The sequence below is a fragment of the Platalea leucorodia genome (assembly GCF_965183815.1).
Source record: "Platalea leucorodia genome assembly, chromosome: 2".
Taxonomy (NCBI): Eukaryota; Metazoa; Chordata; class Aves; order Pelecaniformes; family Threskiornithidae; genus Platalea; species Platalea leucorodia.
In genome coordinates, this window is record NC_138824.1 from 74,058,142 (window position 1) to 74,180,281 (window position 122,140).

Sequence of the window (122,140 nt, forward strand, 5' to 3'; positions counted from 1 at the left end):
CCTTCACTTGATGTTTCCTCTTTCTAGGTTCCTTTCACAGAACAGGCCTCCCTCCCTCCCCCAGCAGGAAAAATTCCCCTGAGTTGTGTCAGTCAGTGCAACTGTGGGTTTTTTGTTTTGTTTTGTTTTATTTATGTTATCTATGTGTAGTAGGTACCTGTAAAGATTTGCTAGAGAGCTGATGCAGGAACATATGCAGTGGCATTTATTGGCAAGGATGCACGTCCATTTGGGATCTCGTTAAAATCATGAAAATCCGCTGTGAATGTAAAAGCCTGGGCTGGGGGATCTCAGCGTAGTGTTAGAATAAACCCAGCTATTTCCTTCTCTGTGGTTCTGCGGACTTCCTCTCCATGGCAGAAAATCAGGAAGTTTGCATCTGGGATTTATTGGGATACCTGAGATTGTTGTGGGCTTTTTGTTTTGGTTTTTAAAATACACACATATAGCTGGGTGGTTCCCTTACGGAGGAGAATTTACAAAGGCTCCTTGGCTGCAGTTGAGTATTTTTTTTACCTGTACGGCTTTATGTATGTACACACAGGCAGGCACGCACGCATACGTACGGTCACTGAAGTAGCTACCACGTGCTGAGTGCTGTAGAGCATTTATCCCAAAGAGCTTGCTGCAGCTGGCCTGTGGGGAGTCTTGGCTGGTGACCTGAACTCTTGGCTGGTGTGACGGCAGGTGTCCGAGGCTGTGGTGAAAATGGCTGGATTTGTAAGACCTGCTGGTGAGAAGTGAAGTTAAACCCTGTACGGCCTGCTTTGAGTTTGAAATCGATACCCCTACGATGTTCCCTGTGGTCTGTTTAGGTAGCCTATTTCAATCTTTGAAACTAATTTCCGACCGTCATACCCCGGAGGGTAAGGAGCACGGCATGGTGTCGGTACATTTTCGGTTAGCTCAGCGAGACCTAGGATATATGCAGAGTAGGAACGTGTACCCATTTTTGTAGTGTGCCTTTTATGATCCGTGGATGAAAACGTTATATAAACCTCTGTTTCTGTGGTGTGTCTTTCTCCTTTGGTCCCTAGAAGTCTCCTTTAGAAATTGGTATGTGGTTTGGGGGCTCTTACCTGAATTGGTTTGATAGTGTAGCGTTATGCCCACTCTTTCAGAAAACACAGGGCAATTTAATAACAAAGAATATTGTATTAAACTGAAATTTAAAAGTTAATATTTTGTTAAGTGTGGATATCATTCTCTCCATGCATTTTTATAATTGAAAACCTTCTGTTTTGTCTAGATCAGCGGTGGTGTTGATTTTGGTTCGTGACTTCTTGCATTACAGACAGAAATGGACTTAGCCAAAACTTGCCGTTTGATTGTGCCAGCTTAATCTCTTCCCGACTCCCACAATTTTTGCAGGAGCTACAGCTAAGGGGACTCAGCAGCTTTTGAATTTCTGGAGCGGGGAACCCTTCCTCTGAAATCGTGTGCCGTTTCTCTATTCTGAAGATTTGAAGCGCTTATAACACTTGAGGCTTCATGTAATTGGAGACATAAATGCAATTTTGACATACTTTACTTAAAATGGAAACCAACAAGTTAATAATAGCTCTTATCGGGGATATTTATGTAATGGAAGCCAACAGATGCTATTTGCATCTTGAAGAGCTGATGTATAAAATGTTATGTCAGGGCCCTGGCAGGTTTTGTGCTGGCGGAGGCTGGGTCAGGTGGGAGTGGGAGATGCCGGAGATCTGTAGGGCTTGATGGCACCTCTGAAAAGTGAGATAACTAGATGAAATTTTGCATTTTAGCACACAGCTGATTTTAACTTAATGCTGCTAATTAAAATAAAAAGAGGGGGAGAGGTGATTTCTTTTATATTTATCCACGTTAAATGATCAGTTACACTGACACTGTAAAATGACTTTTCTCTATGCTGTCTTCTAGCTACAACTGCACATCTGATGTTCAGAACCCCTAAAAAGTGTGTTTATAGATACTATTTGTATTGATACTTCAACTTATTTCATTTAGAAGGCGGTATCCAGCAACGAAGTTTTAGAAGCGTAACGTGACAGCCAGGGTGTTGACTTTTGTGGAGAGATGTCAGACCCACACGTTGCTGGCTCTGCCTTTCCACATCTATCAAGTGGAAGTCACCTTCTCTAGATGGCATCCGAACTCTTCCAGCATTTAAGATCTTATTTTGGTGTGTAGGATACCCAGAATTTGGGGATTAGAGCAGTCTGGGATGTGTCATCTTGGGCCTAATGAAAGCTCCTGCATTTGTAGAGCTGTAATACAAGCTTTACTTGAATTTAAAGAACTGGAAGAGACCCTGAGCTGTGAGCACGGCTGCGGGGGCTCCACTGGCAGTTGTTAAGTCGCCCTGTTCAGAGGAGCAGGAGAAGGTGGGAGGATAAGCTCATGACTGCTGATGCTGTTTGTTAGAACTTTCTCCTGGATTAAATACTGGGATGCTTGCCTTAGCTTGTTAAACTTTGTTTGAAAACTTTGGAGTGCTTTCCTTCTTTAAAGTACACCTGTTACAGCATTAGATTACAGAGCTGTGTTTCTTGCTTGTTGAATTGAACGCGGAACATAACGTATCGTGTCGTTAATGCCTCCTTGTGTTTTAATTAGAGCTGTAGGGAGATGTTAAAAAACAGGTTTATACACATGCCTGACTGGTTGCTAAAATGAATATGCTTGTCACACGGTCTTAAGGGAATTGTGTATTATTTGGCAAGTCTAGTGTCCAGGGCTTTTTTTTCTCCCCTTTCTTTTCTTTCTCCTTCCCCTCCACCTCTAAAAAAAAATCTTGCTTGAATGTTTTCTGAGGGTCTGTCATATCTGCTAAAAGCTCCTGACTGCGTGGTAGCCTTTGCTGGGGAAAGGCTCGGGCTCTCGTTCATGTCCTCGAGAGCAGTTTCATGCCTGTGCAAGTGGTTTGGTGCACAGCAAGTCCAACAGCTTCCAAGGGTTAGCGATGTGCGGCGGGTGAGGAGAGGCGGGGATGCCTGGGATCCTCCGAAGGGGAGGGTGGTACCCCGCTTACCAGCCCGTGCAAAGCGAAACAACTGACCTGCAGCGTTTATTGCAAATAGTTAATTCTGCGCAACTGTGTTAGAAATGTGTTTTCCAAGCTGTGTTTTAAATTTACAGGTAGTTCTTGTTTTGGAATATGCTGTTGGGTAGACGATCAAGTAGTGGGAGGAAAACTTCTGTATAGGACATGTCTGTGTGCCAAGTAGCTTTTAATTGTGGTATATAGTTTATCATGTAAGACGGGATGACTGAAATTCTTTAAATATGCAAATAAATGAGATATCTGCTACAAATGTTAGACAAAAGTTTTTTTGCTAAAGGTATTTTCGTTGTTAGATTGATGCAGTTTGGTTGCGAGGTTGATACGCTGCTAGGTTGATACAGTAACGTGGGTGTTCACCAGCACTTGAAAATCATAACTAAACTCTGGGCTTTCATTTGTACCACTTTAAAAATGTGAGTATTGGTTTAACAGACCAGACAATTTTTAGCTAATACTTGCTTTAAAGAGCATGAAGGTATTGAGAAAATTATTATTTTTACTGCACAAATATTTAAATCTTCCCTATGTATCAAGTATAACAGAATAAAATGGCAGTATTTTGTTTCTGCTGCCGCATAGAAAATCTTACGCCTTGAACCACTGGATGTAAAAATGTATAGGAGAAACGTGTATCCTGACAAGGGAGGAAAAAAATGTCCCCAGTGGGATTACTTGTGGTTTTTAATTCTCTTTATTGTTCTGCTTTTAACTGCTTGTACTTCTTTAGTATTCTTCCAGTGTTGATTTGCAGGCTTTGATATCGAAGTGTCTGTAGAGGACTCATTGTTTGAAATAGTGCCGTGTCCCACCCAGGTTTTGGCTTTAATGAAAAGAAACAAAAAAGCCCCCAAAACCTCGTGGAGCTAAAATACGCAGTATGCGAGCGAGTTAGAGACGCACAAGAAAATGGTAGGCTCAGCAATTATCTGGTGAGGAGGAGCCTGAGCAGAAGGAGAGGTAGGAGGAGTAATACCTCTCCCACTTTTATTAGTTCTTGCAAGGGAAGAGGAGTAACAAACTCATACTCCTGTTCCTGCTTTGGTGCAAATAGGCTCTTTTCCCAGCAGGTGACTGACTGCAATAGTGATAACAGGTGATTACTCCGCAGTGCAACGTAAACCTTGTTAAATGTTGTTTGATAGGAAGGAGAAGAAATGCTCATTCCAAGCACAGAACATAGTTTTCTGCATTTCTTCAAGAATGTAGACCGCTGGCTGCTGGTCTGACAAGGGAAAGGGAAAGGTTATCCGTTGTCGGTGTTCTACACTTTGAGAGCGTTAACCTTGTTTGGGGGAGTTCTAGCAACTCTTCAACTTCAGCCTAATTTGAGAGCAGTTGTGTTCTTTTACAAAAATCAAATTGACTGTCATTTAAGCAACTGAAAGGCAGATACTTAAACCTGGTAATGAAGTTGCAGTCTTCCTTATGTTAACAACATAATCATTTCCAGCGTAGCATGAAATGAGCAATCTTAAGAAGTAAGTGAAGCATTTTGCCTGACAAATTTGAACTTGCAGCTCTGCAACAGAATGTTCTAAGAGTGAGGGAGGAACTAAAAGGTTGATCTTAATACAAGGTGCTTGTTTATGAGCAACAATATTGTAATGGCTGTTGGCACACATAGGAAGTAAAATTCACTCCTGCTTAATGGTATTGGTTCTTCTATGGAAATAATTTTTGAAAAAATATTTTGTCCATGTTACAGAAATTAATTTTCTGCACTTTTTGGCTAGTGCTTCTTCATTTTTTTGGGGCCAGAAAAGAAAAGAAAAAGGTGAAAAAACCCATGGGATGAAATAATTCCAAATTTTTATATAAATAGAAATAATGCAAGGTGGTTTTGTGTGCTCTTTGCAACTGGTATCCATCAATTTAGGTGGTTTTGGGTTTTGTTGGTTCTGTATTTTTTAAGATCTCATACTGTAGTTTCCCAGTGACATTTTGTGAAAATTTTAAAAGTTTTTCTTTATTCAGGTATTTTTCAGATGTTTAAGTATGTTGAAGTTGGTAGTAAGCATATTTTTGATCAAAATACATTTTTATACAGCTAGCGTACAAAGAGTTTATTTGCAGTGGCAGTTGAACGAGATTTTGCCAGTGATGAGCAGGTTACATCCACATACGCTTCTGCAGTTTTGATGGAGATCTGACTTGCGCTAATCAAATCTATACGCCTATACAGAGGTGAAATAGCTGTGGTAAAACTGTTGTCAAATACAAAGACTGTGGCCTGAGCTCAATGAAGGAGGAGGAGGAGGTTAAAAATTACTTTATGAATCAGTTACTTAGTGTATCCTGCCTTTCCTCTGTTGCTTAAAACTGAATATATGTGGTTCTTTGCTAGATCTGATGTGTGGTGTTTTTGTTTTTCTTCCTCTGTAAGTGCCATAAAACTTCAGAGGGTGGGATGTAAGTTATTAGAAAGCTTGCACTTCTGACTTAGTATCAGTCAGAGCCCCGTGACTCCCATTACGTGGATTAATCTGGCTTAAGTGCTGTCTTAGATCCTTTGTTTGGCATCTTCTGTGTACTTGTTCTAGATTTTCAGAAGCCTCTATATGTAACAGCAAACAGGGATGCATGAATTTAGGTTGCTGAAGTCTAATAGATTTTGCAGGTGTCATTTCATTCTCTTTTTACAATTATTGAAATAAATTTGTTTTCTGCACGTTTGCTTCTGTATGCTTGACTTCCACATTTCGAACAGTCCACTTTTGAGGAATGAATGGGTTAAGACTTAGAAAAAACGTCTAAAGTAAATTAAAAAGGAAAAAAAAAAGCCTCAAGTGCACACGACAACTTGAATGTGATTTATAGTTCCTACTTATCTCTCCCAGCCATGTCTTTGATGCCTTCGTAGTCTCCCGCTGGCTGTCGCCTTTTCTCTTTGCCTTGACTTCCTAACTTTTTCCTTGTTATTGGAGACAACAGTGTTTCTAGTGAGTGTCTCACAGTCTTCTCAGGACCCTATAAATCAGCTAGGTCAAATTAAATTTGTCTTCTGTCCCAGACTCCAGACTGTATGGACTTCCAGATTATTTGCAATCAGCCTGAATATATTTTGGCAGGCCATTTGGGATTTTTTTCAGTACGATTTGTGTAGGTTTGCCAAGTCTGATAAAGAGGGGCTTTTCCCTCATCAGTGTGTTTATGTGAGGTGTTACTTTTTTTGTGGCTGGTACATTTGTGTGGGTTTACATATGTGTATATATAAAAGCATCGTCCACTGAAAAAATCAAGCTGTATTTTTTAATATTAATAGAAAATAAAGCATTCATGATATAATACTTTTTTCAGTGAACGCTCGTGTTGACATGATGAGTATTTTGCTTGTGTATTTAACAAAAACTTCTGTGCTCTTATGCCTGTACATATGTCAGTTGTGCTTGGTTAAGCAAGTTGAATCTGTGTGTTTGACTTAAAGTAAATACAATTGCTGATGTGTGTTTTGTACAGATCATAAGTATGTTTCAAAAGCAATCTTACTTTTATGTAACAAGAGGAACCGCTGGAAAAACAAGACCAGGGGCAAACCATTGGTTTGATGGAGTAACTTTCAAAACACTTAGAAGTAATCAGAATGCACTTGTTCTCAAATCCTTTTCTAACCATTTTCTACCCTATGATTTTTTTTTTTTTTTTTTCAAAATGCTTTTTCATTTCCTCCTTGAAATCATTTTAGGGAATCTATATTAAGCTAATTCTGTCAAGGAAAGATGCTTTTCTAACCATTTTAAGGTGTTGCACTAGTGTAACTACGTTGTAGAGATCAGACTGGTGATACTCATGCAATTCTGAAGAAATGGCGTTATTGCCAGTCCTGGCGCGAGGACTGTGGGAGTTGAGCCTGCTTCGCTCCTGCGCCAGACTTCTTTGGCCATAATAAAGCATCTTTAGACCTATCTTTTAAAGGTTTTAATGCCATATTAGGGTACTCTGTAGCACCTCTGCCTCTTCATGAGAGCTTTAATCAGTCAGAATTGTGAGTTTAACTGCGTGATGGCAGTTCTCAAAGGAGAAAAAGCTCAGCTCTTGTGTCTACTTTCTCTGTTGAGCTTTCCGGGACTGATGGGACTATAGAAGTTTTTATGCCTCAGGTAAGCAGAAGTAATGTAAAACTCTTAGGCAGAAAACCTATTAAAGCAAGCTGTTGTCTTTTTCTTTTCTTTTTTTTTTTTTTTTCCTTTGGGTCATTGATGGGGTTTGGCGAGCATAGCACAGGGGACCTTGGTGCTGGTTTTGTGCCCGAAGTGCAGAAACACCAGCCTGTTGCAAGGGGCAGCGTTACCTGCTGTCCTCCGCAGAACTGGTGGAAGCCCATCCATACCGACGTGAGCGGCAGTCTCTGAACATCTAGTTTAACCCTTTGCTAAACAATGTTAAAAGCTTTGCCTCTGTAAAGACGACAGCTTTATATAGCAGAAGTCTTATTTTAATAAACTACAAGAAATCATAAAGGTCTGTGTATTTATAGACAATTTTATTAAAGGTCACATTTTTCCTTTTGACAGTAAGCTCTTCTGTCAGCGGGTGCTTTAAAGGAATAGTTCTCTTGCATTACAACTTGATCTTGCAACCTACCCACCCCACCCCCCCACCCCCCCCCATATCTGCATCAGGAAATTTTGAGAAGAAATAAACTCAGTTTTGTCGCTTAGCAGTTCTGCTCACAAATTCATCAGATAAATGCCTTGCTAATTTCTGGCTTTGTTTTGGCACTGGCTTTTAATTTCTATTGACTCTGCTGAGGCCAAAATTTCCCTACTTGTTTCTCGGAGCTTGTCATGTGTTTTGCCTGACTGAGAGGGAATGGCTTTGAAAAAGGATTAGTTAGTTGACACAGGTTTCTCTTTCATAGCTAAAAAAAAAAAACCAAAACCAAACCAACAAACAACCAACCCTTTCCGATCATTTAAGATCATCTTCAAGGAAGAATTCATTTTTGGTTGCTGCTATGGAGTTTGCAGCCACAAAAGATGAGGTTGATGAAGTCTCGTTTACTGTGTTTTTGTGTCTGCTGCTCCATTAATTGTCATTTGATTGTGCTCCAAGCCTTGTGTTTTGCGGTCTAAGCGCAAAGCTTGGGTGCTTTATTTATTTATGGGGTTTCTTTGCAGGGGGAGGTAACAGTTTGAATGCTGGTGTAATGATCAGATGTCTGACCAAGAAAGAACAGGGGGCCTTTCCGTATGAAATCTCACAAATAACAATGTCCTGAGTTTGATGAAGGATGTTGAATGTACTTTAAATCACTGTGATGAGCAAGTGAAGTTAACACTGTTACTTTTCTCTTGCCCTTCTTTTTTTCTCTGGGAACTGACTATTACTCTGTTAAATACCGACTAAATGTTTTGATATGAGGTGAGCTGTTCATGAGGGTGATTTTTCTGTGGGCACTGAGACCACCTTCGAGGCCAGGGATATTCAGTGTTATCCACGCTACTTCTAAGTACTCAAATTCCTCGTACCCAGAGCGGTTGAAGAAACTCAAAAGCGTGTGTTCTGCAGCCTGTATGAACCCCTGTGTTGTAAACTGGTGAACATTACAACTTAATGTATCCAGAATGGGAGACGTGGTCTTTTCTTGACTACTGTCATCCAACTGTGAGATAGCTTTCCTCTTGCAATTCAGACATAAATTATTCTTCATCTTTTCTGTAAACTAACTGATATCAATCAGTTGTGCGTGGGTTTTTTGGTTTTTGGGTTTTTTTAATACTTGCATTGACCATGATAGGAACAGAGGCTGAGCAGGCTCGTTTGTTTTGTAAAAGTTGGTGGTGTTTTGAGGCACGAGCTCCTCCTGATGCTACCCAGCAATTGGTGGCCATCCTGCGAGTAAGTGGTTGAAGCCAAATGGCACGACGTAGATAGGAAAAGCTTGCACAGGCTGGTCTTCCAGCAGAGCGGTGGGGATGGCCACGGGTGCTTGCGTGCTCCAGGTAGGCAGCAGCAGAGTCCTGCAAGGGAAAGGGCCTGGGGTTCAGTAGCTGGGGTTGGGAGGGAGGAGGCATTTGGGACTGAGTCTCGGTGGACAGGGAGGAGGGCTGGAAAGGTGAGGTGCAGAATGAGGGACAGTGTTTGCAGGTGTGGCAGCTGCTGAGGCCTACATGACGCTGAATGGGATGCCTGAAGAGTGTGTGTGAGGCGAGGAGAGGAGGAAGAAGGGTCCAAGCGGGATCTGATTCCCAGAGGTATCTGTTTACAGGGCTGCAAATCAGCAGTTGAATCTGCGAGAGAGGAGAGATTGCTGGCGTCGTTCCCTCTTCGGTGTGTGAACTGGCTGTCCTGAACGTGCTGGGTACTCTGAGTCTCATTGTAAAGGCATTTTCATTTGCTGCATGGGGAGTTAAAGCCTTAAGGGGTTTGTTTCTTCTTGTTGTTTCAAAGCCAGAGATCTAACTTGAAGGCATTGAAGTGCACAGTTTGGTATTACTTCAGTCCAAAGTCTAAATCTGGCCCTTCGTCCTTTATACTGTCAGTGTGTGGAGGATTCAGCAAGAAACAGTGATGCTGCTTTTAGCATTTGTGACTCTCTTGTGTGTGTGGTGGGGTCATGGGACTTGCTGCAGAGTGTATGAGAATGGCATGGCTATGCCATCAGAAACATAACATCTGTTACCGTACTTTCAAAGTTCTCACACTTGGTGAACTGCTTTACTTTTTATTTTAAGATCTCCACTAAAGATATCCATAACTGTGCACAAATATAGTTGCATTAAATAACGGAAATTAGCTATGGGAAAAGATGCTCCTAGGTCATCTAGATTATTGCTTCTGAAACGTTCACTTGAGCCTCCCTTCAGAGCATAGGATGCAATAGTACTGCCATCACTCGGCTTTGGGCAGTGCACACAAGCGCATCTGTTTAGGGCAGGATGTACAAGTTGAATGAGGTGGGTTGACAGTTAAAATCCGACTGGCCAACACGAGGCTGTGGCTAACGGCAAGACGTGTAGTGTTCCCTTTCCTCAAGAACTGGATTTTTTTTTTTTTTTTTCCCCCTCCATATCCTCATAAATAGCCTGGTTTTGCTGGTCTGTGGCTCACAGCCCCATTCTCTAGCTCCTGATAGTAGGTAGCACCAAAATACATTTGTTACTATCTGCCTGTACCCCGTTCCAGGCTTTGTGGATTCAGGAAGCATCCTGCCAGTTCCCAATACTTGTATCCCAATTTAGCTCTTCTACTGCAGGCTTCTGCCACGTGCACTTGTGGTCTCTTTCTGCTACACCTCTGCATTGCAACGCGACCTGCCACAGGGAATACCCACTCTTCGGAGAGAGGAGCATCCTGCACAAGGCTGAAGAAATACATCCCCTTAACATTTCATCCTGAAAAAAGAGGAGCATGTACCTGAGCTGGTGTGCGGTAACTGTCCTTGCATGCAGCTGTATGCTGTAGCGTCCCTCGGTGTGTATACATCCCTCGGCCCCTGATGTAGGGAAGAGAGAGGTAAGGGTAGAATAGCTACGTGGGATTGTTCTGCTCTCACCAACACGCAGCAATATGCATGTGTACTATGGAGTAGCGGATGCACGGTATTTGCTGCTCCACAGCAACTTGTCTGTGTGGCTATGTGCAGTCCTCGGTGCAGACAGGCCGAACAAACCGCTTTGTGCAGTCCCCCTCTTTATACTCGGGTCCCATGTGTTGCTGCCTTGCCCTCGGGCTGGTTTGAGAAACGCTGAACCGGAGCATGTTGTCTTGGCAGCGCAGCTACCAGGACTCTTGTCCAATCTTTGTTTAAACGTCAAGAGCTGCAGTCTCCAATCCTTCCCCTGGGGACATGGACCAGCAGTTCTGACTGTCAGGATGTTTCCTTAATGCTAAGCCTAAACTTTTTTTTTTTTCTTCTTAAATTTACCCCATTACATCTGATCTCTTACGGACCCATGCCTTTGTTTCACTAATGTTAAGATCCTACTGGTATATGAAGAATATAAACAACTTTGTGTGCACCTTGGGTTAGGTGTTTAAGTTAAATCCCACGTGTATGTCGGTCTTGGTAGCTTTTCCCTGTAAAGGCAGTTGTTTCAGCCCGACTCGCTTTTTTGCATGTATATCTTAATTACATTGTGTAACAAGTAATTTCAAGCAACAAATAAGAAGTTTGAGTGTTTTGCAGAATGGCTGGCACTACACATGCGCTAAATAACTGCTGCGTTGGGTCACCATCCGAGTGCCTGGGGGCCCAGGACTTCAGAGCGTTTCATAAAACGGCTTGATGTTACTTGTTAGTTGCCTTATGAAACCTATCCTTCTAGACATCCTGCTGCATTGTTTGTCTGAAAATGGGGTAAGCCGCTGTGGGAAATTGTTTTCCCAGCAAATTTTAATTGGTTGCTGGGAATTACTAAGTCACTGGTTATTATTAAGAATAGGCTTGTTGCTGCGTAAAGGTGTAATGAAATATTTTTGTGACAGTGGACGGAAGTGAAGATGCTAGAGGGTTACAGGCTTTGCTAGATGCTTTCCGCATCTCTGACCTACCTTAAGGTGAGACGGACTATCTTTAAGTTTTTACAATGAGACTGTGAATTTATTCTGAATTACTTTTTTGACTAGGCCAATGTGGAAGAGAGGTAAAAATCAAGAAGCTGCTAGGTACTCACTGTAGTTAGCATTGTTAGAAACTTGTGAAGAAGCAGCATCAGATCACGTTTGTATTACAAGCAAAAATCCAACCCTGTTTGTTATGAATGCTTAGCAAGGATTTTAGAAGACTTTTCTTAAAGCTTAGTGGCTTTTTCTTTTCTGCTTCTGGTCCCTGTAGGATAAGTATTGCCTGGAAGTATCTCTTCAGTTAAATACAATGGATACTGTTTTGGTGTTTGGATACTTGTTCCTATTATGATTTTTCCGGAACTATAGGGGGAAAAGTACCATCACCTTCCTGCTTCATACTGTAATTTATTTATAATCTTGAAAACTACTGGCTTTATTTCCTATGCTGTCTTGGTAGTATTAAAATCTTGATCTGCCTTTTGTAAGAGATCCGTGTAATGTCACTGGTAGTCCATGGGGAGCTAGCTACATGTGTTAGATAACTGACACAGTCTGTAAAAATTGGAAATTTGAAAATTATTTTCTAATACCTTTCCCACATAAGTAGTTGTTATATCCGTGGGATTATTTATTGTGAAGGAGATGTGAAACATCACACAACCAGCTTTCTAATTCAGTCTTGAAAGACATTTGTGAGGTGGGAATTGCGCAGTAGATGATGCAAGTTATCAGACAACGCAGGTTATCAGAAGCAAGCTAAGGAAATGTGGATTAGGTGAAATGCTCGCAGGAATGTTTGCAGCTGCTTAGAAAACTGCGAGGACAGTTACTAATTAGCTGCAAACAAGACAGGCGAATTTGGTGAGGTTTAAGTGGTCTCTCCTAGATCCAGTATTAATTAGTATTTGCCATTAGTGATGTGGGTGAAGGAATGAGGTCTCTGCTCATTAAATACCCGGATGAAACTGAGTGGAGCTACGTGTCTATTTGAGAAGATGCTTTGAACTTACAGTTATTTTGGCAGATCGGAGGAGGAGTCTGGAAGGAGGGGTCGGATGGGGCTGAGCAGGGGGCTGAGGGGCAGCTCTGCAGCGGGAGGGTTCGGCTGCCCACCTGCGGGCTGGGAGCGATGGGCCCAGCAGCAGTGACTGCTTACGGCCAGGACATGAGGCAACAGGGTCACGCTGTTGCAAAAGCCAAGTGCACTGGAGTTTGTACATAGAATTATTGTCTGCGACTCAGATGACAGTAAAGGACATTTTTCTGTAACAAGAAAATAGTATTTTCCGTGTAGGGAAGGGTTCAGCTGGAAGACTTTGCCCAGATTTGGGGCATCACAACCTCATAGTGGTTTTGTGAACCAGCCCTAGAAAGGGTGGTGGAGAGCAGCAACTAGAAGGATCAGAAATGTAGAAAACGTGGCCTATGAGCAGAGGGTGAAATTTAGGGGTTTATTTAGTCTGGAGAAAAGGCTAGGACATACTAACAAAAGAGTTAAGTGTAGTCTTCAGATGTGAAGTGAACTGTGTAAAGAAGAAAGGGATGATCTCTTCAGGGTCCAGTGCAGAGAGAGACCTGGCAAAGGGCTTGAGGCGCGTCGAGGCAGATACGTGCTTTAAGTGCTGGGGCAAGCTTTCTGGCAGTAAGGGTTGCGCAGAGTGGAAGGGGCTCGCCTGGAGAGGCTGCGGAGACTCCGTCACGCACAGTCTGAGCTCTTGGTCCTATCTCAGTGTCCTTTTCCAGGACCCTGGCAGATCTTTTTTTCTGTGACCGTCTTTTTTTGAAAATGGCAGTGCAGCATGTGGGACGGTTAGGGAGAGAATCACGAAGCACTGTTTTCAGCCAGTGCAGTTCTTGTTTTGGAGGCTTGGCTGTTGGTAAGTACTATGGTAAATTACAGAGGGAATGATAGTATAACAGTAGTGATAACTGCAAAAATAGGTCTTTGTTCCAAATGGCTTTCTGTTGTTAAAAGTTGTACTTTAAGAAATAAATCTTCCTGATGCTTTTTCCCCTGGTGACGCTTAGTTTCCAGGCAGTATTTATGAAAAGCTACTGTGCATTTCTAAGTCTTGTTGTCTGTGTCTACATTTTCCTTTAGTTCCTATAAATTTTTTTTTTTTTCTTTTCTCGTTCTCTGTGCCACAGTTGCTGTTGCTGCCCTGTTGCTTTTTCAGATGCACCCGGGGAGTAGAAATGCGGGGTCTGTGGGCACAGGGTGTGCGGAGAGGAGGGCGAGCGTCTCCCGTGCATTCGTTACCCTGCTCCTGAACTTGCTGCTGCTGGGGAGGCTGGGGGGGTTGGCACCCTCCCAGGCTGGGGAGCACTCTGCTGTTTTTTTACCTACTAGCGAAGAGCCCCCCAATCATTAATTTGAGATGAATTAGTTTAATGTTTCTGAATCGATGTGTTTAGACTGGCTTTCAAAAAGGGGGGGGGGAGTGGTATTTTGTGGGGGTCAGCTGTACCTTTCATGCTATTTTGTATATTTGTACGTTGTTGTGAAATAGGTAAAGTTAGGACTGAAGATTATGATTGTGTAGCGTAAGGGTTAGAGAAAGAAGAGATTTTTAGCTGAACCTTTTGGTATTTCAGAGTTCATCTTGGCATTTAACTGAGCAAACAAATGTGTTTTTAATGAAGAGTTCAAAAATATATTAGTTTTGTGGTTCAGCTGGGAGGCAAAAGCTGTGGTTTTGTTCACACTTAAAAGTTGTAGGCTGTGTTGCATTTTAATGATGCCATTTGAGCTGCCACAACCAAGGCTTTGCTTGTGTTTCTATGGAAAACTTATATTAAACGAGTTCAGTCGGGACACTAAAGAATTATCCCATAGTGAAACATCTCATAAGAAAAATTTGTTCGAAGTCATGTTTGGAAAATTGATCCAGGCATTTTTTTTATTTTATTTTATTTTTTTTTTCACTCCATCTTTTCCCTTGCCCTCCTGCGCCCAGTGCATTTTGTGGGTGAGGCTCTTGGCATTTCTTAGCCGGAGGGTAGAGGCAGCGTTAATACCGGGGTTTTGCAGCAGAGCAGCAGCGAGTGGGCTTTTAAAGCGAGTCCCTCCAATCACCCCCGCGCGCCGCCTCTCGGCTCGGCACACCGTGTTTCTGCTGCGCGGGAGCTGGGTCCCTCTGGATGGAGTCTGGAGGCTCCCGTCGATGCTCGTGCCCGGTGCGCTTCGTCTCCTGCTCGTGGACCCTGTGGATCGCTTCAGGCCGTGTGTGTGGTGGTGGTGGCGGCAGCAGAGCGTATCTGCTTATCTCAAGTTAAAAACCCAACCCACGGAGCGTGATTCATGTTTCGGCAACCTTGGCTCCGGTACTGCTTTGATCTACAGGTCTTCTTGTGTTGCTTAAAATTAGTTGCTTAATGTGGGGTATAGCCAGAGACTGTCAAGGAGATGGGAAGAGGAAACTGGGACAATAAAAAAAAAAAAAACAAAAAAACCCCCCAAAAAAACCCCAAAAAAACGAAACCAAAAAAAAAAACCACACAAACACAAAAAAACCCAAAGACAAAACCTTAAATCAAAGAAAATTAGCATAGCCAAAACTTTTAAATTTTGTAAGGTCAACATACAGGAGCTATAACGTATTGTGTGTTCCCCTTCTCCCCCCACCCCCGCCCGGCTCCGATTTTAAGGAAGTGTTTTCCTTTGATGCCACAGCCTAAGTTGAGCAACAATAGTTCTTAAGTAATAGGATCTGTGCCACTCCTGAGTGGATGGGTGGTGGTATGCTTTTCTTGTACTGCAGATGGGTGGAGAAGCAGAAATGTTACAGCATGGTGCTGACACTTTGGCCAGAAACCGCCTTATTTCAGTTAGAAAGACATTACCATCCCCCCCTCCCCCTTTTTATTCTTTTTCTTCTGGCAGCGTATGCAGTTATCAGTTCCTTGGTTTTTACTTGAATTTCTGCTCTCTAATACTTTGTTCCCCAGCTTGTCGCGGTCCTGGTTTTGTTAGCTTTTTACTCTAAGCCATGGGGTGGACTGCCTGCCGGGACAGCCCCCGGTCTAACAGCATCTCCGAGGAGTGCTGCAACTCATCTTGGGTGTAACGACTTTAATGCTTTTGCCATGTCCATTACAATAGGACACAAGACGTACATGTGCGTGATCCTGCAGGAGGGGAATGCGGGCGGTTGGTGGAGGGAAAAATTCCTTCTATTCCCATACTTAATATTGCTCAAGGCTCCGGACTAGATTAAAAAGGGTGAGTAAGCAGAATCCCTGCCAGGGAAGTTGAGCTATCCGGGATTGTCAAGGAGAGGTCTGAAGGAATGTCTTGAGGAATTAAGACAGGAGCCACACGGAGCTTTCCCTCTATACTTATTTTTTATTTGCCCTCCTATGAATTTATAAGCATGCTCAGTTCATAGAAGACCCTTTAGAAGGAAGAAAGCATCAGTGTATTTGGAGAAATCGGCTCCTTAAGTCAGCTGAATAACCATGCAGCTACTTGAACGTTTTGTTTTGTATTCCCAAAACAGGCTAGAGAATATACTGATTAAAGTTTTGTTCTGTTGATATTGGTAAAGTTGGTTCGCATTCACGTTAGGAGGATGACAGAGTCAACTTTGAGATTATTCTTACGAATTTACTTTTAATTGTAGTACTTTGTGTGTTTATATTGTAGTATATGTACCTGCAGCTGATGCATTTAATTTTTCCATATATTAAGTGAGAATTATGGAATTTAAGGGTTTATATTACAGAGGTATCATTTTCTTGGGAAAATTGCAATAAAAATATAATATACCCTTCACTTACTTGCCAAAAATTAAATTGTAGCTCAAACATGAAATGCCTGATGTCATTCCTACTACCTAAATAGCACTCCTTTCATTTTTTTAGGAGCTTGTGATGTCATCAGCTGAAGCGAAAACATCTACCTCATGACCTGGCATGTAAGTGAAGGGGGAACTGATATTTTAAAAAAAAAAGTGTGTGTTGGTGTTTACAATGTGTAAATTGAACCTATATACCTTCAGCATTCAGATATCACCTTTTAAATGAAAGCTTGGTGGATTTTAAAGGAATATAAAGTCTTTTAAAGGAGAGGAAGTCATAAAAGAGGTTGTTAACAATGAGGTTCCAGCCTGCAGAACTCCCTGTAATAATTTCAGTTAAAATCTATCTTGATGTACGCCGTAATGCTTGGAAGGCTGGTAGGCATAGACGGAATAATTTTATCTTACCACAATATTTACATGTGCTGCTTCTACTCCTTTTTTATTCTGTGCTTCTTTTCTGGATATAAATTTTGATAGTTGTGATGAATACATACTGTACATGGTGATACCCTTCCTAAAATTAAAAACTCGGGTTGTGCACAAGGTTTAGCTTCTTTTACGTACTCGGATACTTCGCAGTAAACTTCCTGCAGTTTTGTGACACTTCTATTTTTTTCCCTTAAGTAAGCAAAAATATTTCAATCCTCTGCAGAGGCGTTTTCAGAGATTTTTTTTTTTGTCCGCCTGCTTTCTGCCTTTCTTTTATGTGGCTTAAAGGATTAAAGTGCAGTCATTGCTTTGAGGGGCTGATGTCAGCAGTGAGCTGGGTATTCCTAATTAGTGCCAACACCTGTACCTCATTATGAAGCCTCGTTGAAGCTGTCCAGTGAACCGAGGTAGCCGGTCTCTGTTGCATGTCTCTAATGTGATTATAAAGCCCTCTCCTGATGCAAGTTTTATTACTTATTCAACTTTTGGACTGATGTGGAAAGTGACGCTAAGCTGAGCCATTTGGCTGGCTACCAAAGATCATAGGGAGTGGCAAAGAGAAGGGATGCAGTCATCTCAATTTCAAGACTCCTGGTTCAAAGCTTGCTTCTGCTTTGACTGTTAAAATAAAAAAAAAGGGGGGGGGGGGGGGGGGAGGTAGGGGAAGTGTTCTTTTTTTTCTAGCTTTCAGTATCAGATACTCTGAATTTAGAGACCAGATCTACAGACTCCAGCTGGGCTCTGAACATCTGAGTGCAGTTGCTATTGTGCATAACCCATTGATTTTCTGCAAATAGAGCTTTGGCCTTGGCTACTCTTGCACCATCCCTTTGTCTTCAAGGGGTCAGGGCTTAGCAATTCTTTTCTACACAAAACCGGCATTGGTCTCTCCTCCCACCTGATTCTGTACTGTTAGCAGGGCTACAATGCAATGTGCTTTCCCATTGCAGCTGGAAAACACGACCTCAGACAGATTTGACTAATAAAATTAATGGCTCAGATGAGGTAGATCGCAATCATGTTTGGGCTTTACAGACAAAAGTTTAAGCACAGTTACTTTTTTTTCTAAGTAGTTTAAGTAGGTTTTTAGGAGTTCAGCTTACAGAATTCAAGCATGTAGTAACACAATGCTGGCTGCAGGTTTTGGGTTATTTCCCTGTGACTGAGGAGAGAGACAGAATAACTTCAGATGTGTATCTTGGAAAGATTTGAGATAATAAACCTGTAAGAATTCACATGAAAATACTGTGCTAGTTACCCAGATTTGGAAAAATGGAAGGAAATGGAAGTGTAGTGAATTCTTAAGTTTCAGACATGGAATTAAAAGTCTAAAGGATTGAATCTCTGCAGAGCAGAAGTCTTGGAGGGAGAAAAAAAAAAGGAATAATTAAATAGGCATAAACTTTTTTGTGTTTTTCTGTATTAAATATTTGTTGGCTTACTCACATGTCACTTACAAGAATGTCTTACTGGTCAGCTTCGGGAAAGCTATAATTCAAGTTATTCCTGCTTTGTAAAAGTGCTAACCATCAAGCTATTATATATTCTGATTTTTGGATACTTTAAAAGGTTTTGGGTCTTGAGAAATTCTCACAGCCTGTTTGGTTTTGTGGTGGGCTTTTGGGTTTTCTGTTTTGTTTTTTTTTATTTATTTTTTTAATTTCCTTAGCTTAAAGTTGATCTAGCCATTTTTAAGTCCTTGCAGCGCATTCTCTTTAGTGTTCTCATAGCTTTGCAAGCTTGACTGCAATATCTAGAAATGCAATAAAGCATTTGTTTGCAACTATGTATGTTGGTAGATATTCATGTTAGATTTAGACATGACTTACAGGAGTTGGGAATAGGTATAAATAGGTGTGTCTCTGCTACTTTGTAGCAGATATTAAAAATGACAAGGAAAAAAAGGCAGAGTAACAGGTTTCAAAGCAGGCTTTTTTTTTTTTTTTTTTAAATAGTTCCTTAATAGCTATATGAAACTCCAGGAGGTTTCACCAGTGAGTTTAATAATGCTTAATGGTGATTTTAAGACTAAAGCGTTAACTGTATAGAAGGTGTGCCTGTGCTTCCAGAGGCAATAAGGTAAGGCAGAGGCTGCTCTTTCCTTTGCACAGGTTTGTGAGGTGCAGCAGTAGTTTGTGTGTGCGTGCGCACATGTGGATGTGCACATGCATGCATATGTTTCAGGTTGTTCCAGGATGCTTTTTGTTTCTCCTTTCATTCTTTTGGGCTCTCCAAAAGAAAATCCTGAATGGATAGTGCCCTAAGGTGCATGTAGGCTATATTTGCACACCATGTTTATTTATTTATTTATTTATTTTTAAATAAAAAGGCATAAACTCTAACACACTGGGAATTATCTAATCTTTTACTTAATCATTTTGACCAAAATAGCCCTCTACAGTGAACAGCGATTAAAAAACTCTTCAGGGCAACAGTAAGTCAACTGTCAGAATCTCTGGTTGTTGTGCTTATCATAATCAGAATCTTGTCTGATAAACACGCTCATTTCAGTATTTACCATGGCCCTATAGGCCACCTATCCGATCTCTAGTCTGCAGAGGTCAGGTTGGGAACTGATATGTTAAAAAAGTAAAATAAAACCCATCGCACAGAGGTGAACTGTTACGAGTAAGTCTGGTTTCAGATGAGCTCCCTTACTGAATTAAGCCAATTACTGTCTCTGATAATGGTCAACAGTGGACACCTAGGGAAAGAAAGCATTATAAAGCTCATACAGACTCTGTTTCTTGTAAAATTTTTACTTGGGGATTTCCGGCAGATGGACATGACATATTGTGTTTAATAGCCCTTGTCCTCCATTTGCCTAACTCTTTTCAATCTGTTTACTTTTCAACCCCTGCAACATCCCGTAGCATAGAGTTTCTCTAAGTAATTTTGTACAAGATTATTTCTCCCCCCCCAATGACTTTCCTTTGAAGCTTGTTCCATAACTTTGTGTGTCTTCTGGGCCATGTGTGTGTGTGTCTTCATGGTCTTCTGGGCCATGAGAAGCAGTGAGTAGTCTCTTCATCCTGTTCACTTCTTTTTGCCACTGTTGGCAGATCTCTTCTCTTCTGCATCCTCCTTTCTCAGCTGGGTAGTCTCGGTCTGTTTAATCTCTTACCCGAAAGCCATGACACGCTTCCCTTAGAGCTGTAGCTGGAGGTTCAGGTTCTGCAAATACTTTTTCTCCAGTGGTGCCGGAGGAAGGGAGAAGATACTCCCTTGTTCTTAGCCCAAATGAGTGATCTACTGGTGTTGCTCATCCATAAAGCTTTCTCCATGTGGCTCAGTGGGTGTAGCAAATGAAACCAGACAGGCTTGTATTGGTGCTTGTCGCTGCGGCTCTTGGGCCTTGCCAGAAGGATGCCTCTCTTGTATCAACGTGCAGCTCTCCGTGCTGTTCTCCTCCGACAATAGTTTCTGCTACAGCTGATTTGGGAATGCCCAAGGACCCCATTTTTAAAGGCATTCGATTAACGTGTGTGCGTTCATCTTAAGACCTTTCAGAAGTGTCCCACAGGTACTGTGGCACGGCTGTGTGTGTGTTAACTGGGAGCCATAGCTGGCGCTGGGGGAGGCAGCAGTGCTCGGGCTCCCCTCTGGGGACGTCCCCGGGAGCGGGTGGACCGTGCCCGAGCTGCTCCCGCCTCACAGCTTCGGTGTGAACAACCGGTCACTTCTGCTGTTGCAGAGCTGGGGGGTGGATGGTGGAAGAAGAGTCTCAGGTGGCTTTATTCTGCTGCGGCCTGAGCACAGGTTCAGTTGTGCCTTCTCTCGGTTGCAGAGCCCCTGATAACCGATGCAGCTGCGGCCTGCCCGGTGCCCTGCAGCTGCGCAGGGTAAGAGCCTGCAGAGAAGGAGGCTTCTTTACAGGTTTATAAAAACCTCACTGACCAAATGGAGTTGCATGTACAAAACACATTGGCTGTGCAGGTTTTGCATTGCATCATGGAGTCATAAGAGTGACTCTGCTGTAAAGGTGTTTTTGTTTTGTTTAGTTTTATTGTTACATTTTTAATCATAATCTCTCCTTTTCTCTCCCTGTTCCTCAGCAGAGATTTTATTAATGCTCTTGACAGCATGGGATTCAGGTGCAGCAGCTGCAGCATGTTGTGGGCTCTTACCTAGGAATAAAGATGTGGTGAGACACCTCCCTACTTCCACAGCTTGTAGGCATTTCCCTTCTTCCCAGTACAGGAGCGGAGAGTGGGCAGAGGGACTTGCTTTGGAGTCAGATTCATTATATCGCACCCCCGCAGCTTGGGAAGGTCAGCTGTGATAGTTCCTTATCCTCATAGGATGGAGAGGATAGTATTTTCCTGTACTTTCTGATTCCACTTATTCAAGTACCAGTGCTGTTTGTGATCCACCCTGTGGGGCGGCACCTTTTTTCCTGTGCCAAAAAAAGGCACCTGCATTTACTCACTCAGATTCAGCACAGCTCAAGTAGGACGTGCTTTCCACTAGGAACAGTAGAAGGGTGGTGGTCTAGTCTTACTCATTTTAATCTTGTTTATTTAGTCAATGGGGAGGAAGAAGCAGCAGGAATTTAGAGGAGTGTTAATGGTCAGTCCTGATCAGTGTGTTGCCTCATTCAAAAAATATATAAATACTTCAGCTTTGCCTTGGCTGTTTGATGAGAAATTGAACCTTATGTGGTCTTTAGGATGCATCTCTTGACTGCTTTCTCAAACAAGATGTGGCATTTTAGAAACCTTGGGCAAGTACAATCATCCTTTGGTTCCCCTTTCCAGGGCGGCGTCAGCCCTAGTGGACAAGTGCACGATTTATTTTGTCATTGCTACACCTTGCGTTACGACAGGAAAAAAATAGTAATTTTTCTTTTTGCCTCTGCTCTGTACTTTAAAAATGGACAAACTTCAGTGGTCACAGTATCTCTTTCACGATGTCTTCCCACCTCAATTTGGTGATAAACCCTATTTATGGTTTTTATAAATCTGTTTTAAATCTGTCTGACTAAAAGAACCTTCCGTGTCTTTGGTTGTAGCACATAACATTAATTGACTGGCCATTAAAATGAATTTAAATTCATTAGTTATTAAGACAAATATTGTTGTCTTTTTTTAAAGTTTTTTAAACTAAAAAGAAGTGCTTTAACAAATTTTCTAGTAAATTTTTGCTCATGTTTTGATGTGGAGAACTAAAATAATAGTGCAACCACATATAAGTGTCTCGTGTGAAATGCTACAAAATGCAGTAGGATGTCAGTATTGAACTGATGATTTGGGACATTCCGAATATTATTTTGAGTTCTGGCTGTGACAGTGCATTCCCTTTAATTGTTCCTATCCAATGATCACCTCGGTGCCCTTTTTTTTTGCTTGAGGAAAGCTTTAGCATCCAGAATGTTTATTTTCAACTTGTAAATGAAAACCATTTCTTGTCAGATGAGGAAAGAAATTATTAACTTAATGTTTTCTATAGGAAAATATTTGTGTTCTTGCTTCCCTTATCCTTTAAGTAGAATATAAAGACACAACTTGATTTTTCTGTCTTTTGCAATCCTTTAGGTTTTGTTAGTGATGCAAAACTTTGCAGCAAAGCGGTTAGCCTCTTCAAAGCATTATAAGCAAGAAATAAATGAGTCGAAACAGATAAAACATTTAATGCAGGCTGCTGTTGTTGATTCTTTTATTATTTGAGATGTAGAAAAAAACAAACCAAGAACAATGAAACATACTTTATTAGCAAGTACCAAAAAATTAACTGATTATTTTAAGCGAGTATCTTGTAGGATATGAGATCTGTTGCCTGTGCTATTAATAGAAGAGTTGTTTTTCTTAATCCCGAATAGTGCATACGTTTCTAGATCCTTCCTTCCTTTGATAATGTTTCCTGCCTGTGTTCCTACCTGTGATACTAGTTCCTTACCTGTGTTTTGTCATGAAAGCAGGCATTAGTACAGCTGGAGAGCAGTGAAACAGATACGAGTGGGCAACTGCTGTGAGCATCAGACAGATAGGGCAAAGTGGCAGCTTCACTTGAACTAGTGTAATACTAGTTATTGCCTGATTTTCAATTAAGTAGTGATGCGTCTGGGTTTTGGTTTTGGTTCTTTTTTTTTTTTTTTTTACCACCACCACCTCCCCTTGCTGTGGTGCAATTTCATCGCTGTACAAGAGCACAACAATACTTAATGACTTAGTGCATCACAGGGATTTTTATTCTGTTCGACTCTGCGTGTGCATCAGCAGGAGGGGCAGCGAGTAGCGCGGCTGCTGGATATGCGCTTGGAAGACCTGGATGCAGCTGCCTGCTTTGCCGGGGGCTCCCCGCGTGATGTATGGCTGCTCCGCGCCGCAGCTCTGAAATGTCAGGGCTTTCAGTGCTTGCTTAACAGGAGCTTATCATGAGAGTAGGTACGGTAAAGACTGCAAAACACTTAGAGCCAAGGTAATGTGAATCATACCAGTTCTTAAAATAGAAAGCCCAGCTAAACGCTCTCTGAGGCTTTTCTGCTCAGTCATATTGGTGAAGCGTGTGCGTGCTGCTCCTGTTTCTCACCGGCACTTGGCACGCCCGTGACTGCAGTCTCCTTGCAGATGCAGCGCACGTGGCCATCTTTGGGTGTCGAACCCCCTGGGGGAGCTCCCAGGCAGCCGGCTCCCTGTTTACCCGGCTGAGCACTGGGTGCGATGAGCTGGTACTAGTCCGTTTTCAGTAGCACTATGTCCGCACCAGTCTTTCATCAAAGCGGACGTTGTCCTTAGCTTCGTCTTTGAGTAAGTACACATGGGCTTGTGGGTTGGTTTTCTTTTTTTTTTTTCTTTTGCCCCTTGGTTATTAGATGCCTCAGAGTTAATGTCAGGTACAAGTTTTCTCCTGAGGGAGCCCTGTAAAACAGACAACACGCAATCAGTAACTGCGTCCCCCCTGCCGAGCGCTCTTCGGAGCGAACTCCCTGAGCGCGCAGCCGGGGTAGGCGCTTTTCCGTGGCGCTTGGTGCATGCGCGTAGTTAGAGGGCTGTACGCAAGCTATCCCTTCCCTGCTGGGGGTTTCCTTCAGGCATCGGTTAGCTGCTGCGGAGTTTCCAACAGCCTGACAAGAGGTGGTTGGTTTGTGTGACACTGGCTTGAGGAAACGAGAGCTGTGATGGCTTCCCTCCGGCGACATGGCGCTCCTCCCTGCCCTGTGGGCCTGCCTGCCCTGACAGCCACCTTGGCCTCCGGCATCCACCCGCTGCGTGGCAGCCGAGACGGCGGCGCTCCGCGGGCTGCCCGTGTGTTTAACGCCACCGTGACTTTCCTGCTGGGAACTCATTCCTCGTTTCGTGGCGCTGGGGGCTCTGTCGCTCCCCCAGGGAGGCCTGCCGGCGGCGAGGTGGGCCCAGCCGGGGCGGGCAGAGGGGGAGCGCCGGTGGGGCATCGCGCCCCCTCAGCCCTGCGCAGGCAGCCACACCGAGCACGGTGCCCTGCTGAGGGCGGCGGCTCCCGTTCCTGAGGGCCGTGCCCTCCTTTTGGCGTCTCCCCGGGGTGGGAGCGATGCTGGGAGGTGGGTGAGGAGCCGGGCGGCGGGTGAGGAGTGCTCACCGGCCCGCGGCCGGGCAGACGCAGCTCAGGCGTGCGAGCGCGGCGATGCCAGGCAGCGCCGGCCTGGTGGTTTCAGGGGAGGAAGGCCTTTTTTGCTTCTTTTCTATTTTATTTTGAAAGCAGGCTTTCGCTCAAACTCAATATGGTATTTTGAGGGAAGTAATTTTTTTGTGTGTGTCCAAATCTTTATTGCTGTTTTAGGAAAACAGTAGTTCTGTTAATAAACAGCTGGTGTAAAAACAGGGTTGTGTTCAGGAGCAGAAAGTAATTATGAGGACTGAAATAGAGAGGAGCAGAACCACGTACGTATTGGTGTATTTGCTTGAATTAGTGACAGTCTGATGTTTTTTATTTCTTTAAATTGATTCTGCCCAGATCGGTAGTGTCTTCAGGATGCTAATGCTAAAGCTGAGGTGTTTAGTGAGCAGAAGTATTTCCCCGTCAGCCTGGCCGACCTGGCTGCTCTGTGTACAGGCCAACACATGCAGCTTGCTTCAAAGACAAAAATAAGGCTGCTCGGTCACCGCTGGGTGTTGAGGAAGCACAGGGAAGATTTAATTTCTTTCTAGCCTCTTGGAGAGTTTCTGTTGAGGTGATGGTGGTGCTGCGTGTTGCTGGTGACTTGCTCTTCTGAGAAGGATTTCTGATTTTTAACAAGCTGCTTGGCATGAGGCGATTTAGCTGAAGGCCTCTGGTGGAAATCTGTCCCCCCCACCCTTGCGATGGGTCAGCGCATGGGCATGGCACTGGAAATTAAAAGATGCGCTTCTGCTTTCAAGGTAGGAAAGGCAGTTGTACTTGGGGTGTACTGTGTTTTATTGTATCATCAAAGCATGTTATAAATGTGAAGTAGCATCACTTACCCTCTTTTTATACTCACAAAGCAAAATGATGGGCATTAAGTGCTTTGCACTAGACTGAATGATGAATCATCATCGTAGAAGGGCACACAAAATGATGTCAGGGTTCCCTTTTGGCCCATAATCCACAAATGAATGCAGGGGGGGATTATATTTGGGGTTTCTTCATCCTAGTTTTATGATCTATCAGCTGACTTCAGTCTAGAATTTCAGGGGATAAGTCATGCTGGAAGATGATATTTTGGACTTCTTTTTTTTTTCTCATTTTCAAGCCCATGGTGACCTTGTGGTAGCTGCCAAATTGCCTTATATAAAAAGGTAACATATAAGGAAAACAGAGCTCAAGACTACATCTAATTGCTGTTGCACTTCATACAGACCCATGTTACTAGACAGATTTCTGTAATATGCAGTTCCTTGCCTACTAAAATTATTTCTTTACCTAATGACAAAGGAAATGGCTGTTGTTGGTAGTGCTGCTTCTAAAAACCGGTGCATTCCTCCTTTGTTGAATTACAGATTATTATGTTGACTAAGACTTAGTATGACATAGTAGCAAGAAAAGTTTTATTTTGTGGTAGGCCCGGTACAGTCTTCAGAGAATAATTCAAGAAGATTTTATTTTGGGGGTGAGGGGAGGATAGGATAGATGTGGTCACTCTGTTACAGAGTTCTTAAGTGGAATAGGGTTATAGTACTAATTTTTAAAAATTTTCTGGTTAGAATGAAATAAAGAAACAGTGTTACTTTTTTTTGCTGAACTTCCTTTTCTGTGAATTTCTAACCTTTCAAACCTTTTCACTGCAGCAAATATTGCTAACCCAAGTTCCAAGTGGGTGTTTTTTCCAGTTTATATAGCTTTTATGCGAGATTGGATAGGATATTAAAAAATAATAATAAAAAACCCAAACACGAGTGATCTCTCTTCCTCTAGTTATTTGAAAGGTTGTATTAACTCTACTCATATTTCGTAATTTCCCTGGCAGTTGACTATGAAATTTGACCTATTTAAATGGGTTTACTGTACTACATTTCCTGGAGACCTTTCAAGATAATTTGCTTCCTAATCTAAATTTAACAGTTACATAAACCACATTTTGGAGAGTTGGAAATTTCTACCTACTGCCTCTGCCTTTTTTTTTTTTTTTTCTGTAGACAAGCCATATTGTAAAAATGTAAGTACCGAATTTTAATCTGAGATTTGCATGTAGCTTGTCATTTGGTTTTCATACATAGATGCTGTTTTTCTTTTTAATAAGACAAAGTAGGTTATTTTTTGTCCCACTTGAAAGTTTCCTTAGTGCTGTGGCCAATTCCATTTTTGTCAGTCTATTTTGAAATGTGAAGAAATAAAATCTCACAGGTCTAGGATGTATTTGCATTACAGTTCCTTGAATTTCTTGGTTGTGTTTTCCTTCTGTATAGGTCTTAACAGGTACCGAGTAGCGTGTGGATATGTTTAACCTTTCTCTGCAACAAACTGAAGGCAGGAAGGAAGGACTGCTGCTCCTTGGAGATACTGTTTTGTTCAGAAATCTTGGCTGGATTTAAGGATTCATTTTGTACGCTTGTCACTGATGTCTTGCCTAATATGCTGTGGAAATTCAGACTCTGAGATACCTCATCCTTCTTTCTGCTAACTCTGTTACTGATGAACTATGCTGAGGAATGTGTCAGAACAAGAGGATAAACTTAATAGTTTATTTGGTAAATGTAGTTGTTTACTCTGATGCAAACTGAAAAGGGAAAAATGTTTGTTGCTGTTGTTTCTGCGGCATTTGAAATGGGTTTTTGCTTTGAATAAGGCTCTGAAATTTTGTTAACTATCTGCTGTTTACATATGCTGCTTGACTGATTTTTTTTTTTTTTTTTCTTCTTCTTTGAGTAATGCATGGTAACTAGCTTTTCAGAAATGGGAAGTGCCTTAAGTCAGTGTAACATTGATTTTCCTCGGGGAGAGGTGAGAATGGTGGTAGACGGAAGTGGGTTTTTCTTGTTCACTTCAGCAGTGCGGATATTTGTGAATAAGCAAAAGGGAGCAAACATAATTTAGAAATCATTAATTACAAAATGTCTCCCCTAGATTTTTAGAAATAATCACTGTTATCCTTTTAGTCAGTTTCTTGCACATGCTGGCTGATATGTTGATTACTCTTAGCTTGGGATCCATGTTTAATTTCAGCCAGGTGAGTGCAGGATGGCTTTTTCCTGGTTTTCCTTGAAAGTGCAGTGATGTGCTGGATCCAGCATCGGTTTTGGCTCCAGGGCAAAATTCCCAATATGGGCAGCAGTGTTCTAGAAGCCAGGGAAATGCTGGCAGCCTGATGTTGCTGCCTGTGGCTGAGGAGACTGTGTTTCCTGGGGTTATTTTTGGTTGAACACCCAAAGGGTTCAGGGCATCTTGACCTGCGTTTGGGTGTTTAGGTGACAGCAAGGAATGAGGCCGATTTCTCTTTTTTAAGTTGTGGTTCTTGTCTTAAGCTATTGTGAGCAGATCAGGGATACGCCTGCAGCCATGGCTTGACAAGTCAGAAATGTGACAGGTGTGGAATATGGTTGAAGTTTAGGAACTGTTGTGGTAATTGATATTAAAAATGATGCCAGAAAATGTTCCATTGCAATAATTGCCTGGAGAGCTGAGTATGTTTTTGCTTGTGAGATGGTGATTTCTTCATGTCACTCCTGTATTTTTTAATTTTTGTTTAAAAGATCCCTGAAGGTGAGCATCTTCGGAATTTGTGTATGTTGTCATACAAGTGATCAATGAATCAATCAACTGTTGGTCCTTCTGTGGATTTAAAAGGGGGGGGGGGGGGGGCAAAAAAAGCTTTAAATCAAGGTGTGTTATGTTCTACTTTTAATGATCATTTTTAAGGTAATCTGTGCTTGACCATAAGGCTTGAGCGTATTTTCAATCCACAGCCAAAGCACTCCTACCTTTTAAGGTAAGTGACTCTGTGACTGGGAAATAAGGGTTTTCTTGGGACTTTTTGGGGGGGTGGAGCCATTTGTCTTTTTAGCTCCGCAACAACATTTCAGTGTTGAGTTGCTTTACACTCCTTGTTTTTCTTAGCTTGTACATTGGAACTGCTAGAAAGTTTAAACTTCCTAAACTAAGTTCTCAAAATTCAAACAAAAAGTTCGACGTGCACATTCGCAGAACGCCTAGATGAAGATAAAGGAAGTGGAAGGAGGCTGATGGTTTTAGCTGCTTGCTGTACAGTGTTTCCATCATGCCGGCTCATCTTTTCTTATCTCTTTTTTTCTTTGTAAGTAGCATCTATTTGAGGATGTTTTCTAAATCTCTTTTTGAACTATTCTGTGGAAAAAAGTATTTCTTGTCTGTTATAAAAATTTACTACCTTTTTCATTTTATGTGTAAAAATAATACTATTTACTTGATTCTCTTTTGGTGTTGCCACGTGCCATTCATTATAACTGATACTCTGAGGTAGGAAAAGGGCACTGGCAATCTCATGAATTTATTTCTCACCTTTTCATTAAGTCTTGATGCACACATTAAAAAAAATTGCGTTCCTTTATTCTAGGCTTTATTGTCACAATAGTTTTCAGGAATGAGGTTAGAAAAGGGACAAAGCTAGGATATATGAGAGATTGTACCCATTTCTGTGGGATTTTTCATTCTGTTTGTTTGGTTTGGGTTTTTTATATGCGTGGGTTGCCCTTTCTTTCTACATTAGCCCTTTTAGGGATATATGTGTGTGTGTGTGTGTATTTTTATTTTAACTTCTTCACAGTGGTTTGCAAGTGAAAAAACATAAATGTGATGGAAGAAGCAGGAACTGAGGCACAGGGTTGCTTGCAGCCTTGCTCTGGATGTATCATCTGGCTAATAGTGTCATTGTCTGAAGCTGAGGGACAAACTGGAGGGTGCCGGACTGCTTTGGGGGGAACAGGACTGAAGCTGGGGAAGGTTGACATTTGTTTCCATGTTGTCAGGTCTGGCTTTGCATCTCCTGTCTCTCTGAACTGAGCGGCTGCTGATTCTTCCGCATTCTGCAAAGGCAGGTGAAGGAGTGAGATGGGAGCTTTACCACAAAGTGGGTGTTACTTTGGGATCCCTCTGGAATGGCTAGGGAGCGGAAACACCATAAGCGAGCTGGAAGCTCTGTGGCAGTCCCAGCGTATGCAGGGGTACAGCAAAGGAGTCTCCTATTGGAAACAGAAGTGAAGCCCCCGGCAGAGGTGGTCCTGTTGAACGATGCTGAGGCTGTCACTCCTGCGTCATGTGGGGGCACGTGGCGAATTTGTAGCATGTTGGTCACTTTAATGACCTGTGTTAATGAATGCAGCACACCTGTGATTTGTTGTAGCTCTGTAGGCTCTTATTCACTGTTGTTGTGGTTAATATTACTGCAAGAAATCAGGCAGGAGTCCAGTACTATTACTATTCAGGGCTTTTACCCTGAGTGTTGCTTTTTCTGTTTCTGTCTGCTATGATGGAGGTGTAAATCTCTTGCCTGAGCTGCTACAAATCCACTTCTCAAATAGAACTTTTAATTTTTTTTTTTTTTTTTTAGTTTTGGTTTGGTTTTTTTTTCTTCTGTGGAGTTGTTGGCAGAGGTGTGCTTTCTGTTCTGAAGTTTTTGTTACACTTGCCGTTTCTGTGTAAGCTGCCTTTGAAGTAACCATCTCCTTTCTGCTTTCCCTGTTGCCCAGGCAGAAGTCCAGGTTTTCTGGGTGTTCCCTCCTGCAGTTGTCTCTCTCAACCTCATGTTTGACCCTGCTTTAATTGAATGTTCATGTTGTGCTCTGCAGATAGCCGTCTTTAGTACAGAGTGAAAAGGTTTTATGGCTGCATGTTCATATAGACTGTAAGAGATGAGAATCTCCTGCCATAAGCTTTCAGCACGTTTTAACAACTGCTCAAAAATTCATCTGAACATAAAAACAAAGCAAGCAGCAAGCACTTGCATTTCTTGCTAAGACATGGAAGTCAGGAATACCTCTCGACACACCTAGATGCATCTTTTCATCGTCTCCCAAGGTCTTGTAACATGCCCGATGGTCTGTAAGCCAAGGCTGCTTGGAACTGAAGACTGCCAGCAGAGAAGGTGTTGCCATGGCCAGAACTTGCTCCTTTTTAGGGAGGGTTGTATGCTCCAGGAGGCTGGGTTTGGCTGCTGGAGTACAAGCTCTCAAATAGGCAATACCATTTTATTTGCTCTTGATTGAAGTCCATGCTTTTAAACTTCATGAGTTGGCAAAATGAAAGCAGTCTCCTAGCTCTCCCCTCACTATCCACCAGTTAACTTAAAGTCTGGTGCCCCCAAAACACGTACAAAGACAAGCCCTTCTGGCCCAAGTGCCTTCTACCTGTTAAACAACTTTTGCCTAAGAGATTCATGGCAGTTTATTCATCTGACTGGTGCCTGCACAAGCCACCTTACGTTGCTAGCTGGAAGTGAAGTCGTGGTGTTTTCGATATTTTGTTTTTGATGTCGCTCTTCTGTTGGACACTGGTCCTTGTATGTAGCGTGGCTGCCTTGCCTCCCCAAGGTTGCTTGAGTTGTGAAAAGGTGAATTAATGTGAAATTAATTGTTATGTAATGGGAATTTATAGCTTGTTTAAGTGATACAAATGACACCTTCTGAGTCGTGTCCTGTTGACCATTGTGTCTGTCTGTCCTCCCACCAGCTTAAATACCTGACTCAGAAATTCTGTATCTACGTGCTTGAAAACCGCACGCATCGCTTCCTTTTTCAACTTCCAGGAGTGTGGGCCATGTCCTTTTATAACAGATAGGTCAAAAGGATTGTTTTAAACTTTGAGTAATCATTGCATTTAGATTCAGTAAACTCACTCTCTTAAATATAAAGGCTGCTGAAAATTTCCACTAAATTTAACACTTGTGCTGCAAACAATTCAATTACATTCAAAGCCTTTGGACAGGCTTCTCTTATCTGGAAATCTTGTTTATTCCATGGTCTTCGGATAATCTCAAGACCCGTTGTACAGTAACTAATGCGGAGGGTTTATCAAATGGGATATTTAGCTGTGTTGCTTTTTTTAACGGCATGTGGTTTTGTTTAAGAAATGAAGCTGCTTAGGTTTCAGGTGTGGCCAGGCTGGCACTTCTAATACTGCAGGGATTTCAGGCTCAGCTGTCTGTAACCTACTTGTGCCTATCTTCTGCTTTTAAAAAAAAAAAAAAAAAAAGGTTGTCTATTCTTGCAGAGTCATTTTTTACTTCTTTTCTCTAATGATCTGCTCATTCAATCCATTAAAAAGATAGGGGTGATTTTCATTTACTGTTATTAATTGTAAACTGTTATTGGTTCTTATTTAACAAATGTAACATTGAATATTACAGAATGGTAGTACTTATAAGAATGTGTATGGATTTCTGTTGGCGCTTGTTTAGAGTATACAGCTGATCACTATTTTGATCTTCTATTAAGTGGCGGTGCAGAATTTTCTTCTTCCCCGTTCTCTATGCATTACCTGTTCAAAAATCAATTTCAAAAAGCTCAGTACCTTTTTTTAATGGAACTGGTACAGCGCCACGGAAGTATTTCTCAGCGATACCCTTGATCACTTCTCAAACTTCTGAAAACCACATTTCTTGTGCACTAAGGGGTGATCAGGTCATTTAAATTAAGTGGCATCAGTCACCGTTTTCTGTGATTGTCCCTATTTAAAATCTGCCTTTTGTTTTGCATGGATACCTTTGACTTTTTTTGCCTCCCCCCCCCCCCCCCCCCCCCCCCCTTCTTTTTAAGGTGAGTTATATTTCTAAATCCTTGCCTTTCTGTGCATCCACCTTATTTCCTGGCCTCCACCCTTCTCTCAGCTAGCGACTGCCACCATGGCAACTCTTCCTCTGGCTGAACAGATGGGACATTGAGTCTCCTCTGAGAGCAGAGCGCCGCTCACGCCCTGCCGGGAATCAGCTGGCAGGTTGCAATCCTTTCTGCAAAAATTAAAGCAAGCTCTGCCCAGTAGAGGCATGCTGGTTTTGAGGGTGCTCAGTTTCACAAATAATACTGTGGTCTAACAGTTGCTTGCAGAAATAAAAGCGTAGTGGCTGAACTGGGATTGCTTCTATTGCTTTCTTCTGAAAGCTCTTCAGAGGAGCTTTGCCTTTAGTGCAAAGAGCTTGGCGTCAGTCAGCAGCCGGTGATTTTCTGGTAGAATGGTTGCCATCAACTTTTTTTTTTTTCTTTAGGATGCGTCAGGATGAAACGCCACAGGCATCTAAGCACCAGTGACAGTTCAGACAATGAGAGTAAGTAATACCTACTAGTTTTTCTTTGGTCTATCACCCCCTTGTGGTTTCCTTCTGTGGTTTGAGGGCAAACTGTTTCACCTCTTATAATTAAAAAAAAAATGTTTCTTGCTTGATTTCTTTTTGTGTTCTGTGGTCTTTGGTGTTCTGAATCCTGTTACAGGAGGAAAATGAGGTGGAGGATCCTGCAGACCTGGAGGGAGTTGAGTTTTGAGTCTACTTAGAATTTGAAGAGAAACTTGTATGCCTTTCACTTCCAGATTTGAGAAAAAGAAATCTGTAATTCCAGAGAAATTTTACTGTCCAGGGTCCTATTTTATAATTATTTTTTTTTAAAAGGAGTCCTGTTGTCTCGTGTTGTGCGCAGCCTCAACTTTAAAATTACTGGGGGTGGCAAGCTATTTGAGCATTGATACATTAGAGTTATAACCAGTATATTGATTGTTGTGTTATCTTGTACTGGTTCTTGATCTATTCCACTTTGGTCTGTTATACAATTTAATAAAGTTATATTTTAAATGTTCCTTGGCACATATCTGCCTGAGGTTGCATCTTCCCATTTTATCTGCCAAAAAAACCCCTGTATGGCAGGGTCTTGTTTGTTTCTTATAAACCTGTGCCTATCTAATAACTCTATACATAATGATGATTCATTGTCATATTCATCGCAAGTCATCAATGTGTCCTGTACTGAAATAACATTTTTTCCCAGAAATGTCTAGACATCACACTACGATTTTTTGCATCTCTCATCAGCACGCTTTAGTATCGTTGTGGTTTTGTTTGTTTTTAGCACTTGCAAACTCTGCCCTTGGTTTTGCTCCTCCTTCCACTTTGTTAGAAAGGAAATGAAGGAAAGTGGTCTGCCTGCTCGTTTCTGTTTGCTCATGCTTGTATTGGGCAGAGCAGAATGTACCCATAAACTCAATGTGCTGTGGTTTTACAAAGAACGAGTGGAACAGGAGGAGCTGTAATCAAGCCTACAGACTGCCTAAGAGTGTTTTGCCCACGTCTTGTCAAAAAATTATGATAATTGAAGAGATTGGAGTGCCTTGTGTTTTACTGAAAAATTAAATGAATTGAAACGAGCTATAATGGTCCTTTTTTTTTTTTTTTTTTTTTTAACAGGTCCTTCCACTTCCTTTTCTTCTTGTTCTAAATACAGGAGCAAGTCAAAAACACCAGCAAATGAACAAAAGAAACCTGCTGAGGTAAGAACCAGGGTTAAAGATTGGTCGCTGGTAGTTTTTTGTCACGTAGTTTTAATGTTTCTGAGCCTTGAAATAGTGAGCTTTGAACTAGTGCCAGTGAGTCCTTTTGTCACCTGTCAAATTCTTCATGAAACTGTATTTTCCCCACTGCGCGAGTATTTTATAGGAGCTCTGGTGTTTGATGTCCCAAAATGACTTAATGGGATTTGCAGACAGTAACATGTAGTTCTTTCTTCCCCTGAAATTTAGTCTCATTTTGAAATCGAAAAAGCTGGGATAGTCTTATGATTTGATGCCACAGAAAGAAGTGGTTTGTGTGTATGTGAAGGATACTTTATTTCTGCCTTAGGATAAACCAGTGGGACACTTAAGTAGGCAGGATATGTATCAACAGTGCTTACTCATCTTCTGCCACTTTCTCACTCTTGGCTTTTTACCTTCAATAAAGCTTTTTTACTCTGCCATCCCCACCTGTTAGGACCTCTACACGTATCACCACTGTCACTGGATCTGTATTCACCAATTGAATAAATTGGCATTTATGCACAATCCAGTGCTTAAATCTGTCCTATCAGCCATTCCACTCGTAGCCCTTTTGGGGGGGGATTTGTTGGCTGCCTTCTCCAGATTTGATGCTTGCTTTCTTAAGGGCTGAAGTCAGATAATAACTGCAAATGGGAGAAATGTTTCTTGTAGCTAATTCCCCTTACTATCACATTCCCTCCGAAGGAATCCTTCAACATGCTACTATGACTGTTGATGCCTCAGGTTACTGAAAAAAAGGTTGACAAAACCCACTTCACTTCTCTAGATTTTAAAGCTGAGCGTTATGTCCCAGAAAGAATTTTGTGTGCTATACCAGCAGCTTTCTACCTGCTTAGATACTACTGTGAGAGGTTGCATAAACTATATAGATTGTGCTCATACAGCAAAAGCTATTCAGCAAACATACTTGATGCTTCTTTTCGAAATGCTGCTAACTAGATGAGTTTGGTTTGGTAAGAACAAGGTAAATGTTACAGAACATGTCCTTTCTTTGGAAGCTTAATTTTTATCACAAGTTAATTGAAGAAAACTCATTGATTCATTTCCAAAAGAGAATCTTGCATGAATGTTTCAATGAAACAAAACTGACCAGAACTAGCTACATAGTGTTTTATTTACAGCCACCAAGAAGGTTAAGAAAAGCTTAGTATGCTTTTTGCCTTTAAAAAGTTGGTCTGAGGATTATGGTTCTATAAGAATTTTAATCTTGAAACAGCTTGTGGCTACTGAGGTCTTGTAATTGTTCCTCATGTTTGCCTAGGCAGTAGCTTTGTTACTAGCCGAGCTGGGCAAATGGGAACTGAAACACATGCACTGCCAGACTTGTTGCTGTTTCAAGTACACCTCAGTGCTACTCCCTTACCCATCCCTTCTTTCTGCCCTTCTTCTTTCTGCCCAGCCATCCAGCTTTCTTCTTGTATCTCTTCCTCTTAGGGATTGTCCTATTACTGTTTTCTTTGCCTTTGCTCCATTCTGTCTTTATGTGCGTACGTACATTATAAACAATAATTATGAAGATGTGGTCCATGTATCTAGCATAAAAGTGTTCTGTTTACGTAACTTCTAGGAATCAAAATGAGCCGTGTTTTCAGTTCCTCCTCTTGAGATCATCTTTGCTGCTCTCTACCTGTTCCAAGACAAAATCTTGAGTCCTTTAATGCTTGAAAATGTGAAACTTTGAAGAACAAAATCTGGAATATACACTTGCAATTAAAAAAGTGTGTTTCATAACATCATCCTTCCAGTAATACTGGCATCTTTTTGTCATCTTTCATTTAAGATCAGCTGGGAGGGGGCGTGGGGGGGTGGAAAGAAATCTCAAACCTTAGAATACGTCCTCTTCTGGAGCAGTGTCCCAAGTACGATATTTAAAAGAACCCTGGAAAAAAAAAAAAAATAAAGTCCTCTGGCTCTGGGAAAGAGAATGGAAGGGAAGTTGACAGTAATAATCTCTACCGCTTGTATGTAAGACTCTTGGTTATCCTTCCAGTTTTTCCTTTCCTTCTGCTAGAAGCAAGCACTCCTTCCAACCCCTTGAAAAGCATATGCTGGAGAGTGTATTACATGAAATGCTGTTGTCAGCAGAGCATTGAAATTGATTATTTATGCACCAAGTGGTGACAAGGGTGTAAAGCAAAGACTGAAAAGAGACCCCACCACACACCCTTCCAAAAATCATGTTGTAATTCCACAAGTTTTTTGTAGTAATAGTTGTCCAGTGTCTATTAGGTAGAAATTTAAAATTTCAGGCTGACAGCATCCCTTTAGCAAGGGCTCTCTTTAACAAGTTGGCATTGCTCTCCTTTCATTCACCTCTGCTTGCCAGGCAGCAGGCTGTTTCTTGAGTTAGTGATGCAGAAAATCTAAAAGGTCAAAGCTATAAATAGCTGTTTGGGAATATTTTTGCTCGTGGTCTTCATACATTAATTTTTCTTTCATGCCAGTAAGCCTGGCTTTCTCAATTAAATTGTATGTGAATAAATAGGCTTTTTCCCACTTCCTCAACCATCTCCAGCCCAACCCAAGTACCTGGGTTCTCTCTCCAAATAAAAGCTCAGTTTTGGTACTGTGACCAAGAAGCAAGCTAGTGTATCTGTCTGTTGCTTCACAGGACTTGTCTGTATGTGCCATGGTCCTCTGTGGTCACCTATAAAAAATGACGAGTGGCTGCAGTTGAGGACTGCTCTGCCTTGAATTGCCTCCCCGGTGCTTCAGAATCGAGATGGGTGCGGGGATGGCCCTAGTGGAGAGAGGTCATCTAGTGTTACTGCAGGGCAAAGGGGTGCAGTGTTAGAGTGCAAATGTCAAAGCCCGTTCCCAGAGTCAGACTTACCCCAGGGGTTTACATCAATGCAGGTGGGATGTTACTGGGTTGGACCTGGGGTCCGCTTACCTCGTTCTACTCCTTGGAGAAGAAGGTGAGAACAAGGCAAGCCTATGACAACGCTTCTTCAGACCATGGTGTTTCTCTGCATAATTTCAAAAGCAAGACTGTGGTTCTTTCTTGGTGCTGCCCTTCTGGATTACAATCTATCACAAACTACTGAAATGGTGACTTAAAAAGTCTGCTATCCGATTAGCTTTATCATTTACTTTGAATTAAACAAATTGTGTTAAGGTTACAGGTACACCAGTTGTAACAATTTTTCAGACCTTTATGATGATGTTGGCCACGTGCCATTTGTGGTGTTGCCCCTCATGGATTTAAACCTAGACAGGAGGGGTTTGCAGGCCTAAGCAATAGGTTGTGTGGGAGTAGCAGGGTAGGAGGCATTTGGATGTCTGGCTCAGCATGAAGCCTGTACTTTGCAGTTTCCTGTCTCTGCGGAAGCTGCAGCAGAAAATGATGGCAGAGTAGTTGGAATAATTTTTGCAGGGAAAATCTATTAGCTGGACCATCCTGAATGACTGACCGTTTCTTTTCCCTTAGGCTGGTGGGGTCACAAAAGAGCCTACGAGATCTTTATGACACTCAAGCTTGTATATGTATTTTTTTTTCAGTCCTCTCTGCCTCTTGAAACTGTAAAGGAGTTAGCATTGTGCTTTTTTTTTTTTTAACCCTTCCCATGTAAGATTGCAGTATTTTACCTCTCTCTGCAAACAGGGATTTGAATCTCACAGCAATAGTAGTTTTTAATCCCTCTTTGCTGCTAGTGACAGCTGTGTTTTCATGTAAAACGTAGTTTGTCTTCTACAAGTAAATGGCCTGCTTTCATTACTTGGGTATGTGAAACTTTTTTTAGTGGCATTTAACTGCCACATAAATTGTAGGTCTTGATCCTCGAGGAGCACCCTCTAAGACTAGACTCTTGGCAGAAAATGCCTTTTTGCAGTTTGAAAGTGGTTGGGTTTGTTCTGTGAATGAATGGGCAACGTGGTTAAATAGTATTGCTTTGCATGTACCCGTGCATAATAGCATAGGAGACTGTTACCTTTATGCGTGTGCTTACCTTAGAAAATTCTGAATTAACTTGGACATCTGTGCAGGCTTCTCAAGACCTCTGGCGAATGTGCCTTATGCATTTCAGTGAGCTGCTTTTTAGCCTGCTTGGGTTAGTTGATTAAAAAAAAAAAAAAATTTGCAATACTTTTGTGTAAGTCAGAGGTGCAACCTCATTGGTTATTTTTATGACCTTTTTTTGCTTTGAGATACTGTCTCAGACTATTTGAACTCTTTAGCAAGAGGTGATCCAAATGCATAAGGGCATGGAGAAGCTTGCTTGTGAAAAGGCTGAGCTATTTTACCTTTGGAAGTGAATGAGCAGGCGTAACAGTAAAGTATGAATGGTCTGGAAACAACAAAGCTAGAGCTTCAGTCCTGCCTGTCCTTGTGATGGAAGAATTGGGGAGGAAAGGCGGGGTGGGGGGATGAATGAGGCCAAAAGTTAGGAAATCTGTAGCGATTAAAAGGATATCCTTTCCATGCATCATGTAATTAGACTGTGAAGCTCATCTGCTGCAGGAAGTTGTTGAGACTGAGAATTAAACAAGATTAAAAAAGGAATTGGACAGATGATAACGAGTACAGATATTTCTAAATATCTGTATAAATTAATACCATTTTAAAAATTGATTGTTAGGATTAATCCCCAAATCCGAAGCTTATGCCTGATTAGCAACTAGAAGGAAACTTGACGTGTTCTTGCACATTCTTCTGGCTCATGAGATACTGTCAGAGACATGATGTTGGGTAGGGTTGATATAGTGTCTGATTTCCTGGCTTTTCCTATACATGCTTGTAAAGGAGACTAGGCAAGTACAATATTTAATTTGCCTGAGTCCTGGATAATCCATAAAAATAGTTTTAGGGAGTAGGGGTTTGAACATTAGGATTTACTGCAGTGTATGTCCAAATTGTGTGGATGTTTGAGAACTACAAATGTAATGCTACACTTATTCCTTTCTGTCCCAGCTTAACATCTTAAGCTTTTCATTCCAGTCAGCATACATGCCTGGAACTGTAGCTTCATTTCCATTTTAAAATTATGTTGCCTTTTATTTACTTTGCTACCAAAAAGCCCCAACAAAAAAAAAAAAAAAAAAAAAACCAAAACAAAACAAAAAAAAAAAAACACCTGTCTGGAGAATAAGGTGCCTTAATTCAGAAACTTCGTGCGCAGATGGCAACGTATTAGCGAGAAAAATTCTACCTCTCCAGGATGAGCCCACCAAATTTTGTCCTTAGATCTTCATCTTCTGTAAAAGGGCAGTCTTTTTCACATACTGTGAAACATCTATACAAAGATTAAACTATCTATGCTCAGATACTATGTCTCTATATTACACTTGGTCATACTACAATTTGGCTTTTGTTTTATTATTTACGAGGTGATTTTAGATGTAAACTGCTGCTTTGTAAGTGTGTTCAAATTTAGCTGAGGGTGTTCTTGAGAGCTACAATAGCGGAGAAAGCTTTAATGCTTATGGGTGCTTACAGGAATAAAAAAATTACTAGATCCTTTCAAAGGTGAATAAAAAAAGATGATTTGATCCCAAATATGATGAAAAACTCTTGTGTAATTTTACTTTACAGAAAGTGCCCACTGTAGTTTGAGTGTTTGGCACCTGGAATTTCAAAGTTGGCCTTCGAGATGCGTTGTGAAGGAAACCAAAAATCCAAGAAAATACTAGCTGTTTCAGCTTTCCTCTAGTTAGAGAGGATATTGGCCCTCGTTCTGCGCTGTTTTCTGTAAAAGATTTTTGCAAATATACTCTTGGAGGGGACAGAATGGGACATAGTAGTTCCCTTCTGCCTTTTAAAAGTCATGGCTCTGTGTTTCTGGGGCAGTGGGTCTTCTGACGCCCGAAGCAGTGGGCTCGAGGAATGGAAATACGTGTTGACCCTCTCCGGTCTCTGCTGGTGCAGGGGAAGCCTTAGGACCCAAGCAATTTGGTGCAACCCACCAGAAATCCCTCTTTGATTGTAACAACAGAGCAGTTAACCCGTAATTTAAACCTTTGAGGTGTGGTTCCCAGTCGTGGCTTAGATGCCTGTGACAAGTGGCTTACACTTGTTGGGGATTTGTAAGCAGGTGGTCAAAGTACCTGAAAGCTCAAGAGAGCGTCGCAAGAAGAAATACTAGGTTTCTTTCCATTTTTAAGAGATGACACAGTCCATTTGTTTTCCCTCACACATGCATTTGGGCAAGACAAGGTGAATGAGCAATGGTATCAGTCGGCTTCAGTACCAGCTTGCAGGAGGGGTATTGGAAAACGTATTTGACTTTTTTTTTTCTTTGCTTTTTTTTTTTTAAATGTGGTTTTAGGTTTGCAATGGTCATGAACAAAAGATGCCTGACAGTCTGTGCAGATCTGATGCTTGAATTGTTCAGTGAAGACGGGGTTTGTAGAAGGCTGTTGTATTGTCAAGACCCACTCTCTGTCTTTGATGCTAATATTTTACTGTAATTCTCTATAGCGTTACTTGTATCTTCCCTCATATCTTTAGTGGGTAAGGACACTTCACACAAAATAGTCGTCTTTGTTTCACAGGCTTGATTTATCCACAGAGTAAGCACAGAAGGGTCCTGTGAGGAAGATTATATATTGAATTTTCATAGAGTGCTTCCAGAAGGAGTTCGAGTTAAAGTCACATACGGCTTTTGGTGAAGCAAAAACCCTTTATAAAGGGTTTCTAAGAAGTTAATTTTCCTTGGACGTACTCTTCTAACATAATTTCCAAATAGGACTCAGAAGTCTGAAAAACAAATAAAACGTATGAACCATATCTTTCCTTCCGCAGCTCCATGATATAATTATTGTTTGGTGTGTTAGTGCCGTGGGGGAGCAGAGCATCCTTATTTCTGGAGAATTTTTGTAGAATTTAACTTTTAAAGGCTTTAGAGACAGCAGTGCGCCTCTGCAGAGGTGACTAGGAAGTTCTTATTGTCTCAGGAAATCCAAGCAGACTTTTACTGCAGAGCAAAAAGCTAATCTTGACTAAAGAACAAGGTCTCCTCTTCTAGATTTAAGCCCCAGCTCTAAAGCATGAAATAATTATTACAGTTTCTCAACAAAATGCTTAAGATTATTATTACGACATAAGCAAACAAATTTTTCATTGACGTCATTCACTCAAAGTGCTGCACCATTTTCAGCTGAAACTAAAAATTCCTGGCAGCAAAATGAAATGGCAAATTCAGACCAATCAATCTTGCATGGTAAGCAGGGCTAAAACTCATCTCTTCTTTCGTGCTTTCAGTTGCTAAAAATATTTTTTTTAAAATCCCACTGTCACACAGTAACTTCAGCAAACACTTACAGCGCTGGGGAGTTTCCCATTTCTGTGTGTAGGGACCTGGCTTTGCTAGCTGCAGTCGGTTGGTTGTAGCCCAGCTCTGCAAGGCCCTTCTCTGTCATGGTAGACATGCAGCGCTAGCTGAGTCTACTCTTGAGCAGTGATGTGTCCAAATGGGAATGCCTTGTTAGCCTAGACCTGGCATGCTTATTTTTCAGGTCTTCTCAATATTTATGATATTACAGATGATATTAAAATAAAGTTGAAGGGTTGTGTTTTAAGTATGGTAAGAAATAGAACTGCTTTTGGATGACTGAAAGATGACCACTACACTTCATGGGCTAACTGTGGAAGTGAAGGTGGTCCTTGCCAAGAGGAGAGTATATGCTGTGGAGTGGACTCGGTGTTGCTTTATGGATACAGTTAGAAAAGGAGCTGCATTGTTTTTCAAGTAAGTGTCCAAAAAGAAACAACCACGAGGAAAAGCTGGCTATCTAAATCCTGAAGGCGTGTGTCTGCTCTTCGCTGAGTTGGCTTAGCTCATAGCCTTGAGGCTGCCTGCTGAAGTAAATTTTACTTCTTTTGTCAGAAAACTCTCTTTGGGTCCTCTGGGTGTTCTGGTTTATTTCCACAACAAAGGAAATACAGAGTGAGTGATCAAGGCGTGTGTTCTCCTATGTTGACCTCTGAGAGTATTTTACTGTTGGAAGACCCTGCTTGGCCACATGTGAAGAAATGAAGAATGATGAGAGCTAGAGATTGTAATGATTCCAAGTGTCTGCAGGAAATACACAATTGCACTTTTATCACAAGTATGAATAGGCAATTCCTAGGAAGTCTTGGTCGAGTTTTGGGGTTCCTTAAGGTTTCAGCAGTTATGTTTATATTGGTTAAATCTTTGACCTTCAGTGGTACCTCCATTGTAAATTTTAGAAATCTGAAGTAGGGAATTTAATATTGCAGCATGGTGATGGTGTGGTCAGTACTGTACAACAGTCAAAAAACCAACAAAGTCCATGCTGCAGGGCATTTGTGCTCTAAAAATAGAAATGATACAGTTCACGTACCTAATGGATGATCAGAAGATGAATTTGCTGCTAAGCAGCGTAGTTGGAATACCGATGCCTTTAATAGCATTTTTCATCTAGTGTTTAAAAAAAAGTGGGCTGGATATGAAGCACTCTACTTCTGTATTCTGTCAGTGGCTTAAAAGGTAGTTTGTAAAGCACTTACCTCAGATAAGGTTTGAGGAATATCTCTTCTGATAATTAAACCAGTCATTGCACTTCTCATTCATTGGATTATTTTTTCCTTCTGGTGTTCTTTGGAATCATGCTGTGTTAGTGTTTCTCATAATCCTGGTTCTGTACCTGTAACACAGAAAATGAAAATGCCTTTTACGTGGCATAAATAATTTTACGTTGTATTTTTGGTGTGTACACATACTGCTTGGAAAAAATGGATGCTTGCAGTCTTAATGCTTTCACTCTTGTAATTCAGATTTTAATACAGGCCTGTTAGGTACCTGAGGATTTTTACACAGAAGACAGCAGTGAACAGTCTGGTCTAAACCAAAGCAGATAACACACCAGTAGCAAATAAGGGAGCCTTGAGTCTGTGATTTTGCGTTCCCTCAGTCAGCTTGCTCTCCTGGCAGCCCATGTGAGACACAGTTATAGGATATAATGAAGTAATACTGATGTTCCAGGTCACCAGCAGCCTATTTCAATACCTGTTTTTAATATAGAGCCTTTTTAAATAATGTTTACTTGATGATTTTCAAGAACAGCTGAGAATTTTTGCAGTAGGCATAACCGGTCTGGTGCTGTCAAATTGAAAAGGGTACACGAAGATATTTGGCTCCGAGACATTTTATTACTCTTCTGGCTATAAAACTGAATTAGTAAGAAGAGAGTTCAACCGCCACAGCTTATTGCAGGGATATTTTCTGTTTCATTTTATTGCCCTTTGAGGATTTGATTTCTTGTTATGATAATACAGTTAATTAGTTGTGATGTCTCTCTAACACCAAGCCACAGTCACTGTTTTGCTTTTATGAGTGTTAAACTGGTGCAGTGTAGCAGTGGAGAAAAGGATGCATATGCCCTTTATTTAAGTTGTATGCACCTGTATTTGACAGACATTGACATTAAGTAAGCTTTGAGATGACTGATAATCATGTTTGCATGCTTGTAAAAACTTAATCCTCTTGAGCCAAGAGTTGAATGTTATGCCTGGAGGTTTGTCACTGATGGGTTTGCTTTGTTTCACCACGGCACGTTTCATCGTATAGGTTTGCTAAAGGATGCTGAGGCTGGATTGTGTCCCTGTGCCTGCATCGGGGTTTGGGCACAGAGCAACACAGGTCTCATGTTTCAGCAAAGGCAGCTGTTCATCTTTGATCCCAGAGATCCTGACCAGGAAAACTTAAAGTGGTTTTAATAAATGAACAAGTTCCTATACATCAATTTTGCCATGGCAACTGTTCGTAGCCCATGATGAATATGACAGTTTAAAGCAGCTAAACTGAGTGAAAGAAAAGGATATGCTACCTTGTATTAAGTTGAGGTAAAGCCTACAGACTGGCAAGTAAAATAAGCTGTTTGAAAGTAATATGGTGAGGAGTCTTAAATCAGATGCAGACCTCTCCTCTCTCCCTGGTCGCCTGTAGCAGCCTTCTTCCTTCTGATTAGCCTTTGAGCAGAAGTTTGGGTTTGAGTTAGCATAAACTTCTTGCACCTGACACACTGAGAGTTAATAATCTAGATAATTTCAAATTGACTTGTTTGTGTGTTGGTACTCTTTAAAAAAATTATCAAGGTATATGCAATTGTTTCAGTGTAGATTAAGAAAAATACCTACTGCTTCCTTTAGTGCAACACTCTTTCTCAAGCCACTCTTTTCCCTGGTGTTTCTTGCAGGTGTTCCGCAAGGATCTCATTAGTGCCATGAAACTACCAGATTCTCACCATGTCAACCCTGATGAATATTATATCTTTGCGGACACATGGAAACAAGAATGGGAGAAAGGGGTTCAAGTTCCAGCCAGTCCAGAAACTATTCCACAGCCTTCTCTCAGGTAATGGCGATCAGATGCAGATGACATGCACGGAATGTCAACTTAGAGAGAAGATGGTCTCTGAAAAATAGGTTGTCTAAATGCAGTGAGCTTTTCTGTGTTATTATATGTAAATCTCCAATGCAGCAGCCTTCAGGCATGTTCTTAAACCAAACAAGTACCAATTTGGAAAACATTTCTGTGGCACTTCAGTCCAGATTTTGTTCTGTCTGTACACTGTTACACTATCGACATTGTGAGTTTAAAAAGGGGGTCTTTTTTCCTGAGTCACACGGTGCTATGGATTAAAAACTGTTTTTTCATTTGAGTATGGTGAGTTTAATAAATTAAAACTAAACTCAAATCTCATACATGTTACTTGAAGGGCTTCCCTATAAAGCATGGTGATACAGAGCAGTAGTCACACAATAGTTACTGATACCTGATAAAGTTACTCACTTGTTCATATAATTTAATTTTGGTTATTGTTGCCAAAGCTTTAACCCTTTCTGCCTTCTCTTGCCACCAATAGCTGCTTAACATTATAGAAGTTCAGTGATCTCAGTTTCAGGAGATATATAAATAACCTTTTGTTCTCTCACGCTGTGCTTAGACTAGGAGAACATAACACGGTAGTCTTGCAACCCTTCCTGGTGGAAACGGAGTGTGTTTCAACATAGAAATGTTATTGCCAGCATGGTCTTCGAGACGAAGATAAATGAATTGTCCAGTGAAAGCGCTGATGCCAGCATAATTTAATTTCCACTGGGGATATTGTCAGTACCAAGTTATTAAAAATAAATATATTGCATCTCATACCAGCAGTATTATATTAGAGGAAAAAATTGCTATAGATTTGGCTGGACCAGAGAAAAGAAAAGCTCACAAGGGAGCGAGAGGAAAAAATGAGCAAGGTGAACAGGGAGGAAGAATAGCAGAAGAACATTGTTTGTGCTAACGTTGACAACCCACATTGTCCAGTAAGAATTATATGGGATACTGCTTGACTGCTGCCTGCTCCTTCTTTATTCCTCTTGCCTTATTTCCCACAGCTTTTCTTTTCTCCTTATCCTGTGGAGGGTTAGCTCCAGAAAGCATGCAGAGCTGCTCACACATGGCACTGTTCCATTCAGTCTCTCCCTGGCTTCCTTTCACATGCAGGGCCTCTTGCATTGAATTCAGAGAAAGATTGACTTTATCTAGCTAAGGTCAGTCTTTCCATTCCCATAGGCTAGTTGACTAATCAAACGCTAAGTTTTATCTCTTAAAATAATTGAAAGATTGAAAACACTAATATTTTTCTCCCTTGCGTCCTAGATGATTTTTAGCTGTTTTTTCCCGTTTACATTTTTGCTTGGCATCTAAATGGTTCTTACATAACAAAAATAATACATTTGTAACATGGATGAAGTGTCATTTACAAAATAAGGGTAGACTGTTTATCCCAAATGAAGAGCGAGCATTTCTCCCACCCCACCGCCCCAGTAGAACAAATTAAGCTTTCGTGAAAAAGCCGGTATTTTCAACAAGTCAGTTGGCAAGATGTCCTTCTATTATTTAAGAATATAGTACAAAGATTGTTGGGGGGGTTGTGCATAATACTTTCTGTGGGTTTCAAAAACACTTGCATCATCGCACTAGTAGCATTCATTACATTGAAAATCGTATGCACAGTCTTACATTTTAAAAAGGATTCTGTGTACGTAGCAAAGCTTAGCACATTTTGTGTGAAGAAATGACATTTACAGAATCCTGTCTCCCTAGCCTGGCTACGCTTACCGGCTAGTTTGAAATCTGTGAAACACTAGGTTTCTTCACAATTATAGCAAATATTTCATGTCTTTCAAGGATGGATCTTAAAAAACCTGTAACTCTTAATTTCTTTTTTTTACTTTCACTCTAGGGTTGTAGCAGAAAAGGTGAAAGAAGTACTGTATACACGACCCAGGAAATACATCCATTGTTCCAGCCAAGAGCCCACAGAACCAGGTTACATCAACATTTTGGAACTGGCAGAATCTGTGTGTCGCTATGACTTGGATGACATGGACATCTTTTGGCTTCAGGAGCTAAATGAAGAGCTTACAGAAATGGGTAATTTTACAATCTGTCCTAATTTTAAAAGCAGCAGCTGATTTCTGCTGTTTGAGTTGTTGTCTGCTGTGTGAGATCTCTTAAAGATAGCTGGATGAGAATTGAATGGAAATGCTAAGGAAAACAGGAGGTAAAAATGCTTAAAATAATGGCTTGCTTGATCTGTTCATGTTTTATGTTTTACCCATTGTGCCTAAAAACTTCCTTACATCCAAAATCATGTGCAACTTCTGCAGGAGAGAAAAAGCCCACACCAGGTGGAATCAATTTTGGAACTTCAAAAGTTAAAAAATTTTGTGTAGGAAAAGCAGATGTTTCCATTTCTTAAACTTGAACATATTATTGCTACAAATTCAGAATTCTGAGGAGCTTGCGTGATGGGTTCTTAACAGACTAATTAAGTTTCACACATGTTAGGCCATTTAAAATCGGCTAAATAAACTCTTTTTTCCATGCAAGTTGTGGGTATAGAGGGCTATGAGGGGGTGTGAGCTATGGAAAATAATCTTGGAATTATCACTGGCATGACTGAGTTGTGGTGGAATAGCCTGTGTGGCTGGCATTCTTCCATGGATGATTGCAGGTCCTTTAGGAAGGACAGATGGGCAAAAGAGGGAGATATCTGGCATCTCTTGGATTTGCTGTTCACAAACAAGGAAGAACCTGTAGGGATGTGATAATTGATGGTGGCATTGGCTGTAGTAGCTATGAAACAGTGGTGACTGAGATCCTGAGGGGAGTGAGGAAAGGAAGTAGCCTTCTGGTCCTGGACTTGAGGAGAGCAGGTTTCTACTTAGTTGGGTAACTGGTAGGTGGGATCTGGGAGGCAGCTCTGAAGAGTGGAACTGCTGAAGAGAGCTAGCAGGACTTTAAGGACTTCCTCCTCCAAGCACAAGAAAGATCCATGCATATATTCATGAAAACAAGTAGATGTGTCAGGAGACCGGCTCGGTGAAGGAGGGAACTCATGACTGAGTTCCAGTGCCAGAGGATGTATGTAAGAGGTAGAAGCAAGGACAAGCTTCCCAGGCATGCAGGGATGCTGTTAGCAAAACCAGAGCTTTTCTGGGGGGCAGATCTCCATCCATGGACATTTTCAAGATCTGACTAGACATATCTCTTGAGCAGCAACCTTGTCTGGATTCACTGTTGACTCTGCTTGGAGCCAGGGATTAGGCTGGAGCCCTCTGAAGGTCCCTTCCCACCTGGAATGATTCTGTAATTCTTTTAATTCAGGGAGTGAGAAGATATCCAGGTATCGGAGAGAGTAGTTTAATGGCAGAAGACACCTTGTACAGGAGTCATTTATCTTTTCCATCTCCCTGTTTATCTGTTGCAACAAGGAATCCAAATTAGTAGCCACATTCTTGTGCATAGTCCAGCAGTTAAAATGTTAGCCTCTGATATTGTTACATGAATATCCCAGCCTTTGAAGGTCTGAGTAAATAGTGAACTATGGGCAACAGCATCATTTTTGACTGAGGATTTTGAGAGGATGCAGTTTGGAGATTTTTTGTAGCTGTGAACATCGTAGGGTTTCTTAATGCAGTGTATGTCCTGAAGCTGCAAGCTGAGGACCAGTCTCATAGCAAATCCTTTTTAAGTGGTTCTGCTTATACTCAGTTTGTCTAGTGGTAAGTGTATATAGCATGTGTAGTTTTCAAGTGAACAGACAGTATGGATTGCCAACAGTATATTTATCTACTATTTTACTTAAAAAACAAAAACAAAAAACCAAAAAAAACCCCAAACAAACAATAAAAGCACTTTCCATATCCATCGTGCTGATCACTCAAGTAGTGTACTGGATGGTACTGGGTGGTGGCAACTTTTGTACCTTTATAAGATCTAAAGTGTTCTTGATAAGTTTTATTTCCTAGGGAGTTAGTCTTCAGAAGAACATCATGTGTAATTTTGAAAGAATATTGTGTGTGATTTTGGATGTCATTAGTGTTTCTTAAAGTGATGGAGGTGGAGGGAGGATTGTATGGGAGCAGCTAGCAGTTACAGAAACTGCTGTCTGTCTTCTATGCTGTAGTGTTTTCTTCAATGTGCAGTCTTGTGTTTTATGTACAACTTTAAACTTTTACTCCAGTAGTAGTTCTGCTTGTATTTATAATTAGCCAGTGAGTGAAAAAGGTTTTCTATTTTTCTTTTCCTTTTTATTTTTAGTATGCGTGATGGGAGAGAAGATACTGTGTCTAACTGCTTTAGTTGCTAGAAGTTGTCCTTCTTTCTTCCTGCATCTCAGACTCGGTGAGAGGCACCTGACTGTCCTCTAATTCCCGTTCCCTATTCTTCATTGCAGGATGCGGGCCCCTGGATGAAAACACAATGGAAAAGACAATTGAAGTGCTGGAACGACACTGTCATGAGAACATGAATCACGCTATTGAGACTGAAGAAGGACTGGGTATTGAATATGATGAAGACGTCATCTGTGATGTGTGCCGGTCCCCTGACAGTGAAGATGGGAATGACATGGTGTTTTGTGACAAGTGTAATATCTGTGTCCATCAGGTTAGTGCCTGCAGAAATGTTGACGCTGTCCTGTGGTCTTAGTTTACCTTGGCAAGTGTGGAATTTGAACTAGTATTAAATGTTAATTGGAGGGCTTTGTGATTTTCTGGGTATGAAGGGCAGTACAATATGAAGTTGAATTTTTGTACCCTGACAGTTACAGTAGATTAAGTGGCCTAGCAATGGTAAATATGTGGGCATCTACAGTCTAATAGGAACATAAGTGTGTTCTTGGGACTTGCAAGTACTGCCTCTGTGACTGTGAACGATTTTTCTCCTATTATTAAACCTGCTTTTGAAGATAAACAGGGCTGGAAATGCTGGCTTGCTTTATATGTGAAGAATCTAAAGATCATTTGTTTCAGAACTGGGGTTTTTCCTCCTTGACTGACTAGTTAATTGACCAGACATGGGCTGTCCAAATTTAGCCATCTGAAACCACATGTAGGCACTTTAACAGACTGATCTTTTTAGAAGGCATAAGCACCTGCAATAACCGTGCTCTCAGTCTGAATGTTGCTCACGTTGATAGTGTTTCAGATATAACCAAGACTTTACACCGACTGAGCTCAGCATAGTCAGGCAGAGGTATCCTTATAATCAAGAAAGGGATATGAATCCTGTGGTTTCTGTGTGTCCTGTTCTGGAGGGGGTTGCAAGTAATACTCGGAAAACGTATCTGGCTGAAAAAAGGACCTGTCATCTCCCGGCTCGCAGTGGGCTGGCTTCCAGCCCGGCCGCTTTCCTGATCTGATTCATTGTGTGAAGCAGCCACGTGAGCCTGAGTGCCAGTAACGCGGCCAGTGACAGGAATACGGCCAGCAGCTGGGCCACCTGCTTCAGCCCCTGCCTGTGCCTGTTCTAAAGTAATGATGAATTTGCAGTCAGAGCCTTGTGGTTGCTGAGCTTGAGCTGATGGCCGGCTGCCTCCTTCCTCCTGACCCTTCCCCATGCCAGAGCTGCCTGAAACAAACTGGGGAGCGTGTCTGGGCTAGAGCTAATCCTAACAACAACAAGTCACTCTGTTTTTAATCTGGATTGGCCCTGGTTCACCACATAGCCTCAGGTCTGTTTGTCATCACACAGTCTGGAGGTGGTGGGTAGGAGGAGTGCGAGAGATTTCCTCCTTCACGGTGCCCTCTCGTGCCAGCTCAAACACATCGTGAAATTACTGGTTTAGTAGTCTAGGCCTCGTCCACTCGTTAGTTGGATTAAATTAGAAAATAGTTTCAGTCCATTTCCAATCACCTAAATGTGATCTTAGGTATAATGCCTCTTCTGCATTAGTAATAGGAAGAATGCTGGTGGGCATGTGCCACATAAGAGGAAAAAAAAATCACTTGTAAAATTTAGATTACAGCTCCCCCTGTTGGGTTTTTACAACAGTCATCACATCAAAATAGCATTTAGGTCAGTCAGTCTCGGCATTTCCATAATGCAGGATTTAATTCAGAAAAGTCCCCATCTCTCCAGGCCTGACATAAATGTGCAATATTTTATGGTATCGCTTCATATTAAGTACTGAGATGTTATAATCAGAACGCTGGGAAGGCAAGTGTGGGAATTTTATACTAGATTTGAATCTGAAAGACTGGTCACAGCTAATGATCCTGTTCTGTTGAGGCTTTCAATGTTACTGTGCCTAGAGATGGTGTTAGGAATGGTGGGATTTCCTCTGAAAGCCACCCTTTTGATACAGCTTTTATTTGGAGCAGCTGAGTGGAATTAGACCTTGGTGGCAGCCAATGGTTTCAGATACACTCAGCTTTAATATGCGTGTATGTATGTACAGCAGGATATATCTAGATACACATGTAGTTAGCCATTAAGAACTGCCAGGAATTTGAATCAGAAAGCAGACTAATTTTTTTCTTTTTCCTTTTTGTTTTTAATTCTCAAACCTAGCAAAACTTAAGAAATTTCTCATTTTCTGAGGGGTTAAGTGCGATACATAGGAAATAGGCCTAAAACCCAGCACCTCATAATTTCAGTATAAGCCGTAATTTTTGTTGCAATATCATATAAATATTCAAAGTAACAAACAATGCACAGAACTATAACCACAAAGGTAATTTAATGTTGCAGGAAATGGTCTTCAGTCAAACAGCTCATATCCCTTCACATCTAAACAGAATTATGTTAGAGTGTAAAGTTATTAGTGGTAGGAAGTTGTGATTTTAAAAAGGATTAGATGCAGAAGCTAATTTAAAGAAACGTCTACATTTCAAAAAATGCTTCAGAAATTTAAAAGTCACTAGAAACAGACGAAAGTTCACAACACCAGTGGTGCTGTGCAGTCACAATGGATATGTTTTACACTAAACAAACTGGCATAAAAAGACTTTGCTTTAGAGGCTGTTTATCTCTTTGATCACTTGACTCGTTTTAAGGTAAAGAAATTAGAGAAGGATTAAATAAAGGCCAAACTGTGCCTTTAGTATTTGAAACCTTTGGTCCATATGAATATTAATGCTTGTGTGTGAAATCATATCAGCACAATGATCTCAATACCTGTTTTCCTCCAAGGCATGCTATGGTATCTTGAAAGTACCTGAAGGAAGTTGGCTGTGTCGCACCTGCGTACTGGGAATACATCCTCAGTGCCTCCTGTGTCCCAAAAGAGGAGGTGCCATGAAAGCTACCAGGACAGGGACCAAGTGGGCACATGTGAGCTGTGCTCTCTGGATTCCAGAGGTAAAACTTAATTTCTGCCTCTTTCTTTGGTGTCATAGACTCCTCCTTGTCATCCTCCTTCTAGTTCCCTCCTCTGCCTTTTTATGTTCTTGTGATTTAAGGTATCTGTCTGGCTTAATACCAGACTTTATTCTGATGAGTCTGTACAGTCTGTGAGGACTGGGAGAGAGTCCAGCTTATGTTCCATTAATTAGTCACTTTGTCCCCTCCGTTTACTCAGCAGTCACTTCTTGATGTCATTATGGTATCTGAGTGACCTGCTAGAAAGGGTTACTGATGTGAGCTAGTGTTCACTGTGCGACTGCAGCTTCATTGTTTCTCTTATTTTCTGATTAATTTGTCTGCTCGCTTAAGTGTATAATTCGCATGCATACATCCACTTTGCATTACCCTATTGCATTATTTGTGTAGGATGGACTCTAAGATTTGTAGTTAAGGGGTTTTTTTGAACTAAAATTTTTCTGAATGGTGGGGAGATGAGGCTTTTTATCTTCTGTGTTATGCGTTTTTTATGTTATATTTTTATAAGCTTTTTTGGTATATCCGTGCATACATATATGGAGAGTTTAGTAATGAAGCTTTACACTTCTTCCTCTATTTTGAATCAAGTTTAGCATCACATTATGATTCTGTAAATGGGAATGTTCACTCGTGTATAGGTGAGGTTGGTGTTTAATTTTGTACTTAGAATATTTCTGTTTTCTTTCTGGTGAGATCCACAGATCCATTACGGTGGGTGGTTTAATGCGAGGCAGTAGCTAGATCCGTTGGCACCATGACATCAGGGGGATGGATGCCTTATTTTCTGAATCTTCTGCTTCCAAGTGCAGCCAGGCCTCAAGTTTGCAAAACTTTGAGGAAGACGTTAAGATTCTGGGTATTTTTTTAACGTAGCAGCCAGATGTAATGTGTAATTCCTAGCTCTGTCTCAGGCATATATCTACTTTTCAAGGAGGTTATCTTTGCAGTTGTACTTTCCTTTCAGGTCTGCTTGTAGTTCCTGGCATCTCTTCCACCTTTAAGGAGAGAGGAGTTGAGAAAAAAAAAAACAAAACATTTATTTTAAAATAAATAAATAAATAAATAAATCTTCTGACTTTTGCTCCTGTACTTATGAAGTGTCTTGGCTGGAAGCTCTCCTGGCTCTGAGCAGACCGGTTTTCCTAAGAGATCCTTTCTGCATGTGGTTGCCTTGATGCTCTTGCCAGCAGAAGAGGAACAAGCAGGTTTGGGAAGCAGGTGACGGCAGGGCAGGGAGCACATGCTGCCTTCCTGCCTGCCCACCTCCCTCCAGCTGCAGGAGAGAAGCTGCCGGGGAAGCACCCAGGTGGAGAGCTCGAACCCAGCTGCTCCCACAGCCTGTTCGGTGGCTCCAGGCCTCTCCAGGCATCAGGCACCTCCTCCCCTCCACACCAATGCCAAGCGAGTCAGGCACAGCGAGGAGGTGACACCTGCCAGTAGGGGCGGCAAATGCCTCTTGGAACCATTCTGTCTCAGTCTCCTGCGCTGTCACTTGTGAAACAATTCAGTCACCAGGGAAGCCAGAGAAACCTTTGGGAATCTCTGCTAAAATAGCAGGTCAGTTCCTCTTTGGAGAGTCACTGCGGCCTTATGTGCTGTGGGGGACAAGAAAGACCCAGAGTTTGAAGACCTAGGGATGGATACTTTAGGGGAGAATGTGTATTCTCATATACTATTTTTCTTCTCCTCAAGATAGTAGCACACTGGAACTCCCCAAAAAGAAACAGATGAATTACAAAGTCACTGCCATTTCCTCTTGTGGCCCTAATAAAATGGAGCAAGGCAGAATGCAGAGAGGAATGGGCCATAAACATGTCTGTGCCTTGTGGTAAAAGGCTCAAAGAGGGACTTCATGAGTCACCAAGTATAGGCTAGCATGGTTGCAGGCAATTACATCAGGTATTTTCCTTCATTAACTCATTCAGCACTGTCTTAAAATGTTTTTTCTTCCCTCCCTTCCTTGTGAGCTAATGCTGTCAAAAGGCTTTCTTGACCCTCACTTGACTGATTGGGACGTTTGAAGGTTTTTACTTTTCAAAGTGTACTCATTGTTGGTTTATATCCTTTTATTCTTCTGCCTTTATTGTCTTTTAGTGTAAATGTGTAGTCTATTTCATGTTTCCTTAAAAGGCATTCTTTTAAAAAAATAATAAAAAAAAGAAACACTGAGACCAGAAAGCTTATACTGTTTTGAAATTCAAGGTCCTTCTCTGCCTTAGATGACCCATTGCAGTTACGTAATGTAACTCAATCAACGTGGTGTTAGCTGAAGCAGAAAGTTATTTTTTCCTTGCCACAACTGGAAGGGTATCAGATTGACTCTCCTTAGCTGCTGTTGTGAGTGGCCGTGCTCCAGCCACTGGGCTGCCCTTCCCAGCCACCGATGCAGGTCATTGTGCACTTGTGCAGCTGCTGGTGGCAGGGGAGCAGAGGACAGCAGGGTGAAAATGAGATGGCAGCTCGTATGCGTAACAGTTGCAGAGAAGAGGCTTCAGCAGCACATTGTCTTCACTCTCTCCCACTCCTAAAACTTCTTCAGAGTACAGCAGTCAAAATGTAACCTGGTACAAGGTGAAGAAATAACAGAGAAAACAGCTACGTGTTACGGCAGATGGATCATTTCTGCCTTGGGATGGGAGGTTTTGGGGAATGAAGAGGTTGGCTTCTCTGCTCTCTGGATCCCTTGTGAGCAGCGAAATTAAAACAGACTTTGCCTTGACTCCTCTCTTTGAATATCAGAAACATGCAGGCGGCATGAGGCCAGTATAAATAAATTGCACCTGACTCTGTGAGTGCCTCTTTGTGCTTTTACAAAGTGGGGTAATATAAACAGGCAGCGTTACAAGCTGAACGGACAATATTTCCAACATAAATGTTTCCTGACCTCATGAGTCCCCTCTGGGGAAGGAGCAGGGAGAGCATTAAAAGGGAGGGAGAGGGAGAAGGTGTGTGTCACTTCCCAGCTCCTGCTGGGAAGCATGGTGGAAAGCTGGTATTACTCAGTTTCCAGAAAAAATCACTGAAGATTCTGGTTTCTTTTTGAAAGGAATATAAACAACCTGACATGGCGATATAATCCCTTAATTTCCAAAGAAAGTCTTGCCTCTTAGTGTAGTGGTAACTGGGATGAGAATTATAGTCAATCTTTGTACAGTATTGTTTCAGAAACACCTGTGCAACATGTAACCATCTCTGCTTTGAGCAAGGTCAAGTTAGGTTGATGAAAGGCTCTTTCATTTTGGAAGCAAAAAATCTACATTTCTGGACATGTTTTTCTGGAACCATTCAAGCAGTTCAGGGACAGCTTTGTCACTTTCCCACCAATTTATAGGAAGGCCACAACAGATTAAATTGGTTGTCAACTCTACCTGATGAGGGCATCACATATTGCCTGCTTATTCTCCTTCTTGTCTGGTAAAACCTGGACCCTCTCTGAAGCATCTCACTATCTTCCTAATGAAGACTTCTGGAAATGCCATGCAGCAGGCTGACATCAATATATTCCAGAAGATGTGGCTTGCAGTTGGGGGACCAGAGGGTGAAGTACTATAACAAATATAAATCTTACTAGAATCAATTTATGTTATTAATTCATTAAATGCAATAAACTACTTTAAATGTGGAAATGATGAACCAAGTAATCTCTTGAGAAGGTGTCTTTTCGACCTATTTAAATGATTTTTAGAGCAATGGAATGATAAGGAGAGAGTAGCAAAAATACTCAGTTTGAGCATAGCAACTATGACTCTTGGATTTGATCAACTTAGCACTGCTCTCTCTGGATAAGTCTTCCTCACAGACGAGTTCTGCTGAAGCACAGCCTTTCCTCCTCAGGGATTAATCAGGTTTTAAAATGAATACGTGTATATCAAGTGATTGTTGATGTACCCTAAAAGGGAAGCTAGGAAATTCAGCTTAGGCTACTGGCTCTTGTAAAATCAATGGCTTAATTATCACATGTTAAACTAATTAAGCAACAGGCTGGCTAACTTGGTGAGGTGGGCTTTAAACTGAAGGACTCGGCGGGGGTGGGGTGGGGTCCAAAACAGAAAATCTCCACCTGGCTGGAGAGCAGCTCTGTGGAAAGGGACCTGGGGGTCCTGGTGGACAGGAAGCTCAACAGGAGTGAGCGGTGTGCTGCTGCTTCCAAGAAGGTCGATAGGATGCTGGGTAGCATCAAAAAGGGCATCACCAGCAGAGACAAAGAAGTCATTATCCCTCTCTACTTGGCACTTGTCAGGCCACACCTGGAACACTGTGTACAGTTCTGGTCCCCGCTGTACAAAAAAGATGTGGACAGGCTGGAGGGCGTCCAGAGAAGGGCCACCAAGATGATCAGGGGTCTGGGAAGCCTGCCGTATGAGGACAGGCTGAGAGAGCTGGGCTTGTTCAGCCTTGAGAAAAGGAGGCTTAGAGGTGATCTCATCACCATGTACCAGTACTTAAAGGGGAGCTACAAAGAAGATGGAGACTCCCTTTTTGCAAGGAGTCACATGGTGAGGACAAGGGGTAACGGGCACAAGTTACTCCCAGGGAGATTCCGATTGGACACGAGAGGTAAATTTTTCACAATGAGAACAGTCAATCATTGGAATAATCTCCCCAGGGAAGTGGCTGACTCCGCTACGCTGTACACATTTAAGACTCAGCTGGACATGGTGCTAGGCCCTCTCGTCTAAATTGTGCTAGAAAGGTTGGACCAGATGATCCTTGAGGTCCCTTCCAACCTGGTATTCTATGGTAATTCGTATAACCTGGATTTCCCTAGGAGAGTCCTACTATGGAGGTAATCTATGAAAACTACTGTAGCATAATACTCCTAAAAGTTTTCTAGAAAAAAACGATGGCTGTTAAATCTCAGCCTTAACTGATTTATTAAGGAATCAGCTTTATTCTGGCCTCACAGTGCCACAGAGCATGACCTAGGAACCTCCTTTCTTTGAGTTCTTAGATCTGACCCCTTTGAGAAGAGACCCCTATCCCACCACTGGAAATACAGCTCTGTTCTGTTCAGGTGAATTGTTCATAGAAAGCGTGGAGATGTTCCTAGCTAGAATCCTACAAAGATAATGTATGTCTGTTTTGATTTCCAAATTATGGGGGACAGTCCTTATTTCCTAGTATGGACAACAAGCAGCTGAGAAATTTCTATCATAATGGATATGTGGACATTAGTATAACAAAGAATAGGAAAAAGTATCCTGTGCTTATCTGAATTTTTTTTTCTTTCTTTTAGTATTAATATTCATAATCTGGTTTACCAGAGACAAATGGATCATCCAGACTAAGTATGTGAAAACTGGCACAAGAGAATATACTGTGCTTTGTAGTAAGAGAAGTTTGTTGTATTCTTTCTCAAATTATACTCGATACAATCTGTAGTTAGGAAAGTGTACTAGAATCACATCTTGCATTGGGAGCGCTCAGTGGAGAGGCAGAGCTGGGAAGCGAGGCTTTCCCTGGCTGCTGACTGATAGATCTGGTTCCGTCCCAGATTGTGAGCTAGCAGAAGTAGCTATTATAGCAGATCTGTGGATCTTAAAGAAGGAACTTCTCGGGTAAGTATGAGTAAGTGTTCCTAGTTTGTTCTGAGTAGCTTGTATTTTGGTCCTTTTTAAGTTAGACCTGTTAAAGCAGCACAGAAAAAAAAAAAAAGGCAGAATGGAATAAACTTAAGCATCACTTACTGCAGTCTTTCAACTGGTTCATAACAAGGCATGCTGTAGATGCCTCAAATGTTTTGAAGAATTGCAACTTCTAGCCACCAGGTCAAAGTAGTAGTATTCCACAATATTGTTTTCATGTGGGATCTTTTAGGGTCCCTTGGTAAGAAGTATGAGCACATGGAGATCTCACAGCAAGATAAATGTGTGGTCATATTTCTTCTTCTGGTATTAATGGAGAGCTTGTTTTTATTACCTTGATAACTATTTTCCATGCTGTTTTTTTGTTTACAGGTTAGTATTGCTTGCCCAGAAAGGATGGAGCCAATCACAAAGGTGTCTCACATTCCACCAAGTCGATGGGCTCTAGTGTGTAGTTTATGCAAACTGAAAACCGGTGCTTGCATCCAGGTACGTACTCGTCCTGTGGTAACTCTTGAGTCTATGTGAGAAGGGCAATTTTGGGTTTGCGTTTTTTCTTTCTGTGTTCAGAGATGCTTTACAATGCAGATGACAGATGCCTACTTCTTCATAACTGTTTGCTATCAAATTAGTTCACTAGCACAGAGATTTAGGAGTTAGTCTGATTTGCCTTCTTTTGAATAAGGCTGAGATGTGTAAGCGCTGCTATGATGTGGGTCAGAGATGGATAGAAAGGTCCTTCTATTGAACACTTCACAAACAAGAAAATACTAAGTCGGGTGATACCAACTTGAAAGACATCAACAGGTATTTTTAAGAGTGCTTAGGAAATATGTTTTTGTAGGGATGGGCTTTCATGTAATTAAGATAATTCTGTCCTTTTTTTTCTGGTTTGTTGCTACTGTTAGTGATTGAGGCGTTTTGTTTTCTTTTGTCTGTAGTGCTCTGTGAAAAGCTGTATCACTGCCTTTCATGTCACCTGTGCCTTTGAGCATAGCTTAGAGATGAAGACTATCCTGGATGATGGGGATGAAGTCAAGTTCAAGTCGTATTGTCTAAAGCACAGCAAGAACAAACAGAATTCGCTGCCTGATGTTGATGAGCACCCCAAGAGCGTGTCAGACCAGAAGCAAACAGAGAGCGAGAAAACCAGTTTGCGAGCCCAGAAACTCCGAGAGCTGGAAGAAGAGTTTTACTCACTAGTTAAAGTGGAGGATGTTGCAGCAGAACTGGGCCTTCCTAAACTTGCTGTAGACTTCATCTACAATTACTGGAAATTAAAGCGAAAAAGTAACTTTAACAAACCATTGTTTCCTCCCAAGGAGGATGAAGAAAATGGCTTGGTGCAGCCAAAAGAAGATAGCATTCATACTCGCATGAGGATGTTCATGCATTTGAGGCAGGACCTAGAGAGGGTAAGAGTTTAACTGGTAAAAGTGGGAATGGGGGAAAAAAGTAAGGCCTTTTAACTCCAGTCTCCTGGTATGCTGCATTGCCTGCTGCAGAGACACTCAGGAACTGTCCCTTCTCAGTCCAGTGAGAGATCCAATGTGAAAGGAGTGCTTCCTGACCTGCTTAGAGGTTATTCCTTTATGTATTTTAAGATGCATGTTTCTATGCACAATGGACATATTTGCTAACTGACTCCTTGATTTCAACTTCAATTGTGTAAATGTTTTAAAAAATTGAGTAAATTTATTTGACCCAGCTGTAGTAGTTGCTAGTGATACAGGTTCAATAACAAAAAACGTTACTTTTATTAAACGAAAGTAAGTGCAAACAGCAAAGCAATGGGGTAGGCTTAACAAATTCTTATCTTCCACCTTCTGTCTTGGGATGGAGGACTCTTGATTTGTACTTAAAAAGGTGTTTTGTAAAGGTTATAGGAGAATGGTAAATATTAGCCAGTTTTGGGTTTGGAAAAATCAATTTGCATAGGTAAAGCAGTAAGTATTCTCTGGTGAGTGTGCATTAAGCTTTTGGAGAATCCTAACAACATATTAAAGCAGAGTTTCTCACCTTCATGGTTTGAAGGCAAGTAGGTGAAGTCCTAGATGGTTAACTTCCACGGTGACTTTTTGGCTCCACACGCACAGAAGAAGAATGCTGGCCTGTACTCGTACCGCTTCCTGTGACAGCTGATTCAGGAGTCTTACTCACCTCTCTTCCTCACCAGCATGCTGGTGTCAGCTAGCCCCAGGTAGCGGGCAGGCTGAATCGCTCGTCGCTCTCTTGACCTAGATGCTTTCACTGCACGTAGCTGCCTTAGGTGCTACAGTTGGTTAGCGGTCTGAAAATAAGCCACTGAGTCTACCACTGCTTGTGGCTTTACTGAGAAGGAGGAAAAGGAAATTATCTTTTTATCAGTAGCTAGCTGGGCTCTTATCAGATTGCCAGGTAGCTGGTAGTTTGAAAAGATGGAGTCCTTCAGCAAAATTCAGAGTGGGAATTTATTAGGAAGGCGTATGTAGTGCGTTTTTCCAGCAGCTCGTGTGGGAGGAAGCCAGGCCTGTTACGGCTCAGAGGCTGCCCTTAGGTTGTCCTATTAGCTAGCGATCACCTGCAGTTTTCAAGAGCTTAGAGATAGGTAGTGAATGTAAAAAAAGTTAACAAAATATAAAGTAGGTGTGCTAAATGTGATATGGAGACAAGACATTGGGGAAGAGGGGAAGGAAAAACAAAAGAGAGAAAATAGTGTTGTAAGAAAAGGGAAAACAATATTGGGGAGAGAAAAGCATAAAAATACAGGAAGATGAGTGTTGGAGCTGAGATTTGCGCTTGTCAGTCTAACTGTTGTCTTGCATGTAGTTAGAATCAAGCTCAGATCTCCTTTTCCAGGAGCACTTTGGATATGGATCCTTATTTAAAAAAAAAAAATCCATAACATGGTGCAAATGGGAGGTTGAGATTTTGGTTGGGGTTTGTTTTTTTTTTTTCTTTCAAGAAACCATTTCAAGCTTTTTCTTTTTGCTTGGGTTGATTTGCTCCAAATTTTATTAAAATTGATGTACTTATTTTGAGTGGAGGTGCATAACAACCCCAGGCAACGCTACAGGCTTGGGGAAGAGTGGCTGGAGAGCTGCCTGGCAGAAAAGGACCTGGGGGTGTTGGTTGACAGCTGCCTGAACATGAGCCAGCAGTGTGCTCAGGTGGCCAAGAGGGCCAATGGCATCCTGGCTTGCATCAGGAATAGTGTGGCCAGCAGGACCAGGGAGGTGATAGTGCCCCTGTACTCGGCACTGGTGAGGCCGCACCTCGAATACTGTGTTGAGTTTTGGGCCCCTCACTACAAGAAGGACATGGAGGTGCTGGAGCGTGTCCAGAGAAGGGCAACGAAGTTGGTGAAGGGTCTAGAGCACAAGTCTTATGAGGAGCGGCTGAGGGAGCTGGGGTTGTTTAGTCTGGAGAAGAGGGGGCAGCGGGGAGACCTTATTGCTCTCTACAACTACCTGCAAGGAGGTTGTAGCAAGGTGGGGGTTGGTCTCTTCTCCCAAGTAACAAGCAATAGGATGAGAGGAAATGTCCTCAAGTTGAGCCAGGGGATGTTTAGGTTGGGTATTAGGAAAAATTTCTTCACCAAAATGGTTATGAAGCATTGGACCAGGCTGCCCAGGGAAGTGGTTGAGTCTCCATCCCTGAAGGTATTTAACAGACGTGTAAATGTGGTGTTTAGGGACATGGTTTAGTGGTGGACTTGGCAGTGTTAGGTTCATGGTTGGACTTGATGATCTTAAAGGTCTTTTCCAACCTAAATGATTCTTTGATTCTATACTTCGTACTATGAAATGGCTGTGTCAAAGTTTCTGAACTTCCTGAGATTTTTCTGCTCAGTTATGTCTTGGGATGAAAATAAATTTGGGAATCTTGGAATTTCCATTCTGGGGAAAGAGGTTCCAGTTCTGAGCAGATGGAGTTGAGTGCTGCGGGAAGTACGTTTGGCAAATATCTTTCAACCAGGCCCTACGCTGTTTCTGTGTTCTGAAAGCTCTTTTAAGTGTTTATCAAGAACTTTCAGTGCCTCTTCCTGTTCTCATTACGTTAGGTGGAAATATTGCTGTTAGCTCAAACAAACAGTGAAAGTAGAATTATGTGGAACTAAATCATAGAACCATAGAATCACAGAATGGTTTGGGTTGGAAGGGACCTTCAAAGATCATCTAGTCCGCCTCCCCTGCCATGAGCAGGGACATCTTTCACTAGATCAGGTTGCTCAAAGCTCTGTCCAACCTGGCCTTGAACACTTCCAGGCATGGGACATCTGGAGACTTCTCTGGGCAACGTGTTCTAGTGTCTCACCACCCTTATCATAAGAAAAAAGTCTTCCTTATGCCCAGTCTAAACCTACCCTCTTCCAGTTTAAAGCCATTGCCCCTTGTTCTGTCACTATGGGCCCTGGTCTCTCTCTGTCTTTCTTAAAATCCTATTTCATAAAATGAGAGGCTGCAATAAGGTCTCCCCGGAGCTTTCTCTTCTGTAGGTTGAACAACCCCAGCTCTCTCAGCCTTCCCTCACAGCCGAGGTGTTCCATCCCTCTGATCATTTTTGTGGCCAACAGGTCTATGTCCTTCTTGTACTGATGGCTCCAGGGCTGGACGCAGCACTCAGGTGGGGTCTCACCAGAGCAGAGTAGAGGGGCAGAATCACCTCCCTCGACCTGCTGGCCACGCTGCTTTTGATGTAGCCCAGGATACGGTTGGCCTTCTGGGCTGCGAGAGCACGTTGCCGGCTCATGTCCAGCTTTTCATCCACCAGTACCCCCAAGTCCTTCTCTGCAGGGCTGCTCTTGATCCCTTCATCCCCCAGCCTGTACTGATACTGGGGGTTGCCCCGACCCAGGTGCAGGACCCTGAACTTGGCCTTGTTGAACTTCATGAGTTAATGCAATGGAGTGGGAAAACAAACTGCTAAATGGGTCAGCCAAAATGTGTAGATTGCACAAGAAGCCAGAGTGTTCTTTTAGAGGGGATCTACGTGTTAACTTTGGTCCAAACAGGCTGGCTTTCTTGGGTAGCTTTGTAAAAAGTATTACTTTATAATGTTGCAATAATTTTAGGGGGAAACAAACATAGTTCAGCTGTTAAAAATCATTCTATGAAACACTTTGCAGGGAACTTCTGGGAGAATCCAGAACTACCTGCAAGTAACAGGTAACATCCTTGGCATCATACCTAGTGGAAGCAGGCTTACAGACAAGCAAGTCTTAGAAATTGCTTACTTTTCCTTTGACTGGAACTCTGTGTTCACTCAGTGTTCCTATAGATTAATATATATTTTGCCATCTTACAGAATATATTCAAGGCATTCAATAAATTGGCAATTAAAAAAATTCCAGGTTATTTTTTTAATTCATAGTTACATATGTTCAGTAATATTCACAAGAACTTTGCCAAGGAATTTTGCACATAATGTTGTTTTAATTCTGTTGTTGATGCACTTTTTTTGACTACGTCAGGATTTATTTTCTTATTGCCTATTAAGTCTCCTGTTATTCCTCCGCAGGTAAGAAATCTCTGCTACATGGTAAGCAGGAGAGAGAAACTGAAGTTGTCTCACAGCAAAGTACATGAACAGGTCTTCAATTTGCAAGTCCAGCTCATTAATCAGGAAATTGCTGCAGGTAATCATATAAATGTAAAATACTTAGAAATTCTATCTGTATTTAAACTAAAAAGCGTGTTCTCTTTATGTTCCTGCTTAGTGTTTTTAACATTGTAAATCTGCCTTTAAAAACTTTCTTCAAGTACACAGTCAACGAAAGTAGCAACATACACAAAATGCTTTAATCTCTTAAAATATTTACTTGGATATTTCTTTATTTTATGGCCATTTCTGGTATATGCCTATTACTTACCAATCGCTATAGCATCCAGATAGCAGAAACAGGCTGGTGGTGATCTCTAGGTTTTCGCCTCCTTGGCTGCTGTTTTAGGGTACTGTTTCCCCGCAGCAAGCTCTGCGCTGCTGCCTGGTTCTCCAGCTGAGAAGGTTTTTTGCTTGTTGTCGGTAGGTGGTTCCTTCAGGCAAAAGAGGAGAGTGACTGATAGGAATCGCTGCTGTTCTCATGTTGCCTTGCATGCTTGATGAACAGCACAGAGAGGCGTTTCTTAGCCTGCCATCTGCAGTTACTCTTCTTCCTTCAAAAAGGGTTTAAGTACTCTGGGTTTTAATAGTGAGTAGTAACTGCGTAGGAATGCTGATGTACCAAAACCCACTCTGCCCTTCATTTTTATAGCAACCATCTTGAATTAAGGAACACAACATTTGGCACGAGGAAGAGTATATATTACAGTGCAATTGCTACTTTTTTTTTTTTTTTAATAGGGAAGGCAGCTATTTCTTCAGTGTGAAATTAAGATCTCTGTTCTTTCAAGATATATGTTATGGGTTTTGTGACCAATTTAGAGTGAAGTTTGTGTGCTTTTTTTTCTACCTTTGAAACATGGATAGGTTTCATCAGTACTGACATGGTGTTGGTTTTTTGTTGTTTTGGTTTTTTTTTTTTCCAATGTTGTAGATCGGACTAGTACTTTGTGGAAGCAGCAGTACTCTAAAGCACTTTGGTTTTGTGTAAATACATTTTATTAGATATGTCTACTACATTTGTTTTATGTCTTTACAAATACAAGTGCTTTTTTAATGCTTATTAGAATAGCTTGATAGCTGCTTTGCAGTGGTGCTGTACGCGTATAATATCATAAAGACTTGTATATTGGGGTGAAAAGACTTCTAAAGCGTAGAGAATTTTATAATACAAAGCAGAGAGTTGAACTAAGTCCAAATTGAAACTCAGTTTGAAGCATTGTTTTTTCTCCATCCAAAAACTGAATATGAACCTTTTTTATTGCTTTGCTGGAACTACTTCAGTCGTATCTCAAAACTGGTTCAATTCACTGGCTTAAAGCCCTGTAAAAAGGGCACATTGTTGTTTTTAATGGAAATGCTAAAGCGCTTACCTAAATTCTGAAACGGTGGATAATTTGGATCAGTTTTCTTTATCCCAACTTCTCTTTAATGTCCTAAAATTAATTTCACACTAATTGTTTGCAAATGCTTGTTACTGTTGAATGACTTTCTAATGGACTGTAAAACTTGTTACAGATAACAAAAGGATACAGATAACAAAACGTTTTAAAAAGCCTTTTTTTCTGCTGCCCCCTTGTCTCTTTCTCTTGCAGGCCACACCCTGACAAGTGCACTAGAGAACACACTGTTCTACCCACCTCCCAGGATCACCCTGAAGTTAAAAATGCCCAAATCAGCACTAGGAGATTGCAAAAATAACTCGCTGAAGCCTGGCAACAGACCGCTTTCTCCTGACAACAGCAGCACTGTTTACAGCAAACGGAGCGTGCCGATGTCAAAGGAATCGTTTGAAATTAAAGCAAAATCTTACTCCAGGTATCAGCATGACAGCAGAAGTAACGGGTTGCTGGCAGGGATTGGCAAGCCTCGGAGCGAGGCGAAGGATTCTGGTCCCACGCAGATGCCCGAGTTTCACCGGGGCCAGCCATCCGGGAAGCCCTTAGCACTTCAGGCTGCTTTGCACGGACAGTCTTCCATTGGGAACGGGCGGGTGCAGCAGGAGAACTCAAGGCTGGCGGCCAAGTCCAATGGTCTGATGGGCAGGGCGGGAGACGTGAGCCAGAGAGACAGCTCCAGCCAGACACCCTACGAACAAGAGTCCATGCTCACGGCTCACTTGGCCAGCCAGAGCGGTTTCAGAAAATCCACCATAGAACATTTTAGCCGGTCCTTTAAAGAGGCTACCAACAGTCTGGTGAGGACCACGGAAGATCTCCGGTGCTGTGAAAAGCCAACAAGAAGACTTGCAACAAAAGATCGCTTGTGGAGCAAGCAGACGCTTGAAGGTGCTCCGTACCAGGACAATGACGGGTACTGTCCTGACTTAGAGCTGAGTGACTCTGAAGCAGAAAGCGATGAAAACAAAGAGCAAGTGAGGTTAAGACGAAGTAGCTCAGAGACAGAAAGCCCAAGTAAGGACTTTGGAAGAGATTGTCACAATAGAAACAAAAAGAATATGATTTCTCACAGTTCGGTACAAAGGTGATTAGAAGCCCCCACGGGGTAATTCAGCCTTTACATATTCCAGTGTACCAGTGCAAAGCTCAGCATCAAAAGGTTCCAGAAAATAGTCCAGGACCTACGTTAGGAAGAGTTGAAGTAGGGGATGGGGAGAGGGGAGAGAAATCAGAGTAGTTTTGTTCAACTGTGAATTGGCTTGCAGTCTTCGCAAGGTTAACTGCGGTGTTGCAAAGTCATGTGGAAATTGATGTGTTTTATCAGAGGGTAACATCTGGGAGAGCACGAAGTGGTTAATCTTTGCATAAATTCAGGAAACTGCTTCCCCCTTGCCAGCTTACGTGCGAGGCAACGTGTTCATGTTATGTCAATCTTGTGGTGGTGGGCAGGTATTAAAGAAGTCCTTGCATTGGTCTAATGTGTTGCAAGAGACTGCAAACGGAGACACTGAAACTGCATTCTTACGGCACCTGCAGTATGGCTTTGATCCAGCAACGCACTTGCGGGTGTGTCAGGAAGTTAAGCATGTGAAAAGTCCTGCTGGTTTCCCCTGGGAACGTTTGTGCTCAGATCTCCGAGCGCATGCCGGTGTGCTCTGCTGGATCAGGCCCGAAGTGACTACTAAGTGGTGATCCTCTTCTGCAGGAGGCTTTGAACTGCAGTGGTGTTTGCAGGCTTCTTGCAGAGGGCGGAAGCAGGCGTTGCTGGCGCTGCCAAACTCGCTGACCTCTAGATGTGCCCCCGTTCCCTGCTCTTGCTGAAGGTTGTGTTTCTCTTCACAATAATTTGCTTATTTTGTAAATATACAACTTCTAGTACTTCAGTTTTTTTAATCTCTGTACATAGTTGCTTGTTGTGGGATGCACTTGTAAATATTTTACCCAGCTAACAAGTACAGATGGCTAATTTTGTGGATAGTGTTTACAAAAGTAGATGTACTACTTCAAAGAAAAATGCTATTTGACACTTAAATTTAGGCAATCACCGGTGATGCCAGGCTCCTCTTGAAACTGAGATTTCATGTCCAGAGGTGTTTGTACCTGGTATTTTTAAAGTAAGCTGAATTACAAATAATTTTGTCTGAACTTCTCCTGCAGGCACAAATTTTCAACCCTAGTTGCCTGAATACAGGCGTAGGAGCCTTATTTCTGGCATCCAGGTCTGTAAAATTTTAGCCCGTTGTGATTTGGAGTATGTTTTTTTTTAATTGATGAAAATGTATTATTTTATTAAGCTGCTTTTCAACCTCTGGATCAGTTGCTCTTTCCCAAACTAACACTTTTTTTGTATGTCCTTTAAAATTGGCAGTTATTAAGTAGTGAGTAAATTTCAGCCAGTACTGAGGAAGCGAGAAGGGAGGGAGGGGAATCCTTTTCTGTTCGTTTCAATGACAGGGGATTTTTGTTTGAATGCAAACAAACTTCTTGTTTTCCAGATGGCATTGTGTTGATCAACAAGGTAACTGCACTGTTTTTCTCTGAAATGCTGTACATTTCATAGATCCGCAACACCCTCTGTCCCCATATCACTGGCTGAAACGGGCAGTAGGTTGCATAGGGCACGTCATGCAGCTCCTTTCTGTTGAGGGTTCATTTTGTCTAGAAACAAAAGGTGTTCCCCACTCAGCGTGAAGATGACTATGCAGAATCCAAACGACCACCTGTTTTTCTTCATAATCTTAATTTATTGCTTTTAGCTTGGGAAATGGCAACGACATTTTTAGATTTGTTTTAAACTCTGAAATCTCCCTAGTTTGCAATAGGACTAGCAGGTCAGGGGCTGGAGGACTTTTCAGTAGTGAAATAAAAAAAAAAAGTATACTTGGCAATTCTGCTCTGTTTGCTTCATGCATCTTAAATTTTTTTTTTTTTTTTTTACTTCTTGATTTTATGTATATTTGTGTAATTGATCTTTCTAGAGCTGTATCTTCAAAATTATTTCTTTTGGTGTAAATATGCAGTAGCATTTTAGGTTTCCACATATTTTATTTTAACGGGAGATGCTTTGTGTTCTAAGCCATGGGTCATTCAGAATAAGTAAACAAATGTCTGTTCATTTGTATTCCAGTTCTGATTCTCTTAGTTCTCCTTCGATATTTATTAGTAATCCTCTCTCGCTGGTCATGAAATTTTATGAAGCGTGTATTGGGAACACTTATCTGGGAGGTCAGCAAAGCGTTCATGCTATTTTGTGGCCGGAAGCCTATGACAGAGGGGAGGGAAAATGGTGCTTTAGCAAAACTCAGCATTTCTGCTCTTCTGGGGTTATTAATTCAGTTGTTTCCAGTCTGGGCAATGGTTTTGCTAATTTTTACATGATTTTAATAGATATATGAAGGAGCCCTTGGTTATGTAGTTCTCAAGTATTGTCCCCAAAGTGCATTTGCTAGTTTTTATTGTGTGTTCGGTGGCTAACTGTTTGAAGTATTACCTCTTAACCTTATTTGTCAAATTTTTTTTGTGTTTTTGCATTTTGTTTTATATATATAAATATATATATATTCAATTTTCCAAGATGGACTCGGTCTTTTTCAGATGTCCCCTTTTTACAAGTACTTTTTCATTAAATTATGAAACTGCTAACAGTATTTCCATTTGTTGTGATTTATTCAGGGCTTTACCCTCTGTGTCTAGCAGGTTGTTAAACTCATCAGTCTAACAGCAGAACTGTGTCCATCAGGAGTAAATTATTTCTGCAGAGTTGGCAATACTTTAACAAGTTGAAGTGTCAAGGAAAACCTTTCCCCTTCAGCCTCCCCAAAAAGAGTCACTGAACACTAATTTGCTGTGTGTAGCAAATAGCCCCAGCCTGGCTTTTGTTTCTGCCTAGCTGAGCAAATGTAACAGACCATTTGCTGCCCTGGCCTCACTTCTTAATATATGTGCTTATACCTTAGTATGACTGTTTTTTCCCTGGTTGGACAAATTAAGTTACAGACAGAGAGGCATAGCGAGGCCTTCTGTCTCGTCCCTCTTCTTGTACGCTCGCGCACACGCACAAATGAATACTTAACAGTCAGCTATCGCCGTGTGTGTGCGAAGGACAAATCGGTGCAAGCAAGTTCCTGGGTTGATGTTTTATGTTGGTTTTGCATGACCCGTTGCTGTAGTTCCCCCTGCTCCCACAGGCCGGTGCTGTGATATACCTTGCTGGCAGAGAGGAGCTGCTTCCGGTGCCAGAGCAGGGGAGAAGGCAAAAAAAGAGGAGGAAGACAGAGAGGAAGGAGCAGGTGTAGCTGCACAACCGATCCCACAGCATCCCTCCTGCTCTGATCCGATAGCATCCCTCCTGCTCCCATCGGCTCGGGAGCTGGCAGCGTTCGAGAGGGGCTGGGGGTTCGTAATCCGTGTGTGGGAGGCAGCAGTGACCCTCCTGCCTGTGGCGGGTCAGGCAGCGGCAGAGCGAGCAGCGAGCTGAGCGGAGCTGAGCGGCCAGCATGCTTGTGGCCTGGCGTACGGGCAGGAGTGGCTGAGCAGGTGGCCCCAGGCAGGCCACAGGAGGTGGGCTGGGTGAAAGGGAGCAACGAGTCCCTCGGCTGGAAAGAAAACAGGAGGAAAAAAAAAGGAAGAAGGCAATAAAGGTGCATACAGAAGAGAGGAAAAATCAGTACTGGGAAGAAGCAGTAAGTGTTGGCTTGTCAGCCATTTTTCAGGACCAGGATTTCTCCTTCCCTAAAGGCGGTCTTGCAACAGATTCCAGCAACTGCCTTCCTTTTTGTGACTTTCTGGCTGGCGGCCTCCCATTCCCTTTGCAAGTACAGTCTGCTTGTGGCTGGGATGTGGGAAAGACAGGGCCGCGGAAGGAAACTGGAATCCCCGTTACTTTGGAAACAGTTGCTGTTGGTTTGTAGAGTCTTTACAAGTAAGTGTAGTTACTTGTTGATGGTAACTGGGGCCAAGCTCTCACAAGCACTAACAGGGGCTGAGCGGTGATTCCCAGCACCATCATTCCTGCATTTATGCCTTTGTCCAAAGAGAAATGTTTCTCAGCTATAACTTGCGTATCTCATTTGTAGAACGTTTTCCTTGCACCATGAATCCCAAACCATGGAAGGAGGAATTACAAATGTTTAACTATTAAAAAGCCTGAAACGTTCACTTGATTTTGATGTGGTACCTCACCGATGACTAGGCCTCGGCACACAGGCTGTACTGCAGACACATGATGTGTATCTGATACCTGGGAGGGACTGAGCGTTACCAGGTGTTCAAAGCCTGCCTCTGTGAGCTGCAAAGATAATCCAGTGAAACCAGTCATTTCGATTGTTCTGAATTTTGATGATCCCAGTACTTGCGAAGGTTTAGCACTGCAGGGAATTGACACATCTATTGGGAAAACACGCTTTTGATGTGAATTAATGAGCAAAAGGAAGCTGCTTGCACAACCTGGGAGCTTGGCATGCAAGGGAAAAATACGGGGGAAGGGCAGAGATGGAAAACAATGGAGTGCCTCAATGCAGCTTCTTCAGGAAGAAGTAAAGACTCACAGGCTTCGGGGTTCTGCTTTCATGAGAGATGCCCTGCTACTGCTGCTTCTGAATCTTCCTTTACGCCACCTTCATGGCTGAACAGGCTTTTGCCCCTCCCGCGGTGCAATTCTGTAACGTACCCCTCTTGCAGAGACCATCCTGGGGTAACCGCTCCCGGGCTCCACTCCTGACCAAGTCAGCACATCCATCAGCCACTGGACTCCTCTGGAGCAATGTGACAGAAGTGGATTAAAGTGACGGCAAGCACAGCTTTCTGAAACAAAATCTTACATGGCAGTTGGATAGGTGGTTTGAAAATAGCAGATGTGCATGCCTATTTCTGTTCCTCAAGTTAACCCCTCTGGAGATAGCTTGGATAAGTTTGTGTGACTACCTTGTGTAAGGAGAAGCAGCCTTGGCTATTTGCTCATTAGTTTCCCTGCCTCTGTGAGTACAGCTTCCAGATAATCTTTCTCTTTCTTCAGTAGGCTTCTCTTGGCTGGGACAACCTCCTGGATCCACCTTGCCCTGCCCTTTCTCTGGGATTCTTCTTTTGTTTCAGGCTGGGCAGACCCTCCCTGCCTTCCCATTGCTTTCTCAGCAGCCCTGAAGCTGGGTATCTGCCTCACCTAGGCTGCCTTATCTGAGACATTGTTTTAAATCTCTGGGTAGGCTCTGTAATGACACCTTTATGGTTTCTTTTGACTTAACCCTCCTCGACGTTTTTTCTGGTTTCTGTTGTTTTTCCCCAGGTGCTGCCCCACCCACCCTCATCCTGGGGAAGAGCACTGGGCAAGGCAGGGACACCAGGCATATTTTGACAGAGTTCTGTAACAGCTCGGGAGGCGTCCTCCTGGCCAAATTGGCGGGCCAGTGTCCTGAGGAAGAATTTAAAACCTAGCACAACAGCAACGTATAAAGGAAGATGCCTTCAAGAAATCTCCTGGTCATCCGAAAGCCCTTGAACTTGTGACCAACATCAAGATATGCGACTCTTCTCATTTTCTGTTGTCTCAGCAACCACAAGGAGTCCACTGGAGTAGTACCTATAAAAAGAAAATACGTTACGTGCCATTTGGGAAAATGGCTCTGGTTATACCTTTGGAAGTGCAGGCCCTAGTGAGGGAATGAGATATCTGAGGGGGAGAAAAAAAAAAATCACTAAACTAGCCCACCCACTTCACCTGAAACCACGGCGTCTGGTTGCATTCCTTTGTCGTTCCATGTCTCTTATCTCAGAAGGGTGGTGCTGAGTAGTTTGGGAACCCCTGCCCTGGCATCACTGGCGTTTTAGGCTCCATTTGCATCTGGCTGAATGGAGCCGGACCAAAGTACTTCCCCTCCTTAAAACTGGTGGCTCAGCCATTGTTCTGTTATCTCCTCTAAAACGTAGCAGGAGCATTGCCTAACCCTCTCCTTTCTGATCATTCCTTCTACAACAAGCCAGCCCTCTCTCCTGGCTTCAGGAAGTACAGAGGCCAAAAGCTGGATGAGCCAGGTGATGCGGATATCCATAAGCAAGTTGTAGTTTACACTCGTTAGGAACGGCTAATCCAGAAAACAGACTTCTCTCAAATTGTCTTGTTGAACATGCTAAATGTTCAGTCACCCCAATCCTGCAGTTAATTTGAAGTTAGCTTCTGATTTGGGCCTGAAGAAGGGCTTGAGTGCCTGAAAGCTGCGAACACTGAAAGCACTGTTGCTAAATCAGCTGCTTGAATGAAAGATGCTGCCTTTCCCTGAAGTCCTGGCTCCCTTGCACGGCCTCTGTTGTGGCTATAATTTTGCAGCTGCCGTAGCACATATCGATGCTCTTTTCTTTTTTTATCCCGAGGCAAGCAAAATGCAAATCTGGGTCACGTGGGGTACAAAGAGCAGAAAAGTAAGGCATTAATGAAAAATGTCTTGGCCGTGCTCCACTGAAGAACGCTTTCTGAAGCGCCCTGTTCCCCGGCTGCTCCGAGCGCAGAGCAGAGGGCTGGCAAGGCAGCCGCTGGGCACGCGAGCTTTGCGAGGCAGCTGAAGGTGCCAGAGAAGGAGCCCTTGCAGGTGCTCCCGTGACAAGGACGTTGGCGGCGTGCGTGTGACGGTGTGAGGGGTGTTCGTGAAACACTTGAGAAGCTGGCTGCACTGGGAAGGGTGACACGTTTGCTTAGAGCACTACGTTCTTTGGTGTGAGATGCTTTTTCATGAGACCGTGGCCAGTATAAAAGAAATGATGCCAAAAGAAGTCTGCATAATAAACTGTAATAAATAGAGGCTACCGTTGCTGGTTCTGTGAGAGAAACTGCACTTCTAAGGCTAAATGCTTTAATATGACTTCATGGCAATTTGGTGCAATCCTTTTTAGAGAAGATTCCCTGTTTGAGATTCTTAATCCGTTCTGCATTAACTTCTGTGACAACGTGACAGCAATGGGTGTTAGACTTGATGTAACATATAAATTAATCGATGGGCACAAGTCTGCTGTTTAACACCCTTGTGCTACCTTCTCCCAAGGAGACATTTGCCAAGCAGGAAAATGGTGTACTTTGGCAAATGTTCAAACTGTATGAGTATTCAAATACATGACTGTGATCATCCAGACTAGTAAACAGTTGAGACTTCTCAGCAGTTTGATCTCTCCTGGACCTACTTGTCACTTAAATAAAAGCTTGATCCGGACACACAAGTCAATTCCAAGAACTATACTTGGCTGAAAACCAGTGCGTGGCAGTGCCAACTCTTGCTTTCCAGCCAACTGATGGCAGTGACCGATCTTATATTTCTACCTCTGCTCTTGCTTGGTGTTGGGTTCTTTGTTTTGGTTTGTTTTGGATCCCCCCCCCCCCCAAAAAAACCCCATATTATCTGTATTATCTGCTAGTGGTCAATTCCCACGTGTTCACTATGGTTGCCCTAATGGATGTAACAGCAGGCAGGCTTACACTGAGGTCGTGGCTCTTTAGGCTCCAGCGCCCTTGGCGCAGTCCCCGCTCTCGGCTGCACCGTGCCCCGCTGCGGAGGAGGCCTGACAGACTCCCTTTGTGCGGTGCGGTGCTCGGGGCAGCTGTAAGGTATCTGATATACGGCACTTGCACTTTGTACCAGGCGTGGATAAGGCCTACAGCCCTCCCACCTTCAAGCAGGGACGAGGACTAACACAGAAGTAAAACGAGAAGACTAAAGGTGAAAGATGAAAGATGAAGATGGCTCTAAAGATGAAGAAATGACAGGATCAGGCTCGTAAAAGGAAAGAACAACAACTGCGACCTTCCAGGAACCAGCATAAGCAAAAACTGGTTTCTTTTTATAACCCCTGAAATCGTCCAGCATCCCTTCTTGCCTGCAGTCCTTACGGGTGGGGGGATTTTTCCAGCTCTGTGGCATACTGGGCTGTTCTCCGGAACCGCTCAGCATTTCCTGACTGGCGAGAAGGGTAATGGCTGATGGCAGGCTCAGGGAACCTGCAGCCTGGGTGAGGGCTGTGACTTCCCCTTCAGGACCTCCTGTGTCACAGATCTATTCCTTATGCTCTTCGTGGTTGTGATAATAAGATTCCCCTTCCCCTGCTCCGCGCAAAGCAGGAGGAGTGAGCGTGCAATGTGCCCTACCGCGTGGAATAAACGCTGAGCCACCAGCCACTTCCTTTGGAAGCCACGGAGGTGCCGCATGTGCTCCCTGTCGCGCAGCTTCGGAGGCCATGGAGCAGACGTTGTGGCTGCGATGCGGCAGTGGGAAGTTCCCGGCGGGGAAGCCACGTGGCAGCACCCCCTTTGGCAGCCATCTCTTCCACGCTCTCCTCTCCCATGGTGAACTTGTACTGGCAGAAGACCTCAGCTGATGCTCTCTGCGAAGGGACCGCCCCCATGAATTTCTCCCTGCTCTACCTTTCGGCAAGCCTGGATTAGCCATTACAGAAAAGACAAAGCAGGAGTACTGTCCCATGTCACTAGAGATCGAAGTTCAAAATCTTTGGCGCTTCGGAAGAAGACCAGAGTTTGTGCTGTAACCCAGTGCTCACAGAAGCTGTTAATTTTCTCCCAAGGTGTGTGCCAACACGCAGCTTGTTCTGAGGCCTCCAAACCATGCTGGCAAACGCCTAAGTCAGCAAGGAGCAGAGAGACTGGCCAGGTGGGTTGAGCATGCGAGTATCTCCCGCTGCTGAATTCAGTACGCTGTTGCGTTGGCCACGTATCCCAAGCGGCCTCGTAGTGTGCAAGGACAACGGGAGCGCAGGAAATGTGGTTGAGCTTTGTAAAAAGTGATAATTGTACTTCACTGTACTTCATGAATTCTTTGCATACATTCATTTTTTTAAACCTCTGGATCTTCTTTCCTTGTTGTAAAATGTATGAAAGAAAGAGAGTTGTGGCACTTTTCTTCTGGATGTTTGTTTTCTGTGTTGGCAGTCACTAATAATTTGCTTGCCTCAGGTCTGAGATGAAATCCTGCTGTTTGTTGTACGACACCGCTGTAGGGGCAGAAAGAGAAAATTCAATGCTAAGCACTGAAGTAATGCTATGCGAGCCTGTAAAATAAAAGCCTAACGGCCCAGGTAAGGTGACAGTAAGTTAATATCACGTCAGTAGTCCAAGCCTGCATGAAACATGTGTTGGTAAGGACATGTAGCCCATGAACTTTCCAAATATACCACTAAGAGAAAAAAAAAAGTGACCAAATGAAGTCTGGGGTGTGAGCACCCGCTGTATGAATAAAGGTGACCCATTAAAAATGCTTGACAGGAGATAATTGCCAATAGGAAGGTGTATGATAAAGAACAGAGAAAATCTGTACCGGGAGCTGTGAGGGGGCTGCCTGGTGAAGGCGCCCGGTGGGCGCTGTGCAATCGCTGGTGCGCAGCGCTGGGCCGTGCCCCTCGGATAAAGGGGCTGCTCCAAGTGCCAGCTGGAAACAAGAGCCTGGCGGGGGGAGAGGCGGGTTTCGGAGCTGCCAAGTTAACGCTGGTTCGTGGGGAGATGGTGGCGGGTCAGCCTGTGCCCACCTGCTGCACCCCAAGTTGCCAGGAGAAGACACAGGAGACACCGAGCAGTGCGACCGAAGTAATTTTTATATGGCGGCTCCCCCCAGGGATGACTGAATCCAAGTCCAAGGGCAGTTTGTCATGGGGTGCTGGAGGGGGGAGCTGCCACTTCGGAAGCGCCTTCTGCTTCGCGGCTTGAGGCTCGGGAGCGTGGAGACAGGCCGGCGCAGCGGAGAGCTGCAGGGGGACGCGCTGCTGCCGGCCGCTTGCCTCACGCCTTCGGAAGCTTCTGAAGCAGAGGGAGCGGAGGAGGGCACGGCACGCCGAAGGCCCCGCGCTTCTGGAAAACCAGGGAAACGCTGCGGGAGCTGCGGAGAACGGTCCCTGGCGCTGGAAGTCAGGGTGAAGGCCCCGCGGGTGCCGAAACCACGCCGAGGAGAAGGCGCGCAGAAACCAGGCCTTTCGCAGCCGGCCCCTCCAGGGCGCCGAGACACGGGGACCCCGCGGGGAGAAATCTCTTCTCCCCCGCGCCGCTGCCGGCGGGGGCCGCCGAGCCCCCCAGCCCCAGCAGCCGCTCCTGCCCGCTACCTGCGCCGGCCTCGCAGCGCCGCACGGAGAGGGGCCGGGGCCGGCAGGGCGAGGTGGCCGCCGGCCCCCGCTCCCCCGCGGGGCAGGACGGGCCGGGCGGGGCGGGGGGCCTGTCCCAGCCGCGCCCGCCCGCCCCCGGCGAGGGCACCCGAGGCCCGGCCGGCGCCGGCCCCTGAGGCCGGCGGAGCGTGGCCGCCTCCCGTCTCCCCTCCCCGCTATAAGAGTGGCGGCGGGCCGGGGCCTCGGGCCGCGCTGCTGGAAACAGGTAGGGCGGGCGCGTGTTGTATTGTTATTACTCTGTTCTCTTTATACTCATTCAAATCGCAGCGTCCCACGCACGGCAGCGGTGCCGCCGCCGTCGCGGGCCCTGCGCCTGAGCAGGCGGGCGGGCCTTTCCCTCCCGGGCCCGGCGCCAACCCGCACCCCACGGATTTGTCTTTTTCCTCTCTTTTATTATTTCCCCCCCCGCCCCTTTTTTTTCCCCCAGACGTGCGGGCAGGCCGGGGTGCGGGCCCACCCGCGGGGTGCCCGGCGTGGCGCCCCGCCGGCCCCAGGCGCCCTCCCGCCTCCGCGCCGGGCCGGGCCGGGCCGCGCTGCCCGCGGGCCGCGGCGGGGAGGAGCTGGGGAGGGAAACGCGCCGTGGGACGCGTGAGAGTCCTTAACGAGGACGAAGCGGGCGGTCGGTGCAAGCGGGACAAATAAACGCCGTTGTTCCGTGCTCTGTGCAGGTAAAACCCCTCTGGGTTGCAAATGCGGCGCTGAAGGGGCCGCAGGCACCGACACAGGCTTGCAGCGTCCAGATGCGGGTGTTGGTTTCCTACGCGCTCGCTCTTGGGAGACATAGGTAAAACCGGAATGCTTCTCCTCGCAGGCATGTCATCCGTCCAGATCGAGTGCGTCGCCAAGGAGGGCTACAGGATTGGGGAGTCGCCCGTCTGGGACGAGAAGGAGAGCGCGCTCCTCTGCGTGGACATCACGGGCAGAAAGGTGTGCCGATGGAGCTCGCTCACCAAGCAAGCGCAGGCCATCTCTGTGGGTAAGGAGCGGCTCGGAAAACGCTCTGCTGAACGCAAGAGTGGCGCGTTCTGACGTCGTACGGCGTCCCTGCCGAAGGCGGGCAGGACTCCTGCGGTGATGAGGCTGCGTCCCTCAGCAGCTGCATGGAGCTCATCTTCTGGAGACTTCTCCCTAAAACCTGACTTTCCTAGGCCAAGGAGGATACTGGAGCTTGTCCTGTGCACTGACACGAGATACTGGCCAGGCTTAGTCCTGAGGACTTTTCTTATGATTTTGTGCCATTGGGTTATATTTTATCGACTTCTCTTTCCTCTAAGTTGTTCACAATTTGCTCTCTTTTGCTCCCTCTTTGCCTCTTTATCCCAGAGGTAAAGTTCTGCTGTGGGAGTTTTGTTACTGATTTGAATGAGTAATGCCCATAACATTTTCTTTATTGGAAGTATATTTCCCATAATGATTTAAAAAGATTTTTTTTTTTAAGGTAACAGTGTCACTAAGTAGAGTCTCAATAGTTTGAGTATTCATTCCAGGAAGGAAGGGATGTGCTAACTCTCATAAAGAAAGAGTTGTGGATTTACTTCTGGATGTGATAACGTAAATATTTGTCTGTCTGAAGACAGCTGCTTAAGTGGTTTAAGTACTTGGATTTATTACTTCCTCATGTTCAGTAACATTTGGTGAAAATCACTTGCTTTTGCCCACCCATAAGCTGGTCACGTTATTCACAATAAATTGATCTGGGCTTGTCTGCTCTTCAAATTACTGTAGTTACTAGTTTTATGATGAGAGAAGGCCTGATATTAATTTTGGAAACTTATTTCCTCTTACCTTAGCTGAGGGAGTGTGCTTCTGCCTCCCCCACAGCTGGGCCCTACTCTCAAAGGTGTAATCTTCTACGTGTGGCCTCTCTGGAGATGTTGAAGGAATAGTAGCTGAAGTAGCTACTCCTTTCCTTTTTTTTTTTTTTTTTTTTACTTCCTTCTGTTTCCTCTGTTTGGTAATAAAATAGTTGTAATTCATAGCTGTGCCTTTGGGAATACTGTGATTAAAAGACCAAAAAAAGACCCAAACACCGCCATGTGATTAAAATAGCGAGTTGATGTCCAAAGTGGAAACTGAGAGAGAAATTACTCATTACTGAAGCTTGTAGAGAATTACAACTCCACACTTAGCAACAACTTCAAATGACCTTTTCAACTCCACAGGGAAAGCACCACTACATACATAACTGTGCCCGGGGGGAGACCTTACGGTCAGTTTTCTGTTTGGCGTAAAATGGTGTTGCAAATAAATCAGTTCCTGTGGATGCTGCTTAACAAAGCCCTCTGGGGTGGCTGCGGGCTGAGCCGGGTGCAAGGGCTAATACAGCCTGTGCTGTGTTTGTGCGGTGAACAGTAGGGTGGCTGTGTCCGTCCGGCTAGTCTGATACCCCTTTCCCCTGAGGCGCTCTGTCAGGAAGGCACGGGGCCGTTCTTGTGGCTGTAGGGGCACCGGGGGGACCGCCACCTCCAGGGGCAGGCAGGCAGGCAGGGGTATACAGGCTGCTGTCCTTGGGGGCTGCTCCCCCCGGGGTGGGAGGGAGGCCCTGGGGGCTGCCTGGGTGGAAGGGCTCCTGTGGGCCATGGCCCCAGGTGTTTTGCTGGGAAAACAAATGGCAAGTCGTGTTCCCACACTGCTGGCAAAGCCCTTGCTGCCGCTGCAGGCGGAGAAGCACTTTTATTGGCGTGGCTACTGGCAGTCGGGAGAGCAGCAAAATGACTTCTTTTGGCGGGTGCCATGCATGGCTGGGAGGACTCTGCCAGCCTCTCCGTGCTGGCAGGGGAAGGAGAAGTGGCATCCACTCGCCCAGCGTAGATGGGCCCAGACCACCAGCAGCCTCAGCAGTGCGGTCACACGCCTCTAGGTGAAGCCGTTGCTCCAGTTGAACTTGCAATCAGCGGTGCCTCTCAGGTGTTGGGGGCAAATAGCATGGGGGTTTCTGGCATGGTGGTACTGCTGCTGGGGCTGCAAAGGGAAGGGGCGCCCTGAGCCAAGCACAAGCAGCCAGAAAGGAGCAGCTCCTCTTGGCAGCTGTTTTTTTTTCACTAATTCCTTTATAATAACCTGCAATTAAGGTTTTACTGCATAATAGCTCAAATGAGTGTAAACTAACCATGAAGCATTTACTAATTTTCTGTTTTGCTTTAACTGTTAGAAAGCTCTGCCGCTCCTTGGTGTGTTTTTGGTGCTGCTGAAGGCACATCTGAACTGCACAGCAGAGTGTGGTGCAGGGCTGTGGCTCTCCTGCCCAGCGTGACCTGTCCCCGTGCAGAGATACTCTCTGTCTCCATCAGTTACGACTGAACGGCCATGCAGGGCTGATTTACCCGGGAGCTGTGCTAAACAAACACAGTTGCTCCAGAGCTCTTGGGGCAATCGATTTTTCCCTTGGGGAGGGGGGAACCCACACAGTAACCTGTTGTAAAAAGCATACATGCCTGTATCTGTCCCCCTTTTTATGTTTGTTGGTTTTTTTTTTTTTTTAAAGCACCTAGCAGAACCAGGTGCTGGTAACAATTATTGCTCCTGGGAGTGGTGGTAATACTCAAGTTCCCTGAGCTTGTATGTCCCAAACTGGTGATTCTCTTCATAGCAACTTTCTGTATGCATTAAGTATGCCCTCTTCATGTGAAAGAATCTGTGTCTATATATTTAAACATCAGTTTTATTGGTAGAAGAGTAGGTTGTTTCTCTTGCCTGTGGTCTCACTGAGTTCAGTGCGACTGCTTGTGTGTCTAAAGTGAAGAGAAAAGAAATGTCTCTCCATAGCACATCCTTCTTTTCCATTTCACCTCGTTTCTAGACGCTCCCGTGAGCTCCGTGGCTCTCCGAAAATCTGGGGATTATGTCATCACCCTGGGAACCAGGTTTGCTGCTTTGAAATGGAAGGAGCAGCTGGTAACCACCATTGCTCAGGTGGACAAGGATAAACCAAACAACCGATTCAATGATGGGAAAGTGGATCCTGCAGGGAGGTATTTTGCAGGTACGCTGCAGGCGGTTCCTTCTTTCTGCTGCGCTGTTAGGTTTTGGTGACAGGATGCAGTGATCAGTTGTAGATGCAGCAAGTGTTTGTTCATAGTTAAATGGTGGGGATTTTCTTTTTTTGTTGTCTTCGGAAAGAGTTTAATCCCATATACAAATCTATTTGTATCACCTGGACACCATCTAATCAGGACTATTTTTTTAAAAAAAGGCCCACCATTCAGAGCCTGCCTAGTTTAAGACACTGGTCTTGCCTCCCCTCTGTTGGCATGCTTGTTTTGAATACTGGCAGAGTGCCAATAGAAGATACTTTTCCAGTGAGAAATTTATGGTATTGGGGGGTTTTTTATTCATAAATCAGAATTTATAGATGATATTTCTAAAAACTGTGTGACTATTCAGCCTGGAGAAAAGAAAGCTCAGGAGGATCTTATCCATATGTAGAAGTACCTGATGAGGGGGGAGTAAAGAAGAGAGAGCCAGGCTTTGCTCGGTGTTGCCCAGTGATAGGACCAGAGACAATGGGCACAAACACAAATTCTGTTTAAACGTAAGAAAACTCTTTACTGAGGATGATCAAACAGTGGAACAGGTTGTCCAGAGAGGCTGTGGAGTCTCCATCTGTGGAGGTGCTCAAGACACAACGCTGCCCTGAGCAGCCTGTGGTGGTTGACCCTGCTCTGAGCAGGGGGTGGGCCCAGATGATCTCCAGAAGCGCCCTCCAGCCTCAGCCATCCCATGATCCTGTCCTGGTTTTTAAGACACCATTCTGTGCATCTGCCCTGTAGCTGAGTCCCCCGGCTTACCTTAACTTGCTTTTACCCAGCAATTCAAGAGCCAGTCTCAGCTGCCAACTTGGAAGCACAATGATGAGATTTGTTTTTGAAAAGGCTTTAGTAAGACTCGTTCTGAGGGAGGAGAAATTTTTTTTCCAGTCTCTCTGCTATACAAGACATTAAGATTTGTGGGAAGTTAAATGCTGACCACACCTTTCTTAATATTTGAATGACTGAATAAATCATTTAGCAGAAATCACGCTGCATGCCATTTCTGCCACAGTTCAATAAAAAACTCAAAGGCTGTGTTTTGTCATCTTCTGCTAGAAGCAAGCACTTTTGAAATCTACCTTTCTCTTTTGCTTTTGACTCAGTTTCTGCCCCAAATTTCTGAAGCCCCCGCACTGCTCCCCTCTACATTGGCAGTGTGGTCATCATCATAGCAAGGGGCTGCCACCAAACCTGGAGGAGAGCCCATTCACTCTGAACCTGCTTTCTCCCCTTTGGCTCTGCCCAGGTACGATGGCTGAGGAGATTCGACCGGCCGTGCTGGAAAGACGCCAGGGCTCTCTGTATACGCTCTTCTCCGACCTCTCAGTAGTGAAGCACTTTGATCAGGTGGACATTTCTAATGGGCTGGACTGGTCGCTGGATCACAAAACTTTCTTTTACATTGACAGCTTGTCCTACTCGGTGGATGCCTTTGATTATGATCTCCAAACTGGAAAAATTGGTATGAATCATTCTATTCTAAAATAATCATTTGTGCCTAAAGATTGTGACGTTTGTTTCCGCTCTGGTTATTATGCAGAGATGATCAGAGCTTTGGGAGCGCTTCTTCAGAAACCTCTTTAGAACAAAACAACAGAAGCCATATTAACGTTCATCTGCACCTGCGTAGGCTCCTAGCTCAAACTACTCAGAGGCTGTTGGTAATATTATAAAGTACTTAAATTGCGTGACGGAGTTTGAGTACTAATCTGGACTGCTGTTACTAAACACAACACATATCTGATCTTGCTGTGTAAAAAGGGCAAAGTGTTTCTTGTATGGCTAGGTTTCTGTGGTTGCGTGTTTCTTATTCCTGACAGCACAGGCAAAGTAACAGAAAAGCTTGTAGTCTTGTGCAAAGCCTCTGCTAGCCTCTCTAGATTTTTTTTCGCCTTGTTTTGTTTTTTAAAATATAAGCTCTCAGATGCAGATTCTGCAGACAGAGCTAAGCAACAACTGGAAAGCAGTAACTCAAAACTCTTCTTCCTTCATTTATTTAAAACAAAACAACCCCTTCAGGGGTTCTACAAGCTTGGGCAAAAGAAAAATTCCAGTGAGTCGGACTAATAATTTGCTTTTGAGTACGGGGACTGCAGTATTTTGCTTTAAAAGAACCCAGTCAATTTGATACTTAGTTTTAAAACTGTGAGTTTAAAGTCATTTTAGGTGTAGCATCTTGTCCCGATATCTCTCTGCTATGGTTTACAATTTAATTTTTCTTAAGGAAATAGGGTGGTTCTCCTCTCTCTCACCCGTGCTCACTCGCTCTCTTTCTGTGGGCAATCTGGCATTCCCCAGGAGCACAAAGGAAACTCATTAAAAATATTGCTACATATGAGAAACATTGAAGTTGTCAGAGCATAAAATAAACAATGTTGGAAAGTTGGTTTTAATTTTCTTTAATAACAGTGGATAAAAGTTCAGATAGAGTTGTTTGTTTTTAGGTTGACAGTATGCCTTTGAAGTTGATGCGTTTCCTAACTCTGTGTTTATATAAACTCTCAGTTTATATATCTGAAGGTCAGTTTTGTGTTGGAACAGTGATTATTGGCACGTTCTGGCAAACTGTTTGAAAAGTCTCCAGTTCTCTGACTGGAAGCAACCCGTACTTGAAATGATCCAAGCTGCTTTTAGAACAAGTAATTAATTTTCTGAAAATATATATAACATTAATTTATTCAGTTATTCATTTAATATTATAAGTAGGGAGCATGAGTGGTGCACTAGAAAAGAACACCAGAAAAAAGGATTATACTTTCAATGGGTAGAGACTGATCTACAGGCTTTCATGCTGAGAAACAACTGTCTCGGGAAGCAAACAGGGCAGCAGACACCATCTATTTCTTTTGTACCAAAGAACTCAGGACTTCAGCACAGCTTTTGAAAATAATAGTACGAATAACTCTGCTGGGCTGTGACTGATAAAAATTTTAACAACTATCTCAGTTAGTTTTGTTGTGGTTTTTCTACCCTGCAGGCAACCGTAGGAGTGTATACAGACTGGAAAAAGAGGAAAGCATTCCTGATGGGATGTGCATTGATACAGAAGGCAAACTCTGGGTAGCTTGTTATGATGGTGGGAGAGTGATTCGTCTTGACCCTGAGACAGGTAAGTCCTTGCAAAGGGTGGACTGGAATTCTGTGGTTTTTTTTTTAAAAAAAAAAAGAAGAAATAAAAGCAAAGAATGAGAGGTGTTTTTTTCCCTTCACAGAAATGGTAATCTGCTCTTTTTAAAACGTTGCCTTTTTTTTTTTTTTTTAAAGCAATTATACATCCCTGCTCTCAAAAGTTAGCTTTGTAAATAAGTCTCCTCTGTTCCCAGTCTCTGTTGTGTCGGAAAAGGTAAAGTTGCTGAGGGAATTACCATTGTATTTGCAAGTTGTTTGAGTTAGCATCGTTTTGCATCCTCCGAACTTAAGATCAGCATTTATCTTACTGATAAATGATGTGGAAGAAAATGAGTAAGGCACGAAATGGCAAAGATGACATAAGCGATTTTTTTGTCTTGTTTCTTCAGCATAGTGCATTATTTTGAGCAGCCTACTGAGGTTAATACAAGTCCCATGACACTGATGCCAGCAGCATTTTTTTATTGCTGAAAATTCCTTATGATAAATTTTGCAATTGAAATAATAAAAAATATTTAATGAATTCCACAGCATTTTATCATTCCCACAGTAACATCTTGGGTGTGCCCATTGTCTGAGCCTGTTGTTCATTGCTACTCTCATTTGGACTTTGGTGGTCTGCCAGGCCTGGTTTAGTCTGAGTAGAAAACACTTGTGAAGCACTTCAGAGAGACTGAACCACACTGTCTGCAAGGGACCAGTGGATGAGAATGGGAGCGTGATTTTGACAGATCCCAGACAGCACAGATTTGCATCAAGCAGCATAGGAGCGACAGCACTGGGTTGCATCTGGGGTCTCTTGAACCCAGATCCAGCCCTAATAGAAGTCTTGGGGTTTTGTGGGGCTGCAGATTGGGGCATGCCAGCATCCCTTGACGCGTGCCTCCCCTGCAGCGCACAGCAGGCCCTAGCACACACGTGTACCAGGCGGGTCGGGCTGCAGCCTCTCTTCTGACTCTGATGGAACCTCTTACCTGAGGCTCAGGCTGTGCTCTTCCCCTCACCTTTTGATTTGTACCCATCCAAGGTCTTGTCAACCTGCGGGACTTCCTCCTGTCCTGCAGAATCTGCACCCCAACCCTAGGAGGAGGAAGCTCCAGCTGGGAGATCCCAGCAGCTCTGGGACCTGTTTCTGGTCCCACGTCCTCCCCCTTTGGTGGGCAGAGCGCCCCTTGGTGACCTCTGCCAGCCCTTTGAATACCCTGCTGGAGCAGTGGACTCTACCATTTTTCCTTTCTGGTTCACTGTTTCTACCTTTTTCCTCCCTGGCCTTCACCTTCTTCCTTTTTTCACTTGTTTTCACATTTCTCCTCCCTTTTGGAGGTGTTTTCTTAAGGGAAAGCTAATGGGAATAGTGTCCATAAGCAGGTGCATAGGGAGACTGTAGGAATAGGGAAAGCAGAGTACATATCCCTAATGCATTCCCAGCTTTCAACTATGCTCAGCTCAGGGTCTTTCAGAGCTGGATGTGATTTTGATGTATCAGTAACTGCCAGTGGATTTTCAAGTTTCGGTGAACTTGTTCTGTCTCCCCTCACCCAAGTAAAACTCCCAGCACCCGCAGTAAACAGCAGCAGGAATTTTCACAGGTTAAGTGTCCGTGTCAAAAAGAGCCACCTTCTTTGGGAATTTCTTACGCTTATCTGCCCTCTCTGCACTATCATTTTAAAGTAATATCTAAAATCTGCAATTTGCTGAATTCTCAGTGAATTGTAATTATTTAGGGAGGTAACCCAGAGAGGTTTGAGGAGAGCTCCATGAAAGCCTCTCTTTTAATGCACAATAGCTATTAAGTGTGGCTTGAATGACTGTCAGCCAGTTGCAGATACATCCACTGATAAAGAGCTCACCTGAAGCACGGGAGGGATTTTCAGGTTTCACTGATACCAAAGCTTGGACTGCATTTTTAGGGGAGTGGATGAGGAAACTTGTCTGTTTGGCATCTTTTATAAGTGAAGGTTTTGAGGTTCAGGGTGAAGTGGCTTTTCGGGTCTAGGCTTCTTTAGCCTAGGTAGCTGCTGCCTGTAGATTCAGGATGTGCTACAGGGAAAGGCTGTGATGATTGATCCCATGGGCTTTGCAAAGGCCTTGAAAGGGATGTCTAACTAACTTGTACGTTGCCAAGTCTTATCTTGCCTTCCAGTCACTTAATGACCTGCTAGTTTTCTGCAATCGCGTCTTTTAATTAGGAATAAAATATTTTCGAGTTCTTCCTAATGAATGTATTTTATATCCTTTGATTGTACAGGGTCTAAAGTTTTGCTAAGTTTCTCTCTTCTACGGATACCAAGCATAGATGAATACTTCAGGGGGATTTCAGAGCATTCAGGTGCAGATTTTTTTTTCATCTTCAGGAAGACGTTGCTCATCTTACAGCTTTGTAAACAATATCTTCTGGGCCGTTATCTGCTGAATCCACTCTGCAAGTACAGTCAGGGTCTCTTCCCTTGTCTCTGGGGCTCATGCTTTTCCTACAGTGCATGTTTTCTCCCTTCGAATGCCCTCCCCACTCTTTTCTCTGAGACTTGGTGTCAGCTAGTTTCTAGGGTGGCCTCTGGAGCATTTTATAAGCCACCATGTAGCCATGTAATCCTTCCACTGCCAGCTGACTGGATAACCACAAAGTGCTGCTAAAGCCAGTTGGCAGGAGCGTTGTCTTGGGACTCATGTTGGTCCTTGTCACTCCCAGGCAACAGACAGGACTTCTTCTCTCCCAATTTTCCAAGTATTTTGAAAAATCTGCTCTTCTTAGGGAAGTAACAGGTAACCAGACATGCAAATAATCTCTGACAATCTAAATGCCATTACACTGATTTTTTTTTTTTTAAACTTTAATTTTTACTTTGGCCATTGTGGGTCAAAGTGTGTGCCAAATAAGCTTATTATACAGCACCAGGAATCCCGGAGTGCTGAAACTTCCCTGGCTATTGCATACAAGAGGCTCTTTCACCACTGCTCACTTGCTGTTTTCTTTTATTTATTTTGGGATTAAAAGACAGTTTAAAAGTATCCAGCCCTCGTGTCAGGGTTTTTGGTGAAGCAAAGGCAATTCCGTCTCAGTCCTGTATTCTGGATGTACTGGTTACATCCATACAAGCAAGTCAAATGGATCAGCAAATGTCCTTTAGTCCTGCACCGTACGACATACTGTAGCTTATTTTCCACAGCCAGGCTGTCTTCCCACACCAACACGGAGCCCAGACTGTCTCTGGGGAGCAGCATACCCAACTAGGCGGGCCAAAGTTGTGCCAGGACTACACCAATGGCTTAATAATGTGTCTGCTTTTGCCTGTGCCTGTGCCTTGCTTGGTGTTGTGGTACAGGTGGAGCCATTTGGTCTGTGCTTTTGTCAGTTCATTGCAGAGTTTCAAGGGACCAAGGCACAGCTTGCTGGGTGAGGGGAAAGGTTTTAGAGCACATAAAAAGGAAGATAGGTGCTTGCTTTGATAAGCACCTCCTGCGAAATGGTGCCCCACTCTGAAGTTGACCAAAAACCTCTCAGAGGTGTTAAGTGGGCCAAACTTTCCACTTTTTCTTTCCCCTTGTAGAGTTCCCAACATCAAAGTTACTCTCCTGCTATTTCAACATATCGCTAAGCAGTTAGTTACTGTAAGGGGACCAAGCCCTTTACAAAGGCAAATGAGGGGCCAGGGAAATTACGTATTTTGTAAGGAGATGCTTGTGCTCTTTCTAGAAAGAGAAATTTGACTGTACCTAAATAAAACAGGCTTGATGGGTATAAGCACTTATTGCCCAGAATTAGGAGGAATTTTAGAAAAATCTGCTGTAAGGTGTCTCACCAACCTTCTGGTTAAGGCTGGAAGCGATCTGTTTACTACTGTCATTAGGATGGTAGCTAGTTGTTGGTGTAATAAATGCTTAATATTATTTATGGCAGTGCTAGTTTCTTGTAAACTTCAGACATGTCCCATGAACCCTATTTTATGCAAGCTTGATTTGAAAGACTTGAAATTTCAGGAAAAACTTCTAGGAATTGATCTTCCTTAACTGCAGGCAGTAGAGGTGTAGCACGAGTTATGCCTCGGTAGAGCTGCACGAGGTCTGCTCGCTCCAGGCTTCCTTTGTAGTTAAAAGTAGAAAAGTCAGCAGGTCTAGGGCATGATTCATGTGACCCATTTTAGGGAGGAATTATAGCCCATTTCCATTGACTGCATGGGCAGCCTAGATGATGAGCTCAGATACAGATGTCTGTGCTGTGGATATTAGCATTTAATTAGAGGACAGGCTGGGATTGGGGGTGGGTGGGATTTGTTTGTGATAACCGAGACTGAAACTTGTCAAACAATGCACCGTCAACAACGCGGTTTACAGAAGCCTGGTTTCTCCCTGTCACGGTGCTCATCGGTGCTGAAACTCTGCATGAGACCTCCCTTTGCCCTGGTACCCGCTTTTTGTGGAACACCTGGCTCCACGCTGGTTGTTCACAATAATTTGTTTAAATATCTTGTGGTAAGTAGGCGAACAGGAAAGGGGATGCATGTTTTTCTCCAGGAAAAAGACTCCAGACTGTGAAACTTCCTGTTGACAAGACAACTTCCTGCTGCTTCGGAGGAAAGGATTATTCAGAAATGTATGTGACTTCTGCCAGTGACGGGATGGATAAAGAGTGGCTTTCGCGGCAACCGCAGGCTGGCGGGATTTTCAAGGTGAATGATATTTTTTCCTGTCGTTTTAGAAGGCCATTTTTTCCCTCCTGCGTTTTTCAGGTAGCAAACCAGTTGGAGTGGTGGGAAGCAGGAAGAGGGTGGTTGGTAGAACATCAGTCATATATGTTAAGCTATTGTTGGTATTTTTGGATCCTGTTGCAGGACGAGAAAGTTAAATGTATTTAGAGATTTGAAAATACTTTTGGGTTTAAAATTTGTGACAGTGCTGATACTGCAAATTTTCTATGCCATCACCTCTTTCTACTTCTCTCTCTCCCAACACAGTTTGAGTTTTCTATTTATTATGGAAAGAATGTGTAAATACTTCTGTGTCTTAATCAATGTCAGATAAAAGCATTTGCTTTTATTTACCTTCTAGTTAGATATAACTAAATTATCTCTTTAAAAATTTGTCACTTTGGCATTTGTTTTAAAGCCCTGCTCTTCCATGTGTGTGCATACTGAAGGTTACATTGCGAACTGCATAATTAAGGCTTAGTAGTATCTGCGAAGAGGCTTTTGGGGAACGGACTCTGGCCTGCGATTACTGAGCTTTAGGGAAAGAGCATGGGTTGAAGCTCCTGGCTGTGATGAGCTGCTGTGTGCAAAATATAGGAGGATGTCAAGTTGGAGGACAGAGTCCTTTTCTAAATTAAAGCATATCTAGTTGTGAAAGAAAAGCAAGTGTCTGATAGTGGTGAATTATTGCACTAACCTTTTTTTTTCTCTCTGTTTTAATAGATAACAGGGCTAGGGGTGAAAGGAGTCCCGCCGTATCCATTTGCAGGTTAAAGATACGCTCTTCAGAACGGATTAGAGAGGACTGATGTAAGCAAGACAAATCGGAAGGTCTTATTCTGGTGTTCAGCATCTTTTGCTTTGAAACCATAACACAATTATAATATCTCATCAGGAAAGGATGAAAAACTACAGAAATAAATGGAATATTTTAAAACTGATCTTTTTTTTTTCCCCTTTAAACTCTATTATTTTAAATATCTGATGGTGCTTTTTCTGTTGTGCTGAAAAGATTCTCACCCTAATAAACTACTGAATATTGTAACTTTCTTTTATGATTAAATAATGTTTTAATATCTTTTCTTTTTAGTGTTTATTCTCCCGTCTCATTTGCAACTTATGCTATATTCATTTATTGATTAAACTACTTGTACTGTCTCTTTTACATATTTTCAAAGTTCCTCATAAAGTATCTATTTGTGGCCTTACCGCTGCTTTAACTGGAACATCATTTGTCCCGTGATGTTCTCAACAACCGAAGCATTAATGCTGATTACTGTGCGTCTGTAGCTTCCTTTTTGCATCATATTTTTAAGGCCTCAGCTGTGTTTGTGCTTGAATTAACTTTGATCAGCTGTAGCCAATCTCTCTCCCCAGTGCATGTCATTGTGTTGCTCATTTTGTTAAATATGAAACCAAACTTTTGGGATCAAGAACTTTTGGGATGTCTTTGTCCATCCTCTGAAGATCTCAGCCTGTTTCGGGGAGATCTGTGATGACAGGAAAGTGGCAGGCGTTCTTGGTTGTTGGTGTTTAAAAGAAACCACCACCTGCGTGGACTCCTGCTGGACCAAACCCCCCAGGGCAGCTGGAGAGGCAATAGGGGCCTGCGTCCCCAAGTGGCCACTGCGTCTATAAACGTGTAGGGAAGGGTAATTTCTTCATAGCACCTGTTGCAAATGGCAAGCTTATGCACTGGATTGCTTGTTTGCTGGTAACTTTGGGCCTGTGTGTGCTGAAACAACTGTGATGTAGCTCAGTGGGTTTTTAAACTGCAGATTCGCTCTTCACGTGTTAGGTGTTCCCGTGCTTGTTGAAATGGCTGTCCGTCCCCGTCCTGCTGCGTGAGCATAACCCACTGACTGCCAAGCAGAGAGCCTGTGGCTGTGCGTTTTCTCTGCAGGTAGCTCCAAGAAGTGGCACATTGTGGTTTTCCAGTGTATCTCTGCAAGCCTGTTGGAGCTCGTTTCTCTCCGCTGGATCTGCTTGTGTCTGGTATGCCCCCCGAGTGCGCAGTGGGCAACTGTGTAGCCGCCTGGCCCCTGGACCACACCGAGGCCTCGGTGCCGCTTTGAACCAAGGGGCGTGCAAGTCACCATTTTCCTTCTTTAAAGCATGTGGGGATATGTCTCGACAGCTGGAAAAACACAAGGTTTAAGCAGCCCCACGTCGGGGCAGAAGATGAGCATGAGGTGGTGAAGGAAGCTGGGGCTTGTTCTTTGAGCATCCACCGTCCTTCATTTGCTTTATGTGCTGCAAAGTAATCTTAAAGCACGGTAGAGGGAAAGTTTATGAGTTGAGGGAGATGTGAATGTGGTAGATTTAGGGCTCTGATCTCGCTGAAGTCACGAACCTGGTGACAGCTGCAGCTCACGAACTGTGTTGTAGGGCGGCTGTGGTTGATTGCCAATGGACATGCAGAGATGCATCAGAAAATAAGTAGGCATAAACACAAATAAGCTTCCTCTACCATCGCTATCATGCTGCAGAGGTCCCTGCACCGTGAGGTTTTGTACCGGTGCTCACCCTCACCCCATCGCGATGGCAGTAGGGTGATGGCCAGCACACCTGCTGATCCTTTTTTGTTGTTGCTGCACTAGAAAGGTAACGGCAACATCTTGTACAGGCACGAAAGATCTGGTCAAAGGTTAGTTTGTCACCACTGGCCAAGAGACACCCGGGAGGCACGGGGAGGACGCGGCCAGTGGAGCCCCTCATCCTCCATGCTGTGCGTGGGTGGCCCTGGGCAGACGTCTGGGGCACGGGTGTCTTTGTGAGTGTGGGAGCAGGAGCAGGTAAAATAAGCTGCTATAGACATTGTATGAATAAATGCCACCTCCCCCTCCTGTAAGATCACCCGCTAGGCTTCGTCACGCTGGTTTCACGGGCATCACATGAGCAGGAAGAGCCAACTCTGCCAGGAGAGTTGTATTTTTAACGTCGCCAAAATGCCCTGGGAGCACGCCTTGCCGCAGCCTCCGGTGCAGCGGCCGTAGCTGCTCCCCACGCCCCAGCCCCGAGGAGCCTCGGCAGGCGCTGCTGGCGTAGTTTGACTCGAGTCCCATGACGGAGCGCTGGATCTGCCAAACCGGAGCTAAGCGGTTGCCGGTTCCCTCAACTAGGAAGGCTTCCTGACTTTTGTTTAATCCCTCGTTTATTAATGGCACTCACCTCTTTGATCAAAGACTTGCACTGATTTCAATTAGGGTTGAGCAAGAACCCAGTGACAGGAAAGGCTGTATCAGGAGGAGCAGCTGCTGTGCCCTGCAGGGCTTCTTCACCCTCGTGACCAAAATCTATAGTCATAGGTGAAGCGTATTTATTCCCAACCAAGCTGGAGAAAACTCAAGTAATCCTTTGCTGGCAAAATAGCTCTGCCGAAATAAAAGCAGGCGGCACTGACGGCCCAGGGAGCTCCCGTTCTTCCTATTTCAAGCACCGGGGAGGGACCAGGCCCTTCCTACGAAAGGGCGAAGCCACAAGAAGATAAGCCTTGGCTTCACGTTTGGACAACGCTGTCGAGTGGGATATCGCTGGGGTGAGTAGCTACACCTGTGCCTGTCTGGGGTTTTTAATAACTGTGTCTTCATTAACTCTGACCATGTCTGTTGTCCTCTCCAAGAGGGAGGCAGCCACAGAAGATGACTCTCCCTAGGTGAAGAATGACTTTAAGAGATTGGGGCAATCACATTATGAGCAAAGTCGAATTTCTAGAGTAATGAAGGCTGGGATGGACCCTCAAGGGGAATAAGCGACACACATGTAATTTGGGGAGTTGTGAAAAAAAGAGGGGAGCAATGGATTTACTAAGTATTTGTAAAGCCACAGGAACAAATTCAGAGCTGTCGTCTGAGTGCATGCCTGTAGGTAACAGAAGACAAATACAACTATTTAAATACCACATTAATAGATGTGGTGTAATGCCTTGATACACTCTCCCAACTACACTATGTTGATAAAAAACCAGGGACTGTAAAAAGACGCGGTAGGAGTTGCATCAGAGGAGACCAAAGCAGCGGGAAAGGAGAGAGGAAGCCACCTCTTGGTGGAGAAGGAGACGCTGCGGTGGGGCATCAGCCAGAGGTACAGGGGCACGCGGCCGCCTTTGGCCAACTTTACTATAAACTTCTGCTTTGCAACCCAGCAACATTAGAAACAAACGAAGTGCATGGCAGGGGCAGGCTCTTTACGTTGTGGAAATAGTTAGAAGAATAGCTGGCTGGCTAGGAACAAATACGCGCACCTGCTTCTGCAGGGTTGCACCGCTCCTCGAAAGCATCCACAAAGCCTGTGAGATGTGGCTCCTCCTAAAGTGACCGACCTCTGGAAAGGTGGACGTGGGGGATGTTGAAATGGCGTGCTGAGGGTGGGAAATACAATTCCTGTGGGAAATACGATACTTATTCCTTTAGGAATAAGAGATGGTGCAAAACGCAGTGGGGGCATCCCCCGAGCATTTGCAGCCACCCGAGTAAATGAGAGAGATGTGCTCTGGTGCTGTTTTCATGGCTGCTGTCCTGCCTAGCGCCGCTGATGATCCGGCATCCGAGCTGCTCACCAGGAAAGCAGCGGATGCTTTTTTTTTCAGTTGCGGCGAGGCGAATGCTTCATCCCTCTGCGTGACTTGATTTTACTTTGCCACAGCCTGTGGTGGGGAAGTCAGTCAAGTCACCAGAAGAAAAGAACTGAATGGGAAACGTGGTTTTCTCCATCAAAATTCCTTCAGAAAAAATGCTTTGGAAAATATTTTACATAAAAAAATGACTTTTTTTCTGCAGCTGAGAACCACTTGCTTTTCTTTTTAAATGAAAACAGTTACAATGATCATAAACCAGAATTTTCCTTTTGAATATGTCTTCCAACTGAAAATGCTGTGAAAAAAATACATATTGTTCTACATGAACCTCCCTTCAAAGTTATCATTTAGGTTAAAAGAAGGAAAGTGGAGAGTAATGTGAAAAACATTTTGAGAGCAAGCAGAGACAGAGGGTTTGTGCTGAAATGAGATGGAGCCGATGGCTCAGGCTGGGAGGGCAAGGAAGGCTGAGAAGGGTCCTCAAGGCACCCACAGCCACTTTGCTTGTAACACAGCGACCTTGGCGGGAGTTTGACTTGGAAATATTACTGGCTTTTTCGCTAGAAATATTTGAATTTGTCTCTGGCTTGGGGCTGTAATTTTTTAATCTCTGAATTTGGATTGATGGTGACTATGACAGGATAATACGAGGTCTATCTCGGCTAGTTGCTTATCAGGAAAAAATGTTCATCCCGTGAATCATTTGAACATCAAAATAAAATGCTCATTAAAGTCTTGCGTGAGTAAAGAAATGCATTGCCCTTGCATGCTGCTTTGGGGCTGATTCCTCCCATGTGGCTTCTGCCCTGTGGTGGGGGCAGTGGCCGCCAGCAGCACCCTGCCTCCCGCCTCCCCCCTTGCTGCAGCAGGCAGGACCCGGAGAGGTGCCCTGTCACCAAAACACCGGTGGTGGCTCTGGCTCGCTGCCCGGCTTGGACTCTGTCCCCACAGCAGGCCTGCCCTTGTCCCCACCCTGCTGGGCCAGCTGCTGGGGGGGCACCCACCATCACCTACCTCTGCTGCGCGGGGCTGGGTGGGAGAAGGCACTTGGCATCTTCCGCTCTCGCCTCCCACAGACAAAAAAATGGTAGATACCAAAGAAGGAAAAAAATAAACGTCAAAAGCCAAGCAAGGTATCGCCGTCCTGCAGCACCCATGGCAGTCGCCGAGGCTCCCCAGCCAAAGCCCTTCCCCGGGCGTGCTGCAGGGAGCAGCTGGCAGCTCTCCGCCAAGGCGGGGATCGGGCTTTGCATATTCCCGGTGCGGAGCCTGGCAGCAGAGCAGGTGACTTTGCACACAGGAAGGTTGTGGCACAGCTGGGAATAGGAGCCAAGTCTTAACGATGCTAATAGGCCTTAATCACAAGAATACTTTTTTCCTTATTATTCAAAGTGACTTGTACTACAAAACCCTCCCCTGCATCTTTTATTAACCGCCCCTTTTCATCACCCGAGACGTTCATTTGCCCCTAAATTTGGGCAGACTGGGCTAGCCCTTGGGGCAACCGAATGGTGCAACGTCTCAGTTTCCCTCTTCCACTCTCACGGCATGAGAAAAATACTGAGCAAGGATTTTTCCCTATCACATGTTCTGCTGCTGGCACCGCGAGCCAGACCATTCAGAAGGGCTTTGGTCCGTGCCTCATCATTCATGTGACTGCTGACTGAATACAAAATGTAAAAGGTTACCTGCTCGGTGCAGATTACATTGACTATTGCACATTTTTAATCGTCGCTGAAAACAGCAGCCGGTTTCATTGGACCAGCGCTGGAAAAGAGACACCAACCCAGGTCTTGCAATACTTTCCTTCAGCAGGTGTGGTGGTGTGATGAACTGCAGAGTTTCGTGTAGGTGTCCTCCAGCTTGGTATAAATATTCAGCTGTTCGGCCAAGGGAAAAGGGTTCTTAAAATTCCTCAGTTTACACAGACGGTTGTTTCGCTGTATGCGCATTAAAAGCTTTAACTGTCTGCCTGCTTATTCAAAGCTTCAGCTTGAAATTAAAAATTAAAAGATCTGTGCTTGCAGGGGGGAGAGAGAAAAACAGCAAAGAAACCTTTTAAGGCCAGTCATTAGTTTGTATTTTACCCATATCTTAGGGGTACTGAAATGACCAATTTTTGTCAAGATCATTTGAAAAGGGATGGGGACTGAGGATTAGAAAGGCTATTTTCAAGTAGCTACCAGAAAGAGGTTTTAGGTGTTAGAGCAGACTGGATGTTTTTACATTAATTTTTCATACCTACCAGGAAATTTTTCTTATGGTCTCCAAATTCTGATAACTTTAAACAGTTAGTTAAACTTGGAAAACGTTTTGGTGACACCTGTCAGCCCCTTGCTCTCTGTGAGGGGTTTAGGCACGAGTCCAGGAGGCTAAAACACCAACAAAATGTTGCAGAGAGGATATGGGCAGGGTGAACATGATGTTTTTATCCTCAGGGATTTTGTCTGGGGAGAATACGGCAGGGTTTGGTGCTTTCTGCTTGGAATTGCTTTTTTTTTTCCCTACATGCTCATCTCTGATGGGTCAGTGCTGTGGCAAGCAGGGTGCGAGGTGCTGAACCAAAAGGTGCCAGGTGGCAGGATGCCTGGGGACTGAGGAAGCCAGGATGTTTTGAAGAGGGCTTTTTGGGGTCATTCCCTCATTTTTCCCTCTGATATGCTGTATTCTGTGAAATGCTGCTGCTACATGGGGTGCTGGTAGGAAGGGTGCGGCAGGAGGTGGACCACCAGGCATGGGGGGGACCGGGGGCTGCATCCCTGCCAGCCTGGGGGGACTCTCCCGGAGGGCAGCGCTGCCTCTTAGGGTTGGATGACCCTTCCTGTTAAAAGCCTCTGCTTTCAGCTGCTTGTAAAAATTAGTGAAACCTCAGCCAGCAAGGCACAAATCTTCCCTTCCAGTTGCCCTCCTCTTAAAACCAGAGGGGAAACCTGAGCCAAAATATTCAGCTGTTTGGAGAAACCCCTCAGCTGGAGAGACGCTATTTCTTTGGTGGAGGGGAGAGATGCTGAGGCTGGACATGGAGCCGGGGAAGCCGGCCGCGCGCTGCGGCTCCGTGGGACGGGGCAGGTCTCCGCAGCATCGTGGGGAGGGCATGAGAGGAGTAAGCAGGCAGCAGGTGCAGGCAGGTTGGTTTCTCCCCTGCCTGTGCCTTGTGAAACAGCTGGCAGTGGCGTGGTTGCGCACTCCTCGTGCGGCGTGCGGGAGGGGTCTGTGAACCGGTATTTCACCATGGCTTACCTGCCAGCCCCTGTTTTGTTGCTGCTGAAGCTGGAGAAGGGGCAGCAAATGAAAAGGGAGCCGGTGGGAAGAGGAAGGTTTAATAAGGCTCAGTTGGGTCAATGAAACGAGCAACAAGACAAATACACACGGGCTGCTGCCAATCGGGCGACTTTCTGCCTCCGTGGGAGCCGCGCGGATGCTGGGCTGCTGCCGAACCCTCTCTTCCTACTGGGGTGAGAGCAGGTCTGCGTTTTCCGGACCACGATACCATAAAGTCAGAGTTGTGTCCCTAAGCGTCAGGTCCCAGATATGGCAGCCAAATGACACAAAACTTTAACCCAAGAGAAACTCACTCCTCCAGCTCAAGCATGGCTTAACAGGTTTATGGAGGTTTTACTGGTGTCTTGCGGCCTATCCTCATTTGCACTTTAGACTGATGCTGTTTGCCTGTGCCTTTCTGTGCCGGAGCAGGTCGCTACCCAGCCTCTCATGGCCATTTTTCTTGGAAAGGAGAAGGATATATTTGATAAATGGGTTGTTTAGACCTCACCTTGGCTGCGTGACTCCTTGCCGTGCATGCCTGGGGCAGTGGAGTAGGGAAGATCCCAGGTCCCCAGCCCTGGCGTTTCCACTCATGGTGATTACTGGCTCTTGCCACGTACTTTGAAGCGCATTAGCGCTAATTAATTATCTGTAAACCTTATCACTAGCTCACCTACTAGGAAACAATGCCTGCTTGAAGACAGTAATCCATAGGAATAGCGTTATGCCAGGGACTGGCTTCCTCCCAGGAAATATCTCTCCGATCTGTGGAAAAAATGTGCTGAGGCTGGCGGGTGTAGCAGCCTCAATCGCCTCCATTAGCGGTGACTGAGGCAGCGAGCAGGCCTCTTGCTTTTGTAAGAAAGAGCTGAATGGTGGCGGCTATTGCTCACATCCCACAGGGCAGCAGCGGTAGGGCAGGCCCAGGGGCCAAGCTACCTCTTTCGGAGGGCATCGAATGGGTTCTGAACACAGAGGTGAGGCATCGGGCACCCTCTGCCTGGGTGGTGGCTGAGTGGCTGGTGGCCCTGCGGGCACCCCGCTGCAACGGGGACAGGGGGACGGAGCAGCTGGGGCATGAACACCCCCCGGCAGGAGCAGGCGCCCAGACTGGGAGCTTCATAGGTGGCTTTGTCCCCGAAGCAGCAACTGGGGTAATTACACCCCACAGCCTGGCACAGGGTGAAATTTGGAGTCTGTGGCAGGGGTTGGAGCTGTGGCTAGGGTGGTGAGGGGGCCGATGAAGATGAAATGCTTGGAGGGAAAACAAAGCAGCAGGATTTCAAAGGCAGGAACCTTCCCCAGTGTTTGCATATTCACACTGAATCGGTGTGGGAACAGGCACTTGGTCTGCAGTGGCCTCGGTGGCAAACTGCAGTCAGTATTATGGGTGCCTTTACATCTTTCTCCGGAGCAAGTCAATGCATCTGCATTAATAAGGCAGAGCCTTGGTTTTCCACAAAAAGGCTTCTGACCCATCAGTGCTGCTGCCCACCGGTCCCTCCCTGTGGTCTGGGGGACCCTTGGGATCACCAATCCCCAGCTGACAGCTCAGGGCTGTGTCCCCAGCACTCCCGTGCCTGGAGGCAGGTGCCTCATCAGCAGCTCTGGTTTAAAGTCTCTTGCCTAGGAAAGGTTTGCTAAGGAGAAGCCTTGGCTCCTCAAGCTCAGTTCCAGCCATGAGGCCATGGAAATGTCACAGGAACCTCCTAAATTACTCTGTCATGTGGGCTTTGGAGGGCTTTGCCATTTACAAACTCTGGTTTTAAGCATCGTAAGTATGAAAAATTGATACAATGAGAGCTTATGATTAAATCTTTTATTGACCCTCTTCCTCTCAGACCATGTCCTCCTCCATCAAAATCGAGTCCGTCGTGAAGGAGAAGAACAGGATGGGAGAGTGCCCGGTCTGGGAAGAAAGGGAGAACGCGCTCGTCTATGTGGACATTAACTCACAGAAAGTTTGCCGCTGGAGCCCACTCACCAACGAGGTGCAGAGCATATCTGTGGGTAAGAGTCCTTACTTACCACTTCATCCTGGGAGTCTCCTCTGTCTGCCCCTGTCCATCCCTCCAGGTAGGAGTCCTGCAGCATTGTGGTCTCCCTTATTTTCCATGGGGCCACACACCCTGTCCTTCCACAACGTGTTGCTGAGCATGGTGTGGCCTGAGCCAGCCGAGCAGAGAGGGCCATGCACATGTTGCCCCTGCTAAGCCCAAATGGGAAAGCATGTTTCATTTGGGACCTGCAGAGGAAAAGGTACAGTCCTAATAGCTGTGTCTGCCCAGAAGGCAGAAAGATCTGGAGAACACAGAGCTGGTGAGATGTGCTAGTGATCCCAGGGGAGAAAGACCTTAGCATCATCACAGCCTTTCCTGGGCCAGGGATGTCCCAGTCAAGCCCAGATGCCCTCAGTGAGCTGGGGAGGGGTAGGGCTGACTGATGGCTCTGGAGCCGCCCGCCATCTCCCACTCCCTCTTGCCTGCAGATGCCCGTGTTGGCTCGGTGGCGTTGCGTCAGTGCGGGGGCTACGTCATCGCCCTGGGGACCAGGTTTGCCTTTCTGGACTGGGACACTCAGGTGGTCACCACCATCCTCGAGCTCGAGCAGGATAAACCCCACAACAGGTTCAATGATGGGAAAGTGGATCCAAAGGGGAGGTTTTTTGCTGGTAAGTTCCTGGCAGAAATTCCCCCCGGAGCAGAGAGGAACTAATTACTGTGTATTTTGTATAGTGCATTTTATTCCGTGTTCTCAATTCCTCTGTTGAGTTCCCCACAAAAACCACTGTCGCAAGCATGAGCTGTCTTGTGAAGGCTCTGCTGTTACTGCCCGACGGAGGAGGACAAGGGGCCCCACGCCCTGTGACCTAAAGGAGGACAGAGGCTGTTGACAAGGGCTGTCCAGCAGGAAGGCTCACCTTCTACTTGGCGGATGGTGTTTTTCAAACATCTGCCTACACAGGAGGTGAAAAGCCAGTGAAGGGCTCACGCAGATGGCAAGGTTTCTGGAGGTGTAGAGAAGGATGCAGCTCCTAGAGCAGAAGATGCACTTTGGCTTGCACCCTTCCTGTACAGCCTCCCAGGTCAGCCCGTGGGAAACAGGGATGTGGGGAGAGATACTCGGCCTCCTGAAGGCAAGAGGGACTTTTGCCACTAGTTGCAATGCACCCAGGATCCTCCCGTGCTTTTTTTCCGTCCCATATAAATGATAAGTCCAGCACAGCAATCTGCGCTGGAAGTGGAGAGCGACTAATGGGAATGAAAATGGCTCTGTATTTGTTTTGCTAGCTAGCCATGTCTTCTGATTTCAAATTTGCAAAAAATTCAGGAAATCTGGTTCACTCACGGTTATGCTCAAGGGCTAATGTGTCGCTAGAGTTAAGGGCAAGAATAAGAGAGAGAAACCTGCTTTGCACACCCATTCCGAGCTGTGCACGGTGGATCCATTCTTTCAACAGGGGTTTTGGCCAAGTGTTGTAAAAGAAGCTCGTGAGGTCTTCTAAAAGGAGAGGCCAACAGAGACGGTCTGTCACAGTTAAAAGAAGGCATAAATGCCCCCCTTGAGTGCTTCCCATCCCGTTGCTGCAGAGCTCTCTCCTTTCTGGAGAAGTGACAATCAGAAACTAAATAACTAGTGTAACACAGAAGCATAAATTCATTAAGAAAAAAATCTCACTTCTGTGGCATTCTCCACTTGCTTCTGAGATAACTGTGATTTGCAGCATCTGTATTTTAAGGTCACAGCCCATTTAAATGATAAAAGTAGCCTACAAAGAGCTACAACAAAAAGCGCACATGATGCTTGCCTGCATCTCAGCTTTTGCTGTGAGCAAAACCTCAGCCCCCGGCACGTTGTGGTGCTCCTTTGGGTCTTTGGGGCCTACAACTTAAACCTCATGGCAACACAGAAACTTGTCCTTTCGTTGGCCAGGATCACCTCTGTGGGAGGCAGCTGCTCCTGACCTCCTTTTCCTCCTTCTCATCCACCTGACGGGACCTGGTTAGTCCCTTTCTCCCTAGGACCTCTTAGTAACACTTTGAGGAGGTTTTTGATCAGGCATGAGGAGCAAGCTTCTACTTTCTAACCAGCGTTCCCATTGCCATTTCAGGTACGATGGCTGAAGAGACGGCACCGGGGGTCCGAGTGAGGCAGCAAGGCGCTCTCTATACCCTTTTCCCCGACCATTCAGTAATAAAACAGTTAGACCACTTGGACATCTCCAACGGTCTGGATTGGTCCCTGGACCACAGGACCTTCTTTCACATCGACAGCCTGGCATACGCTGTGCATGCCTTCAGCTATGATGTGCGCACTGGAAACATCGGTACACGTGCTTTTCTAAATTTGGTGACAAGTAGTGCTATTACTCTTTCTGCAGCAAGACCTGGGTGTGTAATATGCAGTGATTTATTTGACAGATCTCCTGTCTTCTGGTTACAGCTTGTCAGCAGGCTGACTGTGATTTTTCTCAAGTTTAGTTACAAACCAGGTGTATTTGGTGAACAAACTTTTGACAGTCTTTCAACTTACTTTCATCTGGATAGATGGCTTATATCTAGGCTTGTTCAAGGAGTTGCAGGGAAGAAGCCATTTATACTGCAGAGTGAGAATTAGCTTATAGGATGCTATTTATTCTTGAGTGCCATCTACTGGAATGCTTCAATTGTACTAGCTCCATAAATACAAATACAGACTGTGCATGCATGTATATCACAGAAATGTTTTTAAAGAATCAAGTTATCATTGTGACTGAAGTTTCCCAATCTTGAAATTAAAATTGCCTTCAGATGTTTGGCAAATTTCACTTAAATTTGTTTTCTAGACAAACATTTTTTATCATAATATCTGCAAAAAGGAAATTTAAGTGCAAGCAGAATGGATGTAACCTCATTTCAAAACTGTGAAATATTTTTATGCTGTATCAACCCATTATACTCCATGGGAATTTAAGTGGCTGAACTGCCTTTGTACTCTAATCAGTGTGGACTTTGTGTAATCACGGGTGAAAATCATACAAATAATTACATTACTCAGATTTCATTATGCCAAGAAAACCTGTTTCTACAGATTTTAGGAGATAAGATTTCGAAAGAAGATTCAATGCTACTTTTTTTCCCCCAAGTACAAAAACATAATGAGTTTGAGTTTCCTGGCCTTGGCTTTATGCTGGTGACCGTCTATTTTTGAGTGGCATAATGGCCATAAGGTGCTGGGTCAGAGCAGGCAGACCACTGCCCGTGGGCACCGCTCCATGGTCTGTGCATGTGCCCACCGACCTGTCCGTGCTGCAGCCTAGACCGCTAGCAGTTGGTGTCCAGGCTTAATCAAAACTGGTGGCTTGATTGGCCATTAAAATAAGTAAAGAAGTTCTTCATCTTTACCCATGAAAGATTGTTTATTACCACCGTTTAAATTCCAGTCATTACTGATGTGATTGCTCATAAAAAGACGTCCAGGCTGCCATGAGCAATGAAAGTCCAGGAAAAGTTACTGTGCTTGCGGCAGTCGTGGTATGGCAGTCAGCTAGTAGGTTAACAAGAGGGACAGAGGCATTTTGTTTTCTTCCTTGGTAAAATAATAGGAGCCCTAATTCAGTACAATCCCCAACCGCAATGGCTCTACTGGGGGCTTGTTTCTGCCAGGCTAAGTTAGGCTTTTAACACATGTGCTAAATGCATATGTGATATAAATTTTGCAGCATGTCTTCGTCACAGAAAATGAACTTATCTGTTTCCAAGAGCGTGGAAGATGTTAGACTGGGATCTGATACAGAACTGGTACCAGCCCATGTAACACCGGATTTGTAACTCTCCCTGCAGCCTGCCCCAAACTTTTGTACCATCTAGAAAAGGAGGAGAAAATGCCCGACGGGATGTGCATTGATGCAGAAGGGAAGCTCTGGGTGGCCTGTATTGATGGCGGGAGAGTCATTCGTATAGACCCAGAGACAGGTAAGGCCTCCACCAGCACGTGCATTCTGAGTGCCACCTGCGTGCCACAAACGCGAGAGGAAAGGCAGCCAGGAGGAATGGTTTGAAGGTGAGATAAGAAGGTGTCGTGGGCTGCCATGAACATCGCTGGTCCAGGCCCCGATCACGTGGAGAGCACTGCTCCCCGTGCTGCCCCCCAGCCTTGAGTGCTCCTGCTCCCACAGTCTGCTGATGCAGCACTCCACTTCTTAATAATGCCACTTTAAAAAAAAAAACAAACAACACTGCATATCTATTGTGAGAAACATTGTAAACCTACAATTAAAAAAGAAAAAATTCTCAGCGTTGAAACATGTAACTGGGAAACGCTGTTAGGGAATGACAGCCATCCCAGGCCCAGGTGTCTCTGCCCTTCCTGGCTTCAAATACTTTATTGTTTTGTTTTGAGAAAAGGAAATGAAGCCCTGCAGATATAGGGGAGAGGCTGAAAAATAGTTAGAGATGAGGCAGATGAAAGAATTTTGTTTCCCCACAAGCTGTTCTTTTGGATATGGCCTGTCTGAAGGGGAGATGCCTTCTGAGTAAATGCCACAACTGCACCAAGTGCACTAATAGTACATTCATATTTACACGCTTCCTAGAAAACGGACATTAGGAAACAATCACATATTTTTTCCCAGGAAAAAGAATCCAAACTGTGAGGCTTCCTACTCCGAGGATCACCTCTTGCTGCTTTGGTGGAAAAGACTACTCAGAAATGTACGTGACTTCTGCATACGATGGACTGGACGAGGCCACCTTAGCCAAGGAACCTCAGGCAGGAGAGATATTCAAGGTTAGCAGATTTTATTTCTTTCTATACGTCAGACCAGCCAAGCCTTGCGCTCGGAGGGTGAGGTGCCCCCCGGCTGCCCTCGCTCATCCCGCTCACCTGATGTGCTGTGTCCAGATGTGTTGCTCATCCCCTGGCTGGGCACAGCTGCTTTTGCACAGCTGTTCATGCATTTGGAAGGAAGATGTGGAGAAATTTCTAGTAATAATGTTGATATGTTGGTTAGCCAAAGTCGATATCCAGCTGGGATCTGAAGGCAGCCGGTGGATCTGGGTCTGCCTTGCATAGTGTAATCTGTAATATGCTGCAAGGAATTGTGTCTTGCTCCTATATCTTACCATACTTTCATCAGTTTTGGAAGTTTCACTCCCTTAATTCTCATCTTTTAATTGTAGCAGGTTATCTAAATATTTGCAACACAGATTGCTCCTTTAACAATTAAATGCTTAAATTCACCAGGGAAAGCTTTGCATCCCAATCCCAAAACCTTCGGGATTTTTTTTAGTCTGTTAAAAGTGGGTGCTATGTTTTGAGTAACTAATAATCCACATTTTTGTCCTGGGCTCTTGAATCCAAAACTTGTTTCTCACTTCATTTTTCAGTCCATTATTAAAAGCTACATCAGGAAAATAAAACGCAGTTCTGAAACAACAATTGCTATCATTCTCTAAAAATTGACCATAGCACGAAATGGAAGGGTTGTAAATGAGGGGAAATGGAATAAACCAAACTGTATTATCAGTTTGGCAATAGGATGAAGACATGTTCCAGGAGGGATGGGGATCTAATCTGGGATCTGGGACCTTCTAGTTGAAAGCAGTGCTTGGAACAGATTTCCCATGGCCGAGAACTGATAGATTTCTCAAGCAGTGGAGCTTAGGAGCCCACAGGAGAGTTAAATACCAAAAGATAATTTTGAGCCTTGCCTTTTTTATCTCTCTTCTCAGTTCTCCAGTTCTAGAAGGGAACTGGTACTTTGTAAACTCACATTTGTCTTGCATGGGCAAAACGCATTAAAAGTTGCTATGACTTGTTTGGTTAATACAGAGATAAGGACCACATGTAAGGGCCACAGATAATGTGTAAATTAGCAAAATTATTGAGTGGTGATTGATAATCTTAAAAATCTTAAAGAGTTCCAAAGAAGTCCATATAATGACTCTTTTTGGGCTCCTCTTGAAGTAAGGGTAGGTTGCTATGATATTTGTTGTACAATATTTGAATGTTGTACTCAGTTGGAGATTTATCTTTTTCCTTTCTTTTATTTTTTATTTTTTTAAACAGATAACAGGCCTGGGTGTGAAAGGGATCCCACAGAATTTCTATGCTGCTTGAACACTGATGCTAAATAACAAAGAAGAAATGCTTGCATCTTGTAGTAATTCTGACAAGAAGTAGTCCAATGAACTGCAGAATTTATCTCTGTGAGGATTTCTAAATCCAAATTTAAGAGTGTGCTTGTTTGGAATTGAAGATATTCCTTGTTTGGTGGGCCCGTGGCATGATGCAATAGGTTAGAGAGGTAAAGTTAATCTGTTTTACACCTTGGTAGCTTTTGTGACTTTCCATAAACCTCTTCAAGCTCAAGCTTAGTTTTGTTGAACTTTCTGATGACCAGTTCTGGGTTTTCAAGTCTGTGGTTCTCGAAGTAGAATCTGACTCTTGGTTTGTTTTTTTCATGTTACAGTGAGGTACCAGCAACGATATGGCAGATTTTAACAAACATGACTTGAACCAGATTGTTCCTCTGCTGTGGGACTCCCCCCAAGGTGTTTTCTTGGTGATCAGACTTATTCGTAGTATCCAGACTCCATTTTTACATCCTTGCTAGCCTGTTTCCATTTGGCTTGTCATGAATTCTTCTGTCTTATCTTTAGGACACTATTTATGCTGTTGAAAATATACTATGCAACCATATTTAAAATATGCTTATGTTTGTTTTTTTTTTTCTGCATTCAGATATTACCATGAAAATGCTGAGTGACCACACACGGTCAGGGTACAAACAGGCTGCGAGCTACCAGGATGGCCTGTGATACCGAAAACTGATGCTCCATAGAGTCATCCTGTCAGGGGTCATATTTGCACATAGACACATGGACTTCCCTTTGCTTTCCATATCTTCTTATTCCATGCATGGCTTCACCTTCTTCTTGCATGACTTCTCTCTTCCTTTCCTCTTGCAAGTCTTTTTCTCCTTTTTCCCTTTTCCCTTTAGATTGCCTTTTTCTTGTCTTGCCCCTGAGTTTACTCTCTGAATTTAGAGCAATCATCTCACCTGTTGTCAGCTTTCTTCTCTCTCTTTGTGGTCCCTATTGCTCAGTATTGAATTTGAAGACCTTGTCCCTGCCTTCAGTGCTGTATATATCTGCTTGGGTTTCTTGCTTCATTACCCTCACCTCCCCTTTCATCTCTGGGAGGGCAAATCTGGTCTATTGACATTTCTCCCTTTGCCCACACCAAAGCTGACTCTTGAATTTAGGGGTTCCCCAAAGGCCTCAGCACACCTGCAGTGAGCCAAGTCCTGTCCAAAACCTGGGCAGACTGACCGGGTGAGCAATGGAAGTGGAGAAGTTGCTCACCTCTTCCCGCTGCTTCTCCTGTGTGGTCTGCAGACAGGGCAGAAACAGCATCTTGCAAGTGAATAAGTCAAATGTACTTTGGAAAATGCTGACAGATGAGCCCGTGTAAAAACAGAGAGTGCTGTGGAGGGGGTTTCTCAATGTTTCCTGGCTTTGTGCAAACCTGGGCCCCAACAAGGCTGTCCCTGATGCCTACAACTCCACGACTTTCATTCATTACCCAGTGAGCAGGAGCTGATTATACCACAGTGGTACAGAAAGCACTATGTCAAGGTGTGGTTTTAGAGGCTATTTAAATAACGACCCAACACTGTGCTGTATTCACTGAAACGTTGTGATCCTTTTGGTCCAAGCTGGGGCACCAGCTTCTGCCCCATTGGAGGATACAGCTCTGTGGGGATCTGTTGTCCCAAAAACTTGGGTCTGTTACCCAGTATGCATCGCCCAATTCACACACAGAGTCGAGGTATTTTCCTTTATTACGTAAATGCGCAAATACAGGTGCATGGTACAAACCAGCACACCATTGATGTAAACTAACAATTACTTATACAATCATCTAATACATATTTATTGTCACTTTGTTAAATGATTGGTTAAAATTCTTCGCCTGCCATGTAAATGACTACGCATGCTCAGTATGATTCTCGAGACTTTTACTTCCTTAATCTTTTGGGTTGGTGGGTTTCTTGAGTGGGTGGTCCTTGAGTCGGTGGTCGTGATCTCGCCCTGCTGGAATTACCTTTCCCCTAAGTTCACTTAACTTTGGCAACACTAAGCAGTCCTTTACGGACCGTTAGCGAAGCAAACTATCATTCACTTTAGAGTTCTTTCTTATGAGACATATATCCTGTTTCATGATGCTATAGTATTGTTAGGGTAAAATGAGTAAGGTTAATCTTTACCAACATCAGATCTACTGGATCTCAGGAGGAGCTCCAGAAGCTGTTTTTAAGAAAAGCCCAGTGCACATGCAACAACTCTTCATTGAATCAACTCTTTTTAATCTGTCTTTTGCTTGTATTTCTCTAGTTATTTTCTAGGGAAATGTTTACTTCAATTATTTGAGAATGCTTAAGACCTGTAGGTATCCAGTGACATCTAGCCTTTGCATTGAATTTGCTATCTTTTTACTGCCTGGAAAAATACACAGCACATCATAATACATCTCCAGATCCTTAATGCTGACACTTTGTCATGTTACAAGGAGGTCAATAATACTCATCATTTACCAGACAAGATGTTTCAGTGTCCTTCTCTGAGGTATTTGGACTTTCCACCACTGCTATTCAAAGCCCTGAGTTAGCCCTCAGACACTATAAGCAGGGAGTAAGTACTCAATTCCTCATGAGGATAATCTCCCACAATAACACATGCATAGAGGAGCAGAGAAACTGTGGTTAGCCATTCAGAAATATTAAGCACAGTTGCCATGGGGCTGTATCCAGATTGCCCCTAGAACTAGCTGTTTTCTTCAGAGCCAGCATCCCTCTCCTGGCAAGGGGTCCCTCCTAGCACATTTGAAAGAACCAACTATTGTTACCTGAAGTCTACTGTAAAAACAGCATTAGGTACTTTTCGGACACTTATTCTAGATGATTAATGTAGGTCATTAGCAAGGATTTTGTTCCTGCTCTACTTGATCAGATAATTGGTAAAACAGGATAAAGGCTCTTGGCCCATCACTCTGCTTCACTCCTACCTTGCCCTGGAAGGGGGGTGAGTCCATACAGCTGCACAAAAACATCTTGATTGAGAAATAAAACGTTCAGCTCATTCTAATGTTTGCTCAACAACCAGGCTGTTGTTTTTTTCCCTAGTCATAATTCCAATAGTAATTAAGTTGCTGGGGGTTCTCAAGAGCAAAGGTGTTAATGCCCTCTGGCACCTTGTCAATGCCAAACTGGTATAAGGATCATTGACAATTATACAAGATTTCCTGTTTACCCAGTTTGGAGAGGAATGTGAAGGCAGGATGTCTGGAGGCAAGTCAAGTGTCCTAACCTTTAATTAAAAAAAAAAACAAACAAAAAACTAGGAAGTGTGTGCAGATACTTTATTTAGTAAAAATACCCAATTATTTGCAAAATTGGCTATCCACTAGGCCATTTGCTCCACCAGAAAAGGAAAGTAGATCGTTTTGAAACAATGTGCTCTTGAGAAAGCCTTAATATCCTCATAATTTTTTTTGCTAGAGCTTCCCCAGGCATGCAAGCCAGGCTTGTTGGTTTGTAATTCTCCAGCCACTTCTTCCCCCATCTCTAAAGGGAGATAGATAGTGCTGGTCTCAGACTACAAGGTCTGAGTGCTTTGGGATCTCTCCTCTTGTAGCATGGCTTCCCAACTGAAGAAAGGTTTGAAGATTAATTTCTTTCTGTTGCCCAAAGGCCCACTACTTCACTTCTCTTCTGATTTCAGAACTTATTGTTTTGTGATTTTTGCTTCCTGAAAGAAAGTGTTGACTGAAAACCATAGAGGGGCTGTCCTCCAGCCTCATTAACCAAAGTAAGGCAAAAGCCCTTTGCCTTGAGCAGGATGAAGGCGTGAAGGAAGGGGGTATGGGACTGGGTTCATTCTCTTTGTGTGTGTAGGGAACAATACAGTACCTATAGCCTTCATGAGGATGCACTCTGGGTGACTGAGTATGTGGTTGGTGTGGGTAAACCCCACACAGTGAGATGCACAGCAGAGATGATGCTGCCTGCCCAGGGGTAACCTGCTGATGGGGTACCTCCCCAACATAGGTCATAGGCCGTCCCCATGTGCCAAAAGACAAGCCAGCAGGGGAGAAGACCAGCCTGGCTGAACAGAGAGCTTTGGCTGAAAGTCAGGAAAAAAAGGAGAGTTTATGACTTTTGGAAGAACGGGCAGACAACTCAGGAGGACTACAAGGATATCATGAAGTTATGCAGGGAGAAGATTAGAAGGGCCGAAGCCCAACTGGAACTTAATCTGGCTACTGCTGTAAAAGACAATAAAAAATGTTTCTACAAATACATTAGCAGCAAAAGGAGAGCTAAGGAGAACCTCCATCCTTTATTGGATGTGAGAGGAAACATAGTGACAGAGGTTGAGGAAAAAGCTGAGGTACTTAATGCCTTCCTGGCCTCAGTCTTTAATAGTCAGACCAGTTGTTCTTGGGGTACCCAGCCCCCTGAGCTGGAAGACAAGGATGGGGAGCAGAATGAAGCCCCCATAATCCAAGGGGAAATGGTTAGTGACCTGCTACACCACATAGACACACATAGGTGTATGGGACTGGATGGGATCCACCCAAAGGTACTGAGGAAGCTGGTGGAGGTGCTCACCAAGCCACTTTCCATCATCTATCAGCAGTCCTGGCTAACGGGGGAGGTCCCAGTGGACTGGAAGTCAGCAAATGTGATGCCCATCTACAAGAAAGGCTGGAAGGAAGATCTGGGGAACTACAGGCCTGTCATCCTGACCTCGGTTCTGGGGAAGGTTATGGAGCAGATCATCCTGAGTGCCATTGCATGGCATGTATGGGACAACCAGGTGATCAGGCCCAGCCATCATGGGTTTATGAAAGGCAGGTCCTGCTTGACTAACCTGATCTCCTTCTATGACAAGGTGACCCACTTAGTGGATGAGGGAAAGACTGTGGATGTTGTCTACCTGGGCTTTAGTAAGGCCTTTGACATGGTTTCCCCCAACATTCTCCTGGAGAAACTGGCTGCTCATGGTTTGGACAGACATAGCTTCGCTGGGTAAAAAACTGGCTGGATGGCCAGGCCCAAAGGGTTGTGGTGAATGGAGTTAAACCCAGTTGGCAGCTGGTGACAACTGGTGTTCCCCAGGGCTCAGTATTGGGGCCAGTTCTGTTTAGTATCATCTTTATCAACGATCTGGACAAGGGGATCGAGTGTACCCTCAGTAAGTTTGCAGACGACACCAAGCTGGGTGGAAGTGTCGATCTGCTGGAGGGTAGGAAAGCTCTACAGAGGGATCTGGACAAGCTGGATTGATGGGTCGAGGCCAACTGTATGAGGTTCAACAAGGCTCAGTGCCGGGTCCTGCACTTGGGTCACAACAACCCCAGGCAACGCTACAGGCTGGGGGAGGAGTGGCTGGAGAGCTGCCTGGCAGAAAAGGACTGGGGGGTGTTGGTCAATGGCAGGCTGAATATGAGCCAGCAGTGTGCCCAGGTGGCCAAGAGGGCCAATGGCATCCTGGCTTGTATCGGAAATAGCGTGGCCAGCAGGACCAAGGAAGTGACCGTTCCCCTGTACTCAGCACTGGTGAGGCTGCACCTCAAATACTGTGTTCAATTTTGGGCCCCTCACTACAAGAAGGGCATGGAGGTGCTGGAGCGTGTCCAAAGAAGCTCAACGAAGCTGGTGAAGGGTCTGGAGCACAAGTCTTATGAGGAGCGGCTGAGGGAACTGGGGTTGTTTAACCTGGAGAAGAGGAGGCTGAGGGGAGACCTTATCGTGCTCTACAACTACCTGAAAGGAGGTTGTAGCGAGGTGGGGGTCGGTCTCTTCTCCCAAGTAGCAAGCGATAGGACAAGAGGAAACGGCCTCAAGCTGCACCAGGGGAGGTTTAGGTTGGGTATTAGGAAACATTTCTTCACCGAAAGGGTAGTTGGCGCACTGGAACAGGCTGCCCAGGGAAGTGGTTGAGTCACCATCACTGGGGGTATTTAACAGACGTGTAGATGTGGTGCTTAGGGACATGGTTTAGTGGTGGACTTGGCAGTGCTAGGTTTAGGGTTTGACTCGATGATCTTAAAGGTCTTTTCCAACCGAAATGATTCTATGATTCTATGACAGGCAGAACATAAAGGAGCTTGTCAACAGGATAGCAGCGACTGCTGGGATCTGGTTTCCCTTGTGAGGGGTTGTTGTGTACATCCTGCCTTTTATAAACTTTCCTAAGTATTTACTATGTTTAATGTACACTACTATATTTAACATATACTGAGCTGGATAAATCTTAGATTTCTTCCATGCTTTTGTTTGTGTTGGGAATAGGCTTTCAACTGGAAGATTTTGGTCCTTGTGTTTTCTAGCTCTTGTGTGAGAACCTGATTGCCTTTTCTTGCCTTCCCGAAAAGACATGACTTTGAGAAAATCTATTCAATCTAAACTGAGGGTTTCCAAATATTCGTAAGTGCAGCTAGGATGTGAATGAAGCTGGTTAAACATCACAGTTGTGCTGGCATTGCTGCTGCACCCACGTGCTGTCACAGGCCTGGAATTGGCAAATACAAGGATGTATGGTTTGCTCAACTGGCTTTTACTGTTGTGCCTAGGACTCCAGGCAGGAAAGAAGATGTAAATATAATTCTTAATCCTGGATAAGAAGACATAATAATTTTTCTAGCAATCTTTGTTTATCTATTTATTGTTCTGATTATCTGCTTCATCTTAAGGAGAAGCTGTAAAGATGTTCTTTTTGCTACTGAGAGAGGGGACAGACACAAAGTAGCTGACTTTAAATAAAAAGTTCACCAGTGCTATCTACTGTGGGTAAATAGGTCCCTGGCAGAACAAAGAGGTAGCTGCCCTGCTGAGATGACCTGGCTTTGCATAGTTTGTTTATTTTACCTTGACCCTATCATGCTCCTTACTTACATTAGTGTCAAACTCACAAACATAACTTTGAATCCAGATCTTTGCTACCTTCTTGCTGTTATCTTTGTGCCAATGTGGATTGAGATTTCAGAGGGTAATAACGCATAGCCTACAAAGGACAGACATTGAAGTTTGACCCTCTATTCACACGAAAAAACTCTTGGAAAATGAGAATCCACTTGCCCTATGAACTATTAACAAGACTACTGGATGACCTGTGGGGTGGCTTTGGTCAGCAGATGGGCCTGACTGGGAAAACGGCTGCAGAAGCAAGAGGCCTCTTACTGGGAGGTGTATGAGCAGGAACCGGGTGTCATATAAAGAATGGCTGAAGGGCAGAATAGCTGCAGATTAATTTATTTTGTCTAGGATTGTAGATTGCTTGAGCTGCTTAAAGCACTGGTTTATTGAGTTTGTGCTGCGTGTTGCAGTATTGACAACCCGAAAGTTGAAGAAACAGTTGGTGTTGATGTCAGGTTCTCCTCCTGAACGAAAATAAGACTCATACAAGCTGTAAATGCAAGCAGAGATAACCTCTGCGGAGGTGTAAGACCCTCCTCCTGATTCAGCTCCTGTCTTCTTAAAGAAGTAAGTGTTCAACTCTGTGTTTAGCAGTACCCAAGTCATGTTAGGGAAGAGAGGATATGGGTGAATACCCTGTCAAGACTGTGGTATCTTCTGCAAAGAGCTGATATCACAACATTGATATACTGGAAGGATTTTAAGATGAAGAGAAAGAGAAAGAGCTACCAGTGGTGAGACTTAACATGGAAGCTGCGGTGATGATGAAGAGGAATGTGAAGGCACAGAGAGGGGAAGGACATGTTGCTGGCAGGTGTAGGAAAAGGCAAGTGAGAGAAGGTGGGCTCCATAATTTGGAAGTAAAGCTTGAACTGGAAAAATTGTACTTGGAGGGACATTTAGGACTTAGAGGAAATGAAGATGCTTGTTCCATCGTCTGCAGGGCTTTCCTTGCCTGCTGATAAGTTCTTGTATCTGAAGGGAGAGGGCGATGGGAGAAAAGCTGAGCTGCTCTCTCCCATATTTTTTGCAAGGACCTTCCCTCTTTTTTGAATCACCTGAGACCCAAACAGCCGGGCTGGTCCACAGTGGACCCATTTATATCTAGTGTGGTGAGGAGTGTTGGTGCTGGATGTGGGACTACAGAGGATGATGGAGTTATCCCCATGTCAATGCCATTGGGGTGACACCGTCACATTAAGAGTTTGGAGGAGTGACAAGCAGGCTACAAGAAAGCCAAGGAGTGTGAGGCTGGTCTGGACCAGATAAGGGGAGCCTCGCCTCTATTACAAGGGGCTGGGCTGGTTTCTGTTTTGGGATGCTGAGCATGCTCTGGTTTGAGAGTACTTAACTTTGCTCTAGGAAAATGAGGGTGTACATGGACCCAGAAGCTTTCCATGTTACAGGCACTATCAGCTCCTGCTAGAAAGCCTGATCAGTGGCCTTCCTCCTCCTGCTCTTCCCCATCTGTAAAGGCCTATGGGTGGATTTTGAGCTATCTCCTGAATGCCTTGCCAGATGCTGTGGAAAGGGCAGACTAACTTTGGCCAGTCCTGCCTTATGCTGAACTTCATGCCTGTACTTGAATCCTCCTTCAGCCTTTCTACCCTCTCCTGCCCCAGCTCTTGCATATGCTTCTTTGGAGCAGCTTGGGCTTCCTCATGTGATGGGAACTCAGGAAAGCCAGTACAGCCACAATCACTGGAAACATAAAATTATCTTTTCAATGCATGTACAGAAAGGCTCAAGCAGTTGTTTGCTTTCTCTTAGGAGTTACAAACCAATGATGGAAGCTTCAGATGACCTGGGATATTGCTGTGGAGAAAAGGAGGGAAAAACATGAAGATCAGCTTGAGATTATGCTGTAGCATGAAGGTTTTCAGGGACAGCAGGGTTTTCTGAGTGATTCAGCATAAATTACTCCTTCTGCCCCCAAAAAATAGAGTACTATGGACAAACTTGACTGTGCTATCTTGACTTGGGGAACTTTTGCTGGCCTGGAACAATTTGGGATCTGGAATTGTGTCTTCCAGTGTGGGATCACTTAATACTCTGCAGGCCATGCTCCTGGAATGACTGGCCACAGCTGTGTGCACTTATCCCCTCTGTCAGACTCCTGCATGGGCCAGGGCTCCCTCCCCTTCTCCAGAGAGCTTGTTTGTGCTCTTTGATAAAAGGTTATTGCTTTGAAACCAACAAATTCTTCACTGTGTGGAGGAGAGAAACAGGCAGTTCTAGGGTGTAACTCCGCAGACTGCTTTCAGATGTCTGCTCAGGGCTGGTGAGTTGCACCTTTTAATTATTTACTCCTTTTGATTGCAAAAGAAGTCTTAGCTGGGTAGTGCAGACGTCAGTAGACATCTACACTGCAGGCGCCTGTGGAGGTGGATGAGCTGAATCCTACCTTAAGGTTCTGGTGACCTGGGCTCCTCTCTCAAATGTAGGTGGCATTGGTCAAAAAATTGAAGTTATCTGGGAGATCACTGAGTGATGGCATAGGCTTGTGTCTTTAGGCAGTGAGACTGAGTAGTGACAGTGGTCACTCCTACCTTCCTGGTGCTTGGAGGTCTTCTCTAAGCTCTGTTCTCAAGGGGAGGTTTATGCAAGTTGGCACAGGAGTCCTCTCAGTTAAGGGATGCTGAAGCCTGGCATTGCTCAATTTGTTTCCCCTCATTTGATAGGAGCTTCCTTTTTCGTGATTAATAACCCTCTCTGCAGCATGTGATGTTCATTATACTGCTGGTATGAGAGCAGGGTGTAAAGGACACCAAGGACAGTTGATACCCTGCTAGAGAAAACTTGGTACAGATAGATACACAAAGATCGTCTGCCTGGAAGAGCTGGAGAGACATCAGTGCTATCGTCTCCTCTCTTGGGTAACTGAGGCATGAACAGGATTGCTTAAGAAACTTTTAGCAGATTTAGAGAGCCCCAGCAGAGCCCCATCTGCTGCCTCCTACTCCAGCTAGCACCTGGTGGGTTTTGGCGATGTGGGGACTGAAGTAGGGGTTGGTAATAGGAACTAGTGGGAGTAACAGCTGAGAGAAGGGAAGGCAAAAATTAATGCCCAGGAAAGCTGATAGCAAGCCCTGCAAACTCCATCTTTCCTCCTCTGGCTGCTGCTGCTGTTGCTCCATCCTCCTCCTACTCGCTGCCAATGCGGTCTGTTTGCACCCACTTTCACAAGAATGAGTGGGAGTAACTTGAGTCAGCTCTGAGTGTGTCCTTACCACTTCTTCAGAGTAGGTGATCTCTGCTCAGCATGCAGGCATCAAAGCGGCCGGGGGCGGTTTTGAGGTGGCTATCCTAGGTATTTGCTCTTGATTTTCCTTAAGAGGCAGGTCACCGAGAAAGAGTTGCTATTTTCTACAGTCTGTCACCAGGGATTTCTCAATAGGGCAGAAAGTAAACCTCCTGTTTACTTTAACAAATGGCTTTATCCATTTCAACTCCACGTTTCCATGTACAGTTCCTTGTTGATGCAAAGACAATGTCCTAAGTTGAGCCATAGTTCATAAGGTACATTTCCTGTCACATTAGTGACCTTTCTAATAATTAAAACCACATAGGGTGATTTTATAAACTTCTCATTTATTTTCAGCATCTGCTTTAAAGGTTTGTGTGTGGTTGAGGGGTGGAGGAGGAATTAATGTCAAAAATGCTAGTTTCACTAAAGTTCTTTCTCTTCCTTTAAAAATAGGGAGTTTTGTTGTTCATTCTTCTATTATTATTCTTAGGATGAGCTAGTGACTAGGATGATTCCTCTTAAAAGATGTTACCTACAAATGTCTTTTAAATCACTTCCCCCATTTAAAAAAACGTGATCTACAAGGTGACCTATTTTTACCAGAGAAGATGAGGAGAGACTGAGTTATGGTGATGCACTGACCTCTGTTGGCATCATCCTTTCTTACTGAAATCCCTTTTAAATGCTGAATTTGATACTCTTGAGAATAGATGATACATCTGAGACAAGACCTGAGGCAGAATCAGTTCATGATGAAGCCATATTCCAACGCCACAGTAAATCTAACACTGGGACTCTTCAACGAAATCACAGTGCTCAGGCACAATGACACACAGTGTTGGTTTCCTAAAAAAACCCAACTCAATTAGATGTTTTAAATGTGCCAAAAAAGCTGGGTGGTTTCTCCTGTACCAGCAAGCTCTGTGATGGACCAGGTATTGGCTGTGTGTCCTTCTGCGGCTGGCATAAAGCCAGGCTGTAAATAGAAAGCATGTACAACATCTTCATCAGATGCTCTGGCTAATGGTGAACTGCATGCCCATGCCTGACTCCAGCCTGTTTTGGACTGCCACATCATCTCATGGGATGTTGATCCAACATGAACTGTCAGTCATGCCTGTTCATGCAGTGCTGGCCTGCTGTCAGCAAACTTCTCTGCAACACCCTAAAGCAACCTGGACCAATTAGCTCCAATTAGAGCTGCTTCTCTCCTGGAGATGGCTTGTCAGGGAGCTAGTTGCCATAAGCATTAAAGGAGCATGGTGGAGAGAAACGGGCATTTCTAGGCTGCAGTTTGCCTGACTTCAGTTTGGGGTGAGATAACTTGCTCTCTAGAGGTTGCTCTCTACAACAGCCTCTGCTGTGTGGCTCCAATCCTCCAGCAGGAATGACTTCCAGGTGTGTGCTAGGTTTGCCTCAGATGAAACTCCAGGTGATGCCAAGATCTGATGGGTGAAGCAATCAAAATGCTGCTAAAGAGCGTAAAGGAAAATGAAGACATATGTGTGTGCGCACGCGCGTGCTGTCTGCCCGTACAAGGACTAAATACTTGGTAATTTTCTGTTTAGGAGACATCTGTACTCCTCTTCATTCCCCTGGGGGCACCTGCATGCACAGCTGGGGTGGGGCATTGTGTGTATTTAAGAAACTCCCCAGAGACTTCTAGGCTTACTGAGTAACTGTGGGAAAATATATAAATCCTTATTTCGTTTGTACTTCTGTCAGTCTGCATGCGTTTCAAGGAGAAGCTGTGCCTGTTGCCCGTAGGCTAGCCCTTGGAGATAAGTTTTAAAGAAGAGCAGAGAAAGAAACAGGCTGTCCAGCCCTCATTTCTCATGTAGCGAGCAAAATTGTTAGCTTTTGTTTTGGAAGGAAACCTGCCTAATCAAGATGAGAGGGACAGTAATAGGCAGGGACATGCCTGCTCACGTGCTGCTAGAAGTGGAGGCTGAGACTCAGCTGCCCTGTCAGAATATGAGTCATGTTTTTATTTGTGTTTTTCCGAGCCTGAATTGAGAAAGCTCATGTAAGAAATTTTACGGCCCTTGACATCACTCTGCACTTTTGCAAGACAATAGCCTGACATTTTGCCCTAGGTGTTGGGTTAAATAATAACTGGAGATTGGGCAAATAACTTCTGCTTAGCCATGATTATCGTGCCAAGGCCTTGCACAAGCTGGGAACTTCTGTTGTTGGGGCGGTTCCACCAATGTGTGCCATTAAGATAGCAGCTCTGTCTGTCTGTTTGCACTACTGTTGGTTGGCTCTTCTTTGAAAGCATGGGTAGAAAACCCAGACTGAAGGAACTGAGGGAAGAACCACATCCTGACCACCAATGCTTGCCATCAGGGCGAATCATGGTGGTATTCGGAGCCCATAACTAATACTTGAGCAAAGGTAAGCTGCAAGTTCACAGTTCTCCTGTTGTACACAAGCATTTTGCCACAAGCACGTCACTGGTCTTGGTTCTCTAGGGAGTCACACACACTCTGGTCAGCAAAGCAATGAAAGGGAACACAGACCATTGCATAAATGTGCTTGTCCAGCTGTATCCTACATTTCCTATAGAATTACCCTCTCCTAAACTCTGTCCGTGAGAGCAAAGGGAGTTGAGACTGTAAGGAAAAAGGAACTTGCATTTCTCAATCTCATGCTAACAGCCGCAAGCCTGAAATAATTTAGGGGAGTTTATGCTCACTTTCATTTTAAAAATGAGGAAGCTCAGGACTGCTCGATGAAGAGTGGCCAAGCCTCACATATTTTGATGCCTTACAGACATGTTCTCAGAAAAATTTTTATCCTTTTAGGACCATTGTTTTCCCCTTTGCCCAGCCCTACAGTGATGTCATAGCTTTAACCAAAGATCTCACAATCTGCTTTCAAGCTGCGGTAGTAGGAACATGGCAGCAGCACTTTCCCTTCCCAGTAGTCCACTTGGTGGGTAAAATGCGAATGCAGAGTCAGCAGAGCCGCGTTTCATTTTTAGCTGTCTGCTTGCTCTCCAACTGCCAGCTCTCGTCTGTGCTCCACTCTAGCAGGTGGTATCTTGCTGACTTGTTTCCTTACCTGCCTTACAGTGCCACTGTGAGCCATCATTGGTGACCGTTTTAAATTTATCATGCCTCCCATCGTGGCCAAAAAACTTTCAATGTCTTTGGCTGCCTCTGTCCTGAAGTACAGGCTCTTCTCTCCTGGTGGTTCAAGTTAGGGGAACTGCTCAAGCTCCTTGTACAGAAATGGGAAGCACAGAGATTCATGTGTATGGCTGGATCTCACCTTGACGTGGGTCTGGAACACAACCTTATTGTGCTCAACCCCAGAGCTGAGAAATAGTTTTGTGTCCCAAGCTGTAGGCATAGTCCTTGCAGATCACAGGATCCAGGGGGAGAAAGCAGGTTTGGAAAGGAGCAAGCTTACGTGTATAAGGCAGACCTTTTTGCATCCCTTGGTCAATTGCACTAAGGAAAACAGGTATTTTGAAAGATGACTGAGTTTCCTTGCTGAGATGATCAGCAATGTAAAGGAAAGGGACAAGCAGCAGGAAGAAAAGCAAGGTTGGAGAACGTGGTTATTCCACTGAAAAAGTAAGGGCACCTGTAACGTGAGTCTTTAGTAAAGTGGTGCCCTTAGGAAGGGCTTCCGGGGCGGAAACCAGCTGGAAAACTTTGCTAGCAGTATGTCTCCATTTGAGCCGATATGAAATAGGTTAGATAAACAGCATGCTGGACGTGCTCTTTTCTCTCTGTTGACTTTAGAGGGCAGTTAGCTGGTATTCAGAAATTGCTGAGAGGAAAGGGGATATGAAAGGGAGGAGACAGGCATATGACAGTGTGGCTGCATATACCACACCTGCGGAAAAGAAACCCAATCTAAAAATCAAGTTAGTCTGGCAAGGTCTATGTCCCATGAGGCTAGGACTGTTTGGCATTAACTGTGCTAGCTTCCTTCTAATTCTCTGTTTGTCCGGTCCTGTCTCCTGGCCTGGGATGTGGCCGCAGGCTCACAGCACAGCTCGGGCTGGAACTGCCCTTGGCGGGGTCTCCAGCCCAACCTCCTGCCAAAGCCAGGCAGCTCTGGGGTGGGACAGGGTGCTCAGGGCTTGGTCCACTTGGTGCTGCAGCACAACTACATCAGGCAGCGACTGCAGGATCTCAGATGTAAAGGCCTGTAAGGCAGACGTTTAAAGTTGAATCACTGGGACCTCTTTCTAGAGAGGGTCCCAGCAGCAAGCACACCCTATGGTGTACAGCTGTCTGCAAGGTGATCAGCCCCCTCCAGCTACGGCAGAGGGAAGAAACACAAAATAAACTTTCTTGAACTTTCTGTCCTCTTGGTCCTACCGTGTGACCTCCATGGGAGACCAGCAATGTCCACTCCTCTGCATTTGGCCCGAAACCCAAGGGCCTGTTAATCAAGTTCTCAAAACATTAAAGAAAGGCTTTTTCTCAAGAACTCCATGCTATGGCTGACATAATTTTGGTTGAACTCAGCTCGTGGCTTAAAAAGTGCTGCGGGTAAGAAAATGGGAAGACAGACAGTACAAGATAAGCCAACTGCATAAATCTCATTTTCTTAAAAAAAAAAACCCTAAAATAACAATAAATGTGCTCATATGCTCCTGTAAGTGAGATTTGTTATTGTGCTTTATTACTATGAATTGATTAGTTGCCATTGCCATGATCCCTGCAGGTAAAATAGATATGGAGGTATATAACTGTAAGAAAAAACAACTTAGTTTTTACAGCAAAACCTGACAATCAGGAACATCCTAACCCATGGAAAAGCCAATTGTCAAACAAGATAGTTTTCAGCCTTAAGTCTTGTGTAGGATTTGATTTGTTTGTAAGAGGCAGTGGTTTTTTTTTTTTCCTGATAGGGCAAGGGATGGTTAGAAAAGCCTTAGTGCATCTGGAGTACTACTGAAAGAAAATTGCTGTGGAAAATTAACTCATGGGAAGAAACAAATGACAGTCAGGTAGGGTTTGGTCACTGCTAGAGCAGCTGCTCTCTATCTGCTTGTGTCTCTTTCCTCAAACACAAACAGCGACATTCATTCAGACAGCTGCTGAGCTTCCAGTGCATTGGGGTGGCTTCTTACCATTGCTTTTAACAGAAGGTGGTTTATTAACACTGTATTTTGAGGCTTGGCAAACCTGCTTTTGTGGCCAGACATCATTGCAGTCTGTATGTTGTGCATAGCAGTGCTAGAACCATCCCCTAACTAGGAATGCTGTATAACAACTTGAAGGGTACTTACTATTTGTATAAAGTTTGGGGAAGATGGGCCATGTTGAGTGTATATCTGGATATTGATGAATTAGCTCTGGCAAAATAAAACATAACACAGACTTGGTCTGTAGGTGGGAAATGTTAACTGGACTGTTTTTACATACACTTCCAGCAGAGCTGCTGTCCTGAGTGTGCAAGAGCAGAATTCCCCCGGTAGCTGCAGCCCTTGTGGATCTTGTGCAACTTTTCAGCTCCACATTCCTGATACAAGCTTTCTGCAAGTACCAATGGAAAATAATCCACCAATAAGTGGTGGGTTTTAGGTCACATTGATAGAAAAGAAGGCCCAGTAATATATAGAGTTTATAAATGACTATGCTATAAATTGCTGCCCTGTGGTAGTGTGGGAGGTCACTCTGGTGCTTTGTTACTCTGTAATAAAATAAATAAATGTAATAAAAGATGAAATACTTTTATTAGGTTATCTGGCCCCTTTGGAAACTGCTTAATATGTCATTTTTCTGTTGTAGATCTTAGCGTTTAATAGTAGCAATGTTTGACCCAAACTGACATCCTGAGCTCAGCTGCTACCGACCCTGCACCTAAATTCTCTGCCACGGGTGACATTTGCAGTGCAAAGTCCTGTTGGAGGATGAACATCTGTGCAGGTCACTGCAGATCACAGCTGCACTGCCCAAGACATCCTTGCATGCTTTTTCTCATGCACCCAGATACATATGTAATGCACACAGAAACCGAACAGAAGCACCAAGTCTGCAACAGGCACAGCTTTGCAGGGCATGGAATAGGGCTGGTTCTGCACTGAGGACCCAGTTTATCTGACCTGTATCAGCTTGTGAGTCATATCTGTGCTAAAGTGTGGCCCTTAAAAGGTCTTGCTCCATGGCAGGCTATGGTTATGGTTGACAATATAAATCAGTAATGCATAGGGGAAAAAATCCCCACCAACTTCGGAAGAATATTCATGGTTATTCCTCAGTGATCCATTATGAGACCAGAGCCATCAAGGCTTAACCTACATGAGATCTACAGGAGTTAAGGTGTGGATGGCTTAAAGACCCAGATGCTCTCAGTTTCAACCTTTGCCCAGTGTCCAAGGCACTGGAAATTTGTCCCTGAGGATGCAGATGCCTAGTTTTTGTAACTGATCACAGGAAGAAGGTGGGATGTTGTTCATGGCTGCTGAAGGACACAAGACCTCCTCCCTCCGCTTCACCCTAGTGATGAATTTAAGCACAGAAAGAGTCTTTCTTCCTCCTCCCCAAGGTCTGCCACCAAGTTAGGAGCTGCACACAGGAATGACATGGGCAGGGTACAGTGTCCTGATGGCCCTGCCTTTCCCAGGGTAATGCTGCAGCCCCTCTCCTGCCTAGGCTGCTGCCTCTCGTGCCACTCTGAGAGCTGTCGTCTTGGACAAAAGGTGTTGGTCTACATTGTCGTTTCAGCTTCTCCAGGGATGAGGACATCAGAGTAGAGGGCTTTGTTTCTGACTCGTCCCAGCTACCAAAAAAAAAAGAAAAAAAAGATTCATGGAGAATGGGGAGTTTGGTGAGAAAACAGCTCTGGAATTTACCTCATTTGCACAATTTTGAAGGACTAGATAACAAATTAACAGAGCAAAGGCAGAAGTGAGAGGAGGACAGGAATGCTTTTTTTTTTTTTTTTTTTTTGTCTTCCCAGTTTTTCTTTCTGTTGGAATGGGTTCTAGCAACACAGCCTGGTTCTCCTCTTGCTTATATCTTCTCAGACGCTGGGTCTGAGAAGAGAGGTTTATCTCCCCCTTAAGCTTCTCTTTTTAGCAGGACATTATGAGCAGCTCTCCTGAGCCTCCATATGCCAGCTGTCCCTTTGTGATCTGCTGATGCAGTGGCCCAGTGGACAAAGTTGATTATCTATTTGCAAGATAACAAAAAGAGCCAATACCTCCTCATAGTTCCTCTCTCTCCCTGACTAGCAGAGCTGGCTTCAGCTGTGGGACTCTGGCAGACTGACTATCACAGTGATGGGATGACAAGACATCAGACAATCAGCCCTGAACGCTAGCCCTCCAGACCTAATGTGGCCATCTCAATCCCTTTCTCCCTGATTCTCTATGATTTACCTCCATTGCTGAATTTCTTGACCCTGAACAGGCAGTCTGTTGCGGGAGTTTCTTGCTCTTTTTCCCTGAAGTGCAAAATCTTTTTTTCCCTGCCAGAGATATGTTACTACTTCAAATCCCAGTCTCAAGGGCAGCAGCTTCGCTCAGCTGGTGTGTCTGTGGGCAGCACAGCATCAGCCCTCTCCTTCTGCTCATTTCTCCCTTCCTCCTCTCCTGTGTTCCCCCAGCTCTGAAAACATAGATGCTGCCTCTGCTCATCAGTGGGATATCAAGAAGAGGCATCAGTGTTTGTGAAGGACCCCCAAGCTCCTAAGAGGATGTGCCACAAGGAAGCACCGTTGTAACAAGAAGGTTGCAAGAGTCTGTCCCGTGGAGTGAGGAAACCTGTGTCATTTCTCCAGCCCTTCCCCTCTTCGCACCACACACCTCCAGTGCTCAACCCATATTGTAGCTGACCTCTTGGAAGGACTTTTAGTGTCTTGTTTTAAACACTGCTAGTGCCAGACATAGAATCATAGAATCGTTAAGGTGGGAAAACACCCTTAAGATCATCAAGTCCAACCATTAACCTGTCACTGCTAAGTCCATCTATACCATGTCCTCGAGCACCACATCTATCCGTTCTTTAAATACCTCCAGGGATGGAGACTCAACCACTTCCCTGGGCAGCCTGGTCCAATGCCTGACCACCCTCTCGGTGAAGAAGTTTCTCCTAATATCCAACCTAAACCTCCCCTGGCGCAGCTTGAGGCCGTTTCCTCTTGTCCTATCGCTTGTTACTAGGGAGAAGAGACCGAGCCCCACCTCACTACAACCTCCTTTCAGGTAGTTGTAGAGAGCAATAAGGTCTCCCCTCAGCCTCCTCTTCTCCAGGCTAAACAACCCCAGCTCCCTCAGCCGCTCCTCATAAGACTTGTGCTCTAGACCCTTCACCAGCTTTGTTGCCCTCCTCTGGACACGCTCCAGCACCTTGATGTCCTTCTTGTAGTGACATGAAGTAGACTGGCTTTACCAAATGTTTTTTTTTTTATAGCATTTTAACCCTTCTTGTCAACACTGGTGTAGTTAAGTTGAAATTAAAATCTCAGTTGCTTCTGTTTGAGAGGAAAATTGTTTTGCCTGGACCTTGCCCCAAGCCCACTGAAGCCTCAGTTGACATTGGTGGGACTGTATCAAATAGGAGAAATGTGAGGATTTTTTTTTTCGTTTTTTTATTTTTTTAAAATTTCAATTAAAATTTAGCTAATAAAATTCAACTCTAATTTTTCTTCTCCTTTCTTCTCCTTTTAAAGTAAGTCAACACATTTCCCTTGTCATGCAAGATTCTAATGAGAAAAAACACATCTCATGTAGCCCTGGCTCTTGAGAATCCATCACGTGAAGGGAGCAGTATTGTACCCTGTGTCTAACCATCACAGTAGCGTTTTTACCAGCAATTAAATTTTATCACTGAATTTGCCTGTTGCAAATAAACCAGGGCTGTTTCTTCATGATGGCATTGGCACGCTGCAATGTGTTTAGGTAGCCTAAATCCCACCCAAATCTTTCTGCCTAAGGTTTCCTGCCGGCCGGTGCCAGGTCGTCAGAGGCACCTGGCTGACAGGCAGCCCTGAGCATGGGGATCGGGTGCAAGGGAGGACTCCAGACTGTGCCCCCAACCTCACCGTGGTCCTGCTCACAGCACTGCAAGCTTAGAGTAGCCATCATGGTCCAGTAACCCCAGAAGCAAACACAGGGAACCAGAAACTAGCTCCCAGCAGGTCTGGGCTGCATTTTTCTTCCCAGGTATTTTTATTGCCCAGCGTGACCTCCCTGGTGCTGCAGGCTGCCTGCCCGCTGATTCTCCCTCTCTCAGGAGCCGT

General features: G+C 44.1%; 2 protein-coding genes across 4 annotated transcripts; both read left to right on the top strand.

Moving 5' to 3' along the window:
- Positions 1-16,415: 16,415 nt before the first annotated feature.
- On the top strand, positions 16,416-87,798 carry LOC309604589 (regucalcin; the record flags this gene model as incomplete). 3 transcript variants are annotated; one of them, XM_082338037.1, is made up of 16 exons in its annotated part: positions 16,416-16,470; positions 32,390-32,449; positions 33,578-33,660; positions 43,864-44,021; positions 45,904-46,094; positions 48,403-48,614; positions 51,141-51,308; positions 57,287-57,403; positions 57,856-58,329; positions 62,414-62,531; positions 64,090-64,908; positions 78,833-79,015; positions 80,308-80,523; positions 82,039-82,170; positions 86,703-86,857; positions 87,599-87,798. In XM_082338037.1, 15 exons carry the CDS (start codon positions 32,401-32,403, stop codon positions 87,647-87,649), a joined length of 3,126 nt encoding a protein of 1,041 aa, XP_082194163.1. In that variant the 3' UTR covers positions 87,650-87,798. The 3 variants fall into 3 exon arrangements, with proteins under 3 accessions (XP_082194163.1, XP_082194164.1, XP_082194165.1); XM_082338038.1 differs by lacking the exons at positions 16,416-16,470; positions 32,390-32,449; positions 33,578-33,660; ... (6 more) ...; positions 62,414-62,531; positions 64,090-64,908 and adding an exon at positions 75,847-76,009; XM_082338039.1 differs by lacking the exons at positions 16,416-16,470; positions 32,390-32,449; positions 33,578-33,660; ... (7 more) ...; positions 64,090-64,908; positions 80,308-80,523 and adding an exon at positions 75,847-76,009.
- Positions 87,799-96,559: 8,761 nt separating this feature from the next.
- LOC309587053 (regucalcin-like) lies at positions 96,560-102,815 on the top strand (the record flags this gene model as incomplete). The annotated part of the gene is made up of 6 exons (XM_082304927.1): positions 96,560-96,725; positions 97,204-97,386; positions 98,827-99,042; positions 100,538-100,669; positions 101,329-101,483; positions 102,765-102,815. The coding sequence occupies 6 exons, from the start codon at positions 96,560-96,562 to the stop codon at positions 102,813-102,815; spliced, it is 903 nt and encodes a 300-aa protein (XP_082161053.1).
- Between the last annotated feature and the right edge of the window lie 19,325 nt (positions 102,816-122,140).